Source organism: Muntiacus reevesi, chromosome 22 (genome assembly GCF_963930625.1).
Source record: "Muntiacus reevesi chromosome 22, mMunRee1.1, whole genome shotgun sequence".
Taxonomy (NCBI): Eukaryota; Metazoa; Chordata; class Mammalia; order Artiodactyla; family Cervidae; genus Muntiacus; species Muntiacus reevesi.
The window spans coordinates 46389222-46533400 of NC_089270.1; the positions used below are offsets into that span (position 1 = coordinate 46389222).

General features: G+C 41.5%; 3 protein-coding genes and 1 pseudogene across 9 annotated transcripts in view; 3 read left to right on the plus strand and 1 right to left on the minus strand.

Annotated features, from left to right (window-relative positions):
• The first annotated feature begins 6516 nt into the window (after positions 1-6516).
• On the plus strand, positions 6517-36062 carry SGCB (sarcoglycan beta). The gene is made up of 6 exons (XM_065914046.1): positions 6517-6616; positions 18414-18623; positions 26472-26657; positions 27377-27568; positions 27905-28036; positions 32483-36062. The coding sequence occupies exons 1-6, from the start codon at positions 6578-6580 to the stop codon at positions 32684-32686; spliced, it is 963 nt and encodes a 320-aa protein (XP_065770118.1). The 5' UTR covers positions 6517-6577; the 3' UTR covers positions 32687-36062.
• On the plus strand, positions 20859-21277 carry LOC136153029 (ATP synthase subunit ATP5MJ, mitochondrial pseudogene; annotated as a pseudogene).
• A 3164-nt stretch (positions 36063-39226) lies between the features above and the next one.
• Positions 39227-66824, plus strand: LRRC66 (leucine rich repeat containing 66). The gene is made up of 4 exons (XM_065914319.1): positions 39227-39719; positions 51243-51412; positions 61359-61548; positions 63196-66824. Exons 1-4 carry the CDS (start codon positions 39227-39229, stop codon positions 64911-64913), a joined length of 2571 nt encoding a protein of 856 aa, XP_065770391.1. The 3' UTR covers positions 64914-66824.
• A 39901-nt stretch (positions 66825-106725) lies between these two features.
• DCUN1D4 (defective in cullin neddylation 1 domain containing 4) overlaps positions 106726-144179 on the minus strand; it is a 69231-nt gene continuing 31777 nt past the window's right edge. For 5 of the 7 annotated variants that reach the window (XM_065914330.1, XM_065914332.1, XM_065914333.1 and 2 more), the window contains 7 exons: positions 141942-142033; positions 134331-134401; positions 129776-129867; positions 123038-123146; positions 112341-112445; positions 110149-110251; positions 106726-110034 (listed from right to left, as the gene is read on the minus strand). In XM_065914330.1, coding sequence (XP_065770402.1) covers positions 109979-110034; positions 110149-110251; positions 112341-112445; positions 123038-123146; positions 129776-129867; positions 134331-134401; positions 141942-142033 — 628 coding nt within the window. In that variant the 3' untranslated portion in view covers positions 106726-109978. Of the gene's footprint in view, positions 110035-110148; positions 110252-112340; positions 112446-123037; positions 123147-129775; positions 129868-134330; positions 134402-141941; positions 142034-142150 lie in introns of all 7 variants that reach the window. The other 2 variants (XM_065914336.1, XM_065914335.1) reach the window with 2 other exon arrangements.

Consider the following 144179-nt stretch of genomic DNA (forward strand, 5'->3'; position numbering starts at 1 on the left):
GAAAGCAAAGGTTATTCTTTCTAGACGTTTTTGGTTAGGCGGTGAAGAAAGCAGTTGTTTGACTCCTTCCTATATTCTTTCACGTCTCAAGACTTTACTTCTTCCTTTGTAACAACACCTAGGATTTGGTGGGTGCCCATCTAAATAGCTTTTAGCTCCAGGATGTTCACAAATTAAAGTCAATCAGGTTTAAATAAGATTTGGTCTGTTTTTAGAATCATTAACCACTCTAAAGTTATTTAATTATAAATTCTCTAATTAAGATTTCGTGCAAGTTTAGAGCCAGTTTGGCACTATTTCAAAAGGTGTATTAAGCCACAGTGGCAGTCTGGACTACTTAAGAAATGAAACCATTTCAACCATCACTAAGCACTTTCGTACCCTTATTTTCAATGCCGTCAAATGATGTGCAGATTGCAAATCATCCTTATCTTTTTTAAAACAGAGCCAGTGGAAGCAGGACCTCAGCTAATCTGTTAGCTAGTTTAATTCAGTTTCTTTTTTTTCAGGTATTTAGGAATTATGAACATTGAACATGTCCACTGACAGTAAACTTAAGACTTTTTGCCCCCACCCCACTTTTTTCCATTTAATTAGTGGTTTTACTGTCCTCTGATAAAAATGAAAGGCTCATTCTGGAGTCTGTGTTCTTACTATCTTCTGTAGATCACAAAATAAGGACTATAAAAGTCCTCACCACAAGAAAAACTTGTAACTATGTCTGGTGATAGATATTAATTAGACTCATTGTGGTGACTATTTCACATTATATACAAATATTGAATCACTATGTTGTACATAATGTATTATAATTTTAATTATATATCAACAAAAAGAAAAAACAAAGAATATAAAGAGAACACACATTTTATCATAGTGCAATAACAATTGCTAAAGTACAAAAAATAGATATTCATTATTGACTTTCTTTAAAAAATATAAAGAATGAGGAAGGCAATGAAGAAGAATCTTACAGATTTCTTAACTTAATGCACATTTTTATAGGTAACTGGAATCTTTGAACAGTCTGACTTACTTATTAATAAAAACCAAGTTGGAATATTTGCTTAGGGCAAACTAAGGGTTAAATCCTCCTCCTTGCTGTTGCACTTTAATTAACCTCTAGTCCTTGTTTAGATCATCTTGCATGCCTGTATGCTCAGTTGCTTCAGTCCTTTGGGACTCTTATCACCACAGCCTGCCAGGCTCTTCTGTTCATGGGGTTGTCCTGGCAAGAATACTGAATAGTGTTTCCTTTCCCCATTTCCTCCTCCAGGGGATCTTCTCAGCCTAGGGATCAAATGGTGTCTCCTGAGATGGATTCTGAGCCATCTAGGAAGCCCTTATATCATCTTACTATAGTTGCTACTTCACAGTGTTATTAGAGACTAAATAAGATCATTCATGTGAAGTGCAACACAGTGATTGACATGTTTCAGCAAATGCTATAAATTTGCTTCCTAAATGCTATGATTACTATTGCTACAAATGTACAATAGGTCTCAGTACTAATATTAAACAGAGAAGAGTAGGTTGGAAACATATAAAGCACCAATAGGGCTGCTGATTGAGTAAATTATTCAATGGAATGTTTCACAATAGAAATCTCATTATTGAACAGCTAGTATCTAGGAATTATTACTATATAATGTTAAGTGAAAAAAGCAGGTCTCTAAATTATATATATTGTGTTACATTATACAACATGAACCCAAGGCATGATTATGGATGATTTTAATTAGTTCCTTTATACTTTTCCGATTTTTCAAATTTCCACCATGAACACAAACTGCTTTTATGAAAACTTACTCAGAAACAGCTATCCAAAAACTTGACCACCTTCAGAAAAATGTTACTCAAAATATCAATATTTAAGCCAACTCAAAATAGAATATGCTTTGACCAAATGTTCATATTATGCATTTAATAGATATATGGAGTCTTAGGATAGAATGAGTCTGAAATCACTTTAGAATATGCTACCTGACCTTATCTCTACAATACTCAACCATCACAACTAGATTCAAGACCTTTCAGGTTTCCCAGTCATTTCATGCACCCCTTAGTTTCCATAGAGCTCTGGAACATGGTTGTCCATAGCAAGAACTTGATGCTTACTAGTAACAAGCATAACTCTCAAGTACTCAAAGGAAACGTTTTATATACTTATTCATTATTTATCCCCTTAAAACTTCCAAAAGAGAATCTCAGATCGCTTATAGTAAAAAGTTTGTAGAAAACATCTTTGTTGGATTTAGAAAAAAATTAGTGAAAGAAACAAATATGCCCCCAGTTTAAGCCTGTGTACTAATATTGAGCCTTATTTTACATTTATTTTGGGGCTTTATAGCAGTCAAGAAAAAAAAAGGAAAATGGATGGTATGATTATCATTTGATTTTTAAAGTACACATACCAATTCTTTGAATGAAAGCACATTTTTTGGTACCAGTTCTTAAATATGTTTATTCCTTTCCAAAGAGTATAGAATAACAGATGAATGTGTCCTTAATAACCTCCCCTTTGTAAAGAAAATACCGAAACAGTCTTCATGTGACTTTCTTACTCTCGCCTTTGATCAATGCCAATGGGGGTAACACTAGAACACGTGCCATCAAAGAGAGGGCCAAGCAATTGACACCCCATTTCTTTGCTCTCTGGTGATGTTACTTGATACAAGCTTAGAACTTCCATACCTGTAGGAATAAGTAGATATCCTCATAAGTGCCCTTAATGATGATCCCTTCCTTAGCACTTTTGATGGGCGCAGGATGGCAATCAATTTAAGAGAAAGTTAGAGCCTGGAATGCAAACAGTAGATGTTGCTGATTAAAGAACAATCCACATGCTTAAAACTATACGCATGCACTCAACAAGGTTGAGATTCTATTTTTAAAGTATATATATAGGATAAAGGAAGTGTTAAGAGTCCCTCAGAGTGTGACTCTCTGAGACCCCATGGACTGTAGCCCACCAGGCTCCTCTGTCCATGGGATTCTCCAGGCAAGAATACTGGAGTGGGTAGCCATTTCCTTCTCCAGAGAAACTTCCCAACCCAGGGATCAAACCTGAGTCTTCCACACTGCAGGCAGATTCTTTACCGTCTGAGTGACCAGGGAAAAGTGAAAGTGAAAGTCTCTCAGTCATATCTGACTCTGTGACCCCATGAACTATACAGTCCATGAAATTCTCCAAGCCAGAATATTGGAGTGGGTAGCTGTTCCCTTCTCCAGGGTATCTTCCCAACCCAGGGATCAAACCCAGGTCTCCTGCATTGCAGGCAGTTTCTTTACCAGCTGAGCCACAAGGGAAGCCTGAGCTACCAGGTAAGCCATATATATATATATATATATATGAAAGGATATAGATAAGTAAAGGTTCTATTTGAAGAATCTTTTGATGCTCTAATTTTGTTCCTATTTATTTCAGGATATTATCAAGTAGGCATTTATTTGGGAATAAAAGAAAAATCAAATCTTTCTTTTTGGTACACTATCAGATTATCTTAGAGAAGCTGAAAGAATAAATTTGAGACGTGGATACTCTTGTTTTATCTCACACTCTTCCAGTTAGTGGTTTCTCATGACTTTACATAAGTCTTTAATCATTCTGAGCTTCACTTTTCTTCCATCTATATAATGAAAAACATGGACTTGATGAGGTCTAAGATCTCTTGCAGTTCTGACATTAATGTTTTTCCTTTTTTTTTTTTTTTTAACATATTGGTTATGGTTGAGTTTGAGCAAATCTTGCTTGTTGTCTCAATTTCTGGTTCACAATTCAGTTGAGGTCAGGCCTTGATTCTGAGAGCATTAGCCAATCAGCAAAAGTTGAACCTCTTTTACTCTGCAGGCTTGCTGTAATAACTAATAGAGCTAATCTCCAGGAAATAAACACGGGGTTTCTCCAAAGTTGCACTTTTAATAAATTTAAACTCAGCTCAAACTGACAAAATCTTCCTAACTCCCCCACCCCCACAAAGCTCATTACTCTCTTCTTTGTGCTTTGTCTCTCTAACTTTAGAAATGTTGATATTGTTACCCTACTATGTTAAACTTATTTGTCTGCATCCTATATAAGCTTGTGAGTTAAAGAAAACGGCAAAGGTCTATTTAGTTTAATATCCTCAGCACAGCAAGTGGCACATTCTAAGCCCTCTATAAATGTTTGTTAAACTGTTAACAAAAAGAGAAAGAAGTAAAAGAAAGAAGAAAGGAAAGCAAAGAAGGAAAGAAGGCAGGAAGGAGATGATTGGCTGCTTTATATCTGAGGTCATAACCCCATAGAGGTAGAAAAGCAAATTTAATAGCCAGTTGGTTGTTCTTAAAACATCATAATTCTACCACCCAGCCAGGAGCCTTTTTTCCTAGAGAAGTGTAATGAGTCAAACATCTGGATGGAATAGGCTTTCTGAAAGTTCTTACTTTTGTCCACTTTGAATTTTACCTGCATCAGTTAGCGGGAGAGATTTTTAATTAGGATTTTATGAAGCCAACAAAAGAGCAACCAAACCCCTCAGTATAGCAAGAGCTGTGTGTGTTTTCTGATGCTTGTATGTAAGAAGCTTGTATGCAGGGAGCTCCAAGGACATACAGTGGGATCCTCATCATAATTTCCACTGGGGACAGCTGCAAACCCTCAGCAAATGTGGCTAAAGGCATAATCTGTTCTGCTCTAGCCAGCCTTCTTTTTAGGCGCCCCAGTCCTCTTCTGTGTGTGCCATGCTATTCTTATCCTACAGCTGTCCATGTTTCCTTTGGGTCAGGGCCTCTATTACTATTTGAAGAAAATCTTTTCGCTTTTGCTGACCCAATTGCATGTGATTAAATTTAGTTTTTACTGGTGGTGTTGCCAAGGCACTTTGTCTCTATGTATGAGACAGGTTGGCAAAACCAAGGCAGGGCTGCTAGTCTTAGAAACTGGGGTATTACAGATTCTAAGATATTTATTAAGTTTCATTACTGTCTTAAGCATTGGAGATAAAAGGATGAGTAAGATACAGATCTTCCATATAGAGCGCCCCATTTTTTAGATGAGCTTAAGACAGGTAAACAGAATACAATGCAATCTGAAATTCGTGTAGAAGACTAGGAGCAGAATTAAGGAACAGACCAGCTAAAACTGCCCAGGCAGGTAGAAAGGCTCAAAGAGAACATGACATTTGAATGGATTTTTGAAGGATGAATAAGAGTGTGCTTGACAGAGAAAAAGAGAAGGACTTTTCAAGCAGAAGGAAAAGAAGCAAAGCATAGGAAGTAAGGACTAGAGGACTAGAATTAGGGATAGGAATTAAGGATCAGTCAAAAGCCCAGTTATCTGAGTGTATTATTGGGACCACAGCCAGACTATTATCAGAGGCTTACTGCTAACTTCCCAAAGCACTGAGCTGTAACAGTCTCTGCTTGAGATGAAGCTTGTCCTAGAGATACAGGCAGGAGTCAACCTAGAGATGCAAGTCAATTGGGTCCAGCATTTGGAAAGGATTTGCAGAACTTGATGACCAGCTAGGTACTGATCTTAGCCAAAACTAGAGGAGAGATGGGCAAGATTATAAAAGATTTACCAGGTGAGAGCCGAATCTTCTAACTACAATTTCTAGGCAATCCCCTGATGTAAAGTATGCAGAGAGAGAAACATCAGCTCCAGTCATCAAAAAGCAAAACTGACTTAGTTCCTAGAGAAAGAAAAATTTGGCCAGCAGGTCTGTTTGGTGTTCCTGTTGAGTTAGGCAGGCCTGGGGCCACAAGATGCTTAGGAGAAGTTTCAGCTACCTGAGGAATAGTTATCACACCTTGGTCACCACTGCCCTCTCTCTCTCTTTTTTTTTTTTTAAACTAAGAGGATTACTGGATTATATTGACTCCACAGGGAACAAGGAATGTGTACTCGAGTTACTTGTATATCTGAATGCCTTCCTGGTGTGCAGTAAACATCTGTTAAATTGGATTCCCCAGGAGATACATCCACACTATATTCAACCCACCTCCAAAACCACAGGAAAAAAAGCATCAGCCTTCACAGGCCCGCCAAAACTAAGAAGCATCCCCGAAGTGACTGTCCTCTTTAAGGACATTCGATTTTCAAGATTTTAGCTGCCTGTCAGCAACTTGTTAACTTCCGTCCACGTTGTCACCACCTCCTCCGTCGTCCACATTACTCTGCAAATGCGCCCTTCGCATCCAGCCAGGGAGACCCCGACTCGTGAAGCAAGGAGCCCTCGGGATGGTACCAGCACCGCCCCCCACTCCTTGCTGGGGAATGGAGGGGAAGGGAGAGGGGTCCTCTGTATTTTGAGGGCGCCCTTTTGGAAGAATCCAGAGGCGGCCCGAGGTCGAACGGGATCCCCGTGCGCGAGAAAACGCTCCCGGAGGCCACTGCCTGGGCGCCGGGAGCAGCGCAGCTGGCCCCAGGGGCCCCGGGGGGCGGGGTCGGAGATGGGGGCGGGGCCGGAGATGGGGGCGGGGCGAGGAGCGGCGGGCCGCCCCCCCGCCCCCCGCCCCGCCGCCCCTCCAGCGCGCAAGCGCAGGCGCGCGAGTGCGGAGGCGGCCGGGAGGGCGCGGAGCCGGCGGGCGCGGGAAGATGGCGGCGGCGGCGACGGCGACGGCGGCCGCGGAGCAGGTCTGTGAGCCCCGCCGCAGCCGGGGGCTGGAGGGCCGGGGGAGGCCGGGGTCCTGCCGGTGAGGTCCTCCGTAGGACCGGCAGGCGGGGGCCGGGGCGCGAGGGCGGGCTCCGCGGGGCGGGGCTGGGCGGGAGGAGCTGTCCGCAGCCCTGGATGCTGGCGAAGGCCGGGCGGGACCCCGGGCAGGGGCTCCAGGGCGGATAAGGGGGAGCCAGCCGCGGGCTCCCGGCCTGGCCTGGCTGTCCCTCGGCGGGGTCAGGAGGGGCGCTGTCCTGGAGGCCCGGGATGGGGTCGTGGCAGCCGGGAGCCTCCGCCAGGACGTACCGGGGACATGTCCTGCTCCGTGGCCAGCGAAGATGCGGGTAAAAATAGCCCCAGCCAACGAGCCGCCAGCCTCCGCTGATACCAGCCAAGAAACAGTCAGCTGTTGTTGGGTATCAGCTTGCGGCCACTTCTTGTGTGCCGTCCCCCTAGGCTGACAGCCACGTTTCTCCTCCCGCTTTGGTTCTGGAAATTAAGTCACCAGTAAGTATAAGACTGTCTCCTACCCAGTTGGTTTAAAATCATTTTTAATAAATGCTTTATCAAGTATTTCCTAATCTGCATTGTAAACTTGTAACTTAGAATAGCTTAAAAGGCTATTTTCTTCCCAAAAAGCAGGCTATACATTATGCACACATTTACACACACACACACACACACACACACACCTACACCTGTAGTTACTAGAGTGATTTGTTATAATAAAAATAATTTTGATAGTCGCTTCCCCCCGCCTTAATTATTATCTTCCTTAAAAAAGAAACTGTGGTAGGGTAGTTTCTTTGGAAAAGTCTCATTCTTCAGCATTGTTGAAAAAAATAAATGAGCCAAGTAGCCAGCATTCTGTTTTCAGAAAAATCTTGTCTGGAAAGATTTTCTTAAGTAATTAACTGCTTTTAGAGACAGAGTAGGTAGATATCACTGGAACAGTCATGCTGAGCGCCATAAAAAATAAAAGACATGACATCTACCTTCAAAGTTAAAGTTAAACTGCCAGATAAAAGCAGAAAAATCAGCTAAAGATGGTAGGCAAGCTACAGGACCTAACAATAAAATGTAAAGAAATGAGTGAAATTGAAAGGAGACAAAGCTTCTTGAGTTGTTGAGATTGAAATTGTCCCTTGCTTTTGTGATTTCCCTCCTGAATTATCAGCGCCTGTTTTAGAGGGTTCTTTTTTCATCTGCATCACCTGTTGATACTCTTGAAGTTCCACCTAGTTTCTATTCTTGCTTTATACATAGACTGGGCAATCTGATCCATCCCTTATTCTCCACTTCAGAGTTAGGTATTTATGTCTCCAGTTGGAATTTAATTGAATTTTCCACAGGCACCCCAAACTCAGAAATTTTTATTGGTGAATGGTGCGTCATGATCACCATTAAAAGGACTACTACAACCATTCATTCACCTTGCCACAGACTTGGGAGCAGGACTGGCTCAAGGGAGCTCAGAATGGACCCACCTCTGGGTTCATGCTCTGCTCTCCCAGGCTTGGTACTTGAACAGAGAACCTCACGTTTTCTTTTTGCTCTAGACCCCACAAATTATGTATCAGGCCCTACCTGGGGATCATGTTAGATCCCCCTAAGTCACACTCACATCCATCCAATCACTAGGTCCCTTTCATTTCTACCTCTTAAGGCCTCTCCCGAATGTTGATGCGCAGTGTCAAAATTCAGTCAAGCCCTCATTTGAACTGTTAAGGAAGCCTGCTGTTGATATCTCCATCTCTAAACTCATCTATTCCCGTTCAACTCTTTTTGGTTTAATTTTGCTATAATGCAAATCTGTATCACTAACCTATTTTAAATTCCCATTGCCTTCAGAATAGAGTCTCTCATTCTTGATGTGGTACTTATATCTACTCATTTGTTGATCCCTAACCACATCTTGGGGCTTCCCAATGGCTCAGTGGTAAGGAATCTGCCTGCAAAGCAGGAGACCCAGGTTTAATCCCTGGGTGGGGAAGATCCCCTGGAGGAGGGCATGGCAACCCACTCCAGTGTTCTTGCCTGGAGAATCCCATGAACAGAGGAGCCTGGCGGGGTTCAGTCCATAGAGTTGCAAAGAGTCAGACACGACTAAAGTGACTTAGCATACAAGCACAACTACATCGCATTTCTCATTTTGTCCCATTCGTATACTAATCTTCTCCACCATCCATATAAAATTACCATGTTAATTTGTGCAAGATGACCTCTACTCAGTTTCATGATGTTTCCTCTCCCTGGAATGCCTTTCTCTGTACTTTACTTGGCTAACTTCTGTTTGTCCTTCAATGTCCAACTGAAGCCCCAGCTTTTTTGAAGAATCTTCAACTGATGAGCTTACTTGATGAGTCAAAGGGTATTCCTCTTATGCACTCTTTCAGTTTCATTGCTTTACAACTGCACTTGCCATGTTGAACTGTAATTGCTAGTGGCTCCATCTGTCTATTCTGCTGGCCTGTAAGTAAGTGTGTTGAAAGTAGGTGCTGTGCCTTGCACGTCTTGGTAGTCTGGAACATCTGGCACATAGTAACTCATCTGTAAATGGCAAGTGCAAAGAATGAAATATACTGATGTACATGAATTGACAGAGAAAAGTAAAGAATTCATCCCAGGAAGGTAAGATTTGCCCTGTCTCTTATGTAGACCTGTATTCACACTCTGGCTAAGACTTCTAAATTGACCATCTGACATCACTGTCATAACTATACTGGATCTGTGAAAATTAGAAGCAAGCTCGCTTTCCCTAAGATATTCTACTTCCTTTGGCCGAAAAACTACCAAAATACAAATTCAACTCTAAAATGTTTGCAACAACGACGCGCCCTCATAGCCTCTGCACCTCATGTGCATACACAACCTACACGACTTTTTTCAGCAACTTGTTTTGTGTTAAACCTGTTGAATAGATTGAGTGATCTTCTACAAAGCCTTTCTTACCGCTTCAGTTCAGTTCAGTCGCTCTGTCGTGTCCAACTCTGCGACCCCATGAACCGCAGCACACCAGGCCTCCCTATCCTTCACCAGCTCCTGGAGTCCACCCAAACCCATGTCCATTGAGTTGGTGATGCCATCCAACCATCTCATCCTTTGTCATCCCGTTTTCCTCTTGCCCTCAATCTTTCCCAGCATCAGGGTCTTTTCAAATGAGTCAGCTCTTTGCATGAGGTGGCCAAAGTATTGGAGTTTCAGCTTCAACATCAGTCCTTCCAGTGAACACCCAGGACTGATCTCCTTTAGGATGGACTGGTTGGATCTCCTTGCAGTCCAAGGGACTCTCAAGAGTCTTCTCCAACAGCACAGTTCAAAAGCATCAATTCTTCGGTGCTCAGCTTGCTTTCTAGTCCAACTCTCACATCCATACATGACCGCTGGAAAAACCATACCCTTGACTAGACGGACCTTTGTTGACAGAGTAATGTCTCTGCTTTTTAATATGCTGTCTAGGTTGGTCATAACTTTCCTTTCAAGGAGTAAGTGTCTTTTAATTTCATGGCTGCAATCACCATCTTCAGTGATTTTGGAGCATCTATTTCTTCTTTATTGACTATGCCAAAGCCTTTGACTGTGTAGATCACAATAAACTGTGGAAAATTCTGAAAGAGATGGGAATACCAGACCACCTGACCTGCCTCTTGAAAAGCCTGTTTGCAGGTCAGGAAGCATCAGTTAGAACTGGACATGGAACAACAGACTGGTTCCAAATAGGAAAAGGAGTACGTCAAGACTGTATATTGTCACCCTGCTTATTTAACTTACATGCAGAGTACATCATGAGAAACGCTGGGCTGGAGGAAGCACAAGCTGGAATCAAGATTGCCAGGAGAAATATCAATAACCTCAGCTATGCAGATGACACCACCCTTATGGCAGAAAGTGAAGAAGAACTAAAGAGCCTCTTGATGAAAGAGAAAGAGGAGAGTGAAAAAGTTGGCTTAAAGCTCAACATTGAGAAAACTAAGATCATGGCATCCGATCCCATCTCTTCATGGGAAATAGATGGGGAAACGGTGGAAACAGTGTCAGACTTTATTTTCTTGGGCTCCAAAATCACTGCAGATGGTGATTGCAGCCATGAAATTAAAAGACGCTTACTCTTACCACTTGGTGGAGTTTAAAAAATTTTGTTTGCCACATAACCCACAATGATTATCCTTGTCTTTTTCTGTTTTCCATAAGCCCTCAACCAGCCTGCTACCCCTGCAACCACGCTAAGATTCCAGCTGCCCTGTCCGCTCTTTACTGAGAGATAACCTTGCCTTTTACATCCCGAGGAAAAATAGAAATGGTTTCTCTTCCTGGTGTGAACCATTTGAATGAAGTGGGAGCCCACCTTTAAGACTCTCCTGTACATTCACTTTCTTTCCTGTCTCCTGGAGAATCTCATTTCCCTCATTACTCTGCCCTACTCTGAGGTATCTGGTCTTTGTCCTTCTTGGCATGTTTCCCTCTGCCATCAAACATGTGAGTCTTCCTACAAATGGTTGGAGGGAAGGGACAGAAAGACCCTAACAACAAGAACAAGCACAGTTTTCCTCTGACTGTACATAATTCTTTACTTACAGTCTTCTCTCTTAATGAAAATAAATGTACACTTGCTGGCATCTTTTCAGGACTGTTTGTACTTACCAGTTTGCTACCTAGAGTTTGAAAATCACAGAGGCGATTCTTACCATATTGAGTTCAGCAATGCTGCACATCCTTAGTTTTCTTGTATTTCTCATTTTCCATTGTTCCTGCACAAAGTTTTCCAAGAGTACTTCCTTAACTCTGTTCTTTTGCTCTATAAAAGGGGTCCCTGACTTCCGGGACCCAATGCCTGATGATCTGAGGTGTAGCTGATGGAATAATAATAGAAATAAATGCACAATAAATGTAATGCCCTTGAATCATCCCAAAACCATCCCCCTATACCCCAGTCTGTGGAAAAATTGTCTTCCATGATACTGATCCCTGGTGCCACAAAAAAGTTTGGGGACCACTGCTTCATGTTGTTTTCTTACAGTAGACCAATATTAGTCTCATAGATTTAATTTACTGTGAAGCCGAAGACTCTCCAATTCAAATCTCAGGTCCTGACTGACCTAACACCTTGTCCACCCTTCTCATCACCTTCGAGGCGTGTGATGGTCTCTCACTCAGCTCAAAAGCAGTGTATGTAAGAGCCCCCTGCCTCACTCCCCATGTTTAAGTAGTCACCATTCAGTAAACGTGAGTGGCTTCAGATTCACTTAATTCTTCTCTTGAAGTGTATTTTTAATCTCTCCTTTTTCACCCCACCTGTTTTAGGCCCTCAATACCTTGGGTCTCCCTTCCGACAACATCCCAGCAGCCTACTTGCTAATATTCTCCTCTTTCCTGTGTCTCCTGCAAATACTCACACATTTAGTATCCTGAAACATATACCGTTCATATTCAGGGACTTCTGGTGACTCGCAAATCAACAGATATAAAGACTAGACTTTGTTCACAGGTGTCCCCAAACTTCCACAGCCTGTCCTCCTCTGCACCTTGATCCGGCCTGCATTGCCAGATCTGACCCACCTGCTCCTTCTGGCTTCCCTGACACCTCCAAGCCATGCTGTCTCTTCTCCCATGAGCTCCACAGCATGTGTTGTCTGCACTGGTGATCTTGGCATCAGAGCACACAGAATACATTATTGCATTACTAACTATGTGTATGCTAGCTTTGTGTACCCAAATCACGTTTGTAATACCCGGAGGATAAGGATCTTGTCCTGTATTTCTTTTGTATTCCTATGTATGGGGTTAATGTTAAAGCCTAAAGGGCTTAAAAAATGCTTATTTAATAAATTAATTTTCTCAAAACTCAAAAATATGAAAGTTGGGCAGTAAGCATTTCTACTCCTTTTATGTTCATGATATACCAAGTAATCACCTACAATGTCATTCAACCATAGTCAGGGGTTCTCAAATTTTTTGGTCTCAGGTTCTCTTTATACTCTTAAAAATGACTGAGAATCCAAAAGAGAACAAGCTGTGGGTTTGTAGGGGGAAATCTAGAGAAATTAAGTCTGAAGGAATCTCTGACATCTAAAATTATCAAACGCATTCATTTCAGTAAAACATCATTGAGTGCCTTGTTGTTGCTGTTCAGCCACCAAGTTGTGTCTCCCTCTCTCGAGACCCCGTGGACCGCAGCACACCAGGCCTCCCTGTCCTTCACCAACTCCCGGAGTTTACTCAAATTCACGTCCATTCACCTTATCTTCGACAAAGGAGGCAAGGATATACAATGGAAAAAAGACAACCTCTTTAACAAGTGGTGCTGGGAAAACTGGTCAACCACTTGTAAAAGAATGAAACTACAACACTTTCTAACACCATACACAAAAATAAACTCAAAATGGATTAAAGATCTAAATGTAAGGCCAGAAACTATAAAACTCCTAGAGGAGAACATAGGCAAAACACTCTCCAACATAAATCACAGCGGGATCCTCTATGACCCACCTCCCAGAATATTGGAAATAAAAGCAAAAATAAACAAATGGGACCTAATGAAACTTAAAAGCTTTTGCACAACAAAGGAAACTATAAGCAAGGTGAAAAGACAGCCCTCAGATTGGGAGAAAATAATAGCAAACGAAGCAACAGACAAAGGATTAATCTCAAAAATATACAAGCAACTCCTGCAGCTCAATTCCAGAAAAATAAATGACCCAATCAAAAAATGGGCCAAAGAACTAAACAGACATTTCTCCAGAGAAGACATACAGATGGCTAACAAACACATGAAAAGATGCTCAACATCACTCATTATCAGAGAAATGCAAATCAAAACCACAATGAGGTACCATTACACGCCAGTCAGGATGGCTGCTATCCAAAAGTCTACAAACAATAAATGCTGGAGAGGGTGTGGAGAAGAGGGAACCCTCTTACACTGTTGGTGGGAACGCAAACTAGTACAGCCACTATGGAGAACAGTGTGGAGATTTCTTAAAAAACTGGAAATAGAACTGCCATATGACCCAGCAATCCCACTTCTGGGCATACACACTGAGGAAACCAGATCTGAAAGAGACACATGCACCCTCAGTGTTCATCGCAGCACTGTTTATAGTAGCCAGGACATGGAAACAACCTAGATGCCCATCAGCAGATGAATGGATAAGGAAGCTGCGGTACATATACACCATGGAATATTACTCAGCCGTTAAAAAGAATTCATTTGAATCAGTTCTAATGAGATGGACGAAACTGGAGCCCATTATACAGAGTGAAGTAAGCCAGAAAGATAAAGAACGTTACAGCATACTAACATATATACGGAATTTAGAAAGATGGTAACGATAACCCTATATGCAAAACAGAAAAAGAAACACAGAAGTACAGAACAGACTTTTGAACTGCGTGGGAGAAGGTGAGGGTGGGATGTTTCAAAAGAACAGCATGTATATTATTTATGGTGAATCAGATCACTAGCCCAGGTGGGATGCATGAGACGAGTGCTCGGGCCTGGTGCACTGGGAGGACCCAGAGGAGTCGGGTGGAGAGGGAGGTGGGAGGGGGGATCGGGATGGGGAATACGTGTAACTCAATGGCTGATTCGTGTCAATGTATGACAAAACCCACTGAAATGTTGTGAAGTAATTGGCCTCCAACTAATAAAATAAAATTTAAAAAAATAAAAATAAAAAAAATAAAGGCATTTAGGGTAGAAGGAAAGAAATAATTCATTTTGCCAGATGGCGAAGGCTTTGATAAACAGTGTATTTACAAGCTAAATAAATTATGCTACATATTTTGTAAAAAAAAAAAAGAAAGATGGTAATGATAATCCTATATGCAAAACAGAAAAAGAGATACAGATGCATAGAACAGACTTTTGGACTCTGTGGGAGAAGGCGAGGGTGGGATGTTTCGAGAGAACAGCATCGAAACATGTATATTATCTATGGTGAAACATATCACCAGCCCAGGTTGGATGCATGAGACAAGTGCTCGGGCCTGGTGCACTGGGAAGACCCAGAGGGATCAGGTAGAGAGGGAGGTGGGAGGGGGGATCGGGATGGGGAATACATGTAAATCCATGGCTGATTCATGTCAATGTATGACAAAAACCACTACAATATTGTAAAGTAATTAGCCTCCAACTAATAAAAATAAATGGAAAAAAAAAATTCACATCCATTGAGTCGGTAATGCCATCCAGCCATCTCATCCTCTGTTGTCCCCTTCTCTACCCGCCTTCAATCTTTCCCAGCATCAGGGTCTTTTCAAATGAATCAGTTCTTCACTTCAGGTGGCCAGAGTATCGGAGTTTCAGCTTCAGCATCAGTCCTTTCAGTGAATATTCAGGATTCATTTTCTTTAGGAAATGGTTGGATCTCCTTGCAGTCCAAGGGACTCTGAAGAGTCTTCTCCAACACCACCGTTCAAAAGCATCAGTTCTTCGGCACTCAGCTTTCTTTCTGGTCCAACTCTCACATCCATGCATGACCACTGGAAAAACCATAGCCTTGACGAGACGGGCCTTTGTTGGCATAGTAATGTCTCTGCTTTTTAACATGCTGTTTTTTTTTTAACATGTCTTTTAATTTCATGCCTGCAGTCACCATCTGCAGTGATTTTGGAGCCTCCAAAAATAAAGTCTGTCACTGTTTCCACTGTTTACCCATCTATTTGAGCTGAAGTGATGGGACCAGATGCCTTGATCTTAGTTTTCTGAATGTTAAGCTTTAAGCCAACTTTTTCACTCTCCTCTTTCTCTTTCATCAAGAGGCTCTTTAGTTCTTTGCTTTCTGCCATAAGGGTTGTGTCATCTGCATAGCTGAGGTTATTGATATTTCTCCTGGCAATCTTGATTCCAGCATGTGCTTCATCCAGCCCAGCATTTCTCATGATGTACTCTGCATATAAGTTAAATAAGCAGGGTGACAATATACAGCCTTGATGTAATTCTTTCCCTATTTGGAACCAGTCTGTTGTCCCATGTCCAGTTCTAAGTAGGCCAGAATACTGAAGTGGGCAGCCTTTCCCTTCTCCAGGGGATCTTCCCAACCCAGGAATTGAACCCAGGTCTCCTGCATTGCAGGTGGATTCTTCACCAGCTGAGCCAGAAGGAAAGACAGAAAAACCATACCTTTGACTATATGGACCTTTGTCGGTGAAGTGATGGCTCTGCTTTTTAATACGCTGTCTAGGTTTGTCATAGCTTTTCTTCCAAGGAGCAAGCGTCTTTTAATTTCCTGGCTGCTGTCACCACAGTGAGTTTGGAGCCCAAGAAAATAAAATCTGTCACTGTTTCCACTTTTCCCCCATCTATTTGCCATGAAGTGATGGGACCAGATCCCTTCATCTTAGTTTTTTGAATGCTGAATTTTAAGCCACCTTTTTCACTCATCTCTTCAACCCTCATCAAGAGACTCTTTACTTCCTCTTTGCTTTCTGCCATTAGAGTGGCATCACCTGCATCTCTGAGGTGGTTGATATTTTCCCCAGCAGTATCAGCAGCACAGTGGTTGCTTTATGGTAACTTAATGTAGCCAGTGGGCTTCCCCGCTGGCTCCGCCTGTCGGTGCCGGAGACTCGGGTTTGATCCCGGAGTCGGGAACATCCCCTGGAGAAATGGCAATCCACTCCAGTATTCTTGCCTGGGCAGTCTCATGAACAGAGGAGCCTCATGGGCTATAGTTCACAGGATCTCAAAAGAGCTGTACACTACTCAGCGACTGAATAACAAATGTTAATCAGTACGGTTCCTTCATGGTAGCCTAACCTATACACTAGTGAATGAATTGTAAAAAAAACTTTTTATGGCATAAAGTATCACAGTCATATTCATATCCTTTTTAAAAAGCCAGTGATATGGGTTGATTGGCTGATAACCAGTTTCTCCAGTTATGAGACAGAGAGACTGTACATAATATAATTCTTTAAAAACAAGGTTATAAAACAGTAAGGAAATTGTTATTAATTTTATATTAAATATTACTCACCTTATGTACCTACATGTTTTATACATTCACAGCAAATCTTTTTCTTAATTTTTTCAGTATTTCATCTGCAAGTTTTTTTTAATTGTTGAAAATCTCCAAAATTTTTTCCAATATGTTTATTGAAAAAAAATCCACATATAAGTGAATCCATGCTGTTCAAACCCATTTTGTTCAAGGGTCATCTGCACATTCATGAGAGAAGAAGAGTAAAAAAGAAAACAACATCATAGTGGGTTTCTTTTGAAAATTATTTTCACCCTCCAGACACTTGAAGGATTTAGGGACCTTCCCAGCCCATACTTTGAAAACTGCTGGTCTAGGATAATATTAACTTTAGCCAACTGGAATGATAAGTAAAGTGTATTAGCCTTTCTAAATTCTTCTCATGTAAATGAAATATATATATATATATATATATGATTAAGCAGATCTTTATAAATAATTAATAAAAATAGTTCCACTGTAGAGTGTGTCTATCAGCTCTTCCCCAAAATGAGCTGGCTGTTCACTCTACTGACAGTTCAGTTCAGTCACTCAGTCGTGTCCGACTCTTTGTGACCCCATGAATCACAGCACGCCAGGCCTCCCTGTCCATCACAAACTCCTGGAGTTTATTCAAACTCATGTCCATCAAGTCCATCCAGCCATCTCATCCTCTGTCGTCCCCTTCTCCTCCTGTCCCCAATCCCTCCCAGCATCAGGGTCTTTTCCAATGAGTCAGCTCTTCTCATGAGGTGGCCAAAATATTGGAGTTTCAGCTTCAGCATCAGCCCTTCCAATGAACACCCAGGACTCAACTCTTTAGGATGGACTGGTTGGATCTCCTTTTGTCCAAGGGACTCTCAAGAGTCTTCGCCAACACCACAGTTCAAAAGCATCAATTCTTTGGCGCTCAGCTTTCTTCACAGTCCAACTCTCACATCCATACATGACCACTGGAAAAACCATAGCCTTGACCAGACGGATCTTTGTTGGCAAAGTAATGTCTCTGCTTTTTAACATGCTGTCTAGGTTTGTCATAACTTTCCTTCCAAGGAGTAAGCGTCTTTTAATTTCGTGGCAGCAATCACCATCTGCAGTGATTTTGGAGCCCAAGAAAATAAAGTCTGACACTGTTTCCACTGTCTGCCCATCTATTTGCCATGAAGTGATGGGACCAGATGCCATGATCTTATTTTTCTGAATGTTGAGCTTTAAGCCAACTTTTTCACTCTCCTCTTTCACTTTCATCAAGAGGCTTTTTAGTTCCTCTTCACTTTCTGCCATAAGGGTGGTGTCATCTGCATTTCTGAGGTTATTAATATTTCTCCTGGCAATCTTGATTCCAGGTTGGACTATTCAAAGCAGGACTGTTCAAAGTGGAGTCTGTTATCAGACTGTTATCTACAACCCTTCTCAGTACAATCGTGTCCCCACTTGGAGCTTGCAACTCAACATGTGTGTACATGCATGCTAAGTCACTTCAGTTTTGTCCAACTCTTTGCAAGCCTTTGGACTGTAGCCCGCCAGGCTCTGTCCGTGGGGATTCTCCAGACAAGAATGCTAGATAGAGTGGGTTGCCATGCCCTCCTCCAGAGGATCTTTCCAACCCAGGGATCAAACCATGTCTCCTGCATTGGCAGGTGGGTTCTTTGCCACTAGCGTCACCTAGGAAGCCCCAGTGCAACATGACTTGAGGTTTATTAGTAGAAACTGTATCACTAACTAATTTAGCTTTCTTTCCTTAAGAATTTGCGCCTCACAAATAATGCATCCAAAATAGAGGGTATGGCTACTCCATTGCGTTGTGTTTTGTTTTTAGCAAAGTTCCAATGGTCCTGTGAAGAAGTCCATGCGTGAGAAGGCTGTTGAGAGAAGGAATGTCAATAAAGAGCACAACAGTAACTTTAAAGCCGGCTATATTCCAATCGATGAAGATCGCCTCCATAAAACAGGACTGAGAGGGAGAAAGGGCAATTTAGCCATCTGTGTGATTATCCTCCTGTTTATCCTGGCTGTCATCAATTTAATTGTGAGTATTTAGCATGGAGTATTGTTTTCTTAATTAGCATGAGGAATTTTTCTTCTTTTTAGTGGAATCATGGTAAAGAGTCTACCTGCAGTGGGAGACCCAGGTTTAGTCCGTCCCTCAGTTGGGAAGATCCCCTGGAGAAGGAAATGGCAGCCCACTCCAGTGTTCTTGCCTGGAGTTTTCCATGGACAGAGGAGCCTGGCAGGCTACAGTCCATGGGGTTGCCAGGAGTCAGACACGACTCGTTTTTTGGCATGTAGCTTTACTGTACTTTGCCTTTACTGCATGTTTTACAGAGTGAAGGTTTGTGGCAGCCTTGTCCCAGGCATGCCTGTTAGTGCCGTTTTTCCAGCATCATCTGCTCACTTCAGTCTCCTTGTCACAGCTCAGGAATTTTCACTATATCTCAGAGTTTTTCTCACTATTTTATTTCTTATGGTGTTCTCTGACCAGTGATCTTTAATATTACCATTGTAATTGTGTGGGGTTCCCACTATCCACATCCATAAAAGATGGTAAATTTAATTGATAAATGTTGTTTGCATTCTGATTGCTCCATCCACTAACCCTTCCCCCTTTCACTCTTTCTCTCCCTCTACTCGAAGTGAAGTGAAGTCACTCAGTCATGTCCGACTCCTGTCAGGCCCCTCTGTCCATGGGATCTCCCAGGCAAGAGTACTGGAGTGGGCTGCCATTTCCTTCTCCAGGGGACCTTCCCGACTCAGGGGTCTCACCTGGGTCTCCTGCACTGCAGGCAAACTCCTTACTGGCTGAACCATTCCCTGAGAGGCCATTCCCATGGCCTCTTAAGTGTTCAAGTGAAAGGCGGAGTTGCAGGTATCTCTCAGTTTAAATCAAAAGTTAGATATGACTAAGCTTAGTGAGGAAGGTACATGACAAGCTGAGATCAGCTGAAAGCTTGGTCTCTTATGCCAAACACTTAGACAAGTTGTGAATGCAAAGAAAAGCTCCTTAAAGGCAATTGAAGGTCCTGCTCTAGGGAATTCCTTGGTGTTTCAGTGGTTAGGATTTGACCCTTTGACTGGCAACGTGCCCAGTTCAATCCCTGGTCAAGAAATGAAGATCTCACAAGCTGTGCAGCACAACGACGACAAAAAACTTAATTCCTTTTCTAGAGAACACATGAATGGTGAGAAAACAAAACAGTTTTTTTGCTGATACAGAAAGAGTTTTACTTGTCTGGGTGGAAGATCAAACCAGCCACAAAACTCCCTTAATTCAAAGCCAAATCCAGAGTAACCAACAGCCTTCAATTCTATGAAGGCTGAGAGAGGTGAGGAAGCTGCAGAAGTTTGAAGCTAATGGATGTCGGTTCATGGCGTTGAAGAAAAAAGGCTCTCCATCACATGAAAGTACAAGGTGAAATAACCTGTGCTGATACAGAAGCTGCAACTAGTTATCCAGAAGACCTAGCTAAGATCATTACTGGAGGTGACTTCCCTAAATGACAAATTATCAATGCAGACAAAACAGCCTTGTATGGAAGAAGATGCCATCTAAGACTTTTGTAGCTAGAGAGGCGAAGCCAATGCGTGGCGTCAAAGCCTCAGAGGACAGGCTGATTCTCCTGTCAGGGGCTGAGACAGCCAGTGGCTCTAAGTTGCATCCCGCACTTATTTGCCATTTGGAGAATCCTAGGGCCCTAAGAATTATGCTAAATCTTCTGTGTCTGGGCTCTATAAGTGGAACAACCGAGTCTGGATAACTGCACACTTGTTTACAACATAATTTACTGAATATTTTAAGCCCACTGTTGAGATTTGCTGCTCAGGAAAAAAAAAAAAAGCTCCTTTCAAAATGTTACTGCTCACTGACGATGCCCCAGTCACCCGAGAGCTCTGATAGAATGCACAGTGTGGTTGGTAGTGTGGATGTGGTGCTGTTTTCATGCCGGTAACGCAACAGCCAGTATGCAGCCCATCGATGAAGCAGTAATTTTGACTTCCAGGTCTTATTAGGAAATACATTTTTTTATTTAAAAAAAAACATTTTTTAAGGATAACAGCTACCATAGATAGTGAGTCCTCTGATGGATCTGGGCAAAGTAAGTTGAAAAGCCTTTGGAAAGAATTCATTATTCCAGATGCCATCAAGAACAATGGGGGTTTATGGGAAGAGGTCAAAATATCAATGTAAACAGGAGTTTGAAAGAAGTTGATTGCAGTCCTTACGATTGACTTTCAGGGGTTCAAGACTTCAGTGGATCAAGTAACTATAGACGTGGTAGAAATATCAAGATGATTAGAAGTAGAGCCTGAAGATGTGATAAATTACTACCATCCCCCTGATAAAGGATAAGGAGTTGCTTCTTACAGATGAGCAAAGGAAGTGGTTTCTTGAGATGAAATCTCCTTCCTGAGGGAGATGCTATGAAGATTATGGACATGACAATAAAGAATTTAGACTTTATTTAAAGGATTTAAATTTAGTTGATAAAGCAGTGGCAGGTCCTGCACAGAGATGCCTCAAAGCCTTGTTAAGAATGTTTGGATCTCCATGAAGCCCTACTGTACCCACGTTTACCTGGAGATTTGGGTAGGCATGGCTTCATCATTTATAAAATCAGGAGTGCTGATAAAAGAGGTAAAGCCTTGAAAGCTTCCAGTCCTGCACCTGCTCGTGGTCATCATTAACCAGCTTTACTTGAGTGGGACGTAGGTCTGACTGTGTTGTGGGAACACGGGACGTTGTGTATGCTTGTAGCAGTGCTGCTGCCCTCGGGCATGAATAAATGTGCCTGTGAGGACCTATCCCCCGCCACACACACAAAATAATAAAAGCAGTAGCAGGATTTGAGAGGGTTGACTCCAATTTTGAAAGAAGTCCTACTGTAGGTAAAATGCTATCAAACAGCTGTGTGTACTACAGAGACATCATGAAAGGAAGAGTCAGTGCAGCAAACTTCATTATCATTTTATTTTTAAAATTGCCGCAGCCACCCCAGGCCTTCAGCAACCACCACCCCGATCTGTCAGCAGCCATGAATGTCAAGGCAAGACCCTCCACCAGCCAAGAGTTTATACTCACTAAAGGCTCAGGTGATAGCATTTTTTTTTGGCAAAAAAGTACTTTTTAATTAAGGTATGTACATTTTTTTTGGCCTCACTTCATGGCTTGCAGGATCTTAGTTCCCTGACTAGAGATCAAACGCAGATCCTCAGTAGTGAGAGTGCTGGGTCCTAACTTCTGGACCACCAGGTGTACCAACAGGATCCCTGAAAGTTGTTTTTTTAGACATAATGTTGTTGCATGCTTAATAGACTACAATATAGTGTAACCTTAAGTTTTGTGTGCACTTGGAAGCCAAAAAAGTTTGTGTGACTTGCTTTATTACAATATTCACTTTATTGCTATTATCTGGAACCAAACCCACAATATCTATGAAGTATGCCTATATATGTTTTATCTCTTACTGAATTTTAATGAATACTTTATGAAAACCTAGTGTGCTAATATTGCCATCGTCAACTTAAAAAATAGTCACAACCTAAAAGTTGAGAATTATGTTTTATTCTGCAGGTATTTTTAGGACTTCAGACCTGGCAGACAGCATATCAACTGACCCTGAGAGAACTGCTCTGAGGAGGTTAGGGTCCAAGCCAGGTTATATAGAAGTTTTGCAACAAAGGGCAGGTAGTCTGAACATCAAAAGATTATAGTTAATTAAAGGAAACTAGATATCCCAGGTTAAAGAATTTGTCACTTTTCTGTGCATGGGGAGATCCAAGAATCTGAGTTTACTGGAATCATTGCTTTCACATGCCTCTCAGCTCTCTGGGGCCCGTGTCCTGTGTTTTCCACATCCTGAGCGTCCCTGGAGCTCACCATAGGGGTTGGTTGCAGTCTGATAGCCGGTATTCTCCATCCTAAGTGTCCTTAGGGCTCATCAGCTCACACTGAAGGGTTGCAATTGCTGATGACTGTGACATCCTTGTTTCCTGATACAGCAGGAAGTACTTCATTTTTCACCATGTACTAATTTTACTTAGAAAAAAATGTTTATAGACTCTTTCCTTTAAACAGCTTAACTTTTAAAAGATTAGCATCAACTCAACAGAAGAGACCTTTCCCAAGAGATTTTATTGCCTTCATCTCTCGTAAAAATACACTCCTTCATGTTTTCTTTCAACTTTTCCCAAATTTACTTTTGCTTCCTCAGCTTAAAAATTGTGAACCTTGGATGCAGTAAAAGGTTACCTTTTGCAGTCCTGAATCTTTATTGTTGAAGAATGAAAGGACCTGAGGTAGACTAGTTTACACCAAGGTTTGAGGAGTTGGTGTATTACCCTTTCCAAAGATAATTGCTTTCTTAAAGAAGGAGACTTTTTAAATGAATCTTTATTTGTTCATTTATTTGACTGTGTCAGGTCTCAGTTGTGGCACATGGGTTTAGTTGCTCAGTGACACGTGGCATCTTAGTTCCTTGGCCAGGGATCGAACTCATGTCCCCTGCATTGCAAGGCACATTCTTAACCACTGGACCACCAGGGAAGCCCCTTAAAGACGAAGACTCTTAACCCAAGGCTGACACTACCTGAGAGTTCAGCGTGACATCCTCTGGCCTGTGTGTGGATAAACGTTTTCAGAGTGATTACTGGTGTCCCTAACACTGATCATGAACATGGATGTAGCAGTTCCAAAGTGGTTCCGTTCACTGTATTCTTTACTTCTAACACTCTTAAGTTAGTCCTTGTATTTTATGTACATCCAAAACATTTGTGTCCAATTCTTCACTTAAATTGAAATGAGCTGAAACTGTAAGTAGCTTTACTAGGAGCACATGTTCTGAATTTATTTTATTGAAAAGTTATGGTTAAGATGGCAAAAAAAAAAAGACATTTTTCATCCCCTTCTGCGCTAAAAAGTTCAACCTAAGGTGACAATGTCAAGAAACAGAAATATCTTGGAAGAAAGCAGGAGGCAGTCAGAATTCTAAATCATAAAATTTGAAGACAAAAAGGAGGATGAGGAATAGCAACTTACCAGAGAAGAGAAACTGCATGTTTGGGAGGGGGTTGCAGAGGGCATTGGTGGAAGTGCCTTGCAGAATCCTGAAAAACCTCAGGAAGTGGAAGCACAGGTTCCTTGAAAAGCAGGCGTGAGAGGGGAACCGCAAACAGAGAGCTTCTTTGAAAAATCTGTGGAAGGAGCCATATGATCCCCAGCCCCGCTCCCCTTCCAGCCAGCAGTCACGGAGCTGCCCCTCCTCACCCTGCGCTGAACCAGACAGGATTGTTTCTGCCTGAGGGTAGGCATGGGTTTCCACAGGAAAGCAGGGGAATCCTGCACCCTGAGCCTTGAGGCTCCCTTATCCTCATCCCCCACCTCCAGCTCCCTGCACCAGGCTTGCATTCTCTGGGCAAGATCTGAATATGCTGACACTTGGCAGGTCCCCGGAGAAAAAGCTACCTAAACCCCCTACTGTGAGGCCTGTCAGTCACTGGCCCCACCCCACACAGACCTTTCCATGAACTTTTTATAACCTCTGTGTTATATATGAACACAGAACCACAGGGATCAGTAAACTTTTATGGAAAGGTCCCAGAATTGAGAAATGCTTGAAACCAAAAGCACCCAAACCATGGAGAAAGTAGGAATTCAGGGAAATAGAGAAAAGGTAGCAAATGACAGTAAACTTAGATATTCGCCAGCAGACGAATGAATAAGGAGGCTGTGGTACATATACACAGTATCAGGGCTTCCCTGATAGCTCAGTTGGTAAAGAATCCGCCTGTAATGCAGGAGACCCCACTTTGATTCCTGAGTTGGGAAGATCCACTGGAGAAGGGATAGGCTGCCCACTCCAGTATTCTTGGGCTTCCCTTGTGTCTCAGCTGGTAAAGAATCCACCTGCAATGTGGGAGACCTGGGTTTGATCCCTGGGTTGGGAAGATCCCCAGAGAAGGGAAAGGCCACCCACTCCTGTATTCTGGCCTGGAGAATTCCAGGACCAGAGGGGTGGGGTCGGGAGGGAGGTAAGTGGGGGATTCAGGATGGGGGGACATATGTGCACCCGTGGCTGATTCATGTCGATGTATGGCACAAATCATCACAGTATTGCAAACTAATTTTTTAAAAAGATAAAAACACTAAAATCATTATCTGCAGAGAAGTAAGAAGATATTGTGTCCATTAAACAAGGATACCATGCCATTAAAAAATAAAGAATATTAAAAACTCATGGAAATACACGCACATGGATGGGTAGATGAATGGATAGATAGGTAGGTAGATAGATACATAGATATTGGAAGGAAAAAAGAAACTTCCACGAAATTCACCAAAATTAAAGAATTAATCCATGAACTGCTGTTAATAGGAGTTTTAGAAAGAGGAGAGAACACACGAGGGAGAATGTTATCAAAAAATAAAGGAAATTTGAAAGCTACCATTCTGGGTCCGTGTGTGTGTGTGTTAGGTTGCTTCAGTCGTACCTAAGTCTTTGCAGCCCTGTGAACCGTAGCCTGCCAGGCCCCTCTGTCCATGGGATTCTCCAGACAGCAGCACTGGAGGGGGTTGCTGTTTCCTACTCCAGGGGATTTACCCCCCCAGAGATGGAAGTCTCCTGTATTGGTAGGCAGGCACCTGACCACTAGTGCCGCCCGGGAAGCCCATTCTGGGTCCAGCACTTGCCTAAAAAAGACTCACACCAAAGCTATCACTGTTAAATTAAGGAGACCAGAATAAAGAGAAGATCCTAAAATCTTTGAGAGAAGTTTTTTAAAAGATTATGTATAAAGAACACAAAATCAGAGTGGCATCAGACCTTTCAAAGGCAGTGCGGAAAACTAGCAGGCAGGAAAACAAGGGCTTTCAGCCTTCAGACAGAAAATAATTTCAAATCTAGGAATGTGTGTCAAGCTAAACTGTTGTGAAAGATTATAGAAACATTTTCTTAGCCATGCTCAAAAACTATTTACTTTCCATACACTCTTCCTAAGGAAGCCACAGGAGCCCGCTTTATTGAAAGCAGGCACTACACCAAGAAGGCTGAAGACGAGGATGCAGGAGGCTGGGCACCCACGCCGGGAAAGCAGACGGAGGGCGCAGCATGAGAGTGAAGGGAGAGCGCAGGGTGGCAGCTGCGAGGCGGACCCAGAGGGCAAGGACAGGCTTCAGGCAGAAGATGAGGGGGCCAGAAAGAGTTCCTGGGAGAGGAAAACAGAACTAACACATTTTCTGGGAGGTTTGGACTTGTAGAACATTTTATTGAGACATCTTACAGAAATGTTGGAAAGCTTAAAAAGACTTAGTCTGATATTCAAAGAAATTAAGCAAATGAGGGAAAGACAGGTATTAAACTCTGAAAGACACAAAGCCCAAGAAAAGAACCACCGTCATAGTACAGCGTTGGGCTTAGTGTGAATAATATGTATATTGTCATAATGGCTGAGAGTGCTGAACATGGATGGAATGTGGACTGGAGTTAGGGGAGAAGAAATATAAATGAGCTAAAATTCTCATCTGCTGAAATAGATTAATAGATGACAATCTAAAGTTGATCAGTAAAGACATAACACACACATTATTTAGAAATATGGAGAGAAGTTCTAGACAAAAATAGCTAATATTGCTTAAAGTGGACAAGATACAGAGGGGGGTAAAAGAAATAAACTACTTCCTTGTTTTTTACTTTTAGTTATTTGTATATAATACCTTGATTAAAATGAAATTGGTTTTGTGAGTGGAAACCCAGTTTATGCATTTATGTCACTGATGAAACCATTTAGGAAGTTTAATCCTTTGGCAGCTACTTTTTCTGTTTGCTTTCAAGTTGTGTTAAGAATGTATGCTGTCTATCAACAGTGGGTTTGATTCCTTTTTTAGATAACACTTGTTATCTGGGCCGTGATTCGCATTGGACCAAATGGCTGTGATAGCATGGAGTTTCATGAAAGTGGTCTGCTTCGATTTAAACAAGTATCTGACATGGGCGTTATACATCCTCTTTATAAGAGCACAGTAGGAGGAAGACGAAACGAAAATTTAGTCATCACTGGCAACAACCAGCCTGTAAGTAACCATATTATTTGAGAAACATTAGAGAAAAATTCTTTGTAAAAACCTCAAGTTGATTGTTTGAAATGGATATTTTCCTTTAGAGAAAATTCATAATTATATTTGATAATATTGGCCTTCTAATCTATTAATGTTCGGTATTTTCTTAATATTCTATGTTTTGTGTCATGGTAACATTTTCTGGGATAGATGTACTGTAAGAATGCACAGTTATTCTTTTCTCCTCCACATGAAGAAACCATTTTAAAAAGCATCTTCGTCCCACCATCGCCTTCCCCCACTGTGTCCAATATGACATTGTAAAGCCTCCAGTTAAAAATAAATTTAAGAAACATCACCTTCCCAGGTTGGAATAACCTCTGCTCTCTGGGAGTCTGGTAGGGAATACGTCCTAGTCAGGGGCAGCCCCTGCCGAGTGGCCAGTATAGCTGACCAGAGCCTGCAGGGAGCATCCTCACTGGCCACGCCCGTCTTAGCTCTGGGTCCCTGTGCCTGGCTGCCGTCTGCTTTCTGCCAGCCGTTGCAGTGTATAAGCATGTCAGCCCTCACCTTAAAGAGCTCTTCTCCCGAGTGGGTGGGGGGAGTCAGAAAGAGGCAGTGAAAATTACTTGAAGTTAAAAGTCTGTTATTGTAGAGTTTTTGATGATGCTCTTGCTGAATTTTGGATGCAGCCTTTTTCAAAAACGTATTCATGATGCAGTGTTTTTCTGAAGATTGTTTTTCAGCAAGGGACAACAAAGCTCAGTGTGGAAAAGAACAGAACGTCTGTTACAAGTGACATTGGCATGCAGGTTTTCGACCCAAGGACTCAAAATATCTTATTCAGCACAGACTATGAAACTCATGAGTTTCATTTGCCAAGTGGAGTGAAAAGTCTGAATGTTCAAAAAGCATCTACTGAACGGGTATGGTTTATTTTCTTTGCTTTATTAATGGAAGAGAATTACTGTCCAGAGTTACAGAGAGTGTTTGGGGGGGAGGCAGTTTTACTGATACAGTGCTGTGAAATAATTAACTCCAAAAGAGTGGAAAAGATTAGTTCTATATTTGTCATCAACTGGTTTGTGTGATCATTATCAAATCATCTCTCTTTATCTCTACATCTATAAAATGTGAATGAAAACACTTGCCTTTCATATTTTTTCATTGAAACTTCTACTCTTCTATCTCTAATAATAATTCTCACTTTAATTTAGAAATTCTTCATCACTAGTTGGTTTTTTTTTTTTTTTAATTTTCAGATTACCAGCAATGCTACTAGTGACTTAAATATAAAAGTTGATGGGCGTGCTATTGTCCGTGGAAATGAAGGAGTGTTCATTATGGGCAAAACCATTGAATTCCACATGGGTGGTAATATGGAGTTAAAGGCTGTGAGTATTTTTATAATTTAAGTGAATTGCTAGATTCTTGGGTACATAAACCCATATTTGGAAAGTATGGTTACAAAAAATGATAGTGTATTTGTATTTTTTTGACATGGAAAGATGTTCACAATAGATTATGAAGTGGAAGTAAGTTGTAAAACAATGTGTGAAATACCTCATTTTTATTTTTCAGATTATATGTATGTTTATAAAAACCTGGAAGGTTATGCCAAAATGTCAACAATGGTTGGTTATGGGCAGCAGGGTAACAGATGATTTTTATTTTATTTCTGCTTGCTTGTTATTTTCTAAAAATTTTTTTGCATAATGATGCCTATATTATTTTAAAAGGCAAACAAACAAAAAGACTTTCTTAAAGAATATCAAAATAACTATCCATGCCATGAAGTTGATGGGGTTTTTTCAGTTAAAGATTTTTCATATCCCTTCCTGGGTTTTGTATCCAGTGATGTAAAAATCAATGAGTCAATATATAAAATGTGTTTTTATTTATATATCTGTTATTTAGTTGTAAAGGAAAAAGATTTTGCCTTTATTATACCTGTTGAAAAACAGTTTCCTTTGTCCCTCACAGATTATATCTGAACTTCAATAGGTAACATATTTCATGTAAGGGAGCCATAAGTCCAAAAACATTCTACCTGTTTCATAATTCTGGTCAAAGTATATTTATTCAGAATGTCTTTTGGGCACCTGCTCTATGCTATCCAACTAAAGCTAATTAAATTTATCAAGCATTAAATAATAAAGATGAACTTAAACCTAAGGACTTACAAAATAATTCTTCCCTTTTAAAAAATGTAATCATAGCTCTTGAAGGAAAAAGCTTTTAAAAATTAGGTTTTTCACTTTCATAAATATCTTTTTCCTCTGAAGAACATGTTCCAGTCTCTAAATAGTAAACATGAAGGTAAAATGTGATTCTTATCAGAAACTCAGTATCAGTGCAGAGTCCTCTTTGTGTACCCCGTAGAAGGAAGCCATCCTTCTGAGAGAGTGATAGTGTCCCAGGGGCTGTTCTTCTCCACATCGGAAACTCAGAGAAGCAAGAGATGTGACTGACTGGTTTACAGTCGTTAGCAAATTACCCAAATCTTTTAATTTTTTCTACTTGAAAATTCTACCTGTTGTTACTGTGACATACTTTGAAATACACATACACAGACACACACCCCCAATATCTCCACAGTTAAAGAAAAAGAAGCCAGTATTGAAAAGATAATTAGCTTTATCTTTCAGCTAATATCAGAGGTTGATTTTTAAGTGTGTGGCTAATCGTTAGGAAGAATCTTATCAATTAAACTACCTTTTTTTTAAAAAGTGCCAAGACAAATATGATATCACTTATATGTGTAATCTAAGAAATAATACAAATGAATCTATATACGAAATAGAAACTGACTCATGGACATTGAAAACAAACATGGTTACCAAAAGGGAAAGGGAGGCAGGGAGAGATAAATTAGGAGTATGGGATTAACAGATGCAAATTACTATGCATAAAATAGATAACAAGGATTTACTATATGGCACAGAGAACTATATTCAAAATCTTGTCATAACTTATAATGGAAGCCAACCCAAAAAACATATGTATGACTGAATCTCCTTGCTGTACACCTAAAACTAATACAATATGGTAAGTTAACTATACTTCCCATTAAAAAACTGCTTTACAAATTTAAGGAAAGTAAAATTACATGACCACAAGATGGCAGCATTGGAACAAAATTTGAAAATTCCATGTACTATCTCAATTCCATGTACTATCTCTGAAAGAGATCGGAATACCAGACCACCTGACCTGTCTCCTGAGAAATCTGTATGCAGGTCAGGAAGCAACAGTTAGAATTAGACATGGAACAACAAACTGGTTCCAAATAGGAAAAGGAGTACATCAAGGCTGTATATTGTCACCCTGCTTATTTAACTTATATGCAGAGTACATCATGAGAAATGCTGGGCTGGATGAAGCACAAGCTGGAATCAAGATAAAAGGAGTACATCAAGGCTGTATATTGTCACCCTGCTTATTTAACTTATATGCAGAGTACATCATGAGAAATGCTGGGCTGGATGAAGCACAAGCTGGAATCAAGATTGCCGGGAGAAATATCAATAACCTCAGCTATGCAGATAACACTACCCTTATGGAAGGAAGCGAAGAAGAACTAAATCTTGATGAAAGTGAAAGAAGAGAGTGAAAAAGTTGGCTTAAAGCTCAACATTCAGAAAACTAAGATCATGGCATTTGGTCCCATCACTTCATGGCAAGTAGATGGGGAAACAGTGGAAATAGTGTCAGACTTTATTTTTGGGGGCTTCAAAATCACTGCAGATGGTAACTGCAGCCATGAAATTAAAAGACGCTTGCTCCTCGAAAGGAAAGTTATGACCAGCCTAGATAGCATATTAAAGAGAAAAGACATTACTTTGTCAACAAAGGTTCGTCTAGTCAAGGCTATGGTTTTCCCAGTAGTCATGTATGGATGTGAGAGCTGGACTATAAAGAAAGCTGAGCGCCAAAGAATTGATGCTTTTGAACTGTGGTGTTGGAGAAGACTCTTGAGAGTCCCTTGGACTGCAAGGAGATCCAACCAGTCCATCCTAGAGGAAATCAGTCCTGAATATTCATTGGAAGGACTGATGTTGAAGCTGAAACTTTAATACTTGGGTCACCTGATGCGAAGAACTGACTCATTGGAAAAGACCCTATACTGGGAAAGATTGTGGGCAGGAGGAGGAGGGGACAACAGAAGATGAGATGGTTGGATGGCATCACCGACTCGATAGACATGAGTTTGGGTAAACTCTGGGAGTTGGTGATGGACAGGGAGGCCTGGCTTGCTGCAATTCATGGGGTCGCAAAGAGTCGGACATGATTGGACAACAACAACATCACTAACATAGTCAATTAACCATTTCCATCACTTCATAATCAACTTTCTGTCATTGCTTTAAGCACCCTCCATAAGCTGATGGCTCTCAACTTTAGAACTTCTTTCTCCCCTGAACTAAGATTCATATATCCAACTGCCTTCTTACCTCTCCACTTCAGTATCTATGAGGCATCTCAAACACAACAAGTCTAGAAGTCTGCATATCCTTCCTCCCTCCCCAAGCATGTATTTCTCTCAGTGTTCCCAGCTTGTTAAGTGCTACCCACTGGTTCTCAGCGGAGCCTTCAGGCTGTGCCTTCAGAAGATGTACAGAGCCTGGCTGATGCCCGCCATCTCCACCAGCACCACCACCATGGTGCAGACCACCGTCATTTCCTGCCTGCACTGCCGAAACAGCCTCCTCTCTCACCCCTGTACGCTATTCTCTATGAAAACAGCCAAAGCAATCCTTTTAGAAGATCATGTCACTTCTCCAGTCAGAACCCTCCCAATGTCTTCCCATCTGATTCGGAGTAAAATCCAAAGTCCATTCCCTGGCCCCATGTGTCTGCCCCTGGTTATTTCTGTGACTCACCTTCTTCTTCAGTCACACTGGCCTCCTGTCTGTTTCTGGAACACAGGTCACGCGTGCATATTGTTCTTTCCTTTGCCCAGTCACCCACATGCCCTGCTCCCTCATGTCACCCAGTTTCCATCGGACCTTCCCTGACCTTCCGCTGTAAAGTAGAACCCCACCTGGTCACTCTCTCTCTACTTACCCTGACTTGCTCGTCTCAGATGACGTTTGTTTTACCTCTTAAGATGTTTATTGTCTGCCCCTCCCCAGTAAAACATCAGTGTATGAGGACTTGAACTTTGCCTGTCTGTTGACTGCTGTGTACTCAGCACCAAGAATAGTATCTGACACATAGGAGACATTTAAAAATTAATCACTGAATGAAGGAAAAGAAGAAAAGGGAAGAAGGGAGAGAGAGAAGTTCCAAAAAAGAGCAAGTCTGCAATATCCTAGTGCTCCTGGGACAGTGGGCTTGAAGAAAAGAACTTCCAGGCAGTTTTCTTTGAGTATCTGGTCCTCAAAATTACATGGCTTGAATCTTCATTTATCGTGTTACCAAAAATAATTGAAAATTAAAATTACTTTTCTCTAGGAGAAAAAAGTTTTCTAGTTTTTCTGTTCATTGTCAGAAACATATCAATCAGACACTTGGTTAAACCTCTTAAGTAGTAGCAAGTGAAAATGGTCCGAGACTTGATCAGTGTCAGTCTTATGTGCACTTAGGAATTTTGATATAATTTTTAGCTGAGAAATAAATTGTGTTAATTAATAAATACACCTTATGAACAGTTACTGAGAGGTCACTAGTCAAATTTTGATTGGTTTGAGGATTTTTTTTGTTGTTATTTTGGTCATGACTTTACTCTGTCTTACCGCCTTCTATTCTTGCTCATATTCCAGTGAGCTTTGTTTATTATCTTTGTTCTGTCCCTTCTTGTGTGGATAAATAAACCGTATGATTTTTTCTCCTGATAGGAAAACAGCATCATCCTGAATGGAACTGTGATGGTCAGCACGACTCGCCTCCCAAGTTCCTCCAGCGGAGACCAGTTTGGTGGTGATGACTGGGTGCGTTACAAACTCTGTATGTGTGCCGACGGAACGCTCTTCAGAGTGCAGGTGACAGGTCAGAACATGGGCTGCCAGACCTCAGACAACCCCTGTGGAGACCCGTACTAGAAGAACCCAAGAGGACATCAGTAGATTCATATTGTGACTTTTTATTTTTTTAAGACTAAGCATGCATATCATGTTTTTACAGAGTTTGTGATAACTCATTTATTTAATCTGCAGTGCACTGCTGCATCTATTATGTAGTCTCCATGTTTAAAATAGTCTCAGAGAGCCTAAATTCTAATACATTTCATTGAGTTGCACTGATCTTCAATTTCCGGTTCTCTAAAATTATTGAGAGAAGTGAATATAATCAAAATTAGTCTTTAAAGAAGTATTTTTTAAATGCCACTGTTCCTGTCTAAAGGATAAAGAGATGAAGCAACTTTAGACTCACTATAAGTAACTTTTGGTAACTAATGGGATTAGACCCACTTAAGATATTTAAAGGTACACCATCAATAAATGTTACATGTTCTGTCCTTAGGCTTCTAAGAGGAAAGACAGATTTTTAGTACATTACTTTCAACTATATTCTCACATACAAGTGAGGTCACTAAAGAGCTTCACATATGGGAGATAGTAAGGAACTAAAGGTCTGTATTGTCACAGCTATGGTTTTTCCAGTAGTCATGTACGGATGTAAGAGTTGGACCATAAAGAAAGCTGAGCAATGAAGAATTGATGGTTTTGAACTGTGGTGTTGGAGAAGACTCTTGAGAGTCCCTTGGACTGCAAGGAGATCCAACCAGTCCATCCTAAAGGAAATCAGTCTGAGTATTCATTGGAAGGACTGATGTTGAAGCTGAAACTCCAATACTTTGGCCCACCTGATGCGAAGAACTGACTCATTTGAAAAGACCCTGATGCTGGGAATGATTTAGGACAAGAGGAGAATGGGACGACAGAGGATGAGATGGTTGGATGGCATCACCAACTCAACGGACATGAGTTTGAGTAAACTCCAGGAGTTGGTGATGGACAGTAGCGTGCTACAGTCCATGGGGTCACAAAGAGTTGGACACAACTGAGTGACTGAACTGAACTGAAATGATGGTTCCTTAGTTTTGCACTAGGAAGAAAGCACTCTAAGAGAATGTTCACTCATTAAATGTTGATTTACTCGTTAAATAATGTGTTCGCAATGTGGTAGAAATGAAAGCACTGTCTCAGCTTTATCTAGGAAGTGATGATAGCTGTCATTGATTAAGCATCTTACACTGCTAGGCATTGTCTTAAGCATTGCACATGTAATGTCTAGTTCTAACTACAAACTCTATAAGCAGATGTTATCCCAGTTTACCCATTTAGGAAACATGGTTAGAGAAGTTAAGAAACTTGCTGAGGAAAGAACAGAGTTGGGATTGGAATTCAGATGTGATTCAAACCTAGATGGACCTGTTTCTAAATACCACATTCTTTTTATCAATATCTGTACTGGATTTTTAGGTATTTAAAACTCTAGAAAGATAAACAGAGGCTAATTCAGATTTACCTGTGCAGATAAGAATCAAAACAGTTGTGCTACTCTAGATAAAAGAAAATCAATCTCATGTCACATAACTGACCAGTCAATGTCAGATTTTAAAGTTTCTTAAGCCAATTACAAAATATTATGCTATAGAGAGGTCACAGTTGTGGGTTACCCCATTCCTTAACTGGGGTGCCTGAATGGGTAAAGGGGTTGCCAAGATATGTATACCTCAGTCTTCGGGGTGGCACAGTGGGAGACGGGGAGGTCATGTCCCAGGCGAGCCCTGCTGGCCAGAGATGGCTGGAGAGTTTACCCCAGCGAGCCAGACAGATTAACCTTTTTAATATGTGCCAGACCTTGAGAGGAGTCAGGAAGCGCTGGACTAAAGGGCGCTAATGAAGGAAGTAAAATGAGTAATTTTTATGTAAGATGAGAATTGATCTTTGCTTCTAACATCAGCACCCATCATGATGATTTACAACCCTCAAGCCTGTGGATTTTTAATGTGTTTTATATTTGACTTAAAAGGAATTCTGGTGGTAGTAACACACACGCAGCATCAGGAAGAGAGACTTCAAAGTGGTGTGCCGTAAAGTAGGCAGCAGAGATAGACCGTAAGCCCCACTTTGCCTTTAAATGTAACAGTATTCTGTCCTTGACACTTCGAACTGTATAGATGAGAAAATCAATACAAAAAATAACTTGCATTCAGTGTTGTCACGGTCTCTCTGATAGAAAAACCAAACCAAAAAACAGTAGAGACTAACTCACCTATTACTGAGTACGGTTTTTAAGGGAAGAAAAAAGAGAGGAAGTGAATTTATGACCTCCAGGTATTGTTAGTTGTAGTGATATTCAAAACCCATATGAATATTATTCAGTTTCATTTAATATCTGAATGATATTCAGAAAAAGTCCATTGGAATTTACATTCAGCTGCTCAGTATATTTGTAAATTTTACATTCATTACATGTCTGCTTTATTTAGATTTGCTTTGGAGTTTTGTTTAGATAAATATTTTTACAAAAACCACAAAACACTATGTTACAAAGTATTATTTATTGAATGTAATTCATGAAACAATCTATTTTTACTTCTCTGAGAAATAACTTGTTTTTTATACATTTCCATAAAGTGCTTTGGACATGAGAGAATATTTTGATGTTTTTATAGAACTAATGTTAAGGTAACAGGTATAGTATTTTAGGACACTTTACAGGTAGCTTTTGCTTCTTCATTGAAACATAGACCTGGAAAATTCCCTGGGAAGCAGAACAAGAACAAACCATCCATTTTGCGTAACAGTAAAGCCTCAACTACTCATTCTCACCGTCAGATGATATTTTTCTATAAACTGAATTCTTAACTTTGCCTCTTCTGCTGATTATTCCCCTCCATCAAACACTGATTCGACAGGCAACAGATTTGGGGTGAGTAGAAGACAAAGACAGGATCCCAGGAAAATGGGACAGACCCAACCATGCTTGTTAAAATAACTACGCTCCTTTAGAGGTAGATGACCGTGACAAGGGGGACAAATGAAATGAAAGCAAGGTATTTTAGAGGCTGTCTAATGGGCAGGTGGGAAGAATGCAAAACAACACACAGTAGGGACTGTCCATGTGTTGTCTGTAATATTTTAACGTATACTTGTGTTCTTTTTGCGTTATTAAAAAAACAAATGGTGTATGATAGTTTTGAATGAACAGTGAAAGTTCTACCTAGTTTTGAGTGAGTTCTTTAAAAGAATGAGGATGTTACGGTGCTAAACTTGACAAAAAAAGAGAGACCATTGAAATACTGATAATTTTAGTAACCTTTTTTCAAAGCATTGAGGGGGCAAAGATTACAGATTATGCCATACAAAAATTAACATATAAATCTGAGTTACTAATTTGACTTTCAGTTGAGTCAGTGTGTAATAACTATTAATGACCTCTGTTTACAATAAAGATTCTGTAAAATTGTTTGCTGTTGATTTTTTAATTGTTACAATATTGGCAGGTTTCTACTCAGTCCCGTAAACGTGTTGAATAGCTTGAGAATTGGGCACCGCCAGTGTTTACGTCCTCTCTCTGGAACCCTGGAGCTCAGAGGGCGAGGTTGTACAGCCCGTCTGGAAGGCCCTGCCCTCGGCACTGCAGAAGGCCTCTGTCTCTCGTGGCTTTTCCCCAGCATCCCAGGGGAATGTGCACAATGGTCTGTCCTCTCTGCAAGAGGCCAGAGCTTAGATAAGAAAGGGTTAAAGGTTTGCCAGAGGGCAGGCTCCAGGGCCGATGGGTGGAGCCTCAGAGGCTCAGGTCTAAAATCCTCACCTAGTATGATTCAGAGAGACCCACTGGAAAAAATCCCTGAGGATCAGAGGTATGCCCAAGAAACTGTTCCTGTGATGTGCTTTCTCCATCTTGGCAAAACTAGCCTCTTGTGCCTTTTTTCTCCTACTTGTGGTGACTTCTCTTTCATATAGGAACGGACTCATTTCCTTTCTACTTTCTGATTTTCCTACTGCTTTCTCCCTACCTCTCTCACTGACACACCCCATGTTTCTAACTGCTTCCTCATAACTTCAGCTTGAATCTGTCCATTTATAGATTTACATTTCACCTAATTGTCTCCAGTACCCTCAGAAAATATTTCTGGAGTTCTCAGATGTTCCTTACCTAACATATAAGTTTGTTTTAGTGTGTATATATATAGATATAAAGTCTTTTGAATTTATTTTTAATTGGAGGATAATTGCTTTACAATGTGTTGGTTTCTGCCATATGACACTGCAGAGGGGACATATGTATATTATGGCTGGTTTGCATTGTATAATATTTTTAAATTTATTAATTAATACCTTTCACTTTAAGATATAAAATTATCCTTATCAGCTGTTTTGAAGTCAAATCTACTAATTACAGATAAATCTCTTCAACTTAGAATCAGGTAAGTGAAAAAAAAAGTGATTTTTTTTTTTTAAGTCCCCTTAAGAAAAAATTTTTGAGCCACATGTTTCTCTTTGATATTATAGTATGCCTATGAATGATGACTTTTTTCTGTTATTGCTGATATTGTGACATTAGCTTGCTATATAATTGTATACTGATGATTTCAGCTTTGAATGTAGTAACAAATACCTTTCTGACTATACAAATTAATTCAATTGCTGGTATTACATAAGAAGTACACTTTAAAAACCAGTCACTCATCCATGCTGTAGGGCACCTTTGCAGTTCATGGCCATGTGTACCTGAATTTAGATGCCCTTCAAAAATATGGGAGATTTGATCTTACTTGAAACCAAAGTTTAAAAAGTCACATGGTCAGTTTCATTCACTCCATCTATTCATTTATCCAAGCAGAGAATAACCCTATGACAGACTGCAGACTTAAAAATATAGAACATGGGGGGAAATATATAAATTTAGATGACAAATAGGTTGATGATGCAGATATATCCCAATTTATAGATAGCATAGTCCTATGACAGACTGAAGACTATTAAAAATATTTTTTAAATAGGGGAAGTTTTATCTTTATGTATGTGTATATAAATTTTAGATGATAAATAGGTTGATATAGATACAGCCCTATTTATATATAGCATAGTCCTATGACTGAAGAGTATTAAAAATGTTAAAACCTGGGGGAACTTTTTCTGTATGTGTATGTGTATATATATAAAAACAGGGCCCTTACCATCTGGGAGCTGTTGTCTTTTGGAGTGTTTATAACAGATGCAAAGCAAAGCAATGCAGGGTAGTATTGATAATCTGTCAAATTGAATGTTACTATTCATTCATTCAATAAATATTGAAAGGTTTCTGGACAAAAAAAGCAGGAGAAAAGGTCTTCAGGCTATAAGATCTGTGATAGATCTAGAAGGACATACATGGGTTTTGAACTGAGAAGAGGAAAGGGCTTTGGACTTGGAATTGGAGTGAACCAAAAGCTGATTTTTGCATGAGATCTGCATATATATTGAGGTGCACAAGCCTCATCTCATAGGTACTCCACATGTGCTTTCAAAACTAGTTCATAAAGTTATGTAAACAATACAAAGCCTAGGATGCCGTCCCGAGGGATTTGGACTATAGGCACTGAGGATCCCTTTAAGGATTTTGAATAAGGGACTGAAATGAGGGAAACAGTACTGTGGGGAAGTAACCCTTCGGAATTTCATTGGATAAACCAAGAAGGAGAATCAAGAGGCAGTAAAAAATGGCAGGAAAACTAGTTAGCTGATTCTAGCACTCAGATGAGTGATGAGAATGACAGTGGTGCCATTAAGGCAGGAAGGGCGATTTGTCGTAAAACTGCCTGCTGAAGCACGTGGTCATCTATACACACACTGATTCTTTTCTTGGGATTTCGTAATTAAATCACAAAAGCACTCATTTACTTTTCTTTTAAAATTGTTTTTGTGTATACCTTCAGGTATTGTGATTTGTAGATACTTGTTTTAAAGTTTTTGATTGCTTTCAATAATCTGATGAAAAAGATACTTGAGTTTCTGTATCTTCATGGGTCCTAGGCAAAGCATCCTTTTTATAACGCCCACCTTTTTATTTGAAAGGTCACCAGAAGCCACAAAGACAAAGCTTGTAGCTCCTCCAGTCATTTAAAAAAAAATCATAAGTCTCTTTCATGAGTTGAACTTTTCACCTAATACTGTTCTGTGGTTTAGTGTAGCTAGATGACTTGTCACTCACGTGGCTGATTGCAGTGCTGTAAGATAAGCGTAATAGACTGCTCGGTGCTGATGACCAGCAAGGAACAGGGAAGTGTTTAATCTTGGTAGGGTTCCCTCATTCTAAAGAAGACTGTAGGGTGAGTGGTCCTGGAAAAGCATACAGAGGCGAGACCCAAGCGAACATGTATTTTTTGACAGATTGGGGTGGAGGGCAGTGGGGGGAGAGGGTCTTTCTTTTAAAATGTGACATAAATGTAATTTTACACTATTAGCTGTATACCATTTTGGCAGTTATATTTTACCTCATTTTGTAAGAAATCAAACATCCACTTAAATTGACAATCAAGGCAAGATAACTTTGCTTAGTCTTAAATTGAAAATTAAATGTTCTGCTTATTTGCTGTTTGTACATAAGTCATTTTGAATAAGTCAGTTTTTCTTTCTCCAGGCATTATGAAAAACCTGTGTTTCCGAGTGATTGCCATGGTTATAGGTCTTTATTTTACTGGCACAATGACAAACCCATCAAGAAGAAGCAGTATTTTATTCAATTCCAAGTGCCAATGGAATGGATATCTTACAACAAATTGTTCTTTTGCTCGAAAGCATGAAATACCTGTGGACATATCACAGATAGCACCCACGGTGGATGAAAGTTCCAATTTCTTTAGGGTTCTCTTACAAACTCACATGAAAAAAGAATGGAACATAAAACACCTGGACCTTAGTAACAATCTCATATCAAAAATAACCTTAAGCTCTCTTGAACATTTTCATGCTTTGGAAATACTAAACCTCAGCAACAACGCCATTCACTCAGTATTATTGGATCTACCCAGTTTTAAGTCTTCATGGGTGAAACGCCACAGAGGCAGCTTGAGAAATCGGCTTCCATTTCTAAAGTTGCTTACTCTTCAACGAAATAAACTCAACTACATTCCCAAGGGTAAGTACAATTTTAAAAGATGGACCAAGAAACCACGAGTATTTGGAGAGCTAATGTGCATGCTTAGTTGCTCAGTCACGTCCGACCCTAGCGACCCTTTGACTGTACCCGACCAGGCTCCCCTGTACATGGGATTTTTCAGGCAAAAATGCTGGAGTGGATTACCATTTACTTCTCCAGAGAATCTTCCCGACCCAGGGATCAAGCCTGTGTCTCCTATGTCTCATGCATTACAGGCAGATTCTTTACCCACTGAGTCATAATGTTTTGTGTCAGTAAGAATTCCAGGTTTGTTTTCAGTTTCAGGAAAACAGCTGAAAGTACAGCAATTTGGTCAGAGTAAATATAATAAGAGGCCTTCCCTGGTGGTTCATACGGTAGACTCTGCCTGCAGTGCAGGAGACCCTGGTTCTATCCCTGAGTCAGGAAGACACCCTGGAGAAGGAAATGGCAACCCACTGCAGTATTTTTGCCTGGAAAATCCCATGGATGAAGTGTGGAGGGCTACAGTCCATGGGGTCACAAAGAGTCAGACACGACTGAGTGACTAATTTTTTCACTTTCGCTTTTCAAATATAATAAAAGGAGTTTCTTATGAGAATTTTAAGTTTATAATATGTGGAATTTAAAGTCAATGTAATTTAATCTCCTGTTGCCATAACTTAAATTGATATTATATGAATTTGTCAAGAGATACTAATAATAGAAAGTATTTAAGTGCTAAATAATAATGCATTATTTTAAATTACCTAATTTGATTTATGTATATTTGTTACTAATTAGCATTGAGAAATAACTAGTTCAGATACTTTTAATATGTAACAATTCAAATTAAATGTTGCCATATTTATAACTTTTGTTTTTACAGAATACATTTTACATCTACTTATCTAGTTCTCCTCCAAATGTAGACTATATATATGCTAATAGTATATGTAAATTCTTATTATTAAATCAAAATTTGAACTCATCAGAACACATATCGTCCTATTTTATAATAAATATTCATCCATGCTGATACTCAGTAATCTACATGTTGGAGTTCTTCAACTCCACTGTTTTTATTTAGAAAATATATATATTAATACTAATAATAATGTTTTATATTTTTATATTTTATAATAGTAATGATGTTTTATTTAGAAAATCAGATTTGTAAGCCACAGCTTCCTTTTTTAATTCAGGAAAGCTGAATTTCCTTTCCCTATTTGTTTTCAGTCTCAGTCACTATTGCTAAGTACTTACTTTATATTAGACCCTATGGTGGCGCTAGTGGCAAAGAACCTGCCTGCCAGTGCAGGAGATGCAAGAGACATGAGTTCAGTCCCTGGGTCAGGAAGATCCCTGGAGGAGGGCAGGGCAGTGCACTCTAGTATTCTTGCCTGGAGAATCCCATGAACAGAGGAGCGTGGCAGTTCATAGGGCTGCACAGAGTCAGACATGCCTGGGACAACTTAGCACACATGCATGCACATGCTAAGAAAATGTAAGGATATTTTCATTTTTCTCCATCTCAAATTATATATAGTTTTTCTCATTTTCAGTTCTTTAATTTCATGTTTTTATCTTTTTATTTATTCATTTATTTTTTGCTCTTTCACCAGTTTCTGGTCCTGTTGTAAGCATAGTTGTGACAATAATAGCCTGGCAGGTGAAGGGACAACTGCTCCAGTCCCCACATCAGCAGAATTGTGTGAGGACAGGAGTCTTCTCTACCCGACCTTTTCCATAGAAGCAGCGTGTAGTATTTTCAGTGCACAGTGTAAAATAATTGCATTTTATGATTTTTATTATATTCTTATTGTAAAAGAAATGCCTATTATTTGTAGAATATTAGAAATTAAAGAAAAATTTAAAGGGAAACATTAAAGTCCCTCATGTAATATATATTCTTCAACTTTATTCTTTATGCCTACCTATATATTTTTCTTTCAAAATTGTATCCTACTTCCCATATGTCATAACATAATTTTATATCACCGAATATTTTGAACATCATACATAATTAAGCAATCTCATAAATATTTTAAGTAGTCAAATAATTTTCATATATGTTAGTTGCTCAGTTGTGTCCAGTTCTTTGCAACCCCATGGACTGTAGCCCACCAGGCTCCTCTGTCCATGAGATTCTCTAGGCAAGAATCTTGGAGTGGGTAGCCATTCCCTTCTCCAGGAGATCTTCCCAACTCAGGGATAGAACCTGTGTCTCGTGCACTGGAAGGCAGATTCTTTACATCTGAGCCACCAGGGAAGCCCCAGTTTTCATATATACATATAATCAGTTCAGTTAAATAGCATTTAGATTCTTTCCATTTTGTTTGCTATAACTTTTTGATGAACATCATTAAAGCTACACATACTCACATGATATAGCAGTGTTTCCTAACTAATGTGTTAAATGTGAATCTCAACCCACAAATACAGGTTAAGTTTATAATTCAGCAGAATTTCTAATTCTGAGCCCCCATTCTGCTAACATCAGTTAGGGTGGGACGGAGAGATAGTGACAGTTAACCTCAGTCTTTCAGGGACTTTCATTTGTCTTTTCCTAGATTTGTACCACAGCTCTAGAATCTTATACGCCAACAAGGCATCAAAGTGTGTGTGTGTGTGTGTGTGCACGTGCACACATGCTCATATATGTATCCCTTACCCCTTCTAGCCAGAGAACATTTCTTTTCAGTTCTTCAGTTTGGAGGAAATTCTTACCTGCTTTTGTTTCTTCACAATCGTCTATCTAGATCTAGAAATTCCTTTCCTGTAAAGACTTAGGCCTTTGGTAAACAAAAGCCAAAAAGACATGTTTGCACCTCTGCTTTCTGCCTTATGATGTACCTTCAGGGGCTCCTGTCTAGCTGCTGCGTGCGGGCTTCTCACTGCGGTGACTTCTTTTCTGTGGCGCACAGGCTCTAGGCATGCGGGCTTCAGCAGTTGCAGCACTCAGGCTCAGTAGCTGAGACTTGCAGGCCTCAGAGCTCGGGCTCAGTAGTTGCAGCACGTGGGCTTAGTTGCTCCGCGGCACGTGGAATCTTCCCCAACCAGGGATCCAACCTATGTCCCCTGCATTAGCAGCTGGATTCTTTCCACTGTGCCACCAGCGAGGGCCTCCCCTGGAACAATTAACACAGATCTTTTACCTTCTGCTTGAATGGAGAGAAAGGAAATAAGGGAAAGAGATAGGCAAAAGATTAATGTGTCAAAATATTAGCCCACCACAACAGTAAATAGAAAAATGCTGACAGACTCCTTAAGGCAGATGAATTCCCCAGAGCTCACTGGTGGTTAGGATGAATACATTTCATTTAAAGACCAAATATCCCTATAAAATGCAGATACAGTCCTATCTTCTTTTCTCAAGTTAAACTTTTGCTTCCCAAAATATCAGAAAATATGTTAAAAACTTCCAAAAGAGGGGGGAAAACATATGAAATGAGCAAATCCTGTATCTGAAATTCTATTTAATAATAGAATTCTAGCATATAGAACTATGGAGAGATGAATAAAACAGATCAATGATGGAAGGCCAATGTAAGCCCTAAATCTAATTGGTTATACTTGAGTTCTTTTATCCATAGCATTTTGTGATTTGAAGTGTTTTTCTGTAATCATCATATACTTTTAGTTTTTACTAGGTTGAGTCCCCTCTAGCATACCTTCCCATTCATCATTCTGTGACTATGGCTAGGTAACAATAAATTTGTTTTTATCTAAATCTCGTTATCTTTTAAAATGTTAAATAGTTATTGCAGTAGATGTGATCCTAGCCCACTCTAATTCATAATTATAATCCATAAGCAGAGAATCATTTGTATCTAACTGTTTATATAGGTAAATAGTTAGACTTACAGTGATCAATACAAAGAAATAGAGGAAAATAATAGAATGGGAAATACTAGAGATCTCGTCAAGAAAATTAGTGATACCAAGGGAACATTTCATGCAAAGATGGGCACAATAAAGGACAAAAAAGGTATGGACCTAACAGAAGCAGAAGATATTTAGAAGAAGTGACAGGAATACCCAGAACTATACAAAAAAAGATCTTCATGACCAAGATAACCACAGTGGTGTGATCACTCACCTAGAGCCAAACATCCTGGAATGCAAAGTCAAGTGGGCTTTAGGAAGCATCACTACAAACAAAGCTAGTGGATGTGATGAAATTCCAGCTGAGCTATTTCAAATCCTAAAAGATGATGCTGTGAAAGTGCTGCACTCAATAAGCCAGCAAATTTGGGAAACTCAGCAGTGGCCACAGGACTGGAAAAGGTGAGTTTTCATTCCAGTCCCAAAGAAAGGCAATGCCAAAGAATGTTCAAACTACCGCACAATTGCACTCATCTCACATGCTAGCAAAGTAATGCTCAAAATTCTCCAAACCAGGCTTCAACAGTACGTGAACTGTGAACTTACAGATGTTCAAGCTGGATTTAGAAAGGGCAGAGGAACCAGAGATCAAATTGCCAACATCTGTTGGGTCATCAGAAAAGCAAGAGTTCCAGAAAAACATCAACTTCTGCTTTATTGACTATACCAAAGCCTTTGACTGTGTGGATCACAACAAACTGTGGAAAATTCTGAAAGAGATGGGAATACCAGACCACCTGACCTGCCTCCTGAGAAATCTGTATGCAGGTCAAGAAGCAACAGTTAGAACTGGACATGGAATAATAGACTGGTTTCAAATCAGGAAAGAAGTACATCAAGGCTGTATATTGTCACCCTGCTTATTTAACTTCTATGCAGAGTACATCATGAGAAACACTGGACTGGATGAAGCACAAGCTGGAATCAAGATTGTTGGGAGATATATCAATAACCTCAGATACACAGATGACACCACCCTTATGGCAGAAAGCAAAGAAGAGCTAAAGAGCCTCTTGATGAAAGTAAAAGAGGAGAGTGAAAAAGTTGGTGTAAAGTTCAACATTCAGAAAACTAAGATCTTGGTATCTGGTCCTGTCACTTCATGGCGAATAGATGGGGAAACAGTGGAAACAGTGACAGACTTTTTTTGGGGGGGGGGGGGCTCCAAAATCATGGCGATGGTGACTGCAGCCATGAAATTAAAAGATGCTCCTTGGAAGAAAAGCTATGACCAACCTAGACAGCATGTTAAAAAGCAGAGACATTACTTTGCTAACAAAGGTCCATCTAGTCAAAACTATAGTTTTTCCAGTAGTCATGTACAGATGTGATAGTTGGACTATAAAGAAAGCTGAGCACCAAAGAATTGATACTTTTGAAATGTGGTGTTCAAGAAGGCTCTTGAGAGTCTCTTGGACTGAAAGGAGATCCAACCAGTCCATCCTAAAGGACATCAGTCCTGAATATTCATTGGAAGGACTAATGTTGAAACTGAAACTTCAATACTTTGACCACCTGATGCAAAGAACTGACTCATTGGAAAAGACCCTGATGCTGGGAAAGATTGAAGGCGGGAGAAGAAGGGGATGACAGAGGATGAGATGGTTGGATGGCATCACCATCAAAATGGACATGAGTTTGAGCAAGCTTCGGGAGTTGCTGATGGACAGGGAAGCCTGGCATGCAGCAGTCCATGGGGTCACAAAGAGCTGGACTCGACTGAGCCACTGAACTGAACTGATTTACATAGGTGTTTGCTCTCATCTCAATTGACGATTAATTAGAGATAATCTCAGCACCAATCAAACAGTTGGCCTGTGGCACATGTGTACCTTTATAAATCATGTTTGACATGTCTTAAAATTGTGACAGTTCATAGAGGCAGTGAAAGGTTGCTTTGACTCCAGAGAGTCCACTTTTGGAAGGGTAAAAGATCATATTGACTAACCCAATGTCAGCTGACTTCCTGTCTTGACACTGACCAGCTGTGTTGTTACCAAAAAGCTTCATGTTGGAAAAATACCCAGAGGAGGTACTGGCCTATGTAATTTACAAAACAGAAGCCAACCGTGAATTTAACCTTAATGATCACTTCACCTTCTTCCCGTATTTTGGGAGTATAGCATTAACAATGGAAAAATCAGTTTAAAAAAATAGAAATCCTGGGAACCAGTCTCCAGTTACACTATCCCACTTACATCAAGAAGTATCTTGGGAGTGCCCAAGAGTACCTGAAGATGTATCAGGACAAACGTCTTACTGGGTTTCCAGTCAGGCTGACAGACCAGATGTGACAACCTCACATTAACACACTAAATTCCAGAATCCAAGAGATAAGTATGTTATCACTGAGGCGAAATAGTACCTGATTTTTGAAACTGGTGGAGAAGGAAAAAAATGTAACCAGTGTATTGTTGAAAAAAAGAAGCAGGTTGTATTCTTTTCATTTGTAGGATATTAAACCTTTCATCCTGATTGCTCCTTGGATTATGGAAATACCAATAACCAATGTTCTCAAAACCAATACAGGTTCAAAAGTAACAACATGAATATATGTCATTAAGCTAAGAGGGCAAGGTTTATGGCTCACCCGTGTAAATTTGACCATATTAAGGGCTGATTTTATGAATCAAATATGTTATCCAGGACCATTCCAGACTCTAGTCCAATTCTTAATACTCTTTGAACTTGAAGCCATAAACTTTATGTTATCGGATTATCACATTTGGAAGAGCGTTTAGGAAGTTCAGAGTCCGAAGAAATGTTTCTAAGATAGTGTAATGTCTGGACATACCCTCTGTAGCCTTTTCTCTAATAGACACTGAGATAATTTCTTGGAAATAATAAAACTGTCTCTGGCCATTTAAATGCAAAGGCTAATCAAATTCTTGCCTCCTGTGGCCTAAGTGATCATCAGAAGACAGTTTAATAAATAATCCCTTCTCCACAAAATTGCCTCCATATTTTTCTCCCAACATTCAACTCTCTTTAAATGTGCTCTCTGATAACCAGTCCCCACCCAGTAATGCACCTCACAACCTCTTTCACTCACCTGAATGTCCTTCAACACTGATTTCACCATGTAGTTTATAAAAGAACATACTTCCCTTTATTGAGAAACACAGTCAAGGGTCTTGGAAGAGTTTACCCAAATTCCCCAACTCCATCTTGAGAGACACCCAAACGAAAAGATCATTTGTAGAACTTCACCAGTTCTCTTAGTAGCGTTAAAACTTGATTCTCTAAAAGTAGAAGTGAAGAGGAAATCTTCATGTGGAAGGAATAACTGAACATCACAGTCTTAATTCCCATGTGCAAAAGTTATCTTCTTGTGGATCTTAGCTGAATATTATGAAGGAAGTCAAATAAAAAGTTTTACAACTGTCCGTGTTCAAAAGCCACCCCGCCCCCCCATCCCCAAACATGCTTGGGCATGGTCTGGTTCCACTCTGCCAGTTTGTATTTATCAACCCAAACTCTCAGTCCATCCCTCTCCCTTGCCCCTCTCCCTTGACAACCACAAGTCTGCTCTCTGTATCTGTGAGCCTGCTTTGGTTTTGTAGGTAGGGTCGTATGTGCTATCATATGTGGCCTTACTCTCTGCTTTATCTTTTGTACTCCTTGGTGGTGGTTTTGTCACTGTCGTGCCCAGCTCTTGCAGCCCCATGGACTGTAGCCTGCTAGGTTCCTCTGTCCATGGGATTTTCCAGGCAAAAATACTGGAGTGGGTTGCCATTTCCTTCTCCAGGGAATTTTCCCAACCCAGGGATCAAACTCCAGTGTCCTGCACTGCAGGCAGATTCTTTACCAACTGACCTACCAGGGAAGCACCGTGTATTACTCTACTTGTTTATTGACCTTAAGCAAGTCACTTAACCTAGAAAAGCCTCCTGGTTCTTACCTTTAACTAGAGATAGTGATATATATAAAGGTTGATGTGAGGCTTAGAGAGAGCATTTGTAAAAACTGTAACAGAGTGATGATATACATAAAATATCTTTCCTTCTACCTCATACAGAACAGGTGTGCCAAAATATTAGTTCTCCCTTAGGGCCATTTGATCATCCTGAGTATCTAATTCTCTTTCCCATCCCAGTTCTTGCTACTGTACCTTACAAGGTCCCTTAGTGGTAGCAGCTAAAATGACCCTCAGTTGCTAACTGCCCCACCCTCCAATTTTATTTCAAAACTCAAATAGCTGGAGTGTTTGTTTGGCCTGGAGTTATTCCTGCTACAGACAGCTTCCGCAGAGCTGGCAGAGGACGTTTGCTGAGAGCAGCCTCCCTGCCTCCTGCCAGCCACATGTGGCAGCTGCACCCGTATGGCCTTGCTCTGCAGGGGGACACACTGGGCATGCCATAGGATGCCTTAGTACCAAGGTCAAAGCGTCTCTGCTTGCAGAGCGGGCACATCAGCCTGCAGAGCTGGCTCAGATGAGACTGTGATTTTTTTTTTTTTTGGTCGTTTGTTTTTTTTTAATGAAGTGTAGTTGACTTACAATGTTGTACTAATTTCTGCAGAGTGATTCAGTTATACACACACACATATATATGTATATTCTTCTTTTATATTCTTTTCCAGTATGGTTTGTCATAGGATATTGAATATAGTTCCCTGTGCTATATACAGTATGACCTTGTTGTTTATCCATCCTAAAGCTAATAATTTGCATCTACCAACCCCAAACTCCCAGTCCATCCCTCTTCTCTCCCCACTCTCAACTTAGCAACCACAAGTCTGTTCTCCCGGTCCATGAGTCTGTGTCTGTTTTGTAATAGGTTCATTTGTGCCATATTTTAGATTCCACATATTGTATTTATGTGTCTCTGTCTGACTTACTTCACTTATGATAATTTCTAGGTCCATCCACGTTGCTGCCAATGGCATTGTTTCATCCTTTTTTATGGTTGTGTGGTATCCCATTGTATGCACGTACCACATCTTCTCTATCTTCATCTGTTGATGGATCATTTACGTTGTTTGCCTGCTTTTGCTCTTTTGACGGTGCTGCTATGAGCATAACTGTGCATGTATTGTTTGAATTATAGTTCTGTCTGAGTATATTCCCAGAAGTAGGATTGCTGGATCATATGATCATTCTGTTTTTATAAACTATTATTATTTTGTCTTACTTGATTGTTTTCCTTGGTTTCTACATTTTCTCACTTCTCTGATTAAATTTGCTGTTTGGAACTTGGGGAAGGCCCAGGAGGCTAAAGCTTTTCTATTCAGATGAGAGGTCAGGAACACAGGGCCCTGTCTCTGAGAAGGCCCCACAAGGTCCCGCTGCATTTCAAATCCACGGTTAGAGGTGGAGGTTTCAACACCCCCTATCAATTGATAGGTGTGGTTTCCCTCATCACTGAACTCCTGGGGTACTTATTCAATTTGATTAAGCACTAGATATAGTAGCAACCATGAGCTTACATCCCTACACAGGCCAGGAAATCTCATGAAAACGTTAAGAAGCTCCTTCATCTAAGTTTTTGTGTGGCATTTTTTCCTCAAGACCCATATGTCTGCATATAAAAACATATAGGGATATTCATTCCACAAAGAAACAGGTTTCCCCAGAGATTACATTCACAACATTTAACAGACGGCCTTCACCGGGGTTCCCAAGTTGGAAGCCTCCCGGCTGTATTGATGGAGTAGAATCTTTCTGGGGGAGGGAGGGGGGAGGGAGGATGCAGTCAGTCCAGTGCCCAGGGCAGTGCATACAAGGGCTCAGCAGCAGCTGCTCATGAGCCAGTATGGACGTGTTTCTCATGTTGTATTCTTAAATATTCAGCATGTGCCCGCTGAATATTAACCTTGGCGGTCTCTCATTGTTCTAAGCATGAGGGCTTCTTGACCTGTTCCTTGTCTTCCTATTTTTGATAGAGACATCTTATTCATCTATAAGCACATGTCCCATCCAAAGCAGGCAGCCTTCATTCAGCTCCAGCCAAATGTTTTGTGCCATTTGAGACTTCCAGGTTTTCAAGAAAAGTTAGAAATGTACATATTTGTATTGAATCTTTAATGTTGGCTCCACGACTTGTAAATTTCTGTGCAGGTCAACCACTGTGACCTCTAGCCTGTGGAGTGTATATCATACAACAGGCCTTACAAGTGTTCACAAAGATGTGAATTCTGCCCTGAAGGGACCAATCATCTGATGGAGAGACTGACAACCAGAGATGGTTTTATTGGTGGGGGTGTAACTGCGTTGTGTAACGAATCGCTCTTTCCCTTGTGTGTGCTTTATCACGTGACCCGGCACGAGGGTTCTATGCTGTCGCCGTCCCCAGCACCAAGTGCCCTGCTTGTTATATTCTGACTGGGTTGTCGTCCTTGTGATCTCTTGCTCAGTCTGTAAGCTGAAATGAAGATGTGAGGGCATAGATGTGAAGCCATTTCAATTAAGTCATTGTCTGTCAGCATAATCAGTCTTATAGTAAGTACTCTGCAGACAGTAGGCAAGAAATAAACCCTTCTGGAATCGAACCAACATGATCTGCTACGTAGAGGTTTGTTAAAGACACAGACTACATGTGAGAACAGAGCAGAAGGAAATGTAAAAATGCAGGGCTTCCTTGTGAGACTCATATGGAAAATCAAATTTGGAAGACTGCTATGGCTAGCACCTCATTCTCAACGTTTATCTTCAGTGCCAAATGGTTACTTCTGGAATCAAGTGAAATACAAAGGCAGAGGCCAACACTCAATTAGATGATTTTGCCAGAAAGTAAAATATCTAGCTGTAATACATTACCTAATATAAGAATTTCTAGAAAACACTTATCAACAATAAGTAGTTAAAAGATATAACTACAAAATAGAATAATAATAACTGAAAAGGGGAAGAACTCATCCATGTATATGAAGCATCAAAACAACTTTTTTCTCTATATCCATAGCAAGATCATCCCAGTTTTACCCACAAGTCATTCAAATAAGCAAGTATTATAATTATCTCATTCAATCCAGGTTAAATTTTTTTACTGGTGCTCTTATAAAATTAGCATGTGCATGCATACTAAGTAGCTTCAGTGGTGTTGGTCTCTTTGTGACCCTGAAAACAATAGCCTGCCAGGCTCCTCTGTCCATGGGATTCTCCAGGCAAGAATATTGGAGTGGGTTGCCATCCCCTCTTCCAGGGGATCTCCACCCAGGGACTGAACCCACATCTCTTATGTCTGTTGCACTGGCAAGCAGGTTCTTTACCTCTAGCACCACCTGGGAAGCCCCCAAATTAGCACAATCTCATATAAAGAAAGAATTCAAAGTGTATAAAATAAAAGCATAGTTTCGCCTTTCTTCACCACCCTGCTCCAAAGTGTAAATACAGCTGGTACCTTAGTTCATCTCTTTCCAGGCCTTCTTCTCTGCTCTCTCAAAACATATGTATCTGGTTCTTCTTTTGCAAAAACATTAGAATTATACTCCATACTTTTCTGAAAATTAACATTTACCTTCTTGTTCAGTCAGTTCATATTGGTCTACCCCATTCTCTTTTAAGGCTACACGGTATTTATAGTATTGATAGACTATCCTTTGTTTGCCTGTTTCTCTGTTGTGAACCATTTAAGTTGTATCCAGTTTTCTACCATTATAAACAATGCTACAGTAAATATCAGATTTATATTTCAATCTGCTTTTTAATTGTAACAGGACTATGGAAACTGAAGTCATTACAGAGTTTGGATCTGTCATTCAACAGGATATCACAAATTGATTTGTCTGATTTTCATAACTGCCTGCAACTGGAAAACCTTCATTTAAAGAGCAACAGGATATTCAGAATTCATCCAGAAGCCTTCAAGGACCTAAAAAAATTACAGGTTAGAAAATAAAGTTTATAACATCTCAAATATGTGGACCTACAGGCAACTATATTAGAAGAATATTTTCATTGAAGAGTTTCTACATGCCCAGTAGTACTGGCTACTAATCAAAAAATATAAGTCTATTTTAAGATTCCCCTTAAAAAGTTGAAGTCTCTCTCTTGCCTCAAAACTCCAAGGCCTCAGTAGTGGACATGAATTTTATTTGAACATTAATACTCAGCAGCGAGAATAGGCACATTATTTTTCCTAAGTCAAATTAAACCCAGCTCCAAGCTTTCACTTACCAATTGGCAAGAAAATGAATCTCAGTTATTAGCAAGGCTTCCTCCCTAAACTACAAGGTCAGTCAAATATCCTGGTGTTTCATGCAGTTTGGGATGCTATGGGCCTGTATGGGCTCTTCACCCATTGGGCCCAGGACCACAGGAATCTCAGAAGGCCAGTGACCCTGGTGCCTCCGCACCAAAACTGGACACAAAATAATACAAACAATAATGATACCAACATATGCTTGCATCGCACATACCACATGCCACATCAGAGCGGTGTTGGGGGGACCAGTGTCACACTGTAGAGCCCTGCTGCCTGTCTCTTGGGCACCCTGCAGTGCATCTCACCAAGGTCCTGACATGCTGACAGCTGTGAGTGTGAGAACTCCTGGAGCCCTGCCCTAGTTCTGACAGCTCTAGCCCTTTCTCCTCCAGGCCCCTTTCTCCCACCTCCCCTCTTTGGGAAGATACTGTAAAGTCTCTCCTCAGTGTTCCTTCAGAAATACCAACGTGGCCTGCAGTGTGACACCCAGAGATGCCTTGTGCTGTGCTTCGTCGCTCAGCCGTGTCCAACTCTTTGTGACCCCGTGGACTGCAGCCCACCAGGCTCCTCTGTCCATGGGGCTTCTCCAGGCAGGAATACTGGAGCGAGTTGTCATGACCTCCTCCAGGGGATCTTCCCCACCCAGGGATCGAACCCAGGTCTCCCACATTGCAGGCAGATTCTTTACTGTCTGAGCCACAGGGAAGCCCAGAGATGGCTTAGGAGCAGCCTAAGCCCCTGTGCCTGCGACCTGCACCGCATACCCCCTTTCTTTACATAGACCACCATCATCCAATAAAAACAACGTGAGCCACATAGGCAATTTTAGATGTTCTTGGTAACTAGATTTAAGAAGTAAAAATAAGCAGGTAAATTTAATTTTAGTAATATGTTTTGTAACCTAGTATACTCAAATACTATCTCTTAGAATGGAGTCAATATAAAAATTATTAAAATATTTGGAATACAGTCAGTCCTTTATAAACATAGACTACACATAGAAATTCTCAAGTGGCCAGGATGCCCTACTCCTTTAACATACAAATGTGATTGGCCCCTGCCTGCACCTCCAGGTTCATTTCAAGCCACACTCCTCTTGCTAACTGCTTTCCTGCCCAGCTTTCACCCCAAGCCCTCCCATCATGCTAACCCTTTTGCCTGAAAGCGTGAACTCTTACTAATCCTTCCAACATCACTTCCTCAAGGAAGCCTTCCCTGGGTCTCTAGATTGAATTCATTCCCTTTATACATATTTAATAGGATATGATTTTTCCTTATTGTACATATGGAGGCTGAAATTATTTCATTTTAGGTATGGTTAACTGTTAATGCTTGTGTCCCTATAATCCTTCTACCAGGTGCAGAGCTCTTTGAGAACATATGGGTGTGTGTGTTGAGTCGCTAAGTCATGTCCGACTCTATTGTGACCCATGCCAGGCTTCTCTGTCTCTGGGATTTCCCAGGCAAGAATACTGGAGTAGGTTGCCATTTCCTTCTCCAGGGGATCTTCCCGGCCCAAGGGTTTGAACCTGTGTCTCCTGCATTGCATGCAGATTCTTTACCACTGAGCCCCTTTGAGGACATACATTATGTCTATTTTGTTTTCTAGTGCTTAACATCTGTCCAGTACATACCATGTATTTGCGAACTCTTGGTGAATAAACAAAGGAATGAATGGATAGATGATGATCATGCATATGTGTATAAGTTATCTATTGCTGTGTAACAAATTACTGCAAACTTAGCCATCTAAAACTACACACATGTATTTATCTCACCTTCTGTGGATCAGCAATCCAGGCAAGGCTTGGCTGGGGCCTCTGCTGAACGTGTCTCAAGAGATTGCAGTCAAGATGTTGGCCAAGGCTAGAGTCTCACCTGAAGGCCCAGCTGAGGAATGATTCACTTCCAAGCCCACGTGGTTATTGGCAGGATTCAGTTCCGCCTGGGCTATCACGCTGAAGGCTCAGTTCCTTCCTGGCTGTCAGAGTCAGCCTGCGCTTCTTTCTGTGCCATGTGGGCTTCCACGCAGCAGGACACGGCATGGCAGCTGGCTTCAGCGCCCAGAGGAGAAAGCCTGCTTGCAAGAACATTACAGGCTCACGGAATGTGATCATGGGAGAGAGATCTCACTGCTTTCAGCATAGTCTATTTGTTAGAAGCAAAGCAACACAAACAACAAATATTAAAAGCAACAAGGGAAAAACTACAAATAACACACAAGGGGATTCCCATAAGGATAACAGCTGACCTTTCAATAGAAACTCTTCAGGCGAGAAGGGAATGGCAGGACATACTTAAAGTAATGAAAGAGAATAACCTACAACCCAGATCACTGTACCCAGCAAGGATCTCATTCAGATATGAAGGAGAATTCAAAAGCTTTACAGACAAGCAAAAGCTGAGACAATTCAGCACCACCAAACCAGCTCTTCAACAAATGCTAAAGGATCTTCTCTAGACAGGAAATGCAGAAAGGTTGTATAAACGCAAACCCAAAACAACAAAGTAAATGGCAACGGGTCCACACCTATTAATAATTACCTTAAATTTAAATGGGTTGAATGCCCCAACCAAAAGACAAAGACTGGCTAAATGGATATAAAAACAAGACCCCTACATATGCTGTCTACAAGAGACCCACCTCAAAATAATGGACACATACAGACTGAAAGTGAAGGGCTGGAAAAAAGATATTCCACGCAAATGGAGACCAAAAGAAAGCAGGAGTCGCAATACTCATATCAGATAAAATAGACTTTGCAATAAAGGCCATGAAAAGAGACAAAGAAGGACACTACATAATGATCAAAGGATCAATCGAAGAAGATATAACAATTATAAATATATATGCACCCAAAATAGGAGCACCGCAATATGTAAGGCAAATGCTAACAAGTATGAAAGGGGAAATTAACAAGAACACAATAATAGTGGGAGACTTTACTCCCACTCACACCTATGGATAGATCAACTAAACAGAAAATTAACAAGGAAACACAAACTTTAAATGACGCAATGGACCAGCTAGACCTAATTGATATCTATAGGACTTTTCACCCCAAAAAAATCAACTTCACCTTTTTCTCAAGTGCACACGGAACCTTATCCAGAATAGATCACATCCTAGGCCATAAATCTAGCCTTGGTAAATTCAAAAAAATTGAAATCATTCCAGTCATCTTTTCTGACCACAATGCAGTAAGATTAGATCTCAATTACAGGGGAAAAAAACTATTAAAAATTCCAACATATGGAGGCTAAATAACACACTTCTGAATAACCAACAAACCATAGAAGAAATCAAAAAAAGAAATCAAAATATGCATAGAAACAAATGAAAATGAAAACACAACAACCCAAAACCTATGGGACACTGTAAAAGCAGCGCTAAGGGGAAGGTTCATAGCAATACAGGCTTACCTCAAGAAACAAGAAAAAAAGTCAAATAAATAACCTAACTCTACACCTAAAGCAACTAGAGAAGGAAGAAGTGAAGAACCCCAGGGTAAGTAGAAGGAAAGAAATCTTGAAAATTAGGGCAGAAATAAATGCAAAAGAAACAAAAGAGACCATAGCAAAAATCAACAAAGCTAAAAGCTGTTTTTTTTTGAAAAGATAAATAAAATTGACAGACTGTTAGCCAGACTCATCAAGAAACAAAGGGAGAAGAATCAAATCAACAAAATTAGAAATGAAAATGGAGAGATCACAACAGACAATGAAGAAATACAAAGGATCATAAGAGACTACTACCAGCAGCTCTATGCCAATAAAATGGACAACTTGGATGAAATGGACAAATTCTTAGAAAAGTATAACTTTCCAAAACTGAACCAGGAAGAAATAGAAGATCTTAACAGACCCATCACAAGCACGGAAATCGAAACTGTAATCAGAAATCTTCCAGCAAACAAAAGCCCAGGACCAGATGGCTTCACAGCTGAATTCTACCAAAAATTTAGAGAAGAGCTAACACCTATCTTACTCAAACTCTTCCAGAAAATTGCAGAAGAAGGTAAACTTCCAAACTCATTCTATGAGGCCACCATCACCCTAATACCAAAACCAGACAAAGATGCCACAAAAAAAGAAAACTACAGGCCAATATCACTGATGAACATAGATGCAAAAATCCTTAACAAAATTCTAGCAAACAGAATCCAACAACATATTAAAAAGATCATACATCATGACCAAGTGGGCTTTATCCCAGGAATGCAAGGATTCTTTAATATCCACAAATCAACCAATGTAATACACCACATTAACAAATTGAAAGATAAAAACCATATGATTATCTCAATAGATGCAGGAAAAGTCTTTGACAAAATTCAACATTCATTTATGATATAAACCCTCCAGAAAGCAGGAATAGAAGAAACATACCTCAACATAATAAAAGCTATATATACAAACCCACAGCAAACATTATCCTCAATGGTGAAAAACTGAAAGCATTTCCCCTAAAGTCAGGAACAAGGCAAGGGTATCCACTCTCACCACTACTGTTCAACGTAGTTTTGGAAGTTTTGGCCACAGAAATCAGAGCAGAAAAAGAAATAAAGGAATCCAGATAGGAAAAGAAGTAAAACTCTCACTGTTTGCAGATGACATGATCCTCTACATAGAAAACCCTAAAGACTCCACCAGAAAATTACTAGAGCTAATTAATGAATATAGTAAAGTTGCAGGATATAAAATTAACACACAGAAATCCCTTGCATTCCTATACACTCCACAATGAGAAAACAGAAATTAAGGAAACAATACCATTCACCATTGCAATGAAAAGAATAAAATACTTAGGAATATATCTACCTAAAGAAACAAAAGATCTATATATAGAAAACTATAAAAACACTGATGAAAGAAATCAAAGAGGACACAAATAGATGGAGAAATATACCATGTTCATGGATTGGAAGAATCAATATTGTGAAAATGACTGTACTATCCAAAGCAATCTATAGATTCAATGCAATCCCTATCAAGCTACCAATGGTATTTTTTACAGAACTAGAACAAATAATTTCACAATTTTTATGGAAATACAAAAAACCTCGAATAGCCAAAGCTATTGGCTATCTTGAGAAAGAAGAATGGAACTGGAGGAATCAACCTGCCTGACTTCAGTCTCTACTACAAAGCTACAGTCATCAAGACAGTATGGTACTGGCATAAAGACAGAAATATAGATCAATGGAACAGAATAGAAAGCCCAGAGATAAATCCACAAACCTATGGACACCTTATCTTTGACAACGGAGGCAAGAATGTACAATGGAGGAAAGACAACCTCTTTAACAAGTGGTGCTGGGAAAACTGGTCAACCACTTGTAAAAGAATGAAACTAGAACACTTTCTAATACCATACACAAAAATAAACTCAAAATGGATTAAAGATCTAAATGTAAGACCAGAAACTATAAAACTCCTAGAGGAGAACATAAGCAAAACACTCTCCGACATAAATCACAGCAAGATCCTCTAGGACCCACCTCCCAGAATATTGGAAATAAAAGCAAAAATACACAAATGGGACCTAATGAAACTTAAAAGCTTTTGCACGACAAAGGAAACTATAAGCAAAGTGAAAAGACAGCCTTCAGAATGGGAGAAATTAATAGGAAATGAAGCAACAGGCAAAGAATTAATCTCAAAAATATACAAGCAACTCCTGCAGCTCAATTCCAGAAAAATAAGCGACCCAATCAAAAAATGGGCCAAAGAACTAAAAGACATTTCTCCAAAGAAGACTTACAGATGACTAACAAGCACATGAAAAGGTGCTCAACATCACTCATTATTAGAGAAATCCAATCAAAACCACAATGAGGTACCATTACACGCCAGTCAGAATGGCTGCTATCCAAAAGTCTACAAGCAATAAACGCTGGAGAGGGTGTGGAGAAAAGGGAACCCTCTTACACTGTTGGTAAGAATGCAAACTAGTACAGCCACTATGGAGAACAGTGTGGAGATTCCTTAAAAAACTGGATATAGAACTGCCATATGACCTAGCAATCCCACTCCTGGGCATACACACCAAGGAATCCAGATCTGAAAGAGACACGTGCACCCCAGTGTTCATCGCAGCACTGTTTATAATAGCCAGGACATGGAAGCAACCTAGATGCCCATCAGCAGACGAATGGATAAGGAAGCTGTGGTACATATACACCATGGAATATTACTCAGGCACTGAAAATAATTCATTTGAATCAGTTCTAATGAGATGGATGAAACTGGAGCCCATTATACAGAGTGAAGTAAGCCAGAAAGAAAAACATCAATACAATATACTAACACATATATATGGAATTTAGAAAGATGGTAACAATAACCCTGTATGCAAGACAGAAAAAGAGACACAGATGTATAGAACAGACTTTTGGACTCTGTGGGAGAAGGTGAGGGTGAGATGATCTGAGAGAATAGCATTGGAACATGTATATATTATCAAGTGTGAAACAGATCACCAGCCCAGGTTGGATGTATGAGACAAGTGCTGAGGGCTGGTGCACTGGGATGACCCAGAGGGATGGGATGGAGAGAGAGGTGGGAGGGGGGATCGGGATGGGGAACACATGTAAATCCATGGCAGATTCATGTCAATGTATGGCAAAAACCACTATAATATTGTAATTAGCCTCCAACTAATATAAATAAAGGAAAAAATAAATAAACTATGTACATTTGTGATATTTTACATAGATTTTGTCTGTATGAAGCATTAACATTTATAATAAACTTAAAAGATATATTTTCCAAAAAAAGAAGAAACAAAGCAGAGGTCTCTCCTCTCCCCCTCCAAGGGGAGGCGATGACTCAAAGGATGTGAATGTGGGGAAAGTTTTCTGGGGATCTGCCTGCCATAGTAGTTATCAGAGCAGATGAGAAAGTCTACCTAACTTGGCAGCACTCCACAATTCACCACAGAAATGTTGTCAGATTGCCTGGGAACCTCACTTAGTATGTTATACACTGATGATGTGTGTGTGTGTGAGTGTCTGTCATTTCAGTCATGTTCTACCCTTTGTGACCCCATGAACTGTAGCCCGCCAGGCTCCTCTGTCCATGAAGATTCTCCAGGCAAGAATACTGGAGTCACTTGCCATGCCCTCCTCCAGGGGATTTTCCCAACCCAGGGATTGAACTCACATCTCGTGCATCTCCTGCATTGCAGGCAGATTCTTTTACCACTGACCCACCAAGGAAGCCCATGCTGATTATATTTATATATATAATTTCCCTATGCCTGTTTTATTTCATGTGCATTTTTATTGTGCTTATAAATAAAAGTCTTCTGCAGCTCACAGGTAATAGATGCTACAGGCAGACCAAAAAATAAGCCCAAGAATGTTTAAATCATCTGTAATTCTAAATTACCTGAGTTGCCCAGAATCATGCAATTTCTCCTTCTCTCTTATCCCTTCTGCATGTTCAGCAATAACTCTAAAAACTGGTTTGGGGACATGATGAGAATCTTTGGTACCAGAAAGCTGAATATTAAAATGGATGCTGTTTTTTTCCCCAGATGATATATTTAATACTTGCACTATATTATGTGTCTTCCCATGTGGGAATCTTTTCAGAAGCCAGATAGATTTTTAAAGCATAAATCCATCCTCATGTTTAGATAGAATGAAAATGTTTCATTGGCATTTCAAATTAGCCTTCCTTTTTGCATGCCATTCTTCCTAGCATAGTGATTTGTTACCAACATTACACGCTTCTCCCAATCTCTCTACAATATAATGTACATTCCTTTCAAATGATGGTGAATGGTCACTTCTTTAGCCAAATTGGTCTATTCTGTTTTCATCTTTTCTCAGAAATTACCCCTCTTGAATCACTTTATTAGCTTTCTGTCCTCTTTTCTGTTTTGATTTCAGTTTCATGATTTGTAACATAATAGCTGCTAGGATGAAAAAGCAGATGTGCACGAAGAAGAAAATACCCACCAGAACATGAGGATATTTCACCTGTTGATGAGAAGTGTGTACAGAGAAAGCCACTGATCCTAGGTGAGGCCAGGCCAAAGCAAAGTTGTTTTGTGTATGTCTTCCAAATCTCATTTCCTATTTTTGACAACCTTCCTTTAAGAGTTAAGAGGGCTTGGTTACTCACCAATGCAAAGGTCCCCTTCACTGCTGAGTATTGGTTATGGTGTTGTTTGAGTGTTTGAGTCAGCTTTTCTTAAGAATTTATATAACCTAAGATGCCAGTGCTGCTTTTTCCCTGATGTTTATTAAACAATTGACCTGAATTACATTCAGACTTTCTGGTTTTTATCCATGGCCCTCTTTTTACTTTTCAGCAAAGTTGGCATTTATGATTTGCTTTCAAATCCCATGATCCCACTCTGGTGCCTCACTCTCCAGGCCTCCTCTGCCCAGTCCTTCACTTCAGGGCAGTGAGAGCTCAGGCTCCAAGAGGCTGTATTCTGGAATAGAAGGCACCCAGCTGCAGAGGCAGATCAGACTTTAACTCTGCCATTACTCCATTATTTTCTGAGCATGTGGGTACCAAGTTCTAGGACTAGGGACTATGTGGGATATACTGTGACCTCGTCCAGTTTTCTCCTTTGTAAAAAGGGTGAGATGACAAAGCTGTTTGGAGGATCAGAGATACGGCATGTAAAGCACCCAGTGAAATGCCTGGTACACAGCAGCAATGCTCTGTAGACAGCAGCGAGAGCTACACCTGACTCTGCTTCCCCTGCCCCATAACTCCGCTGCCAGATCCACCTTCGGCAGATCCTGCTCTGTGTTTCTAGAATCACTGGGTCCCTTTTGTTCCCTTTTGTTTCATATGAGACTAGGAAAAGCAGTCATTTTGTGTATACTGTGTAGCTGTGGATGCAGAGAAATGTACTGCCTTTAAGATAAGGTAGCATCTTATCTTCACACCTGATGTGAAAGAGCAGACTCATTGGAAATGACCCTGATGCTGGGAAAGATAGAAGGCAAAAAGAGAAGGGACAGCAGTGGATAAGATGGTTAGATAGCATCATCAACTCAGGGCACAAATTTGAGCAAACTCTGGGAGATAGTGGAACCTGGAGTGCTGCAGTTCATGGGGTCACAAAGAATCAGACACAACTAAGCGACTGAACAACAACATTTAAAATAATACTTGATGCAAAAGAATTCTCTTTGCTCCTTCTGTTCAACCACAGTTGTTCTGGACTCTATCCTCCAATACTTTCTGCCACTTTCAAGATTATAGGGCTTCTAGACATTCTAAACCTGGTACCTAATTCCAAATCTTGATAAGAATTGGGAGTCTAGGTTATATCTAGCAGTGCAAATCACAACTCTTAGGAAAAAAGGAAGGGAAAGTGATTGGGCTTCTAATGAAGGCTCCGGACTTAAAGATTTCCCATATATTTAATCTTCAGAACAACCCTGGGAAGTAGACTCATTGAGAGTTGACAGTTTGCTGAGTCTCACAGAGTTCTTAGGGGCAGAGCAGAGATTTAAACCCAGTGGTCTCTGACTCTGAAATCAGTGGGTAATTCATATTGCTTCCATAGAGATGTAGACCGTATCTGTAACTCATTTGTCTCCAAATGTCTTTATTCACAGACTGTCCTAAATTTCTGTGTTTTTTTCTTGAGCAGATGGTAGACCTCAGCAACAATGCGCTGACAGCCATCCTGCCAGTGGTAGTCATGGCTCTAGAACTTCCCCACCTGGAGGCTGACCTGGCTGATAACCCATGGCAGTGTGACTACAGCCTGGCAGTCTTCCAAAATGTTATTTCTGAGTCCTGGAGGAAAAGGTGGAATGCTATTTGCAGTGAGTCCTTAGGTAAGTCAGTAGTACCTCTCCTCTCAGAAGTGGTTCCATTTAAACAGAAAAAAAAGTACACAAAACATTTAGTGACACTTGAAACAATGACAGCCACCTCAGGAGCAAGAGTGCATTAGTCATCGTTGGGCTATATCACAGAACAATTGTTGGTACCTGTTTTCCTCAATTCATGAACAATTTTCTTCACATGGTCAGGAACCACTGGATTTGGTCAAAACCAGAAATTTCACAAAGAGAGAATGTTTCTCTACAACCCCCAGATGTCATATTTTTATCCAAAAGAGTAACAAAATAATCAAGGAACTTCTAAAACTTGAACCATAATGATTTAAGATACTTGCTACCCCTCTGAAGATATAAACAAAACACACAAATTTCAAAAGTATATTTTTCTTCACTTTTTTATCTGTCACTCTCCCAAACTGCTAAAATATGTGACTGGATTTGAATATTCTGGAAAGGGTTTTTTTTTTTTTTTTTTCCCACTAATAACTATCAGGCTTCTCTGGTGGCTCAGCAGTAAAGAATCCGCCTGCCAATGCTGGAGATGTGGGTTCGATCCCTGGGTTGGGAAGATCCCCTGGAGAAGGAAGTGGCAGCCCAGTTCAGTATTCTTGCCTGGGAAATCCCATGGACAGAGGAGCCTGGCAACTACAGTCCATGAGGTTGCAAAGAGTCAGACACAACTAAGCACTGTTGTCATGAACTATCTTGGCTAAATCTAAAATCAAACTCCTAACTGGGGAAAAAGAGAGAAATGGATTTCTCTCTCTCTCTCTCTCTTTTTTTTTAATGAGTTCTGGCCTCTGTTCTATTCAGGACTGCTATTGAGTAGAGACATGGCCATGCTTAACGGGTTTAGGAGAAATCCATAATGATAAGAGAAGTCTTGATGGTGTCAGCCACACTTGTTTCATCACTCTGTAAAAGCCACACACCAGCCTTCCGAGTGTGAAGGGCAGAATGTCAGGAACCAATAGAAAAACCTGAATATTTTTGCTGTTTACCAGCACTGAGGAAGGTGAGGAGATGATATAACAAACACAGGTGGGGCCAAGGCAGATTTTGCAGGGGGCTGATAGAATGTCCTTACAGATGTGCAGTAAGTAGGTAAGGATGTGGAGAGAGGAGGGGCAATGTGACTGTACCCACAGCCTGGCTTCCCTCCTCCTGTGGGCAGGAGTCAGTCAGGAAGCCTCAGAAACAGCCTCTGGGCCTTGGAGCCTCAGACCCGAGCCTGAGAGCCTCCTGTAAATGTGCACGGAGCCTTACACACACTATTGGCATCAGACAACCAACCAATCAATCAGCCAGTAAAACTGCTAATCATATAAAACAGATTTTAAATCTAGCTAGATAAGGACCGAGGCTTCCCTGGTGGCTCAGTGGTAAAGAATCTGCCTGCAAGTCAGGAGATGTACGTTTGATCCCTGGGTCAGGAAGATCCCCTGGAGGAGGGCATGGCAACCCACTCTAGTATTCTTGCCTGGTGAATCTCATGGACAGAGGAGCCTAGCGGGCTACAGTCCATGGGGTTGCAAAGAGTAGGACAGGACTGAAGTGCCTGTGCACCCACACAGGGAGATAAAGGACTGAGGGCTCACAGATGCTTTTAAATCACTGGAGTCTCATTCCCATTCTTAGGGAAGGAGGATGCACACCGGTGGACCCTCACAAGCAGAGTGTCCAGAGAGACTCGCCTTCCTCACGCTGATCTGAATCATATGGAAACCAACATAGGGAGCAAAGCTGAGAGGGCCCCGGAAGTGCGCTATTCCATGCTGGAGAAGGACACTGCAGGCTCTGATGTTGGCGACAGGCCGAGACAGCTGCTAAAACGGGTTAGGAGGGCCGAGGATGTGCACGCTGCTGGCAGAAAGGAAGACTCTTCCCAGGACCTGGTCCTGGCCGTCTGCCTGTCGGTGTTCATCACGTTCTTCGTGGCTTTCTGCCTGGGGGCTTTTGCGAGGCCTTATGTGGACAGACTGTGGCAACAGAGATGCCGGAAAAAAAGTCCAGGTTCAGCGTCAGGGAACGTGTATTCAAACCAGGCCTTCTACGGTGAAATCGAAGGTGCGGTAAACGTACAGCAGCCGAGGATGGATCTGCGCCAAACTGTCCACCATCTAAACCTCTATGAGGACCAGGCCCCACACGCCGCTGTGGTTCCTGCAAGAACAGTGGCACCGAGCAGAAGGGAGGCTGGCGGCCGGCAGGACAGGGAACAACGCGGGGTCCCCACTGGGGCAGAAAGTGGGATGGATAAGGTGCCCCCAAATCACAGTGCAGCCCGGCGCGTTCTCTATGGACTGCCAAACGCCCGTGACACCCAACTCACGTCGGCGGGATGGGACCACATCTACAGGAATGATGTTCCTGGAGAAGGCAGCTACGACACTGTGGCCAGGCAAGTTTCCCTCGGTGAGCATTCAGTGGGCATCCCTGCAGTGGCTGCCGGAATGCAGACCAGCCCTGGCTCAGACCGTAAGGATTCCAATGAACTAGGCCCACCCCGCCCCAGGGAAACGACAGCGCCTCTCTGCCAAAGGCCAGCGCGCACACAGGCGCTGAGCCCTGGGGCAGAGAGCAGAGGGGCTCCCCCACACCTCCCTTCGGGGTTTTCTAAGGAGAACGGGCAGAGCCCACAGCAGCAGAGCCTCCAGGATGCCCGTGCTGAGGGACAACCTCCCGCCCACCACGAAGCGGCCGCGCTCAGCGACGCGGGAGACCCGTCCCCACTCGGCGTCCCTCCAGGATGCGGCGGGGACCTGCCAGTGACTCCGACTTACCAGGAGCCCACGCAGAAGCACACTCCTGACGCTCAGTACGAGGTGGACTCTGACTCCGATTCTGAGGAAGGGTCTTTATTTACTCTGAGTTCAACAAGTTCAGAAGACTGGAGAAATGTGGCGGAAGAGGAGGCAGGTGGGGAGCAGAGCCCGAGAGCCGGGGAGCCCCCTGGGGACCAGATCTGTGAGAGGAGGGACAGTGTCAGGCCGTTGGACAGTCCTGAGAACAACACCGCCTTCCAGAAGACTCTGCGGAAATGTGAAAATCAGGAAGGTCATTTTGGGAAAACTGTCACTTCTGACCCAGACTCTCATTTGTGCGAGACTCATCTGGAAGGTGCCTTTAACGTCAGTAAATATGAGGATTCCTTGCCCCAGTCATCAGGCAGCAGTGTGAGCAGTGAGGAGGTCCCAGGCATGTCCATTTACAATTACATCTCAGCTCTTCAACCCAGCGCAGTGGAATGGCAGTACTCGCTCAGAGACTTGGAATTTGCAGATGTGGATGCTGTACCGCAAACACCACCGTGCTCTGCCAAAGTTTCCTCAGATCCTGACAGGTGTCTGTCGTGAAGGAGACGCAGATGTTTGTAAAGAACTTTATGTTCAAGGAATAGACACAGCTCAAAACAGTATTTCTTCCAAGGTCACTGCAGGGCAGAACTTGAGAACCTCACAACAAGATTTTGAAGAGGACGACAAGAATGGACACTGACGCAAATGAGGGGTGTGTATGTCCTCTTGGGGACAATGATTCCAGAAAGGTTATAAGTGAAACACCATTTGTGAAGGGGTAGGGGGCCAGGAGGGGTATTTGGAAGATGGTTTCAAGAGCCAGGTAACACTATTACAAGTGCTTCCAGATAAAGCCAGCTCACTGAACACATAGGAGCACTTCAGTGATAAAGACTGGGGTCGGCACTCAAAGCTGAATCAATGAACTAGATTCTCTAAATTCTTCTCTATGTTTAGTTAATTCTAATATAAAACTGCCATTCACAAGACATGGGTCATTTAGGTAGGGAAGCATTGAGATACCTAAACATCAAAGGTTCCAATTAAATTTTACACTAAAATTTAACGCTGATGGTATTGCAGTTAGAAAAAAGGTGATTCCAATTTTTATACTCAAATGCAGACCCAGAGAAACCTGATGGGAGTTAGCTGTCCATGTGAGGACCAGATCTGCTGTGACAAACACAAGGATGTTCAACCTGAAAATCAAAGGGGATTCAAATAACATTTTTAGTGCATATTCAAGCACTTAGATGGAGCTCCTGAGGAGATTTTAATGAATTTTGCACAAAGAACAGCATAGCTTTTTGGAGTTTGATTAGAAAACTACAAAACCGGAGGGATTCAGAGCAATTCTAAATATTTGTTTAAAAAATGTTAATGGAGACTCCATTTTGTAGAACAAAGTGTAAATTAAAAGTTAATTTTCAGGAAGAACATTTATGTTTCTTATAAAAGAAAAACGTACTCCACCATTCTGTTTGCCTGGTAAATATCTATGCTGTTGTCATTTTTGGCTATGTCTGGCTTGGTCCCAGACCCTCTTGTCTTCTCTGTTTCCTTTCCCAGAGTAAGCTTGTTCCCTGAGTTACTTGTCATGGCTTTTAATTGTTATTTTCTGCTTCTGTAACTCCAGCTCTGAAATCTTTCTGGAGCTTTAAACTCATATCCAGCTGCCTGTTGGATATCCCCAGAGGCAGTTCAGTCTAAGCATGTCCAAAGTGAAACGCAGTAGCAGCCCCTAATCCTCTCCATCACCACCCCCAGTCTGATCCTCCATTTCACTATCTGCCCCGTTGCTCCATCCAGGAACCTGGGGGTCTTCCTCTCCTTGCTGCCCACATCTGATTGTTTTCATTGAGTACAATCACTTCTAGCCCCTCGATATCTGTCGAGTCTGTTCTATGCTCTCTGTCCACACAGCCCCAGCTCCAGTGCTCACCTTGACCCTGCCCCAGGTCTGTGATGACAGCACACGGACTGGTTTCTTCAGCACTGGTCCTCTGCGCCTTTATCGTTCCCTCACTGCCGCCAGGGGGCGGCTCCTAAAACCCAAGAGTGATCACATGGCCCCCAGTCTTTGTGGATGCAGCCTTTTAGGGTTTTTTTTTTTTTTCTTAATAGCACCACGTAACTCCCTGTCTCCAGACCTTTGTCCACATCGCATCTGCCTGCAATGTTCTTTCCAATCCCACCCAACAACCTCACCACCAAACAAGCCCCCCTTTAAGCTCAATAGGCCCTACCTGAGTCTCAGCCTTAACTGTCACTTCTTCATGGAAGCCTTCCTGGACCCCTAGACTCAGTTGGATTTTCCTGTTGCAAACTCTCATCACACAAGCATTGTCCTTCACAAGGAGAGCTTATCGCAAGTAAAGTTGAATAATTATTTGTGTGATGGTTGATTTACTGTCCGTCTGCCTCTTCTATACTCTTATCTCCACAAGAACAACAATGTGTCTTGTCTCCTAAAGGTATGGCATTTAATAGGTTCTCGATATAAGGATTTATTAAATAAGTGAATGAAAATGAACTCTTTAGTATTGATCTGGCCCCACTTTCCATCCGACTTTTCATGTGGTATTTATCTCACTGTGCAGTACCTCACTCTGAAATCCACAGTTACAGACACACCAGACTATGTCACCCTTGCCCACTCTGCTCCCCACATTTAGGGGCACATCTGGCCTTTCCGCTAAGTCCACCTCCTCTGCCTGGAAGATGTCTCTGCTGTTTTTGAGACACTGTTTAAGGTCACCTCCCCCAAGAGCCGTTCTCAGCTCATTCCACCCAAGTAGAATGGACCACTTTCTTCCTCCCTCCAGCCCCTGAAAACAAGGCTTCACATGGCTTGACTGAGATCTACTGGAGACTCTTCTATGAGCTGGATGAAGTTCATTACCAGCATGGGGTCTATGAAGCTGAAAATCATCTCAGAGTTTGCAGTTACTTTATAAAGTGAAAAATTACTTTCTATTTCAGCAGCATTGAAGAAAAACAGTATATATGGCCTTGACTATTTTTGTTTTTGTTCACACCTCCCAAAAAAAAAGCTTCTGGTAATGCAGCATAAACATCACAGACACTGCAGTTAAGTAGGTCTGTATCTCAGCAAGTGCTCATAAAAAAGTTTTTTTAAACCCCTCTCAATATGCCTGCTTGGACAGAGGAGCCTGGAAGGCTGCAGTCCCACGGGGTCACAAATGAGCAACTAACAGACAATACATACATACACACACACACACACACACACACACACACACACACACACACACAAGCTTGGCTAACGCTGCTTGATGTGAGTGAGATTTGAGGCCTGCTACTTCCAGATTTCCAAAATGTCTCACCTTTGGGGTCTGCCCCCAAACTGACTCAAACTTCAGAATTCCTAAGTTCCTTAGATACCCTTTACCCCAGTTTCACTTATTCCAATTATGCCTCTAGTTCTATTATGACACAAATGACCTTTTAAACATCTCACTTTTCATTAAGATAACATTTTTTAATTTCTTTAGCAGAGTAACTCAAATTTTTATCAGCTTAACAATTCCATAATATTTTCATCTAAGAAAACATTGGGAAAACCCCTGGCATAATTAACCTTTACATGTTTCTAAGAGTATGAAACACATCTTGGACACATGGCTATACAAACAACATATGAAACATTAAAACACTTTTCTTAAAAAAGCAACTAATACCACATTTACTTGTCTTTTTGATGTTATTTCAGGTTCAGTAGAGTCATTTTGGTTCAAGTTGGCAAAAATTTCCCCTACCCCTCTAGAATGGTTCAAGATGTAAGCCCTCAGGCCTCTTTCCCCTTCTGTCCTTGGGAAAGATTCATCTTGCTCTTTCAGTGGTCATGCAGGGTGAAGAAGAAAACAAAGAAATAATCACTGAAACCACCAAACAGCATATAGATATAAGCTAAGAGACATTGTCATATTTCCAGTTCATTTGAAAGACAAAATCCATTTGACTCAAGGCTACATGTTTTTCAGACCCAAGGGAGATGGAAGTGAGAGGGGGAGAAGGAGTTCCTTTTGTCTATGAATTTCACTAGAACTAGATTACTATGTCATCAAATAAAAAGTGGCCAGCCACAGACTTAAAACAGGAGGTCTTACTAGCAAGTAGCAGGAAAGTGTGCTGTCTTTCTGTTGCCTGAAAGTCTTATATTTATGAGAAATTGAGGGCAAAAACTGTCTAAACATTGTTTCTGCACAAACCAGAAAGTTTATATTTTTCAAATATCCATGTTAATATTCTACTACTATCTGAAAATCTAGGTGTTGTGGGCAGTGAAAGTGTTACTGAATTCTAAGGCTCTGCAGACTCTATATACTTTAACATACTCAATATAACAAGCATACTTCAGTCACCGTAATGAACAAGGACATCCCAAACCTGGGCACGAAATCTTTCGGTCTTTTGTTGGTAGGTATTTTGTCTGCCTCTGTGTGTATATGTATCTGCAGTCCTGAAGCAGTGTGTGCACTTATACATGATAACATCTTGGCTCATTTGAATAGATGCAACCCAAATATAACACTTGTTATTGGAAAAGAAAATTCTTATTTTTCTTTGAATGTCCTTATTGACTGTGGCTTTTCATGACTCAATATATTTTAATTAACCATAATTTTTGGTTTTATTTTTAGTTTTCGATACTTAGATTGTTGCAATTTGGTCAATCAACCATCCTTTAGGCTAGTTTCTCCATCTTTCTCCAGAATTTCTAAAGCATCGTTACTTTCTGACAATATATGTTCCAAGTCTGTCTAGAATGTTACCCCAAGAATGGAATCAGCGTCTCTCCAAAGAGACCTGCTTTCACTGGTGGAGAATAAATAGTTCTGGTTTGTCTGCTATAATGTGAAATGTGCATTAATGAAAAACCTCATGTTTTACAAAAATACGCATTAAAAGTCATGGGGTCTCAAAGAGTCAGACATGACTTAGTGACTGAACAGCAACAAAGTTTTAGGGTGATATATTATGTAGTTGACCAGAACGCAGAGAAATATACTATACTAGTGTATGAAAATTAAGCATAGGGATGGAGGATAGATTATCTGTCTTGAGTGTAGTGTTGGGATAACTGTAGCTGGGCTATTTAGAGGCAGAGTTAGAAAAGATCTCCTTTGTATATATGAGCTCACATGAACAATTTTAAGGTTTAGTTTTACATTTCCTCTGTGCTATACCTACTAAAAATTTTAGCTTCTATTGGGGCTTCCCTGATAGCTCAGCTGATAAAGAATCCGCCTGCAGTGCGGAATGCAGGAGACGCCAGTTTGATTCCTGGGTTGGGAAGATGCCCTGGAGAAGGGACATGCTACCCACTCCAGGATTCTTGGGTTTCCTTGGTGGCTCAGATGGTAAAGAATCCACCTGCAATGTGGGAGACCTGGGTTTGATCCCTGGATTGGGAAGATCCCCTGGAGGAGGGTATGGCAACCCACTCCAGTATTCTTGCCTGGAGAATTCTATGGACAGAGAAGCCTGGTGGGCTACAATCCATGGGGTCGCAGAATCTTCCAAACTTTAAGTTCTTCTCTTTCATAACTTACTGAGTCATTGATTTATTTATGAAAGTGAAAGGGTGAGTTGCTCATCATGTCTGACTCTTTGCAACGCTATGGACTCTGTAGCCCGCTAGACTCTTCTGTCCATCAGATTCTCCAGGCAAGAATACTGGAGTGGGTTGCCATTTCCTTTTCCAGGGCACCTTCCTGATCCAGGTATCAAACCCGGGTCTCCTGCAATGCAGGCAGATTCTTTACCGTCTAAGCCACCAGGGAAACCAGATTTATTTATAACTTAAATGATATAACTATTTATTTTTTATCCTTCCACACAAATTAAGTCTAAAGTGAAAATGTTAATATTAACACAGATAATAAGACTACTGGATAATTAATAAGGTTTAATATTGCAGTGTTTGGCAGCTATATTTGTAAATATCCCATTACTGTTTGCTACTCAAATTCTTTTGCTTTGATTTATTGCGGTTGAAACATAAACAAATCTTCCTGTTGTGTTTTGGTTTTAAGATTTTTGAAAGCCCTATTTTTACCATGCTACTGTTTCAAATACCAGAAATTATAATGTACTTTATAAAACATTAGAAGAACCTGAAACAGCTTTTCATAGGAAAGGAGAAAACACAACTTGTTTTAAATTTATTTATATTTGCAGTCATTAACAAGTACCATTTTCATCTATTACTGTTTCTTACCTGGCATTTTGTGACTTTTCATCTGTTTCATGATAACTGACATCCAAACAAAGAAAAGACATTTACATTTCATGTGGTAAAAAAAACTTTCATCATAAAGTAATCTGATAACAAGAGAGTTCTGATGACTTTACACTGGATGGCTGAGAAACACAGCCAAAAAGAATTATCACCAGAGATACAGACAGTCTCTCTTCCCCAGACTGTCTTAACCCTATCTATTATTTAGCAAATATGCACTGGTAGTAGCAGCACCTTCTCTTTCCAACAAAGAGGTATTCTTTGTATATAATGCCCAATTAAACAAATATACCTTTAGGCGCAAGAGTTTGTTTGCAGTTCCTTTTTTTTTTTTTTTAGAAAGACTATTGTTTTATTATTATTATTTTATATTTTTGACTGTGCTGGGTCTTCCTTGCCGGGCATGGACTTTCTCTAGTTGCGGCAGGTGGGGGGGGGGGCTACTTTTTGTTGTGCTGCATGGGCTTCTCATTGCAGTGATTTCTCGTGTTTTGGATCAGGAGCTCTAGGGTGCGAGAGCTTCAGTAGTTGCTGGTGTGTGGGCATAGCTGCCCTGTGGCATGTGGAATCTTTCCAGACCAGGGACTGAACCAGTGTCTCCTGCATTGGCAGGCGGATTCTTAACCACAGGACCACCAGGAAGTCCTACAGTTCTTTTTAATTAAAATACTTTCCTTTCTTAAAGAGACTTAAACTATTTTTGTTTCCTATCTTTCTCAAAAGATTAAACACTGCCCTCCAAATGGACTTCCCTGGTGGCTCAGATGGTAAAGTGTCTGCCTACAATGTGGGAGACCCGGGTTCAATCCCTGGGTTGGGAAGATCTGGAGAAGGAAATGGCAACCCACTCCAGTACTCTTGCCTGGAAAATCCTCCAAATGTATTGAGACAAACAGCTGGCTGATGAAACTTGATTGCTCAATAGCAGCTTAAATTTAGGCCCCAATATTATGTTTGAAATATAAGTGTGGGACTTTCTGCCATATATTTTTACAAGATAGTGGGCTATTGTGGTAGTGCAGCCCAGGCCCTGAAAGTTGATCTCCCTTGATATGGTCAGGACTACGTCACTGACCTCAATAAACAGAGGGCCGGCTGACTTTCTCTGCAGGGTAGCCCAAAAGCAGCAGGATGTGCCCTGGGTGGTATACTGGGTGACAGTCAGTGACGCCAGGCTGTCAGAACAGGTCCTTCTGCCTTCTCTGACAGCAAGCTTTGCTCTACTCAGAAGGGCTGGAGCTGGCTTTGAAGCTTACTGCGGTTTTACCCATACCTTTTGTGGCTCCATGAAGATCCATTCCTTTAGGGAAAAAAAGACCCTGCTTCCAATTCCATCACCAGAACTAGAAGAGCAGTCTTCATGCAACCTGTGTCCTATAGCCTCTGGAACCCCAAGCTTACTGAGACTAAGGTCATGCTTTATACATAACCCCCACCTCTACCTTCCAGCAATCAAATATTGAACTGAACTTAAGGGAAAAATGGATTTCAAATAATCCTTACTTGGTGAATTATTTCATCAAAATAATTAAACACAGAGTTGATGCTTCAGTTTTAATGAAAAGTAGTCTGGTGTAGCTCATAAACAAGGAGCATTAGCAAGGCCTTGATCAGTTCTGGGTAGAGCAGTTTAGCCCATTCAGTCAGTAGCAGATGTAGCCAGGAGTGAACCCATGGATTCCTGCAATTTTTGCTAGGATGTGATGTAGAAATTAGAAATGCTTTTCATATCAAATGTAAAGTTTCAAAATGAACACAAATAAAAATGCGACTAGATATTTTCCATAAATTCTTTGCATTCATATAAAGCCTCCTTTCTGTATATTTAATGCCCTTAATACAGTCTTCCAGGTGGCTCAGTGATAAAGAAACCACCTGCCAAGCAAGAGACGTGAGTTCGATCGTTGAGCTGAGGAGATTCCCTAGAGAAAGAAAAGGCAACCCACGTCAGTGCTCTTGCTTGGGGAATCCCATGGACAGAGGGGCCTGGCCTGGCAGGCTACAGTCCATGGGGTTGCAAAGGAGGTGGAAAAACTTAGCAGATAAATAATGCCCTTAATAACTAACATAAATATTGCAATCATTTCTTATACCCCACTGATTTGAAAGCTTGTTTTTCCATTCAAATGCAATGTTTTGACTGGTTAAGTAGTAGTTACCTGAATACACCAGTGGAAAACCTAGAGTTGTATTTACTTTCATTGACTATTTTTAAGATTCACTAATTATTAGTATTTGCCATATTTATTTTTTCTCTCATACACTTGTGTGCACACATACACTAAAAACATATATATGTATTTATACATATTATACAATTATATATTTAATATAGACTATTTATTATTATATATACACACATGTATATACACACATTCCAGAAATGTGGGTGAATAATGTCACAAATATCTTCAATATGAAAAAAATGTAAAACAGTATTATCTATGATTCCAGACTCTATGGACATCTTGTAGATACCAAAATCATTATAACTACATTTTTGTCTTGCCTCCGCATCAATTTATTAATGTGGGTCACATTCAGAATGCCATCCCTCTGCAAGGGGAATGAATTTCTGATGGCAAATGATGAAAAATAATGTTGATAATTATGCAGGGAATAAATTCACTTCCCCTCCTTTATCTTTCTTTCTTTTTTTTAAGCTTTGTCATTTCATTCTTTCTTATAGCTAGTGTAGGTAACTGACTTGACTGGGGAAACTGTTCCAACTTGGAGCAGTTTCCAGGAGAATAACGGATCAGAGATGGCAGAGCCCACCATTGATTCTAAGCTTATCCTGTAGCGGGAGAGACTGAAGCAACAGATGAGTAAACTGCTGCACCCAAGGTCACCCAGCGGGTCCTTGTTTCCAACCAGAATTCACTCTGGACATCCCCCGCCAGTGAGGATGATCTTTATCCTTGCCTTTCTCGCTGGCTGGCTTGACAGGGAGGCCCTGCCACCCAGGAGATGTAGAAAACATTCTCTTCAGGATGTCACAGTATCTTCCAGGTGTTTCTTCCCAAGAAGACGAGTGCTTGCTGCAGCAGACGCCACACCTGGCATCCTCTCTGCCCCATGCTCGGGGCTATGGGTGGTACCCAGGCTATTGCAGCCCTGTCTTCACCTTCCTGCATTCTGAGATGGGCTCCACAGATGTCTTTAAGGGTCAGGGCTTCCGTCTCCTGCTTCCATTGCTCCCTCCGGATCCAGGTGAGCCCTGAGGTTCTCCCTCTGGGGATGAACCCCCACTCTGCCCTTCCTACCCTGCTCCGCCCCTCAGGTGAGCTGGCTGTACTTGGCAGCTAGGACCCTGAGGGTGGTAACAGCTAAAATGGCCAACTTTTAAAAAAAATCTCAAACAGCTGGAGTGTGTTTGTTTGGTCTGGAGTTATTCCTGCTACAGACAGCCGCCACCCAGCTGGCAGAGGCCATTTGCTCTGAGAGCAGCCTCCCTGCCTCCTGCCAGCCCCACGTTAGCTGCACACACCAATTTTTTTTTTCTATTTTTTAATGAAATGTAGTTGATTTACAATGTTGTGCTAATTTCTGCAAAATTACTCACTTAAACACATATACACATTCTTTTTTAATCTTCTTTTCCCTTATGGTTTATCCAGGAGACTGGATATAGTTCCTTGCTGTTTATCCACTCTAAGTGCAATAGTTTGTATCTGCCAACCACAAACTCCCAGTCTGTGTCTCTCCCTTCCCCACTGCCGCTGGGCAGCCTCAAGTCTGTTTTCTATATGTGTGCACGTATTTCTGTTTTGTAGACAGGTTCATTTGTGCCATATTTTAGATTCTACACATAAAAGATATCATATGGATGAGGTATTTGTCTCTTTAACTAAGGTTGCCAGGTTTAGCAAATAAAAATACAGGATGCCCAGCTGAGTTTGCCTTTAAGCTAAACAACAAATGTTCTCCAACTATGTAGGTATGTCTCATTCAATATTTGAGACTTATTTATACTAAGATATGATTCGTTGTTTAGCTGAAATTTAGATCCAACTGGGTGACCTGTGTTTTACCTGGCAACCTTATTTTCATATTCAAGTAAAAGAAGCTGAAAAATCTTCTGCAAGGTCCTGAAAGGATCTGCAGCTCCAGCAAGGCTGTGAGGCAGTGCACATTGGTGAGCTACGTTTGCTGCCACGAGGCAGTGATTAGATGTCTGGTACGTCCTCCGTGGGGCTGTATGCACAGGCCGCCCATGCTTGCAAAACTGCCTCCTCAAAGCTAGACAATGATCTACAAGTAGTAAAAATGGAAATTCACTCACACCCAAATCCAGAGGGCAGAAAACCCAGAACAAGTTCTGCCCGCAGTTGCCAAGGGAAAAAACAAAATAAACCATGACAAAGCCAAATAGTTGCAAAAGCATTCCCTTACACAGAAGCAAAGAGTTACTTGTAGGGAGAGTGGGTTTGTAAACCCTTGCCGTTTCCATAGGAGCCACTCCTAAGATCCTCCCATTCTGTAAACCCTGCCACTAGCAGTCACCCCAAATAGTCCACCAGCTCCCCGACCTGCTGGCTTCAAATCGTATCAGCTTTTACTTTGGCTGACTCAGCAGCCTGGAATGACTCACTTTCAGTTAGTCAGTGACACATTTTAAATCCCCTAAGTATTTATGGTATTTATGGCAGGCCGACTTTGGCTCCCTAAATTGTACATGCACAGATGTGGAAACGTGCTTAAATTTACCTCTCCATTCAAGGGAAAGCCTCTTGTGTGCAAAATGCCATGAGTGCCAACCCGGGGGCCAGGGCTGGGGTGATGGGATGAGAAGCTGGGCAGGTGGGAGTATGAATATTCTGTCCGTATTGTGAAGTGACTTATGGGTGTATGCCAGACAAGTGTCAATGTATTGTTTAAATCACTTATCTAAATAATAGGTGTTAAATTGAATTCAAAAGTGCTAAACGTGATGGGCTCTGGTCCTACGTGGTCATTAGAGGAAAAGTCATTTTACAGATTCACAAACAAGATTCGATTTACATTTAGTGATGAAGGTCCAACCATGCAGCCCAGCCTAAGCCTAGAGATGGCAGCACCTGGGGATTTTGTCTTCAAGCACGTGATGTTACAAACTGCAATATGTGAGTGAAACTCAACCCAAGGAATCTGTGCTGGGGCTCATTTCCCTGTACATGACGGTCACCACTAAACCACATGAAGGGGTTCTTTTAAAAAAGGGGAATCCTGACCCAGTCGTGAAGGTATGCAGTTTGCTCTTTTGTTCTTCCCTATTAAAACACAGCTGGGACTTGCACGGTTTTCACGGGGTGGCCAGATCACGTCATTGTCCTGTAGTTGTTGTTGCGTTAGTCGCTCATTCGTGTCCGACTGTTTGCCACCCTCTGGACTGTAACCCTCCAGGCTCCTCTGCGCATGGGATTCTCCAGGTAAGATACTGGAGTGGGTTGCCATTTCCTTCTCCAGACTTAGTGGAGTAAGTTCCTAGAAAAGGAACAATGCCCAGGGTCAGGAGTGAAGCCAGTCTCTGTCTTCTAAGTTTGCTATTAGCAGAGTTTCTCCAAGTGAGATCCCAGAACCACAATGTCTGGACACTCTAGGACAGCAATTCTCAAATCCCCACTGTGCAAACAAATCACAGAATCATGAGAGACCTGGTTAAGATGCAGAGGCATCAGGAACCCTAGATTCTGCATTTCTAACTTTGCCCAGGAGGTAGATAAACACCACACTTTCGGCAGAAAACCTTCCAAATGGGTTCCCTACTTGGCCACGTCCCTACTCGTGTCATCTATGCTGGCCAACCTTCACCGGGCTACTCTCCTTTCACTGCTTCAGCCACACTGGCCACTCTCTGCTCCCAGAACACGCAGGGCCTCTTCCCACTGCAGGAATGCACACTCTGCAGTGCCTTTGTGTGGAGTGTCCCCACCAGGGCTTCTTATTGTCATCAAGATCTTAGCTCAGATCTCACCTCCACAGATAGGTGTTCCCATCTTATCCTATCTAAAGTAGCACACCCCACCCGAAGCATTCTTTATCACATTCATACCTCCTAAAATTATCTACAAAATCATTGCTTATTTAAATATTTTCTTGTGCATTATCTCTCTTCTCAATAAGAACAAAAATCATTTTTGTCTTGGTCACTAGAGCACCCCCCTGGACTGGGGACAGTGCCTGGCACACAGTAAGTGCTCAAGAAACATTTTTGACTGAGGAGGATTTATTTATTTATTAACTGCAAATAAATTTCAACTGAAGTGCAAAAAAGTGCTTTTCAACATACTTCTGTTAGAAAAGACACACATGTTAGTGATGGGAAGGTGGTCTCAGACTGTTCACTTTCCAGAACTCACTAAAGAGGAATGCACTTAATCCCTTTTACTAACTTTATGTGATCTCTTGGGAAGCATTGTCGTGATCAAGAAAATTTTAAAAGAAGAAAAATGTTAACTATTCCTGACTTTCAGTCTAACTTTCCCTTCACGTAGAACATTTTCATACAATTTCAGTAGAAAGGGTGACCAAGTACTGTCTCTCTGACAGTCTTCATCATTGGAAGAGGGTTGTTTGGATCTAGCTTTTAGATGCTTTGGTAAGTGGAAACCCACTTGTAGATGTATTTTAAAAGGGGTTGGGTAAAGATTCCTGGGATTTCTAGGTCCCTGGCAGTATCTACCCGCATCTCTCTTGAGTCTAACATACCTTCCTCAGCCTTGTTCATGCTTTTACCCAAGCCTTGAACTTGCCCTGGCTTCCCAGGACCCCGCCTGGATTTCTACATGACCTGTGTGCCTAATGCAGCCATGCTTCAGTGGGAGTCTTTTATTATAGTCCGCCATCAGTCCCATCAGGGAGGATGTGTTGAGCTCCTCCTCAAGGGCCGGGGGCAGATTTCTATAATCCTCCTTGGGTCTCGGCGTCTCAGTCTACAAACCTGGCACAGTGAGGACAGCCAGCAACCGAGGGCCTCCCTATATCTAATTGTGAGATCTTTCATCTGTCTGCTTACCTGGAAAAGTCTTTTCAAGGAAGTATGTATAAACCTGGCATAAAAAAATTATCTTAAAAACTTTAAAAGTAGGGATAGTGAATATTTATCTTCATCCCACTGCTCTACTGGAGTTCGTATCAAATCACAAACCAGATTGTCTGCAGCCAGGAAGTCAACAAACAGCTCATTGTTTCCAGAAACCTGTAGCCACCTGAAACCCTGTACACCTGTACAAATGTGTAACCTTTGTACACATTCAGGCTCCACAGAAGCCACTGATCGATCCATTGATTGAAGAAAACCGACTGAAGTTTTCTACAACGAGAAAAGCCGTAAATGCTCCCAATCGCTCCCTCCTCCAAGCTCACCAGGGGCTCACAGGAAGGCTGGGGATGAGCTTCGGGATCACCTGCTCTTTATCTTCAGGGAGAGGCTGCCTTGTCCCGCGGGCTGCTCCTTGCACACACCGCCTTGAGACGTGGCCTGGGGAAGGGGCTGAGAGCTGGGGCTCCTGGCGCTCCCAGTGGGAACGTGCCAGCACCTGCATGGTGGATCACCTCTCCCAACAAGGCCAGGACCCAGTCCTGGAGGCCCCGCCCAAAGGGTTCTCCCACGGAACCAGGCCTAGGCCACCGGCCTGCTCTTGAGCAGGAGGATGTGAAATAGAGGAAGTGAAAGGTCAGAACTGCCCCTCTGGCCCTGAGGGATTGTAGGTGGTGATAAGACAGGAACCAGGAGGGGAAGAGTGAGATAAAGAGGAAGGGAGTTGGGGATGGGATGAGCGGATGCTGAGGGCGTCAGTGAGGACTCTGGGAGGGGGTCCCTCAGATTCTCACCCCTCCCACACACCTGGGGCTGCCTGAGCCCAGGCACCTCAGCCATGCAGCAAGGCCAGGAGGTAGGGGCTGAAAGTTAGCTTTCCAGAGCTGCTCTCTGTACCGCTGTGGTGTGGTTCAGCCCAGGCACTCCTGCAAGGGCCCAGAAGGGGTGCCCTGGACAAACGTGCCCCCCTTGACTGCTTTGGTCACGTGCTCCTGGTCCAGCCGTGCCGGACCCTTCCCATCCTTTGCCCAAAGCCGGCAGCACGTGCCCACCTGTAAGTCTGTGTCTTCACCCGTGGAATAGGGGTAAGAGTAGCGCCGACCCCACAGGCTTATATAACTTCTTCGTGCCTTGGTTTCATCATTTGCAATGTGAAGATAATACTACCATCTATTTCAAATGATTGAGCTAAGAATTAAATGATTCAACATTGTAAAACACTGAAACTATGTCTGGTACCAATAAGTGCCATACAAATGTTTATTGTCATTGTTATTCTACTTCCAAGTTAGATTTGCTTCATGAACGTTCCTGTGTGAAACTTAGGAAAATTTCATTTCTCTTAGGAAATGAAAATATTCCAGGGTCACAGAATCATAGCCTTTCAGAGCTAGAGTGAATTTTTAAAAATTAATCGAGTTCCACCCTTTTGTATTTTATTTTGTTTGTTTGTTTGTTTTTCTGACTTTTTTTTTTCATTTATTTTTATTAGTTGGAGGCTAATTACTTTACAATATTGTAGTAGTTTTTGCCATACATTGACATGAATCAGCCATGGATTTACATGTGTTCCACATCCTGATCCCTCCCTTTTGTATTTTAAATGATAAAAGTCATCTCGGTGTAACACAGCCAAGGTGAGCTGGCCCATAATCCAGAGCCGAGACCAGAACCCAGTTCAGAGCTCTTTCCAACACACCACTCCCTGTCTGTGCTTAACCAAGCACCACGTGTCACGGGCCCCAAGCAAGTCAGAGCCTTTATTGCCACAGTCAAGCTTGGGTCCAGAGAGCAACACGGAAGCATAAAAGAATTTGGGAATCACTCTCCAACACCACCACCACCTTACTGTCTTTGAGATACCTCTAGAAACCTGATCCCCTAATCCTATTAATAGAACCTCTAGAGCTATTGCTGAGTACCCTCTGGGCTCCACCCACCACAGCTTTCAGTGGAATTCCAGGGATTCAACAGGAAAGTTCTTCCAGTTCTTCAAAACTGAGCTGTGTTTATGCTACCTCCTAATTCTCCCTAAAATGTCTCTTGCCCTGGGGAGAGTTTATGTAACTTTCTGCTAAGGTCAAAGCGCTATTCTCTTTCAGCAGCTGGATGTTAATTGGTCATTGATCTTTGAACTATGCTTTTTCAGACTGCTGCACTGAGAAAAATGAATAACATTCGTCTTTTGGAGTGCTTTCTGCAAAAAAACCTCTCTCAGGCATCCTTTCTCTCGTTTGCCACTATCACCTGCCATTACCACCCTCCTCTAGGTGGCCCCTTTTTACACTCCTGGGTGATTTATCACAAGATGCTCTAGTGCGCTGGTGAGGAGGACAGCTTTAGGGGGAGACCTGGGTTTGAGCTGACTCTGCTGTTAGTGTGCACGGAATTTCTTTGGGGGTTTGGCTTAAGTCCTCTTAGCACAGATGCAGTGGTGCTGGCTCTGGCTCCAGTCTGCACACAGAGCAAACTTTTTGCCTCTCTTCTCAGATGGGGCTTACCTCCACCAGTGCAGGAGGATTCTCATGTTTAAACTGTGATGGTCGTCTCTGATGGAAGATGCTGCCTACCACCCAGTATTCATGAACGCTCTCCAGACCTTTCGCTGCTTTTTCTATTTCCTGTTTGACTTTCAGCTTTTCTTGTCTGTCAATATCATCACCTCCCAATGGAAGAAGGGAAAGTAGGAAAGATGTGCCCAGAAGATGCCAAAAGGCTATTAAGCATGATTGTATACCAAAGCTAACTTTTCCCTGAACTAACCAGTCATTTATCTGTTTGCTGGCTTAAAGAAAATCGGCTTTGTGATTTTCTCTGAGCTCCAACAGAGTGGAGGAAGGAAGATTATGAGTTGTCCTTACTTTTAGACTTTGCAAAGTTATTCACTTATGCCAAGTGCACACTTCCTTGAAAAGAGAGAAGGGAGAGGTGTTTTTCCACCTGTTCCTTCCAACTTACTCTTTCTGCCCACATCCTTACCACAGCTTACCTGGCTCCTCCATGATTTTCCTGTTGGCCAGCTGCTGACCATCCCTCCTCCCCGATTCTCCCTAAACCCATACACCTGATCTGAGCCACTTTGTTTTCCATAGAGAATTTGTTCCAGATACAAACAAATTTCCTCCCTCCTCAGTTCAGTGAAGCAGAGTTTAGAAATTTTTTGAAAGACCTTTATTAAGAACCTAATGGGCAAACTAGTATTTAGCTTGTATTCACCACTGTGATCCAACTGGTTATAAAGTCTCTTAAATATTGCAAATGACATGATCTTATAGAGAGAGCCCTAAAGACTCAACTAAAAACTAGAAGTGATCAACAAATTCAGTAAAGTTGCAAGATGCGGAATCAATATACAAGAAGCAGTAGCATTTCTATAAACTAAAAACAGACTATCCAAGAAAGAACTTTTTAAAAAATCTCATTTATAATGGCATCAAAACCAGTAAAATATTTAGGAATAAATTTAATGAAAAGGTAAAATATCTGTACACTGAAAACTATAAAACATTGATGAAAGAAATTGAAGAAGACACAAGTAAATGGTAAAAGATTCCATGTCCTTAAATTACAAAAGTTAATATTATTAAAATATCTATATTACCCAAAGAAATATATATATTTAATGTAATCTCTATCACAATTCAAATGACATTTTTCACAGAAATAGAAAAAAAAATCCTAAAATGTATGTGGAACCACAAAAGACCCCAAATAGCCAAATCAATCTTAAACAAGAACAAAACTAGAGGCATCACACTTTCTGATTTCAAAATACACTACAAAGCTATAGTGAATCAAAACAGCATGGTAATAGCATTAAAAACAGACATATAGACCAATGAAACACAATAGAGATTCTAGAAATAAATCTATGCATTTTCAGGCAATTGATTGTTGGTAAAGTTCTGAGAATACACACAGGAAAAGAATAATCTCTTCAATACACACTGTTGAGAAAACTGGATAGCCACATATGGAAAAATGAAACTAGACCCTTATCTCATACCATATAAAAAATCAACTCAAAATGGATTAAAGACTTAAATATACCTGAAACTCTAAAATTATTAGATGAAAACATAGGTGAGAAGCTTCTTGAATTGGCCTGGACAATTATTTTTTTGGATATGACACCAAAAATCATAGGCAACAGAAATAAAAATAGACAAGTGGGATTCCATCAAGCTGAAGAGCTTTTGCATAGCAAAGGAAACAATCAGCAGAATAAATAGACAACATGGAACAGGAAAAAATATTTGCAAACTATACTTCTGGTAAGGGGCTAATATTGAAAATAAACAAGGAATTCAAACTACTAAATAACAAGAAAAAATAACTCTATTAAAAAGTAGACCATATGATTATTGTATTATATATAAGGATTATTATATATATAATATATGATTATTACATATATATGATTATTATATAGATCAGTGGAACAAAATAGAAAACCTAGAGATAAATCCATGCACCTATGAACACCTTATCGATGACAAAGGAGGCAAAAATATACAATGGAGAAAAGACAATCTCTTTAACAAGTGGTGCTGGGAAAACTGGTCAACCACTTGTAAAAGAATGAAACTACAACACTTTCTAACACCATACACAAAAATAAACTCAAAATGGATTAAAGATCTAAATGTAAGGCCAGGAACTATAAAACTCCTAGAGGAAAACATAAGCAAAACACTTTCTGACATAAATCATAGCAGGATCCTCTATGACCCACCTCCCAGAATATTGGAAATAAAAGCAAAAATAAACAAATGGGACCTAATTAAACTTAAAACCTTTTGCACAATGAAGGAAACTATAAGCAAGGTGAAAAGACAGCCTTCAAAGTGGGAGAAAGTAATAGCAAATGAAGCAACTGACAAAGAATTAATCTCAAAAATATACAAGCAACTCCTGCAGCTCAATTCCAGAAAAATAAGCGACCCAATCAAAAATAGGCCAAAGACCTAAACTCACACTTCTCCAAAGAAGACATACAGATGGATAACAAACACACAAACAACATCACTCATTATCAGAGAAATACAAATCAAAACCACAATGAAGTACCTACCATCTCATGCCGGTCAGAATGGCTGCTATCAAAAAGTCTACAAACAATAAATGTTGGACAGGGTGTGGAGAAAAAGGAACCCTCTTACACTGTTGATAGGAATGCAAACTAGTACAGCCACTATGGAGAACAGTGTGGAGATCCCTTAAAAAACTGGAAATATAAGTGCCATTCGACCCAGCAATCCCACTGCTGGGCATACACACCAAGGAAACCAGAATTGAAAGAGACACGTGCACCCCAATGTTCATCACAGCACTGTTTATAATAGCCAGAACATGGAAGCAACCTAGATGCCCATCAGCAGACGAATGGATAAGGAAGCTGTGGTACATATACACAATGGAATATTACTCAGCCATTAAAAAGAATTCATTTGAATCAGTTTTAATGAGGTGGATGAAACTGGAGCCCATTATACAGAATGAAGTAAGTCAGAAAGAAAAACACCAATACAGTATATTAACACATATATATGGAATTTAGAAACATGGTAATGATGACCCTATATGTAAGATAGCAAAAGAGCCACAGATGTAAAGAACAGACTTTTGGACTCTATGGGAGAAGGCGAGGGTGGGATGATTTGAGAGAACAGCATTGAAACATGTATATTATCATATATGAAATAGATCACCAGTCCAGGTTCAATGCATGAGCGGGTGATGACCCTGAGGGATGGGGTGGGGAGGGAGGTGGGAGGGGCTTCAGGATGGGGACACATGCACACCCATGGCCGATTCATGTGAATGTATGGCAAAAGCCACCACAATATTGTATAGTAATTAGCCTCCAATTAAAATAAATTTTTAAAAAAGGAGGCAAAGGACCTTAAAAGGATATTTCACAAAAGAAGACATACATTAAAAAATACAGCATTAGAAAAATACAAACCAAAAACCACAATGAGGTGTAACTTCCATCTGTTAGAATAGCTATTTTCAAAAGACAAGTTTTGGATGCAGAGAAAGGGGAACACGTATACACAGTTGGTAGAAATGTAAATTGATACAGTCATTATGGAAAACAGTATGGCGGTTCCTCAAAAAATTAAAAATCGAACCACCTGTTGTTGACAGAAACAAAATGCACAATATGAGAGTCGTAAGTAAAGTTTATTTGGGCATAAAATGAAGACGATAGCCCAGAAGACAGCATTTCAGATAGCTCTGAGAAATTGCTCCCAAGAGGTAGACGAGAGGTCAGTATTATATACGATTTTAGTGTAGGGGGTTATATGCAGTAAAACATACATTTTGGTAGAGGCTTGCTGCTAGGCATGAAGAGCAGAGGTCATCATTAATGATTTTAGTGCTTTTCTAGACATGAGGAGTTGCAAGAATTGGGCTCATAAAATTGTCTCCTAAAAATATCTAACCACCTGAAGGTTTGTTCTACTGTTTTTTCCCAGAGAACACATTCCTGATCTCCACCCTGAACTCCTTTCAGGGCGTATTGAAGATTAGCAGTACAGCAGTTTGTGGCTTAATCCCTGCAGAGGCAGATTGCTTTGCGACCCTATGGACTGTAGTCCACCATGCTCCTCTGTCCATGGGATTTCCCAGGCAAGAATACTGGGATGGGTTGCCATTTCCTTCTCCAGAGGACTTTCCCGATCCAGGGATCAAACCCACATCTTCTGCATTGGTAGAGGCAGATGGCAAGGGCCAATTTTTAGGTGGCACTATGATCCAGAAGTACAACTTGTTGGTATATTTCATGAAATCGAGTCTTGAAGAGATATCTGCACTCCCATGTTCCCTGCAGCATTATTCACAATAGCCAAGATATAAAATCAATCTAAGTGTCCTTCAATGGATGAATGAATAAAGAAAATGTGGTGGATGTATACACAGAGGAATATGATTAGGATTTAAAAAAGAAGGAAATCCTATCCTTTGTGACAACAGAGATGAACCTAGAGGACATTATGTTAAGGGAAATAAACAAGGCACAGAAAGACAAATGCTGCATGATCTCACCTATATGTGGAATCTAAAAAAGTCAAACTTAGAAGCAGAGTAGAATGGTGGTTGCCAGGGATTGGCGGTAGAGAAAATGAGGTGATGTTTGTAAAAGGGTACAAAGCTTCAATTCTGCAGGTTGGATAAATAAACTATGGAGCTCTAATGTAAAGCATGGGCTTCCCTAGTGGCTCAGCTGTAAAGAATCCACCTGCAATGCAGGAGGCTGAGGTTCGATCCCTGGGTCGGGAAGATGCCCTGGAGAAGGAAGTGGCAACCCACTCCAGTATTCCTGAGGTTGTAAAAGAGTCAGAGACCACTTAGCAATTAAACAACAACAAATATATAGCATATAGCAAATATATAGATTACTTATGGTGACCATAAGTAACAATTGTATACTTGAAATCTGGTCAGGCAACATGTTCTCATCACACACACACAAATAGTTACTATGTGAAGCAGTGGGTATGTTGAATTAACCAAGGTTATCATTTCACAATGTATCCATATATCAAAACATCGTTGTACACTGTAAATATTTATGATTTTTATTTGTCAGTTATACCTTAATAAAGCTAGGGGATGAGGATAGGAGATTAAAACATTGGTATTCATTCAGCAGCTTCCCCAAGATTCCTGAAAGTGAAAGTCATTCAGTTGTGTCCTACTCCTTGTGACCCTATGGACTTCAGCCTACCAGGCTCCTCTCTCCATGGAATTCTCCAAGCCAGAATACTGGAGTGGGTAGCCATTCCTTTCTCGAGGGGATCTTCCCAACCCAGGGATCGAGCCCAGGTCTCCCACATTGCAGGCGGATTCATTACTGACTGAGCCAGCAGGGCAGTCCCAGCAACAAAGGTAATTGTTGTTGTTCAGTCTCTAAGTTGTGTCCCACTCTTTGCAACTCTATGGACTGCAGCACACCAGACCCCTCTATCACTCACTATGATAGAGTGAATGATAAAATTTGTTCAAATTCATATCCACTGAGCCAGTGATGCTATCTAACCATCTCATACTCTGCCACCCCCTTCTCCCTTTGCCTTCAATCTTTCCCAGTATCAGGATCTTTTTCAAGCAGTTGGCTCTTTGCATCAGGTCGCCAAAGTATTGGAGCTTCAGATTCAGCAAGTCCTTCTCATGAATAGTCCGTGCTGATTTGATCTTGCTGTACAGCAAAGGCAGAGCACCCACTAGAGCAGCAGGAGGCGCTCCAGATCCCTGCCCCAACACTCAGCCCCATTCCACTGATTAAAGCTTGGTCCTTAAAATAGTTGCCTGTTACCCTATGCTAAGGGGAATAAATAAGACCACACATTTCCAGAGTTAGATTCCTCATCTGAAATTGAGCGGCCAGAGACCGGCAGGCTCCCACTGCCTAGAGGACATAGCCAAGCTCCTCCTAGAACCCTGCCCTGTCCCAGGTAAACTGCCTGTTGGTTGAGACCAAGGACATTTCATTGTTCCTTCTGTTTCTCGCCTAGAACCTGGGCTCCCTCCTAGAAGCATGAGGGCTCCTGGCCCAGTGATCCCCAAAGAGCCAGTGAGGATCAGCGTCCAACTGAGACGAGGCTTTCCCAGCCTGCTGAGACATGAGTGAAGCAAGAGACACACCCACGTAGAGAAGGGTTTGTTTTGTTTTGAAGAGGAGAACGATGGTTTCTTTTATTTTTTCATTTTTAACTGTTATGAAATACGTAACATATAAAATTTTCCATCTTTAACATTTTTAAGTCTACAGTTCAGTGGTGTCAAGTATATTCACGTTATTATGCAGAACTTTCTCAGTGTGCAAAACTGCCACTCTATACCTATCAAACAGTAACTCCCATATTCCCCTCTCCTTCATCCCTGGCAACAACCATTCTATTTTCTCTAAAAGCTTGATAACTCTAGTCCCTAATATAAGTGGAATCATACAGCATTTGTCTTTTTGTGACTGGCTTATTTCACTTAGCATAATGTCCTCAAGTTTCACTTATGTTGTTGTACGTGTCAGAATTTCATTCTCTCTTGATTTGTACATCATTTGGTATCTATATACCACTTTTTGTTCATCCATTGATCTGTCAGTGAACAATTTGGTTGCTTCCACATTTTGGCTATTGTGAATAATGCTGCTATGAATATGGGTGTACAAATATCTCTTCAAGACTTGCTTTTAATTCTTACGGGTGTATATATCCAAAAGTAGAAGAGTTGGAGCATACGAAAATTTTAATTTTTTAAATTGTTTTCTAGAGCACCACTTTACATTCCCACCAACAGGGAACATGGGTTACAATATCTCCACATTCCTACCTACACTTGTTATTTTCATTTCATTTCAAGAATGGGTGTGATCATATAGGGTGTGAAGAGAAATTTTTATTTCATCATTTTTTATTCTAGTGTGTCTTTTTTTTTTACTTTTTTAAAGATTAAAATCACCTTTCATCAAATGGCAGCAATCATAGATGATTTTTTTTTAAAAAACATACAAATGTGTTCTCATTTGAAATATTTATACAATAAATATTCCTGTTTTGGTCCAGAATAGCCAATAAAGTTTCGTATAAAAGGCAAACTATGCTACTCTCTGCCACTATAATTATAAATAGTTCCCAATCTAGGGTATATGAAGAGCACATCTAATTTGCATGGCTTGTCCTGTTTTGAAGTACACTGGCATTGTTTCAGTATCAGGTACATCTATACTCCACACATTTTAGCAGGCTTTTTTTTCATATTTAAAATTATTTTACATTTATGGTTTATCACAGGTCATTGTTCCCTACGCTATACATTAGTACCCTGTTGTTTATTCATTCTAAAAGAAGGTATTCTTTTTAATATCCTTACATGGAAAATTTTTAAATCGACATTGCTATGTTAATTCCAGCCATTAAAAGAAAAACTTCAGATCAAAACATCCAAGTCTAGAAACAATAAATGCACTAATACTTGTTTAGGGTAAGAAGATGATGGGTTTAAAATGCAAGAAAAAATAAAGAAAGTAAGTGGATTGTAGAATATATGCAATAGAGACAGAATAATATTGCTCAGCTGGAAGCCAGTCTTATTCCTGCTAATCTAGGAGGGGGAGCAGATGGTATTAGGGTAGTACCCAGCCTCCCCACCCCATTTCGGGAAGACTGTGAGTTGAGAATGGATGCCACAGAAACAGGATGATCTGTCTAACTGGCCACCACTGATATTCTTCATTTCGTATTCCTCTTTAGTTTTTTTCCCCATTTAAATTACTTGTGGAAAACTGCACTCTTTATGTGGCTGGTAACTACACTGGAATTTATTTCACATCCTAGGAACTAAAGGCAAACCGCAGGTGTGTTTAGAAAGGCTACGCTGCACAGAGCCACCTTCATACACATTCAGCAGAAAGCCTGGAAAAAGCATCTAGTGCACACTGGTCAGCCTCACAAGACCGCAGGTATTATCCTATTGTATGTAGGCTTAAACTATCTAAACTTCTGTACCTTGTCATAATTTTTAGCACCAAAGAGAGAGAGAAAGAAAGAGATGATTGATTTTGTATGGCAGAATTTATAAGGGATAATATCACATCATTGCCCAGAATATCAACTCAGCTAATATAAATGAGATGAAGCCTGATATCAGAGGCTGGGTTTTTTTTAACCAATAAGAACATGAAGAGATGAATCGGTGTGTCTGTTTAAAGATCATTATCTTGAAGGCTATAAATGTATTTTAATGATTTCTGAAATACATTCTTTTGAATGATTCCCTGGGCAGTAAATTGTCATGCACTTGGAATGGATGTGATTTCTGGAAATAACTAGAAGTGATTCAGAGCCACATCTGGTGAAGATGATTGGAATCACGCAGGGAAATGCTAGTTTCATCTAAAAAGGAGATATGGTTACAACATAATAAAGCTGGTTTGTAAACCTTTGTGAAGGCAATTCCAAAAGTAGAATTCTGGAAATGTGTGGAGCAATGAAAAACATTATCGGTAAAAGTGTAGGTGCCCAGCTTGACTGCTCTGTAGAAAAACCAAGTTTAAACTCTGCCATGAATATCTGGGGGAAAAAGACACAAACTTTGCTTTCCAAGGATACTGCCTAACTACTGCTCATGGAACGCCAGACACATGCTGGCAACCCACAGGCCATGTCTTGGCCTACACTTCTGTTTTCTTTGGCTTGGAGAGTATTTTTAAACTCTGAATATTTAAATTGGAGTATTTACATTTTTTATTAAACAATTTTATTTTATGTAGTTGATTTACAATGTTGTGTGATTTTCAAGTATACAGCAAAGTGACTGTTATACACATGTCTATTCTTTTTGAGATTCTTTTCCCATTTAGGTTATTACAGAATATTTACATAGAGTTCCCTGTGCTATACAGTAGGACCTTGTTGATTATCTGTTTTATATATGGTAGTGTGTGCATGTTAATCCCAAACTCCTAATTTATCCCTCTCCCTCTCTAAACCTTTCTCTTTGGTAACCATGAGTTTGTTTTCTAAGTCTGTGAGTCTGTTTCTATTATGTAAATAAGTTCATTTGATCATTTTCTGAAAGTTTTTAAAATCTCAGTTTCTGACTAATCATGGGAAATCAGCAGAATTGTGCTATCATTACCAGGCATGTTCTGGCACCAGACTGCTTGTGTCTGAAGCTCAGCTCAGCCACTTTCCTACTTGTTTGGCCTTCAAATTACTTAACCTCTCTGTGCTTCAGGACTCGAAGCAACTCAAGTTATCATCTTCATCTGAAAAATAGGGATAGTAACAGTATCTCCATGGAGGGTTACTGTGAGCTTAACATGAGATCATCTATTTGCCTCCATAAATGTTAAGCTATTCCCTGGGAACACCACACCCTCTTTTCTGCAGTGGCGGCCTGTTCATACAGAGCAAACATTCTCCAGTCCACACAGTTCCCGTGAGGTCCACTTCACCCACTCCAGTAACTACCTAGCCCCTGTGGGCACCTGCAGTTTGCAACCTCTGCCTTAGAAACATGGATCTGGCCAAGCAGCCGCATTTCAAGATACAGAAAGAACTACCTCCCAATCACAAAGTTAGTTAATGGCTGTGCTGGCCAGCCATCTGCCAGTCCATGGCCACCTCTGGTGCTCCGCAGTCCTGTAATCTTGGTTCTCACCGAGTCTTCCAGCGAGTTACAGGTGGCCCACGAAACTGCTCAAAAGCCATGTAGACTTGCAGAGTAAATTGCATTTTTTTCTTTCACTTGTAACTGATATTCTTCCTAGGCTAGGAGAAACAACTTAGACTTGCCAATAAAATATATTTATATCTTTCCCAAATCTAAATTGTCTCCTTTCTGAATGAAATTTTGATCTGTTGAAAAGTAATGGAACTCTGTCTGGACTGGTTTGAGCAGCCTCACTAGAACGACTTCATCTCTGATTTTTATCTCCTTTCTTTTCCTCTGGTCAGTGTCTGGGTACATGAGGAACCCACTCTGTTCTGGGGGCTTTGGGGAGAAAGTGTTCTCAAATTAGGCTTTGCAAGGGGACTTCCCTGGTGGTCCAATGGCTGAGACTGCGCTCCCAGTGGTGGGGACCCAGGTTTCGACTCCTGGTCGGGGAAATAGATCCCACATGCCACAACTAAGACCTGGTGCAGTCAAATAATTAAATGCTAAAATAAATGAATAAAAGACGAGGCTTTGTGGAAGGTGTCACTGGACCGCCCAGTGGTTGCACATCTTATTGTCATTCTCTGGCTGTCCCTCACAGGCCAGACCCTGCCCAGGCTCTCACAAACACTGAGGTTGGCCTGACTTCCCTGCACTTCTAGCCCTAAAGTCCTCCATCAAGGGCCACCTGGCCACATAGTCTGCTTTAGGGCAAGATCCCCAGAAGAAAACCTTAACCACCCTCCACACTTGCTGCCTGATCCTGGGGTCCCTAGAAAAAAGATCCTGTAGTAAAACTTAGTGTATTATTAGCAGTGAGACCTGTATGTGCGTGCTATGTCACTTCAGTCATGTTCGACTCTTTGCGACCCTCTGGACCATAGCCTGCCAGGCTCCTCTGTCCATGGGATTCTCCAGGCATGAATTCTGGAGTGGGTTGCCATGCCTTCCTCCAGGGGATCTTCCCAACCCAGAGATGGAACCCGCGTCTCTTGTCTCCTGCCTTGAGAGGTAGGTTCTTTACCACTAACCACCTGGGAAGCCTAGGGGGGCCTGGGGATGGGGAACAGTCCCTGGGAAGCCAGAGTTAGAGGAAAAGGTCACTGAACAAGGACAAAGGGATGCAAATACAAGACGATGCTCAAAAAAACATAGCTGGTTGCCCAGGGTCGTGGATGTCTCTAGAATGGCTGCCCGGATCTTGGAGTCACTAAATAGTCAAGAACGGGGGGGAAGGGGAGAGGAGAAAGGGCAAGGAATGCATTTGTGGGCTCCTTCCACTTCCTGTCTCCCTGTTCCAATTTTACCCCACAAACCAAAACTTTCCTGCACATTTGGATTGCCTTCCCCAGACCCTCTGTGCAGCACTCAGAGAAGCCAAACCCCTGTGAAAGCGTGCTGTGCCTGAACTTGAAAATGGTGGGGCTCTGGCTTCAGCTGCAATGGTTCCCATGGGGTCTACATTTCACCATTAGAGGGTGAGGTCCATAGCAGGCCCAGGGCAGTTGCTCGCTCCGGCTGGGCAGTGCTGGCCCAGGCTGGCTACCACGAGAGAAGAGCTGCTGAGGGTGGACAGGGTCCAGCACGGCTGGCTGAAGCCCCACGACCGGGCCCAGGGGTGGGTACCCAGGGCAGTGCAGGGAGGCGTGGAGCTTAGCTCCAGGGCACCCCCTTCCGGGCCCCTGTGGTGGTCTGGTCTGAGCCACAGCACAGTCTATGACGGCAGCTAGCTTCCAGCCCCTACCTCCTGGCCTTGCTGCATGGCTGAGGTGCCTGGGCTCAGGCAGCCCCAGGTGTGTGGGAGGGGGTAGGATCTGAGGGACCCCCTCCCAGAGTCCTCACTGACGCCCTCAGCATCCACTCATCCCATCCCCAACTCCCTTCCTCTTTATCTCACTCTTCCCCTCCTGGTTCCTGTCTTACCACCACCTACAATCTCTCAGGGCCAGAGGGGCAGTTCTGACCTTTCACTTCCTCTATTTCACATCCTCCTGCTCAAGAGCAGGCCCGTGGCCTAGGCCTGGTTCCGTGGGAGAACCCTTTGGGCGGGGCCTCCAGGACTGGTTCCTGGCCTTGTTGGGAGAGGTGATCCACCATGCAGGTGCCGGCACGTTCCCACTGGGAGCGCCAGGAGCCCCAGCTCTCAGCCCCTTCCCCAGGCCACGTCTCAGGGCTGTGCGTGCAAGGAGCAGCCCGCGGGACAAGGCAGCCTCTCCCTGAAGATAAAGAGCAGGTGATCCCGAAGGTCAGTGTTCCTTGGTCACGAGCCCAATCACTGTCACCACCCCGTCCCCAGCCTTCCTGTGAGCCCCTGGTGAGCTCCAGTGAAGAACTGTGAGCATGCTAAGTTGCATCAGTCATGTCCTACTCTTTGCAGCTTCATGGACCGTAGCCTGCCAGGCTCTTCTATCCTTGGGATTCTCCAGGCTGGAATACTAGAGTGGGTTGCTGTGCCCTCCTCCAGAGGATCTTCCCAACCCGAGAATCGAACCCGTGTCTCTTATGTCTCCTGAATTGTCAGGTGGGTTCACTAGCGCCACCTGGAAAGCCCCAAAGAACCTGTTGCTGCTGCTGCTGCCAAGTTGCTTCAGTCATGTATGACTCTGTGTGACCCCATGGACAGCAGCCCACCAGGCTCCTCTGTCCACGGGATTCTCCAGGCAAGAATACTAGAGTGGGTTGCCATTTCCTTCTCCAAAAGAACCTGCAAACTGGTGCAAATTCTGAAGCTCCAAGGAGTTATGTATTTTTATTCTAGTCACATTCAGCCCTTAGTAATTCATTAAAAACCTTAGTTGAATTCTTACCAACTTGTATCTAGAAGCATCTGCCCTGGTCAAGCAAGTACTCACAGCCCATTCCTTCTCAGAGACGCCTGTTTACCCTTAGATTTTCTCTCTCTCTCTCTCTCTCTCTCTCTCTCTCTTTTTTTAGCCAAGCAGCTTGTGGGATCTTGGTTCCCCAACCAAGGATTGAACCCAGGCCACGGCAGTGAAGCGTGGAGCCCTAATCACTGGACCACCATGGAATTCCTTAGATTTCAAGTTGGTTGACACAACCTCAACTCTCTGACAGATTCAAGAGAAACGAATTTGCAGGTTTTCTGCCCCATCATCATACATTTGATTAAAGTCTAAAACACTAGAGAAAAAGATATGATAAACCAACTGAATAACATGACTCAGTAGTAAATGGAGAAATTGGAGAACAAACCATCAAACAGCAAGAGAAAACCCTGGGTTTTGTTTTCTTAAAACCCATATTAACTTGTATATTAAGCTGTTAAGAAAATTCTAGCATCTGCAAAGTTTCACAGTTCAGCTTGAATTGAACTGGGAATGAGTGAGTGGTGTGATGATGTTTTCATTAGAATCCTCTCTGAATTATATAACTTGTAAAAATGCTCATCTATCATTTAAAAATATTTTAAAATTAAAGAAGGAACACATTTTATCACCAAGTCATGAGCAATAAGCAAAGCATCCCAGCCACATGTTGTTGATTGCTGCTACGATCTGGGGACACGACATGAAAACAACGGAACCGAAATCTGTCTCATTGAGAACACTGGAATCATTTCTTCTCCAAGAAACAGAAATTAGAAGTCTGGGAAGGGCTGGCTCCTTGTAAACTTGGCATTTCTATGCCTCTTCTAACCTGTTTGATGACTAAAAATATTTGAATTGTTTGTGGCACCAAGTAGGCATTTAAAGGAATCCATAAAATTAGTATTCATGTAATTAAGCTGTATGAGAAGAGACAGGCTAGCAGGTCTCACACGCTGAGATAGCTGCCCGGACAAGCAGAAACACCGCAACGGTTGCCATTCACACTGGCTTCAGTCAGACTTCATCCCAGCAAACACTTTGCCATCTGCTGACACCCAACAGTTACCTGAGCTGGAATCAGAGCTCCCAGACAGCCTGGCACCCCTAAACAATCCGAGCCTTGACAGGGTTGACTTATCTTCTCTAAAGTCACTTTCTTTAATCAACCATTTCCAGAAACACATTTACAGAATGAAATGAGTCATAAGTACATATGTGTAATATCTTAGCTGGTAGTATATTCCTTGAACACGCAGTTGTTTAGAACTTAATCTGAAGAGGGAACTAGCTTTCAGTCACTACAAAATTAAGTCAGATTAAGCCATAATGTGAAACTTTGGAAATGCAGAATGCTCTTAGCAGCTTAAAGGAGGTAGTAGAGTGTCAAAATCTGGATTCCTGGTTCCCACATTGGCTCAGTTGCTCGTCAGTTCAGTTCAGTTCAGTCGCTCAGTCATGTCTGACTCTTTGCGACCCCATGAACCGTAATATGGCAGGCTTCCCTGTCCATCACCAACTCCTGGAGTCCACCCAAACCCATGTCCATTGTGTCGGTGATACCATCCAACCATCTCTTCCTCTTGTCCTCTTCTCCTGCCCTCAATCTTTCCCAGCATCAGGGTCTTTTCCAATGAGTCAGCTCTTTATATCAAGTGGCCAAAGTATTGGCGTTTCAGCTTCAACATCAGTCCTTCCAATGAACACCCAGGACTGATTTCCTTTAGGATGGACTGGTTGGATCTCCTTGCAGTCCAAGGGACTCGCAAGAGTCTTCTCCAATACCACAATTGCTCATCAGAGAGACAAAAACCAAATTCATAGAATTTCATGTATTTTCAAATAAAGAGATAAATAAAAACCTAGAAGCCCTGACCAAAAAACAAACAAAAAACTGAATGGTGTCCCACTGAGGAAAGTCTGATGTTACAAAATGATGTGTGCTGTGCTTAGTCGTTCAGTCGTGTCCAACTCATTGTGACCCCACGGATTAGAGTCCACCAGGCTCCTCTGTCCGTGGGGATTCTCCAGGTTACGAATACTGGCGTGAGTTGCCATGCTTTCCTCGAGGGGAATCTTCCCAACCCAGAGATCAAACCCAGTTCTCCCTCATTGCAGGCGGATTCTTCACAGTATCTCCCCTTTTCCTGAAGAATTAGGATTGGAAACGGATGGGGTCCTGAGCAGAACAGGCTTTGTAAAGAGAGAGCTTCTATCGCTTCTAGAAACAGGTAGTTACTCACTGTCACAGCCAAGCTCTCCTAAGGCCAGAACTTTCTAGCAGCCTCCCCTAGTTCTAAGCCTCCGCCTCGACTAGGCAGGAGGAAGAATTTTCTATTATAAAGCTGCCAAAGGAAGGGCTTTTCACTCAGATGTGTTTCTAACCACAGCCAATGGAGAAAACAAAAATATTTTATTTGGGCAGGGAAAAACATTCTACCAGAGCATAAAAAAAAAAAAATTGTATTCTTTCCATCACATTACTGAGATGTGTGCAAGACCAGTTTGTAAAGTTGCTAATGAGCCTGGAGCAGCTGTGTGGACAGACTAGGAGTTTGGGCCCTGCAGCTAGATTGCCTGGGTTCACATCTTGCCTCTTTGCTCCCACACTGTGGGAAGTTGCTACACCAGTCTGTGCCTCTGATATTTTCATCCGTGTAATGAGAAAAAGGTTATCGTGAGGACAAAATAAGTTATAGCTTGCAAAGTGGGCCTGGGTCACAAAAAGAGCTCAGCAGGTATTATGTACAATCATTTTTTAAAAAAAGATTTATTTATGTACTTATTCTATTTTTTTGGCTGCTCTGGGTCTTCGTTGCTGCACATGGGCTTTCTCTAGTCAGGCGAGCAGGGGCTACTCTTCACTGGGGTTTATGGGCTTCTCACTGTGGTGACTTCTCCTGTTGCAGAGCAGGGGCTCTTGGGCTTCAGTAGTTGCGATGCATGGGCTCAGCAGTTGCAGCTTGCAGGCTCTGGAGCACTGGCTCATCAGCTGTGCTGCACTGGCTTAGTCGCTCTGCGGCATGTGGGATCCTCCAGACCAGGGATCAAACCTGTGTCCCTTACATTGCAAGGTGGATTCTTAACCACTGGACCACCAGGGAAGCCCCACGTACAATTACTGTGGTGGCAAATTTTACATGCCTCGATTGCTTGTGATCCATGACTACCAGTTAGCAGAGGAGGAGAGTTCCCATTGGATATTTGTTAACCTGAGGCTTCTTCAAAGCCCTTGCCCCATAAAGGATTTTCTTTAATTGTCTTCTTGTCCTTGAGATTCCTGGCAGACCCATGGCTCAGCTGTGACAGCCTAGGAATCCATCTGGATGCTTCCCATACCACATACATTGTACCCACTTGCCTGATTCTTGGAGTTGTGTTGGGGTTTATACATTCATAGGATGAATTGCTGCTGTATACATAGGATACATAGGATGTGTGCTGCTGCATACAAAAACCAGGGCGGTATTTGTATGGCAGTGCAAACATTTTACAACTTCAGTAAAGTGGACAATTTCCTATGCTATCATGTTAAGATAAATTCTTTTTCTGAAGTAGAATATGTATAACTAAAAAGGGTATAAGTATTGCAGAGCTCCAGGAGCAATTCCAAAGTGAAAAAACCTGTACAACCATCACCCTAAGACAAACAAGTCACTACCAGAACCTTAGAACTTCATCCCCACCCCCCACCTACTCTGGTTCCAAATGACGACTCTTCTCTTCTTTAGAGGAAACCTCCTCACTTCTAACCCTGCAGATTAGTTTTCCTGGTTTTGAATCATATGTAAAGGGAATTACAGAGAATGAACTGCATCTTGTTTCTTTCATTTGGTGGTCAGTCAGTCAGTCAGTCAGTCAGTCAGTCAGTTCAGTCAGACAGTTCAGTCAGTTCAGTCAGTCAGTCAGTCAGTTCAGTCAGTCAGTTCAGTCAGTTCAGTCAGTCAGTCAGTCAGTCAGTTCAGTCAGTCAGTCAGTTCAGTCAGTCAGTTCAGTCAGTCAGTCAGTCAGTCAGTTCAGTCAGTCAGTCAGTTCAGTCAGACAGTTCAGTCGCTCAGTCGTGTTCAACTCTTTCCGACCCCATGAAACACAGCACTCCAGGCCTCCCTGTCCATCACCAACTCCCAGAGTTGACTCAAACTCATGCCCATCGAGTCAGTGATGCCATCCAACCATCTCATCCTCTGTCATCCCCTTCTCCTCCTGACCCCAATCCCTCCCAGCATCAGGGTCTTTTCCAATGAGTCAACTCTTTGCACGAGGTGGCCAGGGTACTGGAGTTTCAGCTTCAGCGTCACTCCTTCCAATGAACACCCAGGACTGATCTCCTTTAGGATGGACTGGTTGGATCTCCTTGCAGTCCAAGGGACTCTCAAGAGTCTCCTCCAACACCACAGTTCAAAAGCATTAATTTTTCGGCGCTCAGCTTTCTTCACAGTCCAACTCTCACATCCATACATGACCACTGGAAAAACCATAGCTTTGACTAGATGGACCTTTGTTGACAAAGTAATGTCTCAGCTTTTTAATATGCTATCTAGGTTGGTCATAACTTTCCTTCCAAGGAGTAAGCGTCTTTTAATTTCATGGCTGCAGTCACCATCTGCAGTGATTTTGGAGACCCAAAAAATAAACTCTGACACTGTTTCCACTGTCTCCCCATTTGGTAGTAGAACTGTAATAATCACACAGCACGTAGGGGTGGTTTGTTTCCATTTCAATATCATTTGGCACACAGACTCGAGCATTTCTAATGAGTTATACCTAGGGGAAAAATGATGAATCACAGGGATTATGTATGTTCAAATTTAGTTTGTATGTTCAGATGACAAACGATTTTCCATAGTATGGGTAGCAAAGTGTACTCACACCAGCCATGGACAAGTGTCTCAGTCATTCAGTCTCCTCACTAAACTGGGGGTAGGAAGGCATTTTATTTTTCATTGTAGCCCCTCAAGGGGTTCTAATTTATATTTCCCAGATGATTAACTGTATGGATCATCAGATACTTAATTAATGAATATCAGATACTTTTGTGAAATATTTTTTCAACTATTGAGATTATATGATCTTCCCCTTCATGTTGTAAATACAGTAGATTGCACTGACTGATTTTCAAAAGTTTAACTTTTCACTCTTGGAATAAATCCAGTTTGATCATCTTTATCAATTTCAATTTAATATTTTGTTTAAGATTTTGCATATATGACACAAAAGAAACTGATTTAAAGGACTCTTTCTTGTAAAGTCCTCAGGTTACACTGACATTATAAAACAAGATTCAAAATATTAATGTTATCTCTTCCTCAAACATTGGGACAAATTCATTGATGAGGTTCTCCAGGCTTGAAGTTTTGCCTCATTTTGTTTTCTAGGAAGGCTCTTTTGTTGAGAAACAGATGAATAAGTATCCCAAATGCCCATTTCTTTTCCTCTTCCTGTTATTATCCCTCTTCTCAAGAGTAATCCCCATCCTGACTTCTGAGACCATTATTTAGTTTTGTTGTTGGTACCTTATTGGAATCTGTTAAGCAAATCTGAGACTTGTTTTTTGAACCACTATATGGTTACTTTTGCTATTGTTTTACATACACCTGAAAAAAATGCCTATTCTTAAGCTGTTGAAAGCTGTGTGCTATGTAAGTCAATGAAGTTTAACCATTTTGCTCTTCAAATGCTGAATATCTTCAATGTCTATCTGCTTATCAGTGAGAGATGTAATAAAAATCTCAATTAAGTGGATCTGTCTAATTTTCCTTTTGGTTCTGTCCCTTTTTGTTATATTTTCTTGATATAATAAATTGAATATATCAATAGATTGATACAACAAATTGAATAGATTGAATATATCGATAGATATAACAAATTGAGATATTGAATATTTTACTGTTTTGAAATATCTCTCCTTACTTCAGTAACATCAAAGTAGATTTCAAGGCAACAGATATTACTAAAGATAAGGAGGGGTATTGCATACTCATAAAATATCCAGTCCATCGATCTAGCATGAGCTGCTAAACGTGCTGCAAAACCGCTGGGAACATATTCTTTTGGTTTTCAGTTATCTGAAATTATCTTTATTTGCCTTTATTCTTAAAGGATATTCTTGATGGAGTAAATATTCTGGGTTAACAAGTTTATTTTTCACTTTAGCACATTGAAAGTATGGTCCGTCTTCTCAGCTTCATTATGGTTGATGAGAAGTGGTGGTTCTCAAAATGGCTGTAGCCATTGTTATTGCCATTGAAGCTGTTGTTGCCAAACAAATTATTCCTTTTTACCCTTACTGCCTTTGCAAATTTTTCCTTATCTTTTTTTTTAAATAGCAGTATAGTTGATTTACAGTGTGTGCTAGTTTCTGGTGTATAGCAGAATGATTCAGTCATATATATACATATGTTTGTTTTTAATTTGTTGATAATATTTTACTGTTGTTACCTATAGGTCTGGCCATTTTTAAAGACTTTCTGTCTTTTTTTTTCCCCCAGGAGTTCTACTTGTATGTACTTAAGTCTTGTTCCTTTATATTCGCCTTGCTTGGGTGTTTGTAGGACTCTAATTGGGGCTTGTCTTCTTTCATTAATTTTTGGAAATTATTGAACATTACAGTCCATAGGGGTCACAAAAGAGTTGGACATGATTTAATGACTAAACAAAAACATTTCTTTAAATACTGCTTCTTCTACTTTCTCTTTTCCCAGGACTCAAATTATGTGTATTTTACAGCTTTTCACTGTGCCATACATCTCTTGACTTGTTTTCACATTTTCTACATTTTAAAAGTTTCTCTGCACTTTCACCTGGATTTTCTCTGACATATCTTCTCAACACTAATTCTGTCTACATAGTTTTTAATCTTCTGTTAAATCCAATCCACTGAGTTAATTTCATCTAATTTGGTTTTCCAGTTCCAGAATTTCCATTTTGATAGTTTCCAGTTCTCTGCTGAATTTCCTGTCTTACAAATATTCATTTAATTTAAATTCCATGTCAGATAATCCTAATATCTGAATCTCTTATGGGTCTTTTTTCTACTGATGTTTCCCCTTAAAAAAATCTTGTTCTTTTTATAGGCCTGTTTTTTTTTTTTTTTTTAAATGATTGCTAACACTACAAACAAGAAATTATAATCACATGAGGTTCTGTATGATATTTTTTGATAAAGGAAAGCTTATGTCAAGGCTTCAATAGTCTTATAAATATCCAAAAGTAGACATCAAAAAGCTGAGCAAAGACTGGGGAAATGGGTTATGGACCTGAAACTGGGGACCAAGCTCTCCCATCCATCTCTCAGGGAACTGCATGTCCCATATCTGCTTCTTGCTCCTGCTCTTGTTAATCAGCTTTTATTTCTGACTTATTAGTATATTGTTGTTGTTGTTGTTCAGTCACTCAGTCATGTCCGACTCTTTGAGACCCCATGGACTGCAGCACGCCAGGCTTCCCTGTCCTTCACCATCTCCTGCAGTTTGCTCAAACTCATGTCCATTGAGTCAATGATGTCATCCAATATAAACAATGTAAAATGTCAACCTACCCCAAATCTTCATGACATTATAGATCTCATACTCACCTATATCTTCCTGACTGACTCAGCATATCTTAGTTCAAATTTCTGCGGAAGAGGATATAAAAGACTTGGCCAAGTCTGTGGCTGATTGGCACCTGCTGGAACAGGAATGTACCTCAGGTCCAGTCGCCATAGGTGGAGAGGTGTGAACTCACATGATCCAAAAAGGCAGCAAGATCAAGCTTAGAAGTAAGTCTCAGCAGGGACTTGCCTGGTGGTCCAGTGGTTAAGAATGTGCCTCCCAATGCAGGGGATGTGGGTTCAATCCCCAGTCAGGGAACTAAGATGCCACATGCCATGGGGCAACTAATCCCATGTGCCCTTGCCGCACAATAAAAGATCCCACATGCTACAAACAAGACCTCAGGCAGTCAAATTAATAAATAAATTTTAAAAAGAAGTCTCAGTAGAAACCGAAGATACTCATATCTAGTATGAAAACATTGTCAGCATCACTAGACTTTGTGTTATCTTCTTCCTTTGGGCTTCTCACATCCATATATAACTACTGGAAAAACCATAGCCTTGACTAGATGGATCTTTGTTGACAAAGTAATGTCTCTGCTTTTAATATGCTATCTAGGTTGGTCATAACTTTCCTTCCAAGGAGTAAGTGTCTTTTAATTTCATGACTGCAATCACCATCTGCAGTGATTTTGGAGCCCCCAAAAATAAAGTCTGACACTGTTTCCACATCTATTTGCCATGAAGTATAGGACCAGACACCAAAATCTTAAGTTTTCTGAATGTTGAGCTTTAAACCAACTTATTCACTCTCCTCTTTCACTTTCATCAAGAGGCTCTTTAGTTCTTCTTCGCTTTCTGCCATAGGGTGGTGTCATCTGCATATCTGAGGTTATTGATATTTCTCCTGGCAATCTTGATTCCAGCTTGTGCTTCCTCCAGCCCAGCGTTTCTCATGATGTATTCTGCATGAGTTATATAAGCAGGGTGACAATATACAGCCTTGATGTACTCCTTTTCCTATTTGGAACCAGTCTGTTGTTCCATGTCCAGTTCTAACTATTGTTTCCTGACCTGCATACAGGTTTCTCAAGAGGCAGGTCAGGTGGTCTGGTATTCCCATCTCCTTCAGAATTTTCCACAGTTTATTGTGATCCAAACAGTCAAAGGCTTTGGCAGAAAGCAGAAATAGATATTTTTCTGAAATTCCCTTGCTTTTTTGATGATCCAGCAGATGTTGGCAATTTGATCTCTGGTTCCTCTGCCTTTTCTAAAACCAGCTTGAACATCTGGAAGTTCACGGTTCGCGTATTGCTAAAACCTGGCTTGGAGAATTTTGAGCATTACTTTATTAGCGTGTGAGATGAGGGCAATCGTGTGGTAGTTTGAGCATTCTTTGGCATTGCCTTTCTTCGGGATTGGAATGAAAACTGACCTTTTCCAGTCCTGCTGAGTTTTCCAAATTTGCTGGCATATTGAGTACAGCACTTTCACAGCATCATCTTTTAGGATTTGAAATAGCTCAACTGGAGTTCCATCACCTTCACTAGCTTTGTTCGTAGTGATGGTTCCTAAGGCCTACCTGACTTCACATTCCAGGATGTCTGGCTCTAGGTGAGTGTGAGTGATCACACCTTCATGATTATCTGGGTCATGGAGATCTTTTTTGTACAGTTCTTCTGTGCATTCTTGCCATCTCTTCTTAATATCTTCTGCTTCTATTAGGTCCATACCATTTCTGCCCTTTATTGAGCCCATCTTTGCATGAAATGCTCCCTATCAACGGAGGTTCATGACATTGTACAGGAGACAGGAATCAAGACCATCCCCAAGAAAAAGCAAAAAAGCAAAATGGCTGTCTAAGGAGGCCTTACAAATAGCTGTGAAAAGAAGAGAAGCGAAAAGCTGAAGGAGAAAAGGAAAGATATTCCCATTTGAATGCAGAGTTCCAAAGAATAGCAAGGAGATCTAAGAAAGCCTTCCTCAGCGATCAGTGCAAAGAAATTGAGAATTATGTTTTATTTGCTGGGAATTTTTAGGATTTCAAGCCTGGAAGACAGCATCTCAAGTAACCTTGAAAGGACTGTCCCAAGCAGGCAGGGGAAGGAGTCAGGTTGTATCGAAGTGTGCAACAAACATCAAGGATTAGTGTGAATTAAGGAAAAGCAGGTATCTCAAATTAAGGAATATAGCACTCTTCTTTGTATGGGAAGATGCAAATGTCTAGGTACACTGCAATCACTCCCTTCATACGCATCTCGGCTATCTGGGGCCAGCACCCTGCCTCTGGTTCCTCGTGGCCTTAGTCCTGCATGCACGCTCACCACGGTGTCAGCAGTCGCAGCGGCTGGACCGCAGGCACTGCTTTCCACATGAGCACACTTGGGGCTCAGACGTTCACACCTGGAGGCCCCAAATCGCCAATGGCCGCGACATCCTTGTTTACTGATATGGCAGGAAACACTCCATTTCACATCTTGAGAGTATTTCAAATTCAAAAAAGGAGGGAAAAGTGGATTGTTCACTGATTATAGGAAGACATAACTGCTAGAACTCGTTTTTAAACTTGTCTCTATTGATCAATGACAGTTCTGTATTGGGACCCACATGTGGTACTTCAACTTAAAAGAACGGTATGTTTGGTCTTTGTCCCAGTTCCTGACACAGAGCTCCTAAAATCCTTGGGATTTCTCTAAGTGAACAGAAATTATGGTGTCTTTTGTTATGTCAATGAGATGCCTTTTAGGAAGCCCCTAAAGGGCCTGCTTGCCAGGGTATCCAGCCCTGTGATTACAGGGTTGGAATTTCAGGTCTAAACCCCTCATCTCCAGAGAAGAGCTGGAGATTGCATTCAATCACCAATAGCCAATGATTTAACCAATCAGGGCTGTTAGGAAGCCTCTTTACAAACTCGAAAGGACAGACTTCAGAGAGCTTTCATGAACACGTGAAGATTTGGGGAGAGTGGTGCACTCAGGAAGCATAGGAGCTCCATCCATGCCCCACATACCTTGCCCTTTGCGTCTCTTCCGTTAGGCTGTTTCTGAGTTACATTCGTTTATAATAAACTGGAAACGGAAGGAAGGGGCTTCCCAGGTGATGCAGTGGTAAAGAATCCACCTGCCAATGCAGGAGACGCAGGTTCGATCCCTGGGTCAGAAGATCCCCTAGAGAAGAAAATGGCAACCCACTCTAGTGTTCTTGCCTGGGAAAAGCCATGGACAGAGGAGCCTGGAGGGGATACAGTCCATGGGGTCCCAAAAGAGTCCGACACAACTCAGTGGCTAAACAACATTGGAAGCGACTATTTCTCCAAGTTCCATGAATAGCTATAGCAAATTAATTGAACCTAATGAAGTTATGGGAGATTTAGCAAATTATAGCCGGTTGGTTAAAAGCACAGGTGACAACCTGGACTGAAATTGGCATCTGAAGCGCGGTAGGGGTGCTGTCTTGCAGGACTGAGCCCTCAGTCTGTGGGATCTAACACTCTCTTCTGGGTAGATCATGTCAGAACTGAACTGCTTGGTACTGTTGGAAAACACCCACACACCAGACCATGCCTTTGGAAGCAGCCCCAAACTTCTGAAATTGGCTAATTAGCAATAAATAGCCTTACTCCAGTGACCTCAATTCCATGACTGATGCTCAACAAATCCCTAAAATGCCCACTTCTGAAAAACTGGCCAAACCTGAACTCCAGTTTCTCTCAAACTCTTAACAAAATTAGCAGGAGAGGGGCACCAGTAAGTCCATCAGAGAAGCCAGCAACGCAGAGAGCTTACACGCCTCCATCCTCCTCCAGGCCAACTCTCTCCACACTGTGCGGGCACCCCAGCAAATTCTGGGTAGAGATATCTACCTGAGTTTACACTTCCATTCCCCCACCTTCCAGCTATGTGACTTAGGACAAGTCACTCAAACGCTCTGAACTTCAGTTTCCTCTACGTATGTATTTCCAGGAGATCAGGATACAGCACGTGGTCTGACTGGCCGCCTTCTCTTCCAAAAGTAGCTACATGATGTCATTAAGTCAACAACTGGCCTTCTCGACTGCATCCCTCGAATCCAATACAGCCTGCTGGTAACCAGATCTCAAAACAAAAATCACACATAAATACTTGACAATGGTGTGCTAAAGTAACGACAATCATTGCAACGGACTAAAATGATTCTGCCGCCTCCGCTGGTATCTTTGTGTACACTGCTGCACCTCCTGAGGGACAGTCCTTGGATGAGTCCCCATAATGCCCAGCTCTCCAAAAGGAACACTCAGCTCCAAATGAGTCAGTGTCTTTCTGGTCTACCATGTATAATTGATAAGGTGCCACTTACACCCAATCAGCATAAGACCTTCCATCCAGAGGTCCTCCCTAATTCTTCAGTCTGTTGATTTTCTATTTATCCCAGTCCCTTCTCTGCACGCTTATAAAATTTAATTCTTATGTTCTCAATTTCACATAGGAATTCTGCCTCAACATACAATTCAAGTTAATAAAGACAATGATTAAACTGAGAATCTGAAAATCAACCTTGATGGGGGAGTAATAAGGTTTGGAAGGATTTCTGAGCACTTTAAGACATGCAGAATAGGTTATTCAAAACTATCTATTATTTTAAGGAGTGATTCTGGGAACTTATGTGATGAAGTATTAGTTGCTCAGTCATGCTCAACTCTTTGCAACCCCATGAACTGTAGCCCACCAGGCTCCTCTATCAAGGGAATTCTCCAGGCAAGAATACTGGAGTGGATTGCCATTTCCTTTCTTCCAGAGGATCTTCCTGACCCAGTGATCAAACCCGGGTCTCCTGCATTGCAGGCAGATTCTTTACCGTCTTGAGTCACAGGGAAGTCCTACATGACGGGATAATCCTTGTCCAAATCCTACTCTTGAGGTGGGATATGTAGGAGCCAACAAGTAATAAAGTCAAAATAAATAACAGGCCCTATATGCAGGGCAGAAGAAGAGACGCAGAAGTACAGAACAGACTTTTGAACTCTGTGGGAGAAGGGGAGGGTGGGATGTTTCAAAAGAACAGCATGTATATTATCTGTGGTGAAACAGACCACCAGCCCAGGTGGGAGGCATGAGTCAAGTGCTCGGGCCTGTTGGGCTGGGAAGATCCAGAGGAATCGGGTGGAGAGGGAGGTGGGATGGGAGACCAGGATGGGGAATTCGTGTAACTCTATGGCTGATTCATATCAATGTATGACAAAACCCACTGAAAAATAAAAATTTAAAAAAATAAATAAATAAATAAATAAATAAATAAAAAAAGAGGGAACAAAACATAGTGGCTTTCAAAATACTATTAGAAGTTAGACCAAAACTCTGGTGAGTTAGTTCGCTGGTAACAAGTACAGCTGCAGCTCTCTTTAATCATCATACATTTATCCTAAGACTTCTACAGAACACTAGTTTGAATTTCAGATATTCAAATTAGGCAATTCTGAGATGTCTCTGCTGGAAAGTGTCAGAGGAAAAACCAAACCTCTTCAGCATGCTTTCTCAAGGCCAGAGTTCTTCACAATCCACTCTCCAGGGAGTGATTGCAAAAGAATTTCCTTCAGAGGACTGAATACATTTCTTCGGGAGAAGAGATTTACATTTTAAATGATGTTTTAAAAAATTTTCCATTTAATTACTACAGTCAATTTTTGTTTTTCAGTTTCCAATTATTATTCTCAGCACAGGCTACTTACCATAATTTTTCTCAGCAAGTACACTTCTATACATGGGATGATTTTATTTTTTGTTAAGGCAATTGAAGATAAATGTTAGGAACCAATTCAGGGGGGTAAAAAACCCAAAGTATTTTCTGTTGAATGTGCCAGAAGTGGTGAACATGCCTTATTTTGGAATACCTCCTGCACCACAAGCTTAGCTTAGGTACACAGGGCCAGAAAGCTTGATGTATTGTTTGCTCACATGATAGGTTTCTTTTTTCTTTCCTTTCTAGCTATAACAGAGTTCCAAGGGCAATTCTTTTCTAAAGAAATCACAAAAGCTTTTCCCTAAGCTTCTGCATAAAAGTTATTCTTCTCACCAGAATTTGGGGAGAACATTCAATTGAGTCATTTTAGTATGATGTAACCACGTCACAGCATCATGGGAACTAGGTCCTGCCTTCCTATAGGTTCAAACAAATGAAGGAAGTTCAGAAGGAACTGTTTCCCACCTCACTTCTGTAGCCTTGGGGCTGACTCGATGATACATGAAACACTTTTAAACTACCTTGTGTGCTGTGCTTAGTCGCTCCGTCGCATCCAACTCTCTGCGACCCCATGGACTGCAGCCCGCCAGGCTCCTCTGTCCATGGGGATTCTCCAGGCAAGAGTACTGAAGCGGGTTGCCATGCCCTTCCTTCTCCAGGGGATCTTCCCAACTCAGGGAGAGAACCCAGCTCTCCCGCACTGCAGGCGGATTCTAGTCTGAGCTACCCAGGGAAGTCTAAAACTACCTTAAAGGGGTTTTATAAGAGAAAGCCAGAAAAGAGAAAAATAAACAAATCAGTTCTGAAACCAAACACAAATAACTTTTTTATTTATGGGGTATCATTTTACATCAATTCCATTAAAACCTAAAACCAGTTTGCTGTACTCAAGTTAGGTGGCATAACAATATTTCAGTTAAGCTGGGAGTCACAGGACTTGCACACGTTTATGAAGGTGATGCAAATACTGAGGACACGAAGCATTCACAGTTACGGGTTAGCTGCAGTTCACTGACAGTAACCCCGAGAGAAATGACCTCATGAAGAGAAGCAACCCACATTTTGGTCTCATTTACAGACACCCAACAATTTAGTTGGTCAATGGACTCTATACATATATTATACAACATATGAAAGAATAAAAGATAAGGCTTACAGAGGTATTTTAGCAGTTGTAAGAATAAAAACCAAGGGTACAAACTAACTTTTAAAGCTTTCTGTATAAACTTCAAAAGCACTGTTAAGATGGAGACTGAGAGGCAATAGAAGTCTGTTGTTAATCCAGATCCTAGAAGTCTGTCTAGTCAGCTTTATAAAAACTTAGTTCAGAGGTCATGCTTCAAATAAGCTGCACCCAACATTATAGATGATGATTATGGCAAATCAAATAATGCAATTTCTGACCTACCGCAATGGTAAACATCTAAAAGTTGGATTCCATTATCACAGAGTATTGCAACGTGGAGGCCAAAACACGACAGAAAGAGAGAAAGGGTGGAGATGTAGGTGATAAAGAAAAACCAGAAAAAGGCACCCTCATTTACTTAGCATTTGCCCATAAATAAGTGCTTGTGACTGCTCAACTTATGTAACTCAGGGAGATTTTTATGAAAAAATATCTTATTACTTCTGCCTTTTCTTCCCCTTAAAAATAACTGCATAAAATCACAGAAACCAAGGGCAAGCACGCTGCAGTCACAAAGATTTATTTTTCAAGGGAATTCAGAGATTATTTGGCCTTTTCTAATAGGCAAGATCATCCTTTTGGAATACTTACTTCCATGTTACACATCATGAAATCATTTTTGCTTGGCTTTTCCAAAACCCCTGTCATCAAAATGTTCACTGTGTATTAAAATGTAACGTTTTCCCTGTAGCCATCCTCTTATTTTGGGATTAACTGTGCTTACTGTTAAAAAATTCTCCAGTTTCTTACAGTACCTTTCAAAATAATTTCAATGATGATTTCTATTTGCTTTAAACAAAACTAGAGTCAATCAAATTTAAGAACTGCTGCCTTTAAAGTGTGATTTAAAGGGACCCTTTAAAGTGTGATTCATGGGACCCTTTTGAAAATGAATCAAGTTCTCCACAGATTGGAACCTGCCTATAGCCAGTTGTCAATGGAGTTAACAGGCACCCGTCGGAACGGAAGCCCTTTCAACACACTGGTCTCAGGAGCTGTGCTTGCTGTCAACGTCTTCTGTTCTTTTCAGGGATGAATTTGTGCAAACTGGTGTGAATGTGTAAGGTAGAAGGGGAGTCTACAGCTTCTAAACAAGGAATGATTAAGTATGCTTAATCACTACAGAGTTTTTCAAACTTCTGGTTTATTTCACAGCAAACCAAACCTTTCTATTTGGTATAAAAAGGAAGTGAATTTCATTCTACCAGGTCATGATTTTGTATATGCACACACACTGTATATACATACAAAATTCCTGTCTTTGGTGGTTCACTTAGGGGAAAAAAAAAAAAGTATGAAAGTCTGAACACTGTTTGCAAAGAAACTGAAATCATGGTCAAACAGTAGCATTGTCTGTGTGCTTTACTCATAATGCCATTTAAAGGTTCACATTTGACCCAAAAGGTTTTGGGGCCAGGTTTTGAAATAATCTGAACCTCTTCCAACTGGCACATGTTCAGTCATGGATTCTGCTCACAACTATGCATTCACTTGCTCAAATGCACCAGTAACTTTCACTTCGTTTAAGTCATTAGCCTACTGTGTTCTCACAAAACTTTAGGGACTAAATTAAGTCATTCAATAGCACCAGAGAGTTGAGGGAGAAGCATGTTTTTTATACATTTCCTTGAGAAGGGTTAAGACAAGAAAAGGAAAAAAAAAAAAAAAACATAAAATACAAACCTAAAAATACCGTCCCGTTTGCTCCTGTTTCCTCACCCACATAAATAATGGCTATCACCTCTCTGTACATATTACTCAGGTAATGACGAGTGGCCCCTCCAGGAAAGGTCCTACCGTGTAATAGAGTTTTTAGCTCAATGCTGGTGGTGTCGTGTCCACTGCCTGCAATGGACATTCTGCCAGGAAAAGCCTAGCGTGAAAGAAACAAAAAAAGGAAAACAAAAAAAACACCTCTCACTTACAGTATAGTTCCTCCCCCACCCCCGCCCCTGCAAAACTAGAAAATTATGCACCATGAAAGCTTAACTAAAAATTCAAGCCACAACTAAAAGTGCTCTGCAGTTATAAATTGCCAGCAAACCGTTAGGTTTTCACGGAGGCGGCAAAATAAATTTTACTTAGAATGGCATAGAAAGCATCAGCAGACCAAACACTGACTAGAAGAATGCAAAAGAAAAAAGAAAAGCACTAAAAAAGTGTACAAGGGTTTAAAACCAATGGGAAAAAAAGGTGCAACTGTAATTTGTTCATCTGTACCTATATTGAAACTATGACAGCTTTAACATTAGAAAATCAAAACCTATATCCGGCATGGTGGGGATGATTTGTGGCAAGGTATGGGTCTATATGTTCAATTATTCTAACTTTCATCACTTCAAAATGCTAATATTTAAGTAAACCAAATTAGGTTTGGCATAACGCCTCTGAAAGTTACGACTCCCACCTCCTTTCAAAGTTGGCCTCTTAAATAATAAGGTTAATTCTGGCAACATTTGCATATGGTAACAGCTGTTCTGTCTTGTGTTCTGAAATGCTACATTTTGAGACCAAAGAAAAGTGTAATTGGGTCATCTGAAAAAAGGGACTAGAAATATGCCACAAAAATTATTTTACAATACATTTTTGCAGAAATAATCTCTAGGTGAAGCTTTGTCTTTTTATACACATATACAAAATTTAAACAGCAATATACACATAATCACAGTGAGGACGTTGGCAAATTCACCAATCTGTAGTGTAAATACAAACTGCAAGGCAGCCTTCCAAGAGAACAATGCCACACAGCAAGCAGAGCTGGCCCATTCAACAGCAAACACCAAGACGCCCCTGCCAAGGGAGACAGTGCAAGAAAGCAGCATGCGCTTGGACACAAACAGCGGTTTATGGCTAACGGCTGACACGACTGTGCTAACAGTGACTCTCTCGCTGCTATGCATAAAGTCCTAGGACATCTGTTTGTCTTTATGCCACTCCACAAACTCGTCCAACAAAACTGGCCCTGAAGAGAGAGAGAAGAGGGGGAGGGAACAACACAGCTATGAGACTTCTCATGACAAGGCTGAGGAGCAAATGTGCGGGGGGCGGGGGGAAGCGATGCCCACCCAGTACTTACATGCTCCATCTTCATCGTAGTTGCTGAGGTCAAGGTTAATTGTTCTGCTGAACTCTAGCACATTGCACCACTGGTCTTTATTAATAACTTTATATTTTGATTGCTGGTGGAGGAAAAATAACATGAATTACTGACACAACAAATCAGTTTCAACTGCTGTGACAATCAGCTTGAAGGTTAACACTCACGAAGGTTAACACTTTCCATTTGCAGTGTGTTAGGCACCATTCTAGGAGAAGGGGGAGAGACAGCGAGAGGGAAACTCTGGATGACAATTTTCATTGCAAAAATATATGGGGGCTCAACATAAAACAACAAATGCATCAAAGAAACACAACTTTACATCCCTAGAAGTGAAATTTCTCGATGGCAAAAGTCCTTTTATGTGAAAGAGGGATAATATCCATTTCACAGAGATGTGGTAAGGATTAGGACAGATAATTTCTGTAATTTATGAAAAGCACTTTACTGAGTGTGTGGCACACAGTAAGTGCTAAATAAAGAGCTGCTCCCATTAACAGGCCCTGACGTGAACATCATGCTTCCTGTCAAGCTGTCAGCTAACAGCGCATGCCGCTGCGGGTTTACTCAACGAGACCGTGCTGAGTGCTGCAAGCAGTCTCGGGACCAGGAGGCCCAGCCACTGAAGAATTAGTGTCCTAATAATTAAAAACTTGTGTCTAATCATACAAGGACTAAGAACAGCCATGAAGCAGTTTTTCTCTCCCCCCCAGACAAGAAAAAGGCCACATGCATATTCAAAATACAATATTCCTGTATAAAAATCTAAAAATAAAACCCAGTCTGATAATTCTTAAGACTTTGCCACTAAAATTGGGAACATTGGGAAACAAAACAAGTATATAAAAAGCAAAGAGAGTTGAGCCAATGGTTTGGAGGATGCAAACACAAGAAAAGCTCAAATAAAAGGATTACTGGGTCCTTTTTAAAGGAAAATGCAAGCTGGTGTGAGAGAGAGAACAAAGCACAGACTACAAGTGTAACTTTCTAAGCAACTAAAAGCAAAACCCAGTGACTGAAACAGTTGATGGTGCTCCTCGAAACGTGTGAAGTCAAATCAGCTACAGAAGGACCTTCACACCCGGCCTTAAATTCTGCCCAGCCTCCTGAGATCAGGAGCCCATTGTTACTCACTTTTCAAATAAAGCTAACATTTCTGAGGGTTGTCAGAGAAACTGGAAGAGATCACTGGTAAATACGGGCTGTCATGTAAACAAGTGCTTCTTATATTAAAAACTAGTTTTCATACCTTTCTTCAGGAATCCCAGTTAGTAATGTTAAAAGCAAATTTTAATAACAGTTCTCAAAGAATCCTATCAGTTGGAAGTTTTTCTGGACCATTACACCAACAAGTTGTAAGGAAGATTATTTCAAGAGTGAAGCTAGAGTCAGGGTAAAGTCCAGGATTTTCTCCAAGATCCAACAGCCTCATCCTTTCAAGCAAAAAGCAATTTTTAAAGGGGTTTGGGGACTGGAGGGCAAGAAGGAGGCTATATATGACAAAGTAACTCAGACTTCCATCTCAGGTTCTTCCAGGTCTTAACAGTATTATTACATTGGCATCAGAGATGGTGCGTAATAACCAGCAGCTCAGAATTTCTCTCATTAATACTTAGAGCAAACAAACGATAACAATGGAGGGAAGTGCTGGGTTATTTCGAACACAAACATGAAGAAAATTTAAACTGCAGGAGATACCAACTGAAGGAATTGGCCACTGAGACTGATCTAGGTCCCCAAGGTGCTTGAAGGTGAGAGTAGTTAAGGACATGTTACAGACTGAACTTAAGTGGGAGAGTGGATGGTTGTTCTCTAACCTTCGCTTCATCAAAGTGGAACTTCATCTAAAGCCACAAGATAAGGTAAATCTTGTTTTACTCTTGTTATAAAGAGCAGGAAATCTAAACACAAACAAAACTTTTAAAAGGGGGACGAGAGAGGAGAGTCCAGAGCTGCGCTGTCTGGAGCATTTGCAGGGGGCCAGGGGCATGTGCAGTGCACACGGGGATGCTCGGGGCTCGGGGATGTGTGCTCAGTGGCAGTAAGTATGTCGCCACTTCCTACAGGCAGGGAAGGACGACAGACAGAAAGGTACAGAAAAGGATCAAGTAAAGGATACTTGGCAGTTCCAAGCAAGCAAACACACATTCCACAAAGTAACAATTTAGTACCTCTAAGAACTGGTGAAAAACTGGAAAAAGGGGCCAGATTTTTCCTAGTAACAGTCCCAACATGCACTTGGCAGTGTTTATGTCTAGGCTTCGCTGGTCCTTTTCCTGTTTAACAAACAAAAACAAGGATGAGCCAGGTGCCCCCAAACAATCAGTTTCAACAATCCAAATTCCTATTTCACTTCAGTGAGGAACTAGTAAACAGCTCCTATATCATATACCATAAAAACCTGAATCAAGACTGAGGTAGGGGGAGGGGAGGTGGTCAGACATAATGGAAGGATTAAACAGTTTTGTACTATACAATTTTACTGTGAGAAAGATTCACATCAATTGAATGATCACCCTAATCTATGATTATTTCATGGGACATGTTTGTCATCTATGATTATTTCTTGGGATAAATAAAAATCCATAACTCAATCACTAGCTGTTTGACATTTATGATTATTATTGACATCATAACTACTGATCCCCAAAACCTAAAACTTAACTAAATAACAGTTTAAAGGTTTCAAATTTCATGCTTAGGAATCAGGTTTCCTTGAAAAAAAATCTTTCTTCCACCAATTTTATTTCACTGTAAATATTTTTTTTGTACCTAACAATGATGGAATCCAACGGAGCTCACAATGAACATTGGGGCTCTGGAGAATCTCCCATCCCCCACCCCCGGGGGAAAACAGTATGTCCACCTGTCTACCTGCTTCATGCTGCTTACCTTAGATTTGCTGCAAGCGACATCTAGTAGAACACCCCTAACTAACAGCCAAGTGGAAGACAACACTGCATGGGGAATCCAGAACAGACACTTACATAAACCTGAATGTGGGCAGGTTAAGCTCCTTCTACTTACATTTACAATTAAAAATTTTAATTCCTCACTGATCTTTCTTACAAGATTCCATTTGGGAACTAAAAAGTGGGCAGTTTGTATGTAAAAGGACAGAGGACCTGGGACCTTGAGTGGTAACCTTAGACATCAAATGCTAGCTAGCCTCCTCCTGGTATCTTAGTTTCAAAGAAAGTTTGCAAAAGTATCTTTCTATAAAGGGAGAAAGTGCCTGGCTGTTTCATGTGGAGTGGAATCTAAACGTTCACCAGATTAAGGGAGGATGCATGACCCCGTGCCAGCCACACATGCAGCCACACATACCTCCTGATAAAACTGTTACCTCAAGGATTCTAACAGTGAAGTGCTCTTGAGTACAAGGAGAATTTCTGGCCCTGACACTGATTTTAAAGTAAAGGACTTAAACAATACAGCAAACGTAAGCGCCTCACTCAATAGCCAACAATGGAGATGTGCGACGGGTCTGCCTTTCGGCCCCAGTTGTGCAGCACAACGACCATGCAACCACAGGCCAGGTCAGATGGCTCTGTTAGCCGGCCCTGTCCCGGCCACACAGCTTCAGCCTGAGGAGGGCTCCACAGTTCAGGGCAAGGAGGGGCCTGCCCTCCAGAGCCTGTCCTGCCCTCCCTGCCCACATGTATCACCCTGCTCAGGGGTGCAGGGCTCACTCCGAGGAGAGGACGTGGGGCCCCCTCCTGCCCCCGAGCCTCATGGTGTGTTGCGCTGCATGGCTCACACTTCTGCAATGCACTGTGCAAGCAAACAGAAAACTTCCTCTTGTCCTGTCACGTGGGTGCAGCAGCAGCAGCAAACCCCGCTATGGACACCCTCCACAGTCCCATGGAAGAAAGCCAGGGACCTGGTGAAAACGCACGCAGCACCACGGGACCGGGCCCCAGCTGAACAACAGCTCAGGCAGCGCTGGGCTGAGGGCATGGACGCCCTGGAAATGCTCTCGCTCTGAGGAGCCTGCAGTCGTTCACTAGACCTGAAGTCGCCAGTCATGCCCTGATGCACACTGTGCCTTCTTCCAACACCATCCACATCCCCATCACAATGGACGTACACTACGGTGACAGAAAAGAAGATACAGAGGACCTGGACAGACTCTTGGAAACAGCGCAACCATCTGACAAACTGGTGACCATGAAGGATTTCAATGCATGTGTTTGGCAGCGAGGCCAAAACATGGAGGGAAGGCATCCGACTCACAGGGCTGGAAAGCCGAACAGCACTCACTCACTCCTGCTCTGCCAGGGTGCCAGCCAGCAGCGCGCAATCACTAACACCATCTTCTGCCTAGCAAACAAGAGAGAGGCATTACGGAGGCACTCGCGATCCGAACAGTGGCGTCTCGCGGATCACCAGTGTGGCCTGGGCGGGGTGAGAGGCTAGGTGCAGAGGACCATGACTGCAAACACTGCGGATTCCTGGGGCCAGCACGGCTGGGAGCTCCCAGAGCAAGCATCTACGCAACAGCGAGACGGAGACACGCCGGGGGTTCTCCGACAGTGATCCTAACGGCACTCTCAAAGGTGCTCCCAACTAAGTGAACTGAACCTCCCAGGATGCTATGAAGCAGCCGTAAACACTGAATGTTTTTTTTTTTTTTTAAATCACCTTAACAAATCCAAGGAATACAGCTAGAAACATCTAGAAGCCCTTCGAAGGAAATTCAAATAGTACGCAGTCAACACTGACCCTGTGACTCTGCTTGTGGAGTATCAGGGCACGAGAGGCAGACTTCGGCATCTCAATACACAAATAACAATGTTTTTGCAAGGCAATTACACAGTTAAGCTCAACCATTGACACTTCCTTTAAAACATAAAGAAAAAAAAGATCTGTCAACTGGCACAGTTTTTACACAGTCATTTTATTTGGTATAGATTCTATTATTCTACTCTTAGAAGATAAGATATTATTTGAAACCTGAGGTTTGTGTGTGTTAGTCGCTTAATCGTGTCCAACTTTTTGTGACCCCATGGGCTGTGGTCTGCCAGGGTCCTCTGTCCATGGAATTCTCCAGGCAAGAATACTGGAGTGGGTTGCCATTTCCTTCTCCAGGGGATCTTCTCGACCCAGGGACTGAACCCATGTCTCCTGTGTTGCAGGCAGATTCTTTACTGTCTGAGCCACCAGAGGATTACAAGTACGTAAGTAATGTCAATGAAGAAAAATTCAACCACTATTTCTAATTTTATGGCTAACTTTTATTGAGAACTGAACCAGCAACAGTTTTAAGTGCCTTATACTCAATACTCATGTAATATGAGAGGCTATTACTATATGCCTATTACAGGAGGCATTATTATAATCCCCAATTTATAAATAAGGAAACCGAGGCACAAGAGTTAAATGACCTTGATAAGAGCTGGGTCTGAACCAGGAGACTAATTCCAAACCTGAGCATTTCATCATGTACCCATTTGCCTCCATCTCAGCTCTTCAGAGTTCAATTCACTTTACAAACAACTGCTGAGCAAATTCAGGCAATAACCAAAGGGTGACCTTAAAGGTAAAGCCAACCAGATGTTCACAGTAACGAACCTGGGATTAAATGACCACATATTCCTCCTACTTTTGTCCTCACCCATGCCTGCCTTCTGTCTTCCTCATAATTTACAATAAAAGTATAAGGAAGAAGTAGCGAGCAGTGTGTGTCCGTGTATGTCTGGCGTGCTGTGGGCTGTATGGAGAGGGAAATCAGACAAACACATTAAGAAATCTTATTTCTTAAGAAATAAGAACTGACTCAAGTTAGAAGAGGAAATGAATCAAATGGTCACAGCAGATCTCCGGTTAAAGTTGGACAGAGTTCTCTGGTAACAGGGTGTTGAACATCAAGACCCAACAAAATCTTCCTCAGCACACCCTATGAGGGACATCCACAACCATTCCACCAAATGGAAGTGACCAGGACATGAGCTCTAACATGTGACCTGAAACACCTCAAAAACTAAATAAAACCACTCGCAGTTGGAAAAGGTGGGTGCATCATGGGACAGGCTGTGAGGACTGACTTCTGACAACAGATTAACCATCGCAGGATCACCTCTCAAGAAGGCGGGATTTCCACTAGTACCTTCTGCCTCCACAAAACCCTGCAATACAACTTCTTAAAGCTTCACTGCAAGGGCTGAAAAGCCAGGACTCGCCCCTAAAGAAATCTCCCATTCTTTTCTTACTCACTGCCCTTCTTCTCTCTCACCCCACAAAACCCCCCTTCCACCCACCCAGAAGCCTCTCTGCCTCAGTCACGCAGAAGGGCTGCACTCAGCTCCCATCTCCCCACCGAGCCTGGAAACTTCCCTCAGTCCTCCCCGTCATTCTCGCCTTCCAGCACCTAGGCTGTGGGAGGACCTCCTAGAGTGGGTCATCCATTCATGGTGTCAACCCTCAGCCAGGCTAAGATGCTGTTCTTCTCCGCGCCTCACTCAGCCCAACATTCACCCTTCTCAGAACCCCAAGAGCAACTCCTTCTACGGCTTTCAGCACAGTACCTTGTCTTTGCCCCAAAGAATACAGAAAAGCAAACTTAACTGATATTTAATAACCAGCATCAGAGCAACCAAAAAAATCACTCTAGTCTTTTATCTCATTCTCTTTGTCCCATCTTATTCTCACTAGGTCCTTTTAAAGGAATCAAGCCAAAAATGACTGTTTTACTTAAAGGAATCCACATTTGTTTATGTAATAAAATTTACATTAGGGGAAAAAACACTAAGCATAAAAATATTCAAGACAAAATTCCACTTGCAGAAGGAACTGGCCATTTCAGCCCAAGTCTCTGTCCCACCACCTCCCTGGAACAGGACCCCACAGGACCACTCTGAGTCAGGAAGGCGGTGTGGCTCAGGGACAGAGCCGCGGCCCTCAGGTTCATCGTCGGCACAGTGACAAGACTGAACCATGTCCTCCACAGCGTCTCTCAACTCCAAAGCGTCGCGATTCTCTGATGTCTGTAAGACTGTATGTAAGCTCAAGTCAAAGTGAACTTAGGAGAAAAATAATACGACTTTATAATCGAGTGCTATTTTTAATCGGCTACAAGGTCCTAAAGCAAGGGAGAAAACAAGCATGCCCTGAGGACTATAATTTTGGTGGAGAGATGTTAAAAACGGGCATTTTATCTTTTCCTGGTGTTGTACTATAGTTTCTTCCCAGGTATATTAAAGGGTGAAGTCAAGTGTAAGTTGCTCAGTTGTGTCTGACTCTTTGTGACCCCATGAATTGTAGCCCACCAGGCTCCTTTGTCCGTGAGGATTCTCCAAGCAAGAATGCTGGAGTGGGTTGCCATAGCCTCCCCTCCAGGAGATCTTCCCAACCCAAGGATTGTACCAGGGTCTCCTGCATTGCAGGCAGATTCTTTATCATCTGAGCCACCAGGGAAGCCCCAAGAACACTGGAGTGGGTGAAAGGGTAATTTGGAAAATTTAACAAATGCTACTGTGTGGTCTTTGAGAAAAAGAAATGAGCCCCCAGTGATACCAGCATACTGTGTGGAGGTGGTTTCCAGGCTGCAGCACAAGAAGAGGGAACCCAAACCCAGCTCAATGGAGCTCCAACTCACTAAACTGGAAAAGACAGTTTGTGGGTTTCAAGGAGGCATGTGGTTTGTGGGGCAAAATACCAGCTAGGTAGAACTGCACAGAGGGACCTGGGGACCCACACTGTCTCCCTAGTTGCTGGCTGAGGACTTGTCTGTGCACATGTGAGAGGAAATCACCTGAGTTTAGGGAAAGAAACAGTGCAGAAGAACAAGCAGAAATTCCCAGAGTTCACACAGGGCTGGAAACAGTCTGAACTCCCACCAGGCACAGTCGAAAATTCTCAAAATACACAGAGCCTTGGGTGGAATCCTCAGGAGGGTGTTGTCTTCCTGCTGGGGCTTTGTCATTCCTAGACTGAGGCTGCTCTGGACCAGTCCTTTCAAAGGAACAACATGATTCCAAGTAACTTAAATACACACCAGGAAAAAAAATTTAATCCAACATTAGTTAAAGGAATACAACAAACCCAAGCAACCAACAACCTAAAACACAATACTCAGCATCCAATTAAAAAACAGAAAAAAAAAAAATCATGAATGCAAAGAAGTGGTAAAATATGACCCATAACTAAAATAAAACTTTTAACCAGAGAAAGAGATAAAGATATGACAGATATGACAGGACCACAACACAATGCTGTTAAAACACCTGTCATAAACACATCCGAGAAGCTTAAGACGGTAGAAGAAAATATTATCACGATGAGAGAAATGGATAGAAAAAGTCACAAACAGAATTTCTAGAGATGAAAAATACAGCATCTGAAATGAAAATATACCAGCTGGAGTGAGCAGAAGAAAAGATTAGCATTAGAAGGTACAGTAATAAATATCACCCAAGGGGAAACAAAAAGAGAAAACAAAAACTGAACACAGCATCAGTAGCGTGTGTGACAGCATCCAGCATCTAATACATGTACAACTGTGGTCCCACAAGGAGGAGAGAGGGGGAACAGGAGAACTATTTGAAGAAATAACAGCTGAGAAATTTCCCAATTTAATACAAATGGCTTAAGTCCAAAGACCGAAAAACTCAACAAATCCTAATCAGAATAAACATAAGGAAATTATGTTGAGGCACACCATAGTCAACTTGCTGAAAATCAGCTGAAAGAGAACAAAAGCAACCGGAGAACAAAACAAGACACTATGTGCAAAGGCATTATGAATGACATCAGAAACTGCACAAGACAGAGGACGGTGAGAGCGAGCATTAAAGCAGTCACAGAAAAAACGGCCAATCTAGAAATCCTTTCTCTAGATAAATGCCTCTACGTTGAAGGCAAAATAAAAGCTTAGAAACTCACCACCAGAAAATCTGCACCATGAGCAATGCTGAAGGAAATTCTTTAGGCAGAAGATAAACGATACCAGATAGAAATCTGGATCCACACAAAAGGAAGGAAGCACACACACGTGGTATATATCTGGGTAAATATAAAAGACATTTTTGGGACTTCCCTGGTGGTCCACTGGCTAAGACTCTGTGCTGCCCAATGCAGGGGCCCGGGGCCAACCCCTGGTCAGGGAACTATATCCCATGTGCTACAGCTGAAAGCCCGTATGCTGCAACTAAAGACCCTGCATCCTGCAACTAACACGCAGTGCAGTCAAATAGATCATTTTTTAAAGTTGCTTTTAAACAAGAGGCATTTCTGCTTATTTAAAGCAAAAGTGATATCAATATATGCTATATTGATATGAATGCTTGTGAATGTTTGTGTTCCCCCCTCCCAAGTGACGGTAGTAAGAGGCGGGGCCCTCGTGACTGTGGAGGAACGCCCCTAAAACGGAGACTGCAGGGAGCTCCCTCCTCCCTTTCCCCATGTGAGGTTACAGCAGAGACACACCTTCCCTGCTAGCGCTATGAGCTTGGACTTTCCAGCCTCCTAAACTGCGAGAAATAAATTTCTGTTATTTATAAGCTTCTGAGTCTCTGGGACTTTGTTAAGCAGCCTGAAAAGACTAAAACAATATATTGTGAGACGTGTAACACATGTATAAGCAAAATGTGTGACACAGCAGCCTAAAGTATGGGAGGGCAAAATTCAAGTGTACTCTTGTAAAGGCTCCTACATTATACACGAAGTGGTATCATATTATTGGAAGACAGACTGAGACTTTAAAGATGTGTGCTGTAAAGCCTGATTAATCACAAAAAATAACACAGAGATACAGATAATAAGACAACAGTGGAATGGAATGAAAAAAATGGAGTCTAAAAAAGTCCAAAAGAACTTATGAAAAGAGGGGAAAAGAAATAAACATAGATGGGACAAAAAGGAAAGGAACAGTAATACAGGAGATGCAAACTTAACCATATCAATAAACACATTAAATGTAAATGGTTTAAGCATCTCAAGACATATACCGGCAGCCCCAACTATGCATATGCTATCTAAAAGAAACCCACTTTAAATATAAAGACACAAAGGTTTAAAGAGGATGAAAAAAGACATATCACATAGACTTTACTTAAAACAAAAGCAGAAATGGCTATATTTCTATCAAACAAAGTATAGACTTCAGAACAAAGAATATTATCAGAGATAAAGAAAGACACTTCATAATGCTAAAAGGTCAATTCTTCAAGAAGGCATAACTAGTACATATATATAAATCTAGCCTGAAGCCTCAAAATACGGTGAAACGAGAAACGACACAAACAACAGAAGTAATCACAGTCGGAGAGTCCAACAAACAGTCTCTCAGCAAATAACAGAACGGTAGGCAGAAATCAATCAGGGTACAGAAGACCTGACCAATACTACCAACCAACTTGACCTAATTGACATTATACAACACCCCACTGAACAGCAACAGAATAGTCATTCTTTGCAGGTACACATAAAACATTCATCACAGCAGATTGCATTTCAGACCATAAATCAAGCCTCCATACCTGTCAGTGGACTGAGACTATACAGAGCATGTTCTCCGCCCACGGCAGAATTCATGATAGATTATTTGGAAAAATCCGAGTAGTTGGCAAATAACACAACACACTTCCACATAATCAATGGGTCCAAAACAATCACAAGGGAAACAAGAAAATATTTTGAGCTGGACGCAAATGAATATTTAACACCTCAAAACTTGTGGGATACAGCTAAATAAAACAAATTCAATAACAAATTCATCTTAGGGTATATTTTAGCTGAACTGAATCTATTTGGTAATGATTAAATATGGGTGACTATTATTCAGCATTACATAACGGGGCTTTACATAATGGGGCTTAATTCACTGATATTTATTGATACTCTCCTTAAAAGGCAAAGATTTCTGCAGGCTGCTACCAGAGATAGGAAGAAAGAAAACACGCAGTCCCTTAGACTGTCAAAAAAAATGCAGGCCTGGACCCAAACTCCCAGGCCCAGCTCGAGGGGACAGGAGGGCCATGTAAGTGATGGTCCTGTGTGATGGCGGAGCCAAGTGGCTTGGCCCAGAAGCTGGAGCTGGAGCGAGCAAGAGGGATACAGACAAGGCTCAGACAGCGCTTGGCACGGCAAAAGGCAGGGGCAGGCGGCAGGTTCCGCAGACAGCTCGTTCACCGTCAGCAGAGCACAGGCATCTTGTGGAAGGGAAGCCTGGATGGGACTGGGCTGCAATGGCCTGGGGGAACCCGGAGATGGGACCTACAGCCAGAACCTGAGTGTGGTCCTGGACCTACTGCTGAGCAACCAGGGGGCCCCAGTTCACCCGACTCCTTGGTGAAGGAGAACGAAACCATCGCATTCATCACTCGGCTGCTAGGGAAGCAACTGTGATGTCCGCACAGTGACTGAAGCGCTATATTCACATGGAGGCGATGGTGCTCATGGCCGAAGGAGGACAAGCAGCCCAAGGTTGCGGGAGATGGATCAAGCCCTGCTGGTGTTAGTGCCTGTGAGAAGGGAGACGGCGTGGGCAAGAGGTCACGGGAGCAGTGCAGGCAACGAGCACGGCCTCAACCCCATCGGAAGGAGCCTCTGTGACCGACTGAGAAGGGGACAGCCAGCCAGGTGGAAGGAAAACTGAACCCAGTTCTAAAGCAGTGGATATGTGGGGAAATTTCACTTCCAAACAAGGAAGTTACAAAATACAGTCGTTCTGGTGAAAAGGCATGATGCTTCTGAACAAAACTTCACCCATATGATAGGACACTGCTGACTCAGGGAGGAAAATCTTGAGAAGGAAAACATTTAATCCTAGAAACTATGCCTCTACTCTAAAAGCATCTGACCAACAACTTTTAGATACAATTATACAAATGCCATTGAGTGAAACACTGCATCTGAGTTTGACCATATCACTTCTAACATCTATACATTTTCATGCGTGTCCTAATTTCATTTGAGGCTGCAAAAATTCACACGTGAGGACACCACTGTGAACTTACTGCTGTTGTAGGTGCACCAGATCTCAACAGCAAACAAATTTTTGGCTAAACTAACAGAGCCAAAGCAAAGAAAAAGTGAAAAGATCCACATGGTGGTTAAGAAAAAAAAAAGAACTGTTACTGAGTTCTCTGCTTAAAAAAAAGGAAACCATTAAAAAAAATCATCAGTCAGGAAAGCTAATCACCTGAACCCACCAAACACACAAACACAACAGGAAACTACCATCCTGCAACAGAGCATAATCGTCATATCGTTATGAACAGGGCCGTGGACAGTGAGTGAACACAATGCAACTGGGGCCTCAGGATTTACTCACTACCTGTGGGGACCAGGCTGAAAAATACAGCTTTATTTCACTCTGGTAGAACCACCGCCACAAACTTGGCCTGGCTCACTTGTGTGACAAACAAGATGATCATTTTTCAAAATGATGACCAGAAACTGCATTTGAATCCTGTCCATTTAAATTAGCTTACATTTGAATTAATTCGAATTCAAATTATTTCCAGGTATGATCCAGCACCCGTAGTGAAACTGGCTTCGACCTGACTACCTTATTCCAGGAAACTCAATGGGTGAAGGTTTGCCGTTTCGTGAGAAGCAAAAGCTTTTCCAAGCTTAACTAAGAGCTGTTAGAACAATGTCTATGACGTGCCCATTTATAATTACTTCTAAGCCCATCACACGAGCTATTAAAGCCTATCACTAGAGTTTCTTGTTGACATATTACATTCTTGTCCAGACTCAGCTCATGTAGAAAGTCTATGTGTAGAGAGAAATTCTAACTAGCATCCTGGGAGTAGCTTACTCAACTTCCTTGCTGTAGCATGTAAAACAAACCTCAAAAGGCAGTGAAAAGGGGGAGGGGGGAGAGAGAGAGAAACATCTGGATAGGATCCAGAGGACTCACCCGTGCAAAGTCAAACGCATATCTGTAAATAAGTTTAAAGTTTGTAGAATCATTTAATAATGATCTTAAGTAATCCAAAGTATTTCTGAGTTTTTCTGTTGTATCACATCTAGAAAAACAGAATAAAGGCAAATTATAACCTGAGTTTTTTTTTCTGACGTGGGGCAGTAATATAAAACACAATCCCAAAAGACAATAAAAACCCTGGAGTTGGAACACGTCCACGATGAGCTTTTTTTCCTATGCTTTTTAAGAAATTTCGAATGTACGGAAAAGCTGAAGGTCTTGTAAATAAGCAGCCATGTGCCCATTCCCTGGGTCCACCATGAACACAGTCACATCTGTGCTCTCACATACAAGCACTTTATTCTGTGCCTTTTCAAAGTAAGTTGCCAACATAATGCCACTTTACTCCTAAATGCCTCAATGCCATCATCACTCTTAATATCCCAGAAATGTTAACTTTCTTAGCTAATATATGACTCATGTGCAGATTTCCCAGTTTTCCCCCAGCTCCAATTTTCCATCAGAGATCCAATCAAGGCTTATGCACTGCTCTCAGGTGTCTATCTCCTTAGTCTCTAGAAGGTATCTTGCCTTTTTTCTGTCTTTCTTGACAATCTCATTTTTGAAGGGAATAGACTAGTTGTTTTGCAGAATCTCAGTTTGTCAGATAATTTCCCTATGATTACACTTAGATTAAGCACTCATGAGAAGAACACTCCAGGCTATGTGCTTCTCCTCCCATGAGGACAGTCCGTTTCATTACTGGTGATACTAAGATGACTCATTTGGTGAAGGTAGTACCCGCCCATCTCCACTTAAAGGTACTCTTGGCCCCTCTAAATGGTGTGAAACCTCGAGAACGACACCTTGAGACTGACAATCCTGTTCCTCAGCAACCCATCACCAGGTGGCTTCAGTATCTGTTATGATCCCTGCCTAAATCAGCTTTACATTTGAGGATGCAAAATGGTGATTTTTCTAATTCTGTCATGCTTTTACACTTATAGGCCGGAACTTTTCTATAGAGAGAGTTCCACTCACCACCTTTCTTAGTTTTGGACGAAAAGACTCTTGCCTTTGACTCAGGGCTATGATCTGTTACTGTCCTCATCCTTATGGTGCACAACTTCCCTCCAGTGTCCCTCTGACACGTCCCCATCAGTCTCTGAGCACATCCTCACTTTCTGACACAAGATATTCTAGTTCACCTTGTACTACTTTCTCTACCCTAGACTTGAAGTCAGTTATTTCTCCAGAAAGCCCTGGTGACGACAACCTGTTTTCACAGATAAGTGACAGTTTTTTTTTCTCGTTCAGTCACTCTGTCATGTCCGACTCTTTGCAGTCCCATGGACTGCAGCACTCCAGGCTTCCCTGTCCTTCACCATCTCCCGGAGCTTGCTCAAACTCGTGTCCATTGAGTCAGTGATGCCATCCAACCACCTCGGCCTCTGTCATCCCCTACTCCTCCTGTCTTCAATCTTTCCTAGCATCAGGGTCTTTTTCTTAAGTAACATCACAGCCTTTTTCCTAAGTAGACTCTTTGGCTATTTTTACAAGCTAATTTTCTGTTCCTAATAGCTAGCCCTTAAAATTGAGAACCAGGAGTCATCATTTTCACTGGCAATATTAAAGATTTTCAATGCTGGATGTGTTTCTTTGTGTTTCCCTATAGAGCTTTTACCTCCTACCAAATATAGATAATACATATTACAAGTATTAACAATGTAAATATTTTACATACTTTATTAAACCAAAATATAGTTCATTATAAGACACATTGATTTATTTTCAGCACTAAAATTGTGAAATTTCTGCAATTTTTTTGTAGCTATCTACAAAAAGCTTCCCATGATTTATTGAGATGATAAAATATCTAAAAGTCAAAGTTACAGTAAATGTTTCACTTCTATGAGTTTACAAGAATTTAGAATATCCTCCTTGATTTCTTTGAAAACTAAAAAAGATTAAAATTAGGCTAACTGTAGAAGTCAGAAAAGGCTTCTTTAAGGGACTGACTTGTAAGTTGAGAGCTGAAAGATAAATGGAAACTAGATGTTTTTGGAGAGGAGGGCTTTCTAAATTAAATAAATAGTATGCATAAAGGTCTAGCAGCATGCCAAGCCTAAAGACTAAAAGAAAATCGTGTGACTAGACTGGGTAGAGTAAAAGGGAACATGGTCCAAAAAGAAGCTGAAAGAGAAGTAGGGCCAGACCATAAAGTTTTTGTGGTCCACAGTGGGGCTTTTTTGGTTTGTTTTGGATTTTTTTTTTTTTTTAATACCTAGAAACAATGGAAGCTATCTCCTATCATGCGAGTTACCATGATCAGGTTTCCATCCTGAAAAGCTCACTCCGGATCTCTGTGGGAAAAGGTTAGAAATGGGGGGGAAGAAAAGACACTGACTGATAGCCCAGTTAGACAGTTAGTGCCAGAACCCATAGGGTTCATGGAGGCTAGAAGGATGCATGAGAAAGCAGTACGTGGGAACCTGCGAGGCAGGAGTAGGAGCAGAGCTTACCGTGTACTGGGCTCTCTACTCTACGATTTGATTTTCTTACCACAGATATATGAGTAATATTTTATTAGTAGTAATATGGGAGAGGAGTAAAGAGAAGGGAAACAGCTAAGGCTGGAATTCCCCTCTTCATTTGGAAAAAAGGTTAAGGACCAAAACCACAGGAAAGTGGCCAGATCTGGGCCAGTTGGTTTAGTTTAGTTCTGCCCAATGAAAGGAAGGGTAGTTGCTTGTTTCAACAGATTCTAGAGCAGGAACCACTGCACAGCTGAAAGAAAATAACGCAGTTGCAAGGTGAATGTGGAGTTCTACAGCGAGCTGGGGAGCAAGTCCAACCAACACTGGCAAAGGTATCCTGACACTGCAAGACGCACAGAGTTGGTCTGGAGAGTCACACATTAAACGCCCAAAGTGAACTTTCACTCCATGTGTCTATTAACGAGGTTAGAGATGATGCTGTCAATAAAGAGTTTACTGTTAGTATTAGTCGTTCAGTCGTGTCCAACTCATTGGGACCCCACGGACTGTAGCTCACCAGGCTCCTCTGTCCATGGGATTCTCCAGGCAAGAATACCGGAGTGGGTTGCCATTTCCTTCTCCAAATAAAGAGTCTGATCTGCTTTAAAAGGGGCCTGGTCCCGTAGAGCCGGTGTACTAACCCCCACCAGGGATCCAGGCCGCTGAGTCACCCTGTCTGAACCGTACGTTGCCATCTAGTGGCCACTCAGCAAGGTCATCTGCAGACGGCTCCGTTCCAACAAAGATGTGAAGAAACAGGCTTGGCCTGAGACTTCGGAAAGCAGCCAGTCATTCAGCCCATCTCCCCAGCTTTCCTGAGGTAGTCGCGGTGTGACAGTGCCATGCTGCCAAGGAACATCAGTTGCCACAAGAAAATATGCACGTATTGAGGAATCACTGCTTATTTCAACCGTGCTGCTGAAACACAGTCAGAAGTAACAAGAATAAGGATAATCTTCAAAGGTTATACACTCAAAGGTAGTTCTCTTCTATTACCCAGGGACAACCTTCACCCCTTCACTCAGTCAGCCCAAAGGTAGGTATTTTTCCAGACCATCATCATATCTATGCAAAGTTAGCTACAAGGCTAACATACATTTTTGGTTTTGTTTTGTTTAGCTTAAATGCTCTATAAGCTTAATTCATCAGAGGTAACCTGAAACCCACATGCTAGAACAAGATAAAAAATAAAACAGTCAATTAAAACAAGAGCTGGGAATTTCCTGGCAGTTCAGTGGTTAGTATTCTGTACTTTCACTGCCCGGGGTATGGGTTCAATCCCTGGTCAGGGAACTAAGACCGCACAAGTCACACGGCAGGGCCAAAATAAAATAAGAGCTGTGCCTTCTCTAAGAACCATCGCAGGAGCCTGGAGGTCAATGTTCCCTTCCCTACCAGCTGCTGTCACTTCTTCCAAGAATCATGAAACACAGCCCTGGAAATGCCAGGCATGCAGCTCCTCCAGACAACGTCCAAGGATGAATTCTGGGTGCCCCACATTCCATCGCTTCAACCTTCTTGGTTTTAGGGACACTACCAGAGACATCCAGGAAGTGGCAGATTCAAAACTCCCTGGTTCTAAAATGCCTGGGCTTCTTATTTCTAGCAAGCACCCACAGTACAGTAACTTTTTAAAAGTCTTTTTTTATACTTTAATTTTTGCTTGAGTCCAAAAAAGTTCACTTGACAGATTTAATAAACCCAAAAATGAGAAAAAGGAAAAAATTCCAAATAGAAGACAAAATAGATCATTCAAAAGATGGAGTATTTTCCATCTTTAGAAGATATAAAAGACTGGCCTCTGAGTTTTCTTATTGAGTGCAAATACCTTATAAATACAAGTAACATAAACAGAAGTGACCTTATTACTTTTGGACGTTTTGGCTGAACATTGCTTCCAAGCTCCTGCCTCAAATGGACTTTGTCTTGTTCCTGGCTTTTGTTTCCCCAGGACCTAAAATTCCATGCTTGGCGTATCACTGCCACTCAAATATTTGCTGAACAAATGACGGATCTAGGGAGGCAGGAGGGGGAGGAGGGTGGAAATTCATAAAACTTGGAATTGCACTATTTCTGAACTACAAAGAACCTTAGAGGTTATTGTGAGTAATCACCCTCACCTCACTGATGAGGAAACTTAATCTCAGAGTTTCATGTCACAAAAAGAAAGATTCCTCATTTCTTCCCGCAGGGATCAGGTCTGTTATTACACAGTACACCACAGGACCGAGTGCCAGCATTCTCTGGGAAGCCACCTGCCACCACTGGTGTCACACAAAATGTCAGAGTTCCCAACAGAGAGGGTGTGGAGCGCCCCCTACCCTGGGAGCACACACGCAAGGCCTCTTTTAGGAAACTGCACAACTCAGCTCCCAGACAACATGACCCTCAAACCATGAGCAAGGCCTTGCACTGGGTAATATTCTTCTGTAAAGGCAAATGTAAAAACGAACCCAGAACTACACAAAAATGGGATATTATACCCTCTTAAGACAAGTGAAAATGTGCCTGAAAAAAAAAATGCTGATGGTACCCCCTCTAAAGCCTTGAATGAAATCTTGATTTAACCTTGCACTCATCATTACTAGGGAACTTAAAAAGGAGCAGCCGTCCCGTGCTCTATCCAGAAAGCACCAGAGAGAAGCAGCGAGGAAAACGATGCAAGAGTTGGTGGGCTTAACATCCTGAGGATGTTTCCCAATAGGACGAACACAATCCTATGAGATCCCAGAGACTTAACTCCAAAATTCTCGAGCATGCTGAGGAAAGTGTATTTGCAAAAGGGTGATTTGGCTTTTACCTAAAATGCATGTGTCATCAGATAACAGTTGTTAGAGGAAGAATGTGACTGAAGAATCAGAAGTCTTAGGTTTTCTTCCTACCCCTAATCCCATCGCAAATCACATAGCCCTTTGAAGCCTCTGTCTCCTCACTTGTAAAATGGGCAGGATGAAGACTGCTCTGTCAAGGTAGGTGTTAGGATCAAACAAGGGAACAGTGAAAAGGCCTCATAAAAGTGAGGCCTAAAGCACACTGAAAATAAAGTGTTGTTGTCAACGACAAAGAGACAATGATATTAAAAGCTGACAAATTTCTAAATTATTTAAATAAAACCATTAAGCCATTTCAATTCCAATTTTAATACAAGTCTATTATTCCTACTTAAAATAAAAAGAAAAAGCCATTCTAAGTACTTTAGATCAGTTATTCAATACTATCCTAAGAATCAGCACTTCCTCTTTTAATATCATTTGAAATGTTTCATCATTCACCTCATTTGTATCTTTCAAGGGATAAAAGAATGACAATTTATGTTTTCCTGAGTGAAACTCTTAGCAAATACACACATGAAAACACATACACAGACATACATGTGTGTAAGCACAAAGTGAATACATAAAACCACTGATTTTTTCTTCAACTCTGCACCAAGTAACATAAACAGAATCTTTATTATTATTAATTTTTAATCACTAGAGTAATGAAATTTTAAACATTCACAAAGCTAATGTGAGAATATATCGAATGAAAGATAAATATCTTCACCTGTAAGTTATACTTTACTCAACTGTTCTCACTAACTATAAACCAGATGCTAACACTATGATTTTAAACTTATGCTGTTGACCATGGTAGTCACTCATACACAGCAACTGGGTACCAGAAATGCAGCTGATGAAGACTGAGGTGTATCATAAATGTAAAATATACACCAGATTTCAAAGACTCAATATGAAAAAAAAAGTAAAATATAGCTGAGTGATTTTTAAAATATTGATTAATGTTAGGATGATAATATTTTGGATATTCTGGGCTAAGAAAAATACATTAAGACAAATTTTACCTGTTTCTTTTTCCTTTTTTTAATATGGCTATTAGAAAATTTTAAATTATATATGTGGCTCACATATATGACAAAAGGATGATCCATTTCTATTGAACTGCTCTAGAGGAATACTAAAATAAACAGTGTACATTACATAAAAACCTCAATTGCTGAAATTTATCCATATAGCCCTCCTCCACATATGAAAAAGGGGCTTGGTCTTCACACCTGTGACCACAGGTGAAGCCTGCCCAGATCCCAGGCTTTCCAGCCACCCAACCCAGATGAGGTCCCAGAGGGAGGCAGTCAGCCAGGGGAGAGCAAGGACCCCCGCTCCCACCCCCATCCCAGGGCAGCCTTGGGACTTACTGTAGAGAAGTCATTCCTTTTAACCATTCCTGTAGAGTAAAATAACCCATATTTTGTGCATCCAATTTCCAAGCTAGGACAAGCATAACTACCTGTTTAAAACAAAACAAAGCAGAAAGACCAATCAAATCAGGAGAACAGACCTCAGCAGTTAAATACATTAACATCACACCAAATGTTCACAGTAGTTTAGTCACTGAAATATGAACAGGGTAACTCGAAAATGAGTTTTAGTTTGGCAAACATCTAGAAGTTTGATAATTCAGTCTGCTGACAAGGGTTTGGACAAACATGACTTCTGTTGATGCCTGATGGTGAAAGTATAAAGGGATTAACCTCTCCAAAGAGGCTCTGCAGTATCGAAACTGGAACCAGCAGTTCCACCCATGGAGGTTATCTCACAGCTACACCTGCACATGTTCACAAAGCTGAACAGGCATCAAGACTTACTACAGGACCATTTGTGGTAGTAAAAAACTGAGAACAACCAAATACCTACCAGTAAGGGACGACTTAATACACCTTTGCTCAACACATTCTACACAAAGGAAAACGATGTCACTACTGAGACAAATGAAGCGGAGCCATCAACACAAATATGGAACAGTTTCCAAGATTTAAGTGAAAATGAAGAGACATGTGCAGAACAGAGTGTTAAAACCCAAAAGGCAGGTGGTGGGACAGACAGTGGACATCATGTTTGTACATTCAGCTCTAAAAGGGGGGAGATGGCTTTAATGCAGCCCAACACGCCACGCCTATGGCGCTGCGCCTGCAACACGCACAGGCTGGACAGACTGCCTTCAGACACTTCTCAGTGGGCATCTTCCTTGCTGTGAGTGGCTCTTCTGAAATTCTGCTGACGTGAGCAACTGTGACAACCGGTTTGTGGCACTGATCATCACTTCTTCACTTAGATGTTTTAGAGAAAAGGGTGGCACCGAGATAGTTATGGTTGAGTTTAATAAATACCTGAAGGTATAGAAGACAAAATTACATTTTGAAGATGCCTCCAGCTGCAAGCTCTCTGGGGTTCTTTACACAAGGACAGAGCTGAGGCCGTCTAGATTGGGGAGAGAACAGGAAGCCCTCCCATTCATCCACTTCAAGACCCAGGACAAGATGAGGAGTAACTTAAAAACAAAGCATGCCATTCCTGGAGAGGTGAAGAAGTGGGACGGGGCCTTCCTAGGACCAGCCCGCCACTCTGCAAGACTGGCAATCTCTGGACAGTCACTCATAGAGAAGGGAACTCGAGTTCTCAACTGGAGACCACACATACCCTGAACGGCTGCTTGTCTATTTGTTGTAATAAAAAAAAGGGCAATGGGCAGAAAATACATATTTCTATAATACAGTTGGCTGGGGACAAGCAAACGTGGCATTTGGCAGGTACTCTCATTTCTTTACACCAGAAGAACTGCCCCATTACACTACTACCTGGGTCAGATGGTGCCCAACTGGGTCAGATGATGGGGACAGTGACAGGGAATCAGGGTGATAGAACATAAAACATGAGGCAAGCCAAGACATGGAAGCAACCTCAGCGTCCACAAACAAGGCAACGGACAAAGAAGGTGAGGCATACACACTTTCTAATTCACACTGGTATGTTCTCAGACAGCATCTGTACTCAGTCCTCTGTTAGAAAGATTAAGTGCTCCACACAAACACTTGTTAAGTTAAGAAAATAAAAAATAGTTATGGCAAAGGAACACACACACACAGTATGCATGTAATGTGGCCAAACAGCCAAAGCAGGTATTACAATGCGAATTTCTTTACACAAAACAGACCTTTCCCCAGGACAGCCAATAAAAAGCTAACTAAAGCACTTCAGCGTTACCTCAGTGAATGAAAGCCGACCTGAATTTTACAAGCCTGCTTACATTTCATGAGCTATAAATATCAGGCGGGGCGAGGGTTTTAAATGCTTTAAAGTGCTCACTTATCAATACAGATAAGCCTTTAAAAAAACTATTTCAGTGTCTGTTTTTCAAACAATTTCTAAAACTGGGATGCACCCATAGCTTATGGCTTATCAGATTTACTTAACATTTTTCCCTTTAAGTGATGAATAAAATAATAAAATTTCTATTAGTGGCATCTTAAATTGAAATACAGTAATAAATACTTTAGAATAACAGTCTGAATTGGGTCTTTTGGTCTTCTATGTGATTCAACGTTTCAAGATTATTTCTATTCCCACAGAAAAGGAGAACCAAAGACTCCTAATTACCAAAAAAGATAATAATGGCAACTATTTTTTATTGAGTCCTGGTATTTGGGGGCTTCCCAGGTGGCACTAGTGATAAAAGAATCCACCTACTAATGCAGATTAGGGTTCGATATCTAGGCTGCAAAGATCCTCTAGAGTAGGAAATGGCAACCCACTCCAGTATTCTTGCCTGAAAAATTCCATGGACACAGGAGCCTGGCGGGCTGCAGCCCACGGGGCCACAGAGAGTCGGACAGGACTGAGCGGCCGACACACAGGCTGGTATCTGGGGTGAACCGCTTTAAAGCACGGGGCCTTGCCACTTTTCTGCTCAGAAGCAGCTGTGGCACTCCCCCACACAACAGGCCTTCCTCCCCTGAGAGCAGACGCCCACTCAACCCGACACCTGCGCCTGACACCGCCCCATCTCCCCACCATCAGGCCCTGCGGTCCACCCCCAATTACATGCCGACTGCTGCTCCCTGGGTAGAAACGGGACTCCTCTCAGAGCCAGCTCACTCTCGCCCCTCTTACACTGCTCTCCAGAAAACACTTGTCAACCTCAGCCCATTCCCTGTCAGAAAACTTCCTTCTTAAAGTCAGTGAAGTGTTCTTTTCTGGCTATGGACCAGATTAAGCAAAACACTACTGACCCAGCTGTCCCCAGAACTTTGCACCAATCTGAATAATGTATTAAGACATCTGAACCAGAAAGATGGCTTAAAACTCAACATTCAAAAAATTAAGATCATGGTATCCAATCCCATCACTCCATGGCAAACAGATGAGGGAAAAATGAAAAGCAATGACAAATTTTACTTCCTTAGGCTCCAAAATCACTGTGGACGGTGACTGTAGCCATGAAATTAAGAAGCTTGCTCATAGGACGGAAAGCTATGACAAACCTAGAGTATATTAAAAAGCAAAGACATCACTTTGCTAACAAAGTTCTGAATAGACAAAGCTATGGTTTTTCCAGCAGTCATGTATGGATGTGAGTTGGACCATAAAGAAGGCTGAGCACCAAAGAATTGATGCCTTCGAATTGTGGTGCTGGAGAAGACTCTTGAGAGTCCCTTGGACAGCAAGATCAAACCAGTCCTAAAGGAAATCAACCCTGAATATTCATTGGAAGGACTGAAACTCCAATACTTTGGCCCCAAGATGCAAAGAGCCGACTCACTGGAAAAGACCCTGATGCTGGGAAAGACTGACAGCAAAAGGAGAAGAGGGCAGCAGCGGATGTGATGGTTAGAGAGCATCACTGAGCCAACAGACATGAATCTGAGCCAACTCTAGGCGATAGCAAAGGACAGGGAAGCCTGGCATGTTGCAGTCCATGGTGTTGCAAAGAGTTGGACATGACTTGGCAAATGAACAACCTGAACTAGATCACACTAAAATTAAAAATACAAGGCAAAAACCAGTCCAAAGACTCTTTAGAAAATTTAAAGTGTTACTGGGAGGAAGTGGGGAAGATGTAGGCATAGAAATGGTAACAAAAAATTTTTAATAAAATTTCTTGGTGAAATCTCCAGGAGCATGACATATCGGCATGGGCACCAGGTTATCTTACCAATGCTTGCTCTGATGAAAGGGATGATCCCTTGGGAGCTCTACCAGAGTATAAATTCATTGAAGATGTAAGAAGCATTTGCTAAACTGGGGGCTGTAATATTAAACTGTATAGCTAACGAGCCAGGGCATTTGTATAATTTTCCATTTTACAGTAAGACAGATGTGGGAATAGGAAAAATACTCAATAATAACATGATGATAAGAATTAGGCAAAAATAATTAAACATATAATAAACTTCTAATTGAATTTTTAAGGGAAATACTTAGGGTTTTTCCACTAAAAATCAATCACTTTCCAAGCTAAATTCAACTGGAAGTGAAGGAGCTGTGAAAAATCCTTGATAATTACAACCTATTCGAAACTCTTATAAATAATTAATTATTCAAAGTCCTGGACAAACTCTACATTAGGCTGGAACAACTACAGAGGAGGACAAAGATACACAATGCCATCAGTCCCCTAGTTATCTGTCATCGGAGGTACACAGGCACACACCACTTTTTAAATGTCTACTTTAGTTAACTTGATTAGTGAAATTAAAGAAATTAAGAAATTAAATGAGAAAAAAAAATGACTAACTGTAGTTACACCACATCAACTGCAAAACAAGTTCTGCTTTACACACCTATTCAGAATGGAACTTATTTCTTAGACTGCCTCATAAAAACTAACATATCCTTACTTCTTTACTGTTGCATTATTTGTTGAGAGACAAAATCAGATCAACTGATTTGCTCAAATTAGTAAGTTAGACTTACATTTTCTGGCTCAACACCAATGTCTTCACAGAATTTTTCCATGCCTTCAGGACCTACAACATCATCAGTACCTGTGATGAAATGCAATTTATATAAAGTAAATCTAACCATGTACAGATATTATTACTACTGTAGCATTATACTATTAAAATACTTATTATTAAGATCAAATAAAACCTAACGACCATAAACCCTTTCTGAAGCAAGAAATTACCAAGTATAAGTTGAAAAATATTCTGGAATTTAAGTTCTATCTTTAAAGGACTCTGCTTTGCACAATCATTTACATCAATTTATGGCCGAGTCCTTCAACCTACAAATGATATACATATAATTGATATTTAAAGATAAGGTTGCTGCTGCTAAGTCACTTCAGTCGCATCCGACTCTGTGCGACCCCAGAGACGTCAGCCCACCAGGCTCCCCCGTCCCTGGGATTCTCCAGGCAAGAACACTGGAGTGGGTTGCCATTTCCTTCTCCAATGAGTTAAAGTGAAAAGTGAAAGAAGTCGCTTAGTCGTGTCCGACTCTTAGCGACCCCGTGGACTGCAGCCTACCAGGCTCCTCCATCCACAGGATTTTCCAGGCAAGAGTACTGGAGTGGGGTGCCATTGCCTTCTCCGAAAGACAAGGTTACATATTCAACTTCTATTCTTTAAAGTAGCTTATAAATCTCTATTCTTATTTTGATAATTTCAACACATAAAATAAATTTTGGAAACACAGTAAAAAACCACCTAATATTCTTTACAAAATTAACTGGGAAGTAATATAATTGTTTCTTTTACACAGAAAAAAAAAATCAAGCAGCCTTTTTTTTGTTCTACACAAGGCAACAGTCCTTTCTTCACACTCCACGTTAGCTCTCTCTCTTCCTGAAAGCAATGTCCACACATCACAGCTCTGTTGCATCCCCACTCATTCTTCAACCACGACAACTGTTTTCTGTTCCTCTCCCTCCATGGAAACCCCCCTTGCCAAGGCCACCAATCAGCTCTAATCACCACATCCAGTAGACATAGTCCGTCTCTTATGTGGCTTCCCTGGAGTAGCTGAGATTATCCTTCCGTAGTGTCTCAACCGGGGTCACCAGCTGAAAAGGAAGGCCTCATCCCGCAGTTCCCCCTTCTCCTACATTCTCAAGAGCCAATCAATGATTCAGTGCCCTGCCAATTTTACTCTCCAAATACTTCTTAAACTGCTGACTTATTATTCAGACGTCATTCTCTCACTTAGATGACCACAGCGGTACCCTCAGGGTCTCCCTATTTCCAGAGCCTCATCCTGCACACAGCCACCTGGAGGGTCCACCTCAAACATAAACTCCATCCTGGCTTAAAATCCTTTGATTTTAAGCTCCCTACCATCTATGGATGAAGTCCAAGTCTCTGGCATATCAAATAAGGTTCTTTATGATCTATTGCCACCCTTCCTCTTCAGCCTCATAACTTTCCACCTTCAAATCAAGTTTCCCGAATATAAAAGAATCAAATAAATATTGCTGAATGAATAAAAATTAGGATCCAGAAATGCCTACCCATGGTTCGCTCCGCACACATACCCTGACATGCGGTACTACTACACGGTACTACATGTGGCACTACTCTTGGGGTTCGGTCCACCTCCCTCTCTCCCCTCTTCTCATGTGAGCTGCTTCCATCTTGCAGACGGGACCACACAGGCAGCCCTCCCAACGTCCTCACTCCCACCGATGGAGGCCAGGCCAGGCAGTCCCCATGCAATGCTAGGAATACTTTTCCCACACCTGCATCAAGTCCCAGCTCATCTACCTTTCCTTCTAAATTCCAACAGAGTAAGAGCTATTTATTCTTATAACCTCAACCTACTGCCTTGGCATGAAGTAGCTGCTCCATAAATTTTATTGAATGAATGGATGGATATCAGAATACAAAAATCACTCTACAATCTTTCACAGCCTTCAGATGTACCAAGCTGCAGACCAGCAGAATCCATCTAAATGCCTGTTTTATTCAAATGTCATCAACTGGGCACATCCTGGAGCTATTCACTGCAGAAGTAGCTAACGAGGAATAATACACGGTCCCTGCCCACCAAGACTGGAAATAAAGCACAAGAGTAATTTCAATGCAAAGTAATAACTAGATCACAAAGTATATGGCGGTTGTTCTCACAAAGGGTGACAATTAAAACCACCTTGCACGCTTACTGGTCAGTCCTATGTCACTTCTCTCTTCTAGTCCTTGGCTTCTCTTGAAGTCCAAACTCAGGCTCTTCCACATAATCTAGCCAGAGCAAATACTTTTTCTGCCTGTTTTATTTGCCTTTTAATCACAAATGTGCTATTTTGTCACAAATAATTTCCTTTCACATAATTCAAATCTGTTATCGTTTTTTTCCTCCTTTTATTTTACATGTTTTTCAATGTATCCTTAATTTTGCCTTATTACAGGAAAATCAAATAAAACTTTACTTAATTTTTAATTTAATTTTTTGGGCAACATTCATACATACAATGATATGAAATTTCAATTAAAACTGAAAATAAAAGTGCTAAAAAAGCAAAAGTTTTCCTTCTAACCTTTCTCTACACCCCAGAAGAATTTCTTTAAAAATTCTTCCTCAAATAAGCTATTTTATAGAATTTTAGCTACAGTAAATATATACATATTTATTTCTATAAGTTTTTCAGGCAATTCTCTTTGGCCTCCAGGTACACAACAATCATTTCATCTTCAATGGATGATTTATTTATTTCCTGTACTTATTTATTTATGTATTATTTATTTATTTTCCTGTATTTATGCCCCTTTTTTATCTAACAGGATTAGTTAATAACCTCCCAAAACAATGGCAAATAAGAAAGAGTGAGAATGGGCACCCTTATCTCATTCTTGACTCAAACGGGAATACAGCTAGTATTTTATCATCTGGGTTTGTGTGTGCATATGGGCTTCCCAGGTGTCTCAGTGTTAAAGAACCTGCCTGCCAAGGCAGAAGACCCGGGTTCGATCCCTGGGTCGGGAAGGTCCCCTGGAGGAGGAAATGGCAATCCACTCCAATATCTTCGCCTGGAAAATCCCATGGACAGAGGAACCTGGTGGGCAACAGTCCATGGGGTCACAAAGAGTCAGACACAACTGAGTGACTAAGCACACACACGTGTGCATATACCTACATGCGCACACACGTGTACATTACACAAACGATACATGAATACATTCATACGGTGAAACGTTCAAATAGAGAAGTCCACATGCAGGAAAGTAAAGACAAAGTTTGCCTTCCTCTCTTCCTTACCAGGCAGGCATGTATTCTCTTGGACCATCTTGCTATGTATTTATGTACATGCAAATACATAGTGAGATGGAGTTCTTAACTTGTTTATCCACACACACGGTTCAGACTGTGTCCTGCTTTATTTTACCATCTGGTGATCTTCCTGTAAAAACACCCAGCCGATATTCTGTACACTACTCCACCGTAGGCCAGTGTGTGTGCACTCCATGTTTCAGAGCCCTTATCATTCCACTACCGTAAAGTATCTGGGCTGAGATTAAAGAGCAATGATATCCGATGGAAGTATCCATCTATTTCTAGCCTGCTAAGAGGTTCCATTTGTAGGAACAGATGAGCTTTTAGTATCTGCTGAAAGGACTCATTGGGAGGTGGTTACACAAAGCTGAGAGGAAAAAAAGCACTTTACAATCTTAAAAAAATTTTGTCTTTGGTTTCTGTATTTTGTGATCTAAAAAAAGCCTCTTTCTCTGCTACCTATTCCTGAGCCTGGCAAGCCACCTGCTGTTTCCCTGCCTGGGCACAGGGCCCGGGGGTCCCCCAGCTGGCTGCCCCCCTCACACCCCCTCCAAGCCCACCTCCCCTCCTTGTCAGTGCTCATCACAGTGATGGCGCGTCTCCATTGGTCTGTTTATCACACAACAAAATGAGCTCCAGGCGCAGCACTCCGGCCGTCCACACTCACCCCACAGCCTGGCATGCAGCAGGCCCTCAGAGCTTTGCTGAGTTACACCGGGCAGTGGTGACGTTAAGTTTCCCATGCTTTTTTCTTTTTTTTCACATTTTATGCAATGCTATTGTCATATTACTTATATACACTTGCATCTGTGTATTTTATAAAAAACAAGGTTTTTAACAGCATGGTTTCCAATGGCATGACTCATATTACTTTAATAATTTATCCTAAAAAAATTAAAATAGAGCTTATCAGTCAACATTACTTAAAGGCTACCCATAATCCTGTTATCTACAATAACTTTTCCTTTTTTCTCATTATCATTCCCATGCACACATTCAGATCTATTTGTAATCACATTGTTCACTGGGCTTATGGGTGTACCGACACTAGACTTATCATTTATCTGCAGAACTGAGCAATTTTAATCTAACAAAAGGACTTCCCAGGTGGCTCAGCAGTAAAGAATCCTCCTGCAATGCAGAAGATGCGGGTTCCATCCCTGGGCTGGGAAGATCCCCTGGAGAAGGAAATGGCAACACATTCGGGTATTCTTGCCTGGGAAATCCCATGGACAGAGGAGCCTGGAGGGGTAGAGTTCGTGGGATCACAGAAGAATCAGACATGACTTAGCGACTAAACAACAATCTAACAAACAGGCCACTGGCTAACACAAAATGGACTAAAAGCAGGTTTGAGGGAGATGGTTTAAAAGCTATGGAATGCCCTAGTGATATGATACTAGAGGTACATTTAGAAGGTAGATATACTGACAATAATCTAGAAGAGAGCGGTCCTCCCACTTTCACTACTATTTTAAGCAGGGGCTCCTAACTAAATATATTTAACTTCTTCATGAGGGCCCAAGACTATCATGGTACAGTTTCCATAATCACACCACACTGCATCACTGCGGCAAAAGGGGCCACACTGTCTCCTTCACCAACAGCCCACTGCTCCTGGCCCCTAACCTCACTTTGGTAAACCAAAACACAGCTCTGCTACAGAACCTAATTCAAAGTAGAGATGAAGAGCCTACAGTCAGGACTTGCAGAACTTTTACAACTCACATGTGTGAGCTTCAGTGTGACTTAAATGTTGGCACTTGGGTACTTGCTCTCACCTCTTATTCTTGGATATACTACTTCAGAAGGTGAAAGCTATTAAATTATTTATGTATGGCTGGTTATTTTAATGAAAAAGAAATGAGATTCCAGCTTCAGACAGAGGTCTAAATAAGACACTCCCCCAATCTTGCCCTCAGCAACCCTTTCTAAAGTCAGAGGACTAGAGTACCACAGCACCAAAGTGAGTAAACCTATAACCAGAGAACAGGACAAGAGCCTCAGTCGAGGGAGTTTCATTTATCAAATCTCTGAGAATCAGAAACTAAGTGGACAGGGATTTTAAAAGGCAAGAGGCTGTATCCTAAGAGGTGCAAAGGAGGGCTAGGCTCAGGCCAAGGGAGGGCGGAGGGCAGAGGGCAGAAGTCAGGGCCAGAGGTGGAGCTGAGAGCCTCTGGGGAGAAGAAAGGTCCAGCTGTGTCACAGGGCTGCACCGCCAAGGCCCCTAGCGCCCTGCACGCCACTCTGTTCCGGGCAGGGTCACCCCGAGGCGGAAGGCCACCACACCCCAGGGGGGCCGCAGCCTCCCTCTCTGCCCCCAGACTAGCCCGTAGCGCAGCCCGTCAACCTTCCTGCGGCCCCTCAGTGTGAGCTTTTCCTGAATGACGCTGAACTACAGTTTTTACTCATGTGGTTGGGGTATTAAAAAATGAAAGAAGGTGCCAGGTGGGGCTTTTAGTTATTCCCAATTTCCAGTCATTTTTCCTGATGAGATACAAAAAAAAAGGGGGGGGTATAAAAATAGGGAGAGCCACACCACAGAAACTTCTTGCAGTAATGACCCCACAACGAACGACCTGGCAGGGGTCTCAGGGAACCTACAGAATGCGCTTAATCTTTATCCCAAATGTCACCTTTTTGAACCAGAGAAGAGCAATCAAGAAGGAAAAGCTGTACTGTGCTTCCTTTTAAAGGAAAACAGAAGTGTGGCTTTCACTATGGAAAAATTTATATTTGCTTATACAGAAGGACACAACAGTATCACAACGGCTGTGTGATGGTGGCGGGATTAAGTGTACTTTTTCTGTTTAAACTTTCCTTCTTATAATACATGTCATTACAATAAACGTGAACCCATATAAGAAAGCAAGAGATTTTCATAATCAAAGTGACAGGAACACGAGAAAATGCTCCATCACTCAGACCCAAGTACTGAACACCCGGAAACGTGCCGACTACTTTCACTAGGAACAAGCTGTCTTCAAGAGAGTCATGCTTTCAAGATGCAAATGTGAAAAAGACAAATTCTAATACTATGTAAGTATTTACACTGTGTGTCCATCCCTGCAAATAAAACCCAGCTCAAATTAGTTCAAGTGATGAAAGAGAATTCATTAGAAAGACACTGGGGTAGCTCACAAAAATCCAAAAACTACAGGAAATCAGGATCACATCCGTTCGAGTCTACCACCAGAAGAGAAAGAGGCTCTTCTTCCAGTTTCAATCTGAAAACCCCAGGACATTTCATCTGATGGTCCTGACCTGGGTTACCTGCAAGCCCCAGGAGCAAGACTTTTATCAGAAAAGGGTGGGGTGGGAGGGAAACACTGGCCTCAGGAAGAATTCTCACTCTGAAACCCAAGGAAAGGGCATGGAAACCAGTTATGAGCAATGTCCTTCCTGTAGGAGTACAAAGGTTATTAAGCTAATTAAACTAAGAGATGCACCATGTGCTTGTCGAATGGAAAACTGGAGAAAAACACTCCAGGCAAGGGACCACTGTGAGTTAGCTGTCTTTTCTCCTGCAGGTAGTAGCGGTTTTTAAGTGGGGGTAAGGGTGTAGTGGATTGTTAGGGAATGACATGTGTGATCTGCTCATTTTTTTTTTTCTTCAAATTAGACAACAGGCAACACATAGACCTGATTGGGGGTAGAGACTGATACTGAGAAAATCAGTTTGAAGGTGACTGGACCTGTCAAGTGCATACGTTGGGACAGAAATTTGGTGGGGAAGAGGAAAAGTAAAATAGCCTTCAGTTCAAACTTGTCTGAAAGTTTTTCTTTTCCCATTTTTTTCACACCATACACAGCCACAAAAACAAACCTTTTATTTCAATATTATTCAACTGGTTATAATAAACTGCAAAAATGGGATTGGTTTTAAGATATTTTAAATGACAAAACCAACACTGTCTGCCAAATGATCTTTCAAAATAGAGACACAATATAAGAAATTCCACTGCACTACATAAGGTACAAAGCAACAACGCCTATTTTAACTTGGACGCATGAACCAAGCAGCCACCCATCACCAGCATTCTCAACAGGTTTCCTAGCAATCCAAAGTATTTCTTCCCAAGTACATTTCATCTTTTCAGTTCCCTCTAGTGTTCCGAGTTCTTTGGCTTAGCTGCTGGCTATAAATAGAACCTTTGGTGATTTGTTTAACTCTGCTCCCTCTCGAAAACAGGAAGACACACATATACACAGACACACACCCCAAATTCGAAAAGTACTCTTTTTTTAATTCTTTAGTTTCCTCTAAAGTACTCTGCATTTTTATGAGGCTCAGCCTTAGGTGATATGATTACCTACCTGCATATTCATAGAACCATTCTAAGCACCTCTTACTTGAAAAGGCTTCTTCTTCAGTCTTTATTCTAGTTGAATCATATTTTCTATACATGCTAGAAATTGAGAAAGGAGTTTTAGAAGTTATTTAAAGATACTGAGTTTTTTTAAGTAACAAATAGTTTTTATTTTATTACCCAATCAGATACCTAGTCAATAGGTATTTCACATACATTTAGAACACTCCACTTCTTGCATCTGGAAGCGTCACCTTTAATAACTGTAGTTTTAAACACAGTCATACCTAGTATAGAATTAAACGGTAAGCTCTTAATACAGGTTTTTCTCCGATGCACAAATAGCTAGTAAAAACTGAACTGAACAAGTTATCTGATACACACCTTCCTACCTCTCTAGACAGAACCAACACAGAACAAGAGTGAGATGCAGGAAGAAATGTCGCTGGTGTTTTCTTCAACTGAAGACCCTAGAATTCAATCGTGTTCCTGAATTAAGTTCTCCTGATGCCCATGTCATCTGAGTCAGGCCGGGCACAGAGCACAGTCTAAGGAAGAACCTGGCAGTAGTAGAGACCTCCAAGGAACTTGTTAAGCAAATGAAAAGAAATATCAAATTATGAACAAGCCTCCAGGGGAAAAAACCTCAGGAAAAAGAAATACAGAGCAATCCTGGCTCCTGCCCTGCTCCTGGCGTGTCCCAGCCTGTGGAAGCAGTGCGTGAGCTGGAGAACTGAGTCAGCAAGCACAGGGCCTCCTTCGCCCTACTGTGACCCTCGTCAGGAATTCCTTATCTCATGACGGCATGGGGCTGAGGAGCAAGACATTCCCTACTTGGGGAGGGGAAAAGAACCAGCATCATTACAAACAGTGATTTCAACAGAAAAGTTATAAGTTTTATCCCTTGTTTATATATGAACATTTATGAATACAGCTTTTATTTACATAACATATAGTATCATACATAATTCTTTTGAATGAGCATTTATTCACGATCGAGACTTTCACCAGGATATCTGTATATACTGCTAATTAGAGATTCTGGGTTTTCATACCCAAAAAACCCCAAAATATGTTATAGGGTACTAAGATACTGAAACCACAAACCACTAGTTTTGTATTTCCTCTATAAAAAGCAGCCATACCGCCTGGAAACAAAGGTGGATACTGGCCAGGGGTTCAAACAGATTTGCTCTAGTCCTGGGTTTGGACATTTTTTTCTCAGCTGAAAGTCTGTAACTGGTCAATTAACTGGAGACCTACATAAGACACTGTAATGTCTGAATAACTTGACAATATTCTACATAAAAAAGGACACTGGAATAACACTCAGAAAAAAAAAAATAATATATGCTACTACATGGAAGAACCTCAAAAGAACTATGCTAAGCAAAAAAAAAAAAGGCATTTCACATAAAGGTTCATTTATGTGAAATGTTCAGAAAAGGCAAATACGAAGGCACAGAAAGTGAATCTGTGGTTCCCTGGGGCTAAGAATAAGGGCAGACTGACTGTAAGCTCTCACTCCAACTGGAGTGAGAGCTAAAACTGGTTTGTAGTGATGGTTGAAACTCAAACTCAGTAAAAATTACTGAGTGGTACACTTAAAACTGTACACATTGTGGTATGTAAATAAAAATTTTCCAAAAAAGACCAAGAAAGAAACTCAACTAAATCATCCAGCTATAGAATTAGCTCCCCATGCCCTGGGTGACCAATGAAATGCTATCAATGAGAGTACCTCACACCTTTCTGCAACTCAACTACCAGTTTTTTTGTGTGTATTAAAACACTGTATTTTAATGAAAAATAATTCTAGTTTTAAAAATAAGTGAGAAGAGGGGCATTATTTTACATTTTTGCAAATGCTTTAAAAATATGGCTTTATATTAGACTGTTCAGTTCTCATTATCTGTTTCTACATTCAGATTGTTGAGATATACTGTTCCGGTTGAATTAGTGAAGAAAATTCAGCCTTGTACAGACTTTAAACTGGCTTTATCACACTAGAAGAATTTAAACCTCAGTGAAAAAACAGTAAGTGATACATACAGTCATGCTATGTGATAATCAGAATTTAACAATTCCTTGATAATCATATCTGTACCACCAAATGGTCAAGGAGCTTGGCCTCGTAAAGCTGAATCACTGGTCTAAACTGTGTTGGTGATTATCTTCTAAATCACGGCTACAGTTTTTTCAAATACTTTCCACTCATTTGAGATAGGAACAGTGACACGATTTT

Bases quoted from the DNA above. Each gene is read 5' to 3' on its own strand.
- SGCB (XM_065914046.1), top strand. From the start codon at position 6,578: ATGGCGGCGGCGGCGACGGCGACGGCGGCCGCGGAGCAG. The intron at 18,624-26,471 runs GTGAGTATTTAG...TTCCTTTTTTAG, and splicing joins TGGCTGTCATCAATTTAATT to ATAACACTTGTTATCTGGGC. The intron at 27,569-27,904 runs GTATGGTTTATT...TTTAATTTTCAG, and splicing joins AAAAAGCATCTACTGAACGG to ATTACCAGCAATGCTACTAG.
- LRRC66 (XM_065914319.1), top strand. From the start codon at position 39,227: ATGAAAAACCTGTGTTTCCGAGTGATTGCCATGGTTATAGGTCTTTAT. The intron at 39,720-51,242 runs GTAAGTACAATT...TAATTGTAACAG, and splicing joins ACTCAACTACATTCCCAAGG to GACTATGGAAACTGAAGTCA. The intron at 51,413-61,358 runs GTTAGAAAATAA...TTTCTTGAGCAG, and splicing joins AGGACCTAAAAAAATTACAG to ATGGTAGACCTCAGCAACAA.